The 127788-nt window shown below is 35.3% G+C and overlaps 8 protein-coding genes and 4 long non-coding RNA genes across 14 annotated transcripts; 6 read left to right on the forward strand and 6 right to left on the reverse strand.

Moving 5' to 3' along the window:
* The first annotated feature begins 9619 nt into the window (after positions 1-9619).
* On the forward strand, positions 9620-25336 carry LOC120331050 (DNA-directed RNA polymerase III subunit RPC2-like). The gene is made up of 18 exons (XM_078113473.1): positions 9620-9851; positions 10552-10899; positions 11174-11411; positions 12326-12552; positions 13224-13283; positions 13652-13825; positions 14253-14342; positions 17103-17370; positions 17941-18049; positions 18573-18662; positions 19229-19421; positions 19926-20099; positions 20549-20677; positions 21168-21365; positions 22033-22161; positions 22735-22984; positions 23392-23605; positions 24521-25336. The coding sequence occupies exons 1-18, from the start codon at positions 9675-9677 to the stop codon at positions 24855-24857; spliced, it is 3405 nt and encodes a 1134-aa protein (XP_077969599.1). The 5' UTR covers positions 9620-9674; the 3' UTR covers positions 24858-25336.
* An 850-nt stretch (positions 25337-26186) lies between these two features.
* LOC120330980 (uncharacterized) lies at positions 26187-29255 on the reverse strand. Its single transcript, XM_039397978.2, has 2 exons — positions 29114-29255; positions 26187-28802 (listed from the first exon to the last, which is right to left on the reverse strand). Exons 1-2 carry the CDS (start codon positions 29139-29141, stop codon positions 27556-27558), a joined length of 1275 nt encoding a protein of 424 aa, XP_039253912.2. The 5' UTR covers positions 29142-29255; the 3' UTR covers positions 26187-27555.
* Positions 29256-37242: 7987 nt separating this feature from the next.
* On the forward strand, positions 37243-44095 carry LOC120331096 (transaldolase-like). Its single transcript, XM_039398125.2, has 10 exons — positions 37243-37378; positions 38227-38350; positions 38862-38969; positions 39648-39779; positions 40745-40802; positions 41294-41408; positions 42216-42345; positions 42863-42953; positions 43519-43641; positions 43857-44095. The coding sequence occupies exons 1-10, from the start codon at positions 37282-37284 to the stop codon at positions 43887-43889; spliced, it is 1011 nt and encodes a 336-aa protein (XP_039254059.1). The 5' UTR covers positions 37243-37281; the 3' UTR covers positions 43890-44095.
* A 1819-nt stretch (positions 44096-45914) lies between these two features.
* On the reverse strand, positions 45915-46790 carry LOC120332000 (uncharacterized). Its single transcript, XM_039399203.2, has one exon. The coding sequence runs from the start codon at positions 46788-46790 to the stop codon at positions 45915-45917; it is 876 nt and encodes a 291-aa protein (XP_039255137.2).
* Positions 46791-52043: 5253 nt separating this feature from the next.
* On the reverse strand, positions 52044-62220 carry LOC120330970 (inter-alpha-trypsin inhibitor heavy chain H3-like). The gene is made up of 15 exons (XM_078113982.1): positions 61824-62220; positions 61043-61221; positions 60579-60660; positions 60005-60172; positions 59059-59240; positions 58279-58557; positions 58063-58187; positions 57437-57692; positions 57045-57229; positions 56351-56547; positions 55564-55690; positions 54576-54947; positions 54044-54213; positions 53682-53838; positions 52044-53230 (listed from the first exon to the last, which is right to left on the reverse strand). Exons 1-15 carry the CDS (start codon positions 61959-61961, stop codon positions 52797-52799), a joined length of 3051 nt encoding a protein of 1016 aa, XP_077970108.1. The 5' UTR covers positions 61962-62220; the 3' UTR covers positions 52044-52796.
* A 5392-nt stretch (positions 62221-67612) lies between these two features.
* On the forward strand, positions 67613-70403 carry LOC144424361 (uncharacterized). The gene is made up of 4 exons (XR_013476653.1): positions 67613-67656; positions 68335-68425; positions 69607-69743; positions 70286-70403. It is a non-coding gene; the product is annotated as an uncharacterized LOC144424361 (long non-coding RNA).
* Positions 70404-74167: 3764 nt separating this feature from the next.
* Positions 74168-95507, forward strand: LOC120330817 (uncharacterized). The gene is made up of 23 exons (XM_039397760.2): positions 74168-74201; positions 74915-75005; positions 75459-75604; positions 78220-78330; positions 78858-79019; positions 79542-79632; positions 79974-80041; positions 80135-80194; positions 80612-80714; positions 81521-81658; positions 85838-85901; positions 86297-86353; positions 86844-86933; positions 87852-87978; positions 89382-89521; positions 90104-90288; positions 91026-91151; positions 91425-91520; positions 92209-92424; positions 93403-93548; positions 94095-94268; positions 94729-94784; positions 95178-95507. Exons 1-23 carry the CDS (start codon positions 74168-74170, stop codon positions 95220-95222), a joined length of 2526 nt encoding a protein of 841 aa, XP_039253694.2. The 3' UTR covers positions 95223-95507.
* A 661-nt stretch (positions 95508-96168) lies between these two features.
* On the reverse strand, positions 96169-100754 carry LOC120330816 (rapamycin-insensitive companion of mTOR-like). The gene has a single exon (XM_039397759.2). The coding sequence runs from the start codon at positions 100718-100720 to the stop codon at positions 96239-96241; it is 4482 nt and encodes a 1493-aa protein (XP_039253693.2). The 5' UTR covers positions 100721-100754; the 3' UTR covers positions 96169-96238.
* A 3946-nt stretch (positions 100755-104700) lies between these two features.
* On the forward strand, positions 104701-108491 carry LOC144424610 (uncharacterized). Of its 3 annotated transcripts, XR_013476834.1 has the most exons (5): positions 104701-104892; positions 105406-105477; positions 105566-105710; positions 107519-107591; positions 108314-108491. It is a non-coding gene; the product is annotated as an uncharacterized LOC144424610 (long non-coding RNA). The 3 variants fall into 3 exon arrangements; XR_013476833.1 differs by lacking the exon at positions 107519-107591; XR_013476832.1 differs by lacking the exons at positions 107519-107591; positions 108314-108491 and having other exon boundaries at positions 105566-105853.
* A 1930-nt stretch (positions 108492-110421) lies between these two features.
* On the reverse strand, positions 110422-114335 carry LOC120331673 (uncharacterized). The gene is made up of 2 exons (XM_039398797.2): positions 114054-114335; positions 110422-112708 (listed from the first exon to the last, which is right to left on the reverse strand). The coding sequence occupies exons 1-2, from the start codon at positions 114216-114218 to the stop codon at positions 111812-111814; spliced, it is 1062 nt and encodes a 353-aa protein (XP_039254731.2). The 5' UTR covers positions 114219-114335; the 3' UTR covers positions 110422-111811.
* An 8335-nt stretch (positions 114336-122670) lies between these two features.
* LOC144424497 (uncharacterized) lies at positions 122671-126271 on the reverse strand. Its single transcript, XR_013476731.1, has 4 exons — positions 126048-126271; positions 125463-125534; positions 125230-125374; positions 122671-122855 (listed from the first exon to the last, which is right to left on the reverse strand). It is a non-coding gene; the product is annotated as an uncharacterized LOC144424497 (long non-coding RNA).
* Positions 122845-123549, forward strand: LOC144424498 (uncharacterized). The gene is made up of 2 exons (XR_013476732.1): positions 122845-123039; positions 123326-123549. It is a non-coding gene; the product is annotated as an uncharacterized LOC144424498 (long non-coding RNA).
* Positions 126272-127788: the final 1517 nt, after the last annotated feature.

The following is a 127788-nucleotide window of genomic DNA, read 5'->3' on the forward strand; positions in this document are numbered from 1 at the left end:
AATAACGTAAATTTCTTAGAAATTCGAAAAATCGTTAAATTGACCCAAAATTTGAACAAGATCTGCCTTTGGGGCTTAAAAAATATTTTGAGTATGGATATCTGAATTCATCATCTTTCCAATCACATAAAGAAATTGAAAAAAACTCAATCAGATTTCTAACAAAATACTTTTAAAATACCGCAATAACGTAAATTTCTTAGAAATTCGAAAAATCGTTAAATTGACCCAAAATTTGAACAAGATCTGCCTTTGGGGCTTAAAAAATATTTTGAGTATGGATATTTGAATTCATCATCTTTCCAATGGAATAAAGAAATTGGAAAAAAACTCGATCAGTTTTCTAGCAAAATACTTTTAATATAACGCAATAACGTAAATTTCTTAGAAATTCGAAAAATCGTTAAATTGACCCAAAATTTGAACAAGACCTGCCTTTGGGGCTCAAAAAATATTATGAGTATGGATATCTGAATTCATCATCTTTCCAATGAAATAAAGAAATTGGAAAAAAACTCGATCAGTTTTCTAACAAAATACTTTTAATATAACGCAATAACGTAAATTTCTTAGAAATTCGATAAATCGTTATATTGACCCAAAATTTGACCAAGATCCGCCTTTGGGGCTCAAAAAATATTTTGGGTATGGATATCTGGATTTATCATCTTTCCAATCAAGTAAAGAAATTGGAAAATAAGACTACCAGTGTTCTAACAAAATACTCTTAATACAACGCAAAAACGTAAATTAAACGTAAATCCGAAACTGGTGATTACCTTTGCTTTGTGACATCATAATAATATAAAAGCCTCTTGAGAAGTCGATCAGCGATGTCTCAGCGTGCGTTGCGGCGTTTCGAGATATTCCTTAACTGCCATTCAATGATTGCAACTATTGGCATCCACCGCCTTCATTTCTCGTGATATAGCAGTCAAAGTCTTGAGTTTGAAGATTATACATCCCATCCACCGTTCTGGGTGAGTATTCAGATTTACATTTTTTGTAATATAACCATTAATACAGTGACTTGTTGGGGTCTAGGAAGTGTTCCACCAGAAGCAAACGTCTTCCTATTTGCATATGTTACCGTTGCGACTTTGGGTCATAATGTAATAACAATAATAACGATAAAATAAAAGATACGATTTATTTTAGGACGGATTCCTTCCTTTATGATAAAATGGCTGCAGATTGGAAAGCTAGACCGGAAATAAAGAAAATATGCAGGTCAATCGCTTGCTACATGATTGAAAATGACCTAGATACACTCGAATCAAAAATCCATAAACAATGGTTTTTGTTCAAAAGCAAAGTATGGTCACGAAGATCATATTCGGAGAGACGTAAGAAACTTGACGAGTTTCTCAATCAACATGAGAAAGCAATTTTTGAAATTATTAGCGAAAAAAAATCTGAAAAAACTACCAGCAATTTGGAACGAACATGCAAGGCAATTCAACCAAGACGAGCGAATCAAAATAAATTGCCTCTTGGTAAGTTTCAAGGCATACGTGAAGACAAACCATCGCAAAAAGTGCATGCTCAAAAAACTACCGAACCAATAAACATGATGAATTTGCCATCCAGCTCGACATCATCATCTTCCTCCACTACATTATACTGCATTTGCAGGAAGGAATATAATGGCGAATTTATGATTGGTTGTGATAATTGCGATAAATGGTTTCACCCAGCTTGCATTCGTAAGAGTGAGACACTTGCTGCAGCCTACTGGAAAAATTGTCCTTTTGTTTGTGAAGGCTCCGCCGTTGTTATTGACAAGGCAGTTGATAAAATATTTTATCACTCAGAAGACATTGCTAAACATATTCCGGTAGTAGACGCGTTTTCAGATTTTCAAGTGCCCTCTACAAAAGAATCCAAATGCGTGCAGACTGACGGAAAATGTTTTTTCGGTGATCAGAGGGAATTCATCACAACCGATTCATCAACATTAAAATGTACGGAAACCAACTATCAAGAGAATTCACATACTCACGTGTATCCGGATTATCGACAAAATTCGGCCAATTTCTTAAAACTAGGTCTTTACCACGAAAAAGACGTAAACTCTTCGATAGAGATCAAAAATATTGACATACATGGAAAATTTACTATTTCACAATCGGAATGGCAAAAATTGATACAAGGGCGTCAAGAGCATAAATTTCGAAAATCTACCGATATGGAAATCGTTATAAAAAAGTATTGGTCTATATACAAAGGCTGTGTTCCATGCATCACGAACCATTATTTGAGAAGTCCTATTTGCAGTCAATGGGAAACATCAAAATTTGTCAAAGAAGGGTCGATAAATATACATTGCGGTCACAAATGTTGTTGTGCCTGTAATGTGCGTGGAAGGATCGAAATATTTTCGACATCGAGTGAACAAATTACGTGTCACGTGACCGTGAGCGGAGAAAGAAAACATCAAATTCATTGTGTTAAAAGTCGTTATGTTCGAAAAAATGAACGAACAAAATTGAAAAATGAGATGATTTTGAAATCAGCTGAAATTCAGAAGCGAGAACTGCACTCGAAAATGGAAGACGAAGAAAGAATTCTGGGTGCATACACATATTCTCCAAGCGCGAGCGCATTGCGAAACATTAAGTCAGAAAATAAAGAATACAGATTCACTGAATCATGGTTGCAGAATATTGGTATTATGCAAACTATATTTAAAAGTAATAACGAGCACTTCATTCGCTGCTTCTCAAACGACCCTCCCGGCGTTATCCTCTACACTGACGAACAATTGGAAATTTACAAGCTTATTACTAAGCGCGATATTTTATATTTTGATGCTACTGGCAGCATTATAAAAGCAAGAGATGGACAAAAAGATTTCTATATCTACTCTCTGCTAGTGAGGAACCCTTATCAAGGACACTTGCCATTGCCAGTGGCGACAACTGTTACAAATGATCACACAGCAGCAAATATTTGTTATTTTTTGCAGCGTTTCATTGTAGATTCTTCTAAGCACGATAGTGGCTCTCACCATCAGCCCATTTTGATTATAATTGACGGATCAGCAGCAATGTGGATTGCCATATTACGGGCTTTTTGCCATGAAACACGGATAGCGTACTACAAAAGATGTTATCGTATTGTTACAGGCGCGGCATCGCCACACGACGACATGCCTATATTGCACAATTGCCTCAGCCATGCAATGCATGCGGCCAAATTGCTGTGTGTTAAATATTATAGAAAAAGTCATAGAGTCGTCGTCATGAATTGGGTCGAAAGGTTTTTTGCATCAGAAAGCATCGAAGAACTTGACGGAATAGCTAATAGTTTTTTTATCGTCACAGCATTAAAACAATTGTCCCCTCTCGTCGAGATACATTTTGAAAAATTGAGGATAAGAAATTATGTCAGTAGATTCTACACTGATGAACACGAATACCGTGAACAAGGAATTTTTGACACAGTTAATGACAGCATAGACCCTCTCTCACCCTTTTACAACAGATATCGTATTATTTTGGACAACTTTCGACACTCGGAGATCTATAAAAGTCACACAGATGAAATTTCATTCCCCTGTCAAAATCCATACTACTCGGATACATTTTGCGACATTTTTCTGAAAGTAATTATGAGCAAATTAGCGGCAACATCTAGCTTGATGTTGGGGGATTTATCACGCCATGTGAAAAAAACGACCGTAGACAGAGAATTTTACGAAAAATTTGCCAAAAAGTATCAAACAATAAAAAATTCTAACGTACAATCGGCTCACCAGAATAATAAAACGCAAGGCATAATTGAAGAACATTTTGGGCAATTGAAACGAAACCATTTACACGGAAAACGCCTGAGTCATCTCGACGAATTCGTTTGGATGTATCGAAAAGAAGTCAAAGTAACACAAAAAATGTACGCGGATTGTGTCCTACATAAAGGATACAAAATAAATACAAATAAAATTCAGACAGAATCTCTGCTTGTCAAAGAAAAGTTTAAAAAAAGAAAAACACGAGGTAAAGGATTTTATACTACAGGTACCGCCTCACATAAAATTCATTTCGATTACGGGAAAAATCACCAGAAACAATGCATCGCGCATATTGAAACCAATTCGACTGCATCTTTAGAAACGCTTGAATTGACTCAGAATGTGCGACATCCGATATTCTTCTCAGAACATCAGTTGAATATTGAACTTCATATACAGTTTTCTAGAGATGTGTGGGGTAGTATTCCAACTGATTCAATGCTGAGTGTTGCTGCTGTGACGGAAAATGATAAAATTGTTCGATGGCTAGATATTTATACTCTGTGTCCTGCGCCATCTAAAGTTTTGGATTTGGCTGGGAAGTGTCTATTGGATAGATCGCATCAAGCAGGATGGCTGAACGAAAGTATAGTAGAGGCATATATGTGTTCAACAATTGAAGCATGTAATAGTATTACAGGCGACGTCATTCGTTTTGGATATGTTGATTGTCTTCTAACACAGCATATTTTAGCAGGTAAACCGATTAGAAATAAAGAACTTATCAGGGCAGCTCTTGAAAATCCGAACCAACCTGGGATTTTGAGAGAGAATCTTTTCTTTCCTCTGCTCTACAACCATCATTTTATTTTGATTTGGATTTCTATTCCTATGCTTACCGCGTTCATTATAGACTCGGCTGAAAGTAAAATAGACACCACGAAAGAGAATATTGCCTCATATCTTCTCCCGTTTTTATTGAATCTCGGAAAGTATGAAGGAAACATTTCCATTCTTCAAAAATGCTTTATTAGGCAAACGGATGTGACAAGCTGTGGCGTATGTGTCTGTATGGCAGTGGACATGATTTGTTCGGACTTCAAAAATGACCTTGGCCTTGTCTCCCCAGACATATTTCGAAGTTGGATGATGTATGCAATTTGTCTTGGATCTAAAAAACTACATCCGAAAGTACATGCCATATTCAATACTGTATTTCGTAGAGATAGAGAGATAATTGACTAAGTAGTGAAAACAAATAAACGTTTTGGTTCAATTTATACTTATCTTTGAAAACTAAAGAAGTTGACGTAATTTTTGTGAATTTTTTTTATTAGGTTACATTTTTTTGCCAATATTCATAGGTATTTCGTTAAATATATGTGCCAATTCGTAGCATACAATTGATTCGCGTGTTTCAATACTTACGGGCTGTATAGTAGGAATTCGGCATGTTCTCACTGGATCTGGAAGCTTAATATTAAACTGTAAGATTTTGAATTCGATCGTTAAAGTCATAATTTCAGACATTCAATGGTGATAATGGAAGTCAAAAAAGCATCAAGCTTCCTAAGCGTTTTCTAACAATTAATTAATGAAGGCTAACATGCGCTAAAAATTTTGTTATCAAAATCGGATTTTTCTAGAGTTCGGAGCTGTAGTCGGGGTCAAAATTGTTTGCAAACCCGAGTCTAGAGTCGGAGTCATTTCTTTTTTCAATTCGGATTCGAATGTAAATGGCCGTGAAGTGGAACGCCGCAACTATTTCACTGTTACGAAAGCACATGGGTTATTTCTTCGGATACTGTTCATCTCTACTAATCAATGATTTGTACTTCTTTTTCGTTCATGTTGCATGTATACCGGAACAACGTAACAATTTTTGTGCGCAGCCATTTTGCGAAAATAAAATCACCAGTTCAGCTTATAATGCAATGCTGCAAAATTCTTGTTTTGTCTCACCTGAAATGAAAGTAAATCGAATTGTAAATTATCTGTGACTATTTAAATTTTAAATATAATTTAACCATGAAAAAGCGAAGACATTATCCAGTATATAAACATATTATTTCAACGCAATCAAACATAATGGAGAGATTGTTCCTATACATGTGGGGTTGCAAGTAACCAAGCTGATAAAAAGAACAGTGATTAGAGTTTCTCCCGGACAAACATAAAAGCTCATGGATTTGCGTAGAATTTCTCTTATAGACTACTTTCAGCTAATATATACTATGTAGGTGAGTATCGGTGATGGGTCGATTTATACCATGGCATGCATGTCTCTCAATAACAACACTATTCTGATTTTGAGCCCCAAAGGCAAATCTTGGGTCAATTTAACGATTTTTCGAATTTCTAAGAAATTTACGTTATTGCGCTATATTAAAAGTATTTTGTTAGAAAACTGATCGAGTTTTTTTCCAATTTCTTTATTCCATTGGAAAGATGATGAATTCAAATATCCATACTCAAAATATTTTTTAAGCCCCAAAGGCAGATCTTGTTCAAATTTTGGGTCAATTTAACGATTTTTCGAATTTCTAAGAAATTTACGTTATTGCGCTATATTAAAAGCATTTTGTTAGAAAACTGATCGAATTTTTTTCCAAATCCTTTATTCCATTGGAAAGATGATGAATTCAAATATGCATACTCAAAATATTTTTTAAGCCCCAAAGGCAGATCTTGTTCAAATTTTGGGTCAATTTCACGATTTTTCGAATTTCTAAGAAATTTACGTTATTGCGTTATATTAAAAGTATTTTGCTAGAAAACTGATCGAGTTTTTTTCCAATTTCTTTATTCCATTGGAAAGATGATGAATTCAAATATCCATACTCAAAATATTTTTTAAGCCCCAAAGGCAGATCTTGTTCAAATTTTGGGTCAATTTAACGATTTTTCGAATTTCTAAAAAATTTACGTTATTGCGCTATATTAAAAGTATTTTGTTAGAAAACTGATCGAGTTTTTTTCCAATTTCTTTATTCCATTGGAAAGATGATGAATTCAAATATGCATACTCAAAATATTTTTTAAGCCCCAAAGGCAGATCTTGTTCAAATTTTGGGTCAATTTAACAATTTTTCGAATTTCTAAGAAATTTACGTTATTGCGCTATATTAAAAGTATTTTGTTAGAAAACTGATCGAGTTTTTTTCCAATTTCTTTATTCCATTGGAAAGATGATGAATTCAAATATCCATACTCAAAATATTTTTTAAGCCCCAAAGGCAGATCTCGTTCAAATTTTGGGTCAATTTAACGATTTTTCGAATTTCTAAGAAATTTACGTTATTGCGCTATATTAAAAGCATTTTGTTAGAAAACTGATCGAATTTTTTTTCAAATCCTTTATTCCATTGGAAAGATGATGAATTCAAATATGCATACTCAAAATATTTTTTAAGCCCCAAAGGCAGATCTTGTTCAAATTTTGGGTCAATTTCACGATTTTTCGAATTTCTAAGAAATTTACGGTATTGCGCTATATTAAAAGTATTTTGTTAGAAAACTGATCGAGTTTTTTTCCAATTTCTTTATTCCATTGGAAAGATGATGAATTCAAATATGCATACTCAAAATATTTTTTAAGCCCCAAAGGCAGATCTTGTTCAAATTTTGGGTCAATTTAACAATTTTTCGAATTTCTAAGAAATTTACGTTATTGCGCTATATTAAAAGTATTTTGTTAGAAAACTGATCGAGTTTTTTTCCAATTTCTTTATTCCATTGGAAAGATGATGAATTCAAATATCCATACTCAAAATATTTTTTAAGCCCCAAAGGCAGATCTCGTTCAAATTTTGGGTCAATTTAACGATTTTTCGAATTTCTAAGAAATTTACGTTATTGCGCTATATTAAAAGCATTTTGTTAGAAAACTGATCGAATTTTTTTTCAAATCCTTTATTCCATTGGAAAGATGATGAATTCAAATATGCATACTCAAAATATTTTTTAAGCCCCAAAGGCAGATCTTGTTCAAATTTTGGGTCAATTTCACGATTTTTCGAATTTCTAAGAAATTTACGGTATTGCGCTATATTAAAAGTATTTTGTTAGAAAACTGATCGAGTTTTTTTCCAATTTCTTTATTTCATTGAAAAGATGATGAATTCAAATATCCATACTCAAAATATTTTTTAAGCCCCAAAGGCAGATCTTGTTCAAATTTTGGGTCAATTTAACGATTTTTCGAATTTCTAAGAAATTTACGTTATTGCGCTATATTAAAAGTATTTTGTTAGAAAACTGATAGAGTTTTTTTCCAATTTCTTTATTCTATTGGAAAGATGATGAATTCAAATATCCATACTCAAAATATTTTTTAAGCCCCAAAGGCATTTCTTGTTCAAATTTGGGGTCAATTTAACGATTTTTCGAATTTCTAAGAAATTTACGTTATTTCGCTATATTGAAAGTATTTTGTTAGAAAACTGATGGAGTTTTTACCAATTTCTTTATTCTATTGGAAAGATGATGAATTCAAATATCCATACTCAAAATATTTTTTAAGCCCCAAAGGCAGATCTTGTTCAAATTTTGGGTCAATTTAACGATTTTTCGAATTTCTAAGAAATTTACGGTATTGCGCTATATTAAAAGTATTTTGTTAGAAAACTGATCGAGTTTTTTTCAATTTCTTTATTTCATTGGAAAGATGATGAATTCAAATATCCATACTCAAAATATTTTTTAAGCCCCAAAGGCATTTCTTGTTCAAATTTGGGGTCAATTTAACGATTTTTCGAATTTCTAAGAAATTTACGTTATTTCGCTATATTGAAAGTATTTTGTTAGAAAACTGATGGAGTTTTTTACCAATTTCTTTATTCTATTGGAAAGATGATGAATTCAAATATCCCTACTCAAAATATTTTTTGAGCCCCAAAGGCAGATCTTGTTCAAATTTTGGGTCAATTTAACGATTTTTCGAATTTCTAAGAAATTTACGGTATTGCGCTATATTAAAAGTATTTTGTTAGAAAACTGATCGAGTTTTTTTCAATTTCTTTATTTCATTGGAAAGATGATGAATTCAAATATCCATACTCAAAATATTTTTTAAGCCCCAAAGGCAGATCTTGTTCAAATTTTGGGTCAATTTAACGATTTTTCGAATTTCTCAGAAATTTACGTTATTGCGGTATTTTGATCGAGTTTTTTTCAATTTCTTTATGTCATTGGAAAGATGATGAATTCAGATATTCATACTCATAATATTTTTTGAGCCCCAAAGGCAGATCTTGTTCAAATTCTGGGTCAATTTAACGATATTTCGGATTTTAAAGAAATTGACGTTATTGCGTTGTATTAAAAGTATTTTGTTAGAGAACTGATCTTTTTTTTTCGAATTTCTTTATTAGATTGGAAAGATGTCTGAGCTATAAATCCATACCCAAAATTTTTTTAGAGTCCTAAAGGCAGATCTTGTTCATATTTTGGGTCAATTTAACGATTTTTCGAATTTTCAGGAAATTTACGTTGTTGCGTTGTATTGAAATTATTCTGTTAGAAAACTGATCAATTTTTTTGTCAAATTCTTTTTTTGATTGGAAAGATGTCTGAGTTGTAAATCCATACCCAAAATATTTTTTGAGACCCAAAGGCAGATCTTGTTCAAATTTAGTGTCAATTTAACAAACTTTTCATTTTTTCCTCAATAATACGTTATTTTATTTTGATAAATGTAGTTTTTTGTACTTCTCCCTTGATCCCAAATGCTTCGTGTGATTGAATGCTACATAATAACGTTCAATTTGCAATTCTACATCTCTGTGGTTAATAATTAAAAATATTTCGCAAAGTGGAAACACGTTTTTATGACATCGTATATTTTGCTGCGGGATTTTGCTAGCATTTTGCTTATATGACAGTGGCGATAGCACACGGTAGCTTTTGTATTTTCTGTTCCATATATAACAAAGGCCAGAATATGAAGAAAGAGGTTGATAATGAAGACGACGAATATGCGGATTTAAATAAGCCGCTTTCAGATGTGAAAGACAAATGGAAAATATTACCGGCATTTCTCAAAGTGAAAGGCTTGGTGAAGCAACACATCGATTCATTTAATTATTTTATTAACGTGGAGATCAAGAAAATAATGCAGGTTGGTGAAATCTATTATTGATTTTCTACGCGGCGGTGTGGCTCAACGGGCTAAGCGTTAGGAATACGCTCGCTACCGCACCTCTAATTACTCTGCGTGGGTTCGCAGGTTCGAATCCCATGCAGTGATGGTTATGTGCGAGAGGATTGTCCATGCCTCCGAAAACAAACAATATATATATATATATATAACTAATCCCATACCCGACTTGAAATGGTAACCGGACGAGAGGCCGTGGTTCGCCATATGGATAAGCCGTCTTATCGGCTTTCCTCTCCCCCTGGATAAATATGTAAATCCTATCCTATCCATTTCAGTTCAATCTTATTTAGAATATATTTGTTGAAACTTACGGTCTTATCTCCAGTTTAGGGTTAAATATATAAAGTTCTCATGTAAAAATGTTGAAATTATTTTTTTTTTCATTTCGCTGACTGGATGACTCATTGAGTCTTTCGCGACCCTGCGTCAATTGCTGTGAATCAATGTTTTCTATTTATTTTTAGTTCACTATGTTTTACTTTTGCTTTCAATTGATTCTTGCATGACGGGATAAAATATCTGAATCTATCTATTATTTTTATCATTCAACACAATTTAACAAAAACAAATAGGTTAAGTTTATTCGACTTTCTAAATGTTGCAATATTGATTTTGGCTCATTTAAGAATTGCTCATTTGTGAATGTTTTATTTTACAGGCAAATGACAAAGTGCTAAGTGATGCTGATCCAAATTGGTATTTAAAATATCTCGATATTCACGTTGGAAAACCTGACGTGGAAGAAAGTTTCAATGTCACTCGTCCTATTTCACCACACGAGTGCAGGCTTCGAGATCTTACCTACTCTGCTCCGATAACTGTTGATGTTGAATACACAAGAGGGCAGCAGAGAATTATTCGAAAACACCTCCCCATTGGAAGGATGCCAATCATGTTACAAAGTTCAAATTGTGTTTTAGCTGGAAAAAATCCTGTTGAGTTTGCAAAGCTAAATGAATGTCCGTATGATCCAGGCGGTTATTTTGTTTGCAAAGGGGTTGAAAAGGTAAATTAAAAATGAAATGATGGCTGAATATAATTGCTTCACAATTACTAGACTAAGGTTAGGCTACTTTACGAGATAAAGGTGTATCGAGTGAAGTAAAAACTCTGATTAAAATAAAACAAACCTGGTTATATATTGAGAACTGACTTCATAAAAAAATATTGAAATTGCAATATGGCTTCATGAATAGGCTACCTGGCATTATAGCCTATTTATATATGCAATGTATAAAATTAGGAAGCGGTAAATTTCATAATAAAATTTTGAATTTTAGGTCATATTGATTCAAGAACAACTGTCCAAAAACCGAATGATTTGTGAGAAAGATCGAAAGGGTTTGGTGAGTTGTTCCGTGCACAGTTCCACTCACGAGAAAAAGACTCGAGCGACAATTTTGCAAAAGAAGGGAAAATTTTATTTACAACAGAATGCACTGACAGAAGACACTCCTGTTTGTATTATTTTTAAAGCAATGGGTGTTGAAAGTGACCAAGCTATAATGCAACTCATAGGTAAGGCACTAGGTCCAAAATTTTACTGTGGAGTCACGAATGAGTCGGAATGGTCGACATTATATTTTCAAACTTTGTAAATGTGTAACGAAAAAGTATGAACTGAAACATTCCAAGATCTTTATCCACCAATTCTCACAAAAATTTTATTAAGACTTTAGTTGCAGAAATGCTTGTTAATTGAGCTTTTTACATATTTTTACAAATCTTGAAAAATATGCTGATTTCAATTAATTCATGGATGTTAAACTATGGACTATGCATATTGCGCAATTACTTGATTGAATAATCCCATATGCAACCTGGACTGGTAATCGAAGGAAAGTCTTTGCTTCGCCTTGCGACTAATTCATCTCAATCTGAGCCCTTTTCTCTCCTGGTTAAATATTAAAATCATATATTCTTGGACACGAAGTGTATGTGTATATTGTTTCGTTATTATGTTGTTGTTGTTCCTGTTGGTATTTTTTTTCATATAATTATGAAAAAATTGCTTTTCTCAATAATTGCTTTGAATTTTTCAGTGGTTCAAGATTGTATTTTTTGGTAGAAGGTTATTACTTTTCTTATTTTAAAAATTTCTGTGGGCTCTATGGGATTTGTTTTTCGTGTGCGATGACGTCATCAAAAATTGTGCACTTTGTTGCGGTTTTGGGTTCTCAATAGTCGTGAAGACTGTGGTATTGACCTGTACTACTTCGTTCTTGCCTTTGTGTCCATGTTTTTCAGCATCACTTTTTTGTACTTATATAAGTAAATATAATCAGAGTTGGGTACTCCTGAAGTATGTGCACCAAGATGTTGCATAACCTGAACCCTAACCTGGTACACAACCTGATTTCAGGTTGTGTGCCACCTTGGTGCATATACTTCAAGAGGTCCCATAGTTGTTGTTTACATTACCTTTATCCCAGGGACCGATGAGTCCATCATGTCTCTATTTGCATCCTCCATCGAAGAATGTCACAGACTCGAAGTTTTTACTCAACTTCAAGCGACTCGTTATATTGGTCAAAAAATCCGTAGAAATCGTGGCATGTGGGGAGCACCGAGACGATCACGAAACGATGAAGCAAGAGACTGGCTGGCAACAACTTTACTTGCTCATGTGCCTGTTATTGATTGGAATTATCATTGCAAGGTTAGACATGTTTCATATTGGTTTAGTTTTGTAAAGTTGTATCTGTTTTTTACTTGTGATGTTGCAAAAAAGATAAGTTTAAAAGATCTCATTTTTAATATTTTATTTCATGAATATTAACAGGGCTGGGCGAGAAAATTCACAATCAACATTCAAATTTGGATCGAAAAGTGAAAAAAAAACTTTTGTTTAAGCTTCCGAATCCAGATTGATAAATATGTAGACCCTCGTCCTGAATTTGTGTAGAAATCAAATTTTGCTAATAAAAACTTAACATATATGCAAACTTTCTTTTTTAGGCTGTTAGAAAAATTTGTCAACTTGATTTTTTTTATTTTCTGTAGAAAAATTTGACTATTAATTGTTTGAACTTTTACCTCTGAGGAATCAAAAAGTTCTCTACTCTCAACTCTGGGGAGTTTTGAGTATATGCCATGGATCCCGCTTCAATAAAAACATTTTGAACCCCGCCTCCATAAAAAAAAAAATTTCAAATTTTGAAGATTTGTTACATGGTTAATCTATTATTGTGATTTGTCTCATATGCCCTTGTTCAATGCCATCCTTCACCAAGTTATTTGTGTCATCTAGTTTATGCAAGAGGCTTCAAGCATGTCTGGATTTTAATGGCTAAAACCCTGCTAAGCTTTTTTATACTTTTTTTCTAACAGGCTGTCTACCTCGGACTTATGATAAGACGAAGTATTCTAACACAGCTTGGAAAAATTGAGGTATATAGATGTTTTAATAAGTTGCTTCTATATAAAAATACCGAATATTTTACTATTTTGAATACATATTAGAAAATGTTTTGGAATATGTAATATCAAATTTATTCTAAATTGGGGCCATGTTCATGTGGAAATTAAAGAATTTACTATATCTTGATGATCATATCTATAATGACACTAATAAAAAGATCATTGTTTTTCTGTGTTGTTTCTTATCAGTTGAGATATTGTAGGTTTTGTTCTTCTTTTCTGTCAGCTCAAAATTCCTAATTTTTGAATAAAAATGTTCTTGAGTTATTCCTAAATTCAAAAATGTACCATATCGAATATAATGAGATCTCTGCTCCTATATTCATTTATTCTAACAGGTAGATGACAGAGACTATTATGGGAATAAAAGAATGGAGTTAGCAGGTGGTCTCGTGTCCCTTTTGTTTGAAGACTTGTTCAAGAGATTTAACGCAGAATTGAAAAAAATTGCAGATCTTACAATTCCCAAACCTCGGGCTGCTCAATTTGATATCGTTCGTCATATGAGACAAGTGTGTTTGCAGTTTTATATAATTTTTTACCCCCTGCGTTTCTACCAGTTGATGGTATATTGATTACCATGCTTTTATTTGTGTTAATTTATAATATTAAGTTAATAATGTAAGATTTTTTCTATGAAATGTCAAAAGCTTTTTTAGATTAAACCAACTTTGACAGAGTGTCGTTAAATTTACCATTTAAGAAACCATTTGTGATATTTTGGTGAAATTATCATTTACAACAAAAGCAAGCGTTTAGGAAATTTTAAAATATATTTCAAATAGGAAGATTTCTGCTTTATATATGAAAATCCATAGTCAAAGCTAACGTTTGAATGCTTAGGTATAGTGTCCATACTTTTTAATCTTACTTTTTAAATTCTCTTCATTTATGAATAAAGAAACCAAATACTTTTTACACTGTTTTGACTTTTTGCAGGATCCTATCACCAATGGCCTCGTTATTGCAATATCAACTGGCAACTGGGTGGTGAAGAGATTTAAAATGGAGAGAAAAGGTGTCACACAGGTGATCTATCTTAGTTCAGTTTTGTTGAAATTCTGAGACGATTTGTATGTATGATATCTTCTTGTGTTCTAATTGAAAAAGCAAATTTAGACAATGCAAAAATTGAAATTTGTTACATTATTACTACCGGTAGTTTTATGCTGCCAGCAAAAGTGCAGATCAACAAAAAATGACTTTTTATAGTAAATTGAATTATCGGCAATTATATTAGAAGCACGAAAGTTTCTTCTATGTAACCTCCAATCATTCGGTAGTTACAAAGTTAGTATATTTTATTCAATTTTTATTGTTCCATTTGTTATCGCCTTCGGAACTTTTCTTATGTGTATTTTGCTAAAATGAAATTTTGGAAATGAATGCAGAAGATATATCTGTATTATCTTTATCATTTTTAAAAAATTTGGCTTCAAACTGGGTTAAATATACATACGGACTCAGGGATGGCCATTTCCGAATACTAAACTATTCCGAATACATTCTAAAATAATGTTTTCAAATCTGGAATTCCGAATACATTCTAAAATCGAAAATAACACATTTTTGTTTTAGTTTATTAAAACCCAGTAAATTAGGAAATAAGCTTCACTAGAAATATTAGAATAAAGCCACAAACCAACAGTATATGTACACAAAGTAATTGATAGTTTATAGCTATCAATAAAAAATAATAGCTTGTGACACAGTCAGTTTATTAAAATTATTCACTTTGTACAAATGACCATATGAAAAGATAACCAAGGAGTTGTCTGACGCTTTCTATCATTGGTACCATGATATTACGATAATATTTAAGTCTATTGACAAAAATACTACTTGTATTCAGATAATTGTGTATATTTTCTGTGAGTAATCAAGTTTATTGGCAATACAGGTAACTGAAACAAGCAACAACAATCGAAAATCCATTATGCCTTTAAAAATTCTAATATTTAAGCTTGAGTATTCTACTACCTACCAGTATATTTGTATATTAATTTATGTGAACCATATTGTTAAGATGTATAACATATTGTTGTGTTTGGAATTAGAAATAATAGAGAATAGATGACCACCACTGCCAGCCGCGCAGCCAGGATTTTCGAAATCGGAAATTCCCATCGCCGCCTGTAACACCCACCGCGATTCCGCGCTCGATAAAAGAGCCGTCTTTTCAGCGTGTAATGATCATCCTGTTACATAAAATATTCAATCCATGACAACTACGAGATTCTAAAATATCATTATATATTAATTTAATGTGTCCAACGTAGCTCGCGGTTGCTTCTTCTTACGTCAAAAAAAACATTATTATTCGGTCCACAGCGATCTGTGACCTAAAAGTACGAGATAAACCGCCTGATGTATTTAATTTTAATACGTATTTTTGCAATCTTGCCAACTCGGTATCGCCGTTAGAAAAATCTCAAATAATGATATAAAATCCTGTTAAGTGTAGTGTATAATTCATTTCATACAATGAATATACATATAAAGTTTAGCAGTAAATTAAAAATACATATTCATCACCGCGATTATGCCACCTGTTAAAAGAGTCGACTTTTACAACAAATGATATAACAGCGAATATATATTTTTCTGTTGTGCAAAGTGATGAATTCGTGACCGATACGGGCATATTTAAAATGTCTTGATTTATTAATTTAATTGTCTTCAATTTAATAACCTGCGGTTGCTCGACAAAATAAAATCCTCACCACTCTTATATACATACCATTGCAATCCGCGATCATAAGAATAAAAACGTGTGGTAAACTGCCCGATTAAATAATGTTCAGATCCGTATTTTGCCAATTCGGCAAATATTTAGATGTAGGCCTACTTGTTAACAGTGACTCCGCTCAATCGAAATGCTGACACTCTGATTATTTTTCGATAAAAACGTTCGAAAAATCCATAAATCTGCTGTAACATCTCAGAGTAAAATTTATTTCATCACAATAAAATTGATCGAATATACTTTAGATTAATTATATTATATACATCCTCACAACCCGGGAAATAGTCGTGTTTCAAACCTTGTATAATGTTAACACGAAAATATTCGACGGCAATTTGAAGTAATGAATAATCAGGCAAATCCCGCCCTCAATTTGTGACGATATGTTTCTAAACGCCCGACCAAACATAATGTGTACGGTAGGCCCACGAAATTTTGCGATTTTCATTGCCTAGAAAAGCCTCAATAAAACTTATATTAATTTGAGTTGGGTTGCGCGAGACTAACTTCCTATCTTTTCTCTATGCCTTTATGCTAGTGGATCCGTATGCGTATACTGCAAGGATGCTGTAGCTGGAATAAACATGACTATTTTAATTGGATAAGACTTATATTGTTTGTGGTTTTATTTTCAGTATTTTAAATTGCCGCTTTTCAATCAAAAAGTTGGGTTGTCTTTAGAAACTCGCCGCCGATGAACGTATTTACTAGATTCACAATTCCGTGCGCGTACAAAAATAAAATAATTGTCATCGTTATCGTGGAACAAATTTGTGTAAAATTTTTGTTTTAGAGAAAATTACACAAAGTTTCTATCGAGATTGTTTTCATTCAACGGAAACGTCTTGGAAGCGGCGTCGAAAATGTGTGACGTCACACAAATATTCGATATTCTTATGAACGCTAATTCCGATATTCGAATGACGAGATATTCGAATCGGCCATCCCTGCATACGGTACTTCTTCATACACTTTTATTAATTCAGTACCCATGTCTATATGTAATTACATTTTGCGTTATTTAGTTCTCCATAAAATTTTAGGTTTTGACAAGATTATCGTACATATCCGCTCTTGGAATGATGACAAGAATTTCATCGCAGTTCGAGAAAACACGTAAAGTAAGCGGTCCACGATCCCTGCAACCTTCACAATGGGGGATGCTCTGTCCTTCTGACACACCCGAAGGTGAAGCTTGTGGTTTGGTGAAAAATCTGGCTCTGATGACTCATATAACAGTAGATGTTGAGGAAGAACCGACTGCCAGACTTGTTTTAAATCTTGGTGTTGAAGATATATACATGCTTTCAGGTAAACTTGATTAAACATGTTCAGCCAGTCAGTAGTTTATTTATCACCAAAATGAAAATACACCTGGTGCAAACAAAAACTAGGAAAAAAACATAGAAATGGCATTTCACAGTGAAGGATGATGTGAAGAAAAAAAAGGTTGGTTATCGAGCAGCGAAACCCATGTTATGATGGCTGATGGATGAATAATGCTGAGAATGTGAAATAATTGTATTGTGGTTATCCATTCAATTAGTTTGGGCTAATGCAATTTTATGCATAAATATTTTTTTCATTATCATTTAATAACAAGGAATGCACGCCTGTCTTTGCCGTGAACTTTTTTTTTTCGGACAACTTCCAGTTTCGTTCAATAGCACATGATTTTTTATATTACAATGTAGCTGAACTATTTACCCCTTAGGCCTTATAGTTTCATAATCTTTGGGACAAATATATTTCAAGACTTAATTTTGTAAACTAATCTTGCCATTTTAAGATTATGCTAAAAGTAACGTTCAAAATGTCTAACACGCTGCATGCCCACAGCAATATATCTGTGAATAATATAAGATGTTTTGATATCCTCAGGTGAAGAAATTTACTCTCCACTCGTTTATCTCGTATTTTTGAATGGAAATGTTCTTGGAGTCATCAGAAATCATAAAAAACTTGTGAGAACACTCAGAATTATGAGAAGGTATTTTTTAATTATTCTGTATCAAAAGTCAGGAAAGTGAATGTGATAGATTTTCTGCTTGTAGGTATCTGATCTTCAAAATAAAATATAATCAATGGTTGGAAATGGAAACAATATTAAGAAGCTTTAAGTTTGCAGGTTCAAACCTTGTGAGGTGTATTTATGTGCCAGTGGGGTACTATCTGATGGTTCATGTAAATGAATGTCTGATAATAGTTTCCTTATGACCCACTAGTTAACTATTCCTATATCCGACCTAAATTGGTAACCTATTGAGAAGTCATATTTTGCCTATAAGATTAAGCTGTCTTATTATTTTTTTTGGTTGGGGTGAATGTGTTAATTCCATAATATTGGAAAATAAGATCGGATTTTTAAGCTCAACAGACAAGGTTGTTATTATTTTACCTTGAACATGTTTGCTTTCAACAATCATTGTGTGGTTGCAATTTTAAATACAGAAGTTACTTTTTCATATGATATTTCAAGTTTTTTATATATACCGTACTTTATATATTTTCAGGAATGGTTACTTGGATGATTTTATATCAGTTTGTACAAACCATGCACATCATTCTGTCTATATTTCATCAGATGGTGGAAGACTATGCAGGTATTGTGTAGATTATGTAAACAAGATATATATAGTGTAAAATAAAATCAATGCTATAACTTATAAACCTTGAAAGAGCAACTGAAGTGTTATCAAATACATGCAATGCCAGTTATGCCACAAAACTATTTCACCATTATTAAGGAATATTGAAGTGTCTTATTGTTAGTAACATTTGGATGTATGCAAAATTAACTTACCATACCTTACAATGTTCCTTCCCTTTGATGAATTTCAAATAATTTTAAAGTAAGCTTACAGTAATTCAAAAAATCAATGTTAGGGCAACGGAATTGATCCTAATTCAAGGAAAGGCTGTGCATATGAGGCGTGTTAATCACAACTTCGTCTTATTTTATAACATTTCTTCGAACAATTTAAATTAAACTTGTTTTGAATCCCTCATTGTTGAATACGTTGACATCTCTAGTTCAGTTGCCTCTCATTCTTATGTGATCGAGGTCTTATTCAATTTCCTTGGTAAAGATATGATAAATCCAAATTCAGTATTTGTCATCTACAATGTCAGATAAAAAAACGATTTTAATCGTAAAAATTCCATTTAGGCCTTACATACTTGTCCATAAAGGAATGCCGCTCGTTAAATCATCGCATATGGAGGAATTACAGCGAGGATTGCGATCTTTTGATGATTTTCTTCGTGATGGATTGGTGGAATTTCTTGATGTTAATGAAGAAAACGATTGTAATATTGCTATTGTAGAAAAAGATATCGGGTCTCATACAACTCACCTTGAAGTGAGTAAAATTATATAATTTGTTAACAATTAACATACATTATGCATTCAAAAATTATGGTTTTGTGTCTTTCTAAGCCAGGGGTGGGAAATCACAGCTCACAGGCCGGACCCAGCCCATTGAACTCAAACTCACCCATCCAAATTTCTATTCCGAAGTATAAGGATTAATGAAGGCAAAAACAGTTCTCTAACGTATTCAAACATACGAGCGGTCTAAGAAATCAGCACAAGCAGCTTAACCTTAGCTGTTGCGCTAGTTTTTGTCAAACTGTTTTTATTCATATTTTTACATTGAGCCTCCCGCCCTGTAACCAAGTCTATTGTCTTGAACTGGACCACTCGGGGAAAGTAGTTGCCAACCCCTGTTCTAAACAAATGTGCAATTTTAGTAAGAAATTGAGATTACTAACTATACTTTGGGGTATTGCAGGCTTTGGTCTTGAATTGTTTTTCAAATATCATGTATATATTAATAATGTATCATCGAGACATTCTATTACAGGTGGAGCCATTTACTCTGCTTGGTGTCTGTGCCGGTTTAATTCCTTATCCACATCACAACCAATCTCCAAGAAATACTTATCAATGTGCAATGGGAAAACAAGCGATGGGTACAATTGCATTAAATCAAAGAAATCGAATTGATACATTAATGTACCTGCTTTGTTATCCACAGGTGAGACTAATTTTTTCAGCAAAGTCAAATTCTTTTAAATTGAATGGTAGAATTAATTGATTTGAAGTTTTTCATTTAATTGATGTTTAAAAAGTGACTTATTTGTTGTGTTGGTTATTTTATACGAATGTTTACATGACTTTCACTCGAAATAAGTCACTGTATATTAATGTACCGTACCTGCTCTGCTATCCAAAGGTGAGATTGATTTTTTCACAATGCTAAATTTTTCATGGAATCATTTGAGTAGTATGCTGACATATATATTAATGAGGCTTTTGTATTGTGTTGAGTAATTTGGTATATTTTTATACAGATGTTTTACATGCTATCCCCTTTGAATAAGGCTCTGTGCTGGCATCCACTATGTGTACGAGCAGCTTAGTTTGCAGAAAAATCGAATTTGAGGAATAATATTAAAATTCAATTTTTTATAATATTATTGCTAGGCACCTTTGGTTAAAACTCGAACAATCGAACTAATCAACTTTGAAAAATTACCGGCCGGACAAAATGCAATCATTGCAGTGATGAGTTACAGTGGGTACGACATTGAAGATGCTTTGGTGTTGAATAAAGTGAGAATTATTTATAATTTGTATGCTTCACATTATTCTACGTTTGTAATGTATTAAGTGAAGTTGAAATGGTTAAATATTGAACTATGTATTATTGTTGTTGGAGCTCGAGTCTCTTGGTTAAATGATAAAATTGTACCACTGGATAAATGGACTAATTGCAATTCTCATTAGATTTTCCATACCCATTAATTTAATAAATTTTAGACTTCCAGGTCATATTGGATAGAGATGCACCATATGTTGATTATCAATACCTTATATGCAAATGTGTTTTCCTTGCTAAAAATAATACATTTTGTGCATTCAATCTTATCAATTTCTTGCTTAATTTTATCAAGCAAATATGGTTTAAATGGTGTGGCACTTAATACTGAATACTATTTTTGGATTTTCTCCGTGAAATTACAAATTTCCTATAAATTTTCTTCCAGTTTGGAAATGCTGCTTTGACAGTTCCAAGAAGATTACAATCTTTTTCTTATCACAGGCTTCACTCGACCGTGGATATGGCAGATGTCTTGTTTACAGAAACCAGAAATGTACTTTGAAAAGATACGCTAATCAAACATTTGATCGTGTTATGGGACCGGCATTAGATGCGGAAACTAGAAAACCAATATGGAAACATGAAATTTTAGACGCCGATGGTATTTGTAAACCAGGAGAAAAGGTGGAAAGCAAACAGGTGACTTGGTATACTGTACATAAGGTATTTCTTTAATGGATGTTTCCCTGAGCATCAACTTCCTTGTTACTTCCTTAGCATTGGCCAATCAGCAAGGTGTAAACGTTGATGTAACAATCAAAATTTTAGCGTCTGCTCAGACACTTTTTGCATTGACAGGTTTCCAAGTAAACATTACCTCATTTTCATGGTTTTTCTGGTTGTTTATAAGTTTTTCATTGTGTTGTGAAATATTGTGATGAATTAAATGGTCATTTTGTCTTTGTGCACATCCAGTTTAGCTGCAGTAATCATAAATTAGTCATGAATAAGATACACTAGGCTAAAATGAGTTTTGAATGGCAGGTGGTTAGATATTTCACAATTGTAAACAATTTTGTATGTGCCAACACGTGAAATTCTCAAAAAATAAGCATTGCCATTTCAAAAATTTTGACTTGTTAAGTTAGGAAAAAGTTTCACTGGGGTCTAGGGTTGGAGAAACATTCATTATAGTTTGTAAGAGGAATTTAGCCTTTGTCATCATAAGAAGTTATCAGATATAATAAAACAAATAAATAAGGAGAAAGGCAAAGAAAGGATAGGAAAATTATAATCTCCTATAGTATACTAGAAATAAACAAATACATTTTATATTTTTCTTAATTCGTTTTCTATAACTTTGCAGGTTCTCGTCAACAAATCCTGTCCTATGCAAACCAGCGTCATTCAATCCGGTGATCCACACCAGAAACAAACTTCATTTCAAGACGTTCCTTCTTCATACAGAGGTCCCATTCCTTCCTACATTGAAAAGGTTGTTAATATTCGGTCTTTCTACATCCTTATGTTATTCAGCGATTTTCATGTGTACATGTGTTTACTATAGGGTTGGATTTACATATTCATCGACGCTCATGTAGTATGTGCACCAAGATGGCGCACAACCCGAACCCTAACCTGGTACACATACTATGTTCAGGTTGCGCCATCTTAGTGCCCATACTAAGGGAGGTCCTATTCATCCTTACGACATACGACTTAGTCATATGACAAACCACGGACTCTTGTCCGGTTACCGGCCCATTCCAGGTATGGGATTAGTTAGCCAGTTATTCGTTTTCGGAAGCATGGACTTGGTGGAGGAAGCCTTAACAGACCAGCGGTGGAATGAACCACCCTACGGCGTCGAGGAGTCCAGCAATCCTCTTTCACATAATAACCCTATGTGGGATTCGAACCTGCGACCCCACGCAGAGTAATCAGAGATGCAGTGGCTTACATATTCCTAACGCTTAGCATGATGCGCCACACCACCGAGCTAATCTATGGGAAGCTAACCAATTACTATGCCATTATTCTTGAGTGCCGTTTTTATCATAATCATCAGGTAATGGTATCTTCCAACACTGAAGAGGCATTTCTCATCAAAATTTTGTTGCGACAAACAAGACGACCAGAATTGGGTGATAAGTTTAGTTCAAGGCATGGACAGAAAGGCGTAACAGGGTTAATTGTACCACAAGAAGACATGCCATTCAATGAGTTCGGAATTTGTCCTGATGTAATCATGAATCCGCATGGTTATCCTTCTCGAATGACCGTTGGAAAGTTGATTGAACTTCTTGGAAGTAAAGCTGGTAAGACTTGATTTTTATTGATTTAAGAATAGTTTCAAGAGAAATTGTCAAGTAAAATATGGTGCAATTTTTAATGTAGCCATCACGCACCATTCTGGTATATCGATTTAAGCATTCTTACACAGCAACTCACGTGCAACAGTTTAGATCATATTTGCCTTTCGTCTATAAATGCTTATACTATATATCTCTTTATCAGTTATAAATATAAAGGAATTTATATCTGGGCAAAAGATATGAGAGCAAAAAGGGTTATAACTTATAAACCTTCATTCAGCCCTTTAGCAGCATTCCAAAAACAAAATGGTGAATATTAAGATATAAAAGCACACTTTGAAAAGATTCATAAGCAAGAAAATTTTTAAGCAAGTCAATCTCGGTAGTGACTGTACTTATTTGTTATACAGGTGCGGTTGAAGGGAAGTTTCATTACGGGACGGCATTTGGTGGTGACAAAGTCGAAGATTTATCCAAAGTTTTAGTTGATCACGGATTTAATTATGCTGGGAAAGATTGTCTTACTTCTGGAATAACAGGCGAACACTTGGAAGCCTATATTTATCACGGACCAGTTTATTATCAAAAACTGAAGCACATGGTCCTGGATAAAATGCATGCCAGGTTCGTCATTTTTTTATTATTTATATTTGCCAACCATCAAAAATTGCCCCCATAAAACGTATATACTCCATATACTCCTTGCCCCCATATACTCCAGCAGTGTTATTAAGTTACATCGGCCTATGTTCTTCGGAACGCGCTGCTGTCGCAAACAATTGCAAATATTATTGTCTTATTCATCTCAAGGTCATATCGACCTGTCCCCATGGATACTTCAAGCAGTTTCGCAATCAAAATTGTAATAAAAATAAATACAATAAACGAATTATATCAAAAATGATGCAATAATGCAATAATTTATTCCGTTTTATATCTAAATCAGATTGTAGGATGTTATCTGAAGTAAACTCTATATTCCAGAACCTGGTAGGTCTACCACCTTCTTCAGGGTGTAGTAAGTTAGCTCAATTGGCTGGAAAGATCCCATTTCTTTGAAAAAAATAGCACCCCTCCACCTAACAGTAGGTAGAGTAATTTGTTTATAGTGAAAGGAACCAAAAATGTCATATAAAAAGCATTTGATTAGTTTTTGGAAGCCGAATGAACTTTCACGATGAACCATGCACACATTGTTCGGCGGGCGCTACATAAGTGTGTGTACCAATATGGAGGTAACTAATTTTGTTCGCCTACTTCACATCGAGTTGTGTAAAGTGACTGAAACCTGTGGGCAAGGGGAGGGGGTATTCACTTGGCTAACACAGACAGTCCCCGAACTCGTAATAGAACTAAAATAAGGAAAATCGGAATAAAATTATGGCCTAACCATAACCGGGTACACATACTACGGAAGTACCGTTTTTTTTATGTGCAATCATAGTGCGTACAGATCAATCTGCAAGAGTTCTGAAATAACACTTTCCGGTGTCAATATATTTTCACATGAGTTTTAGAAAATATTGATATCTTTTGTAGGGCCAGAGGACCAAGAGCCGTTCTTACAAGACAACCCACTGAAGGGAGATCTAGGGATGGCGGTTTACGTTTGGGTGAAATGGAACGTGATTGTCTCATTGGATACGGTGCGAGCATGCTTCTACTTGAACGACTCATGATTTCGAGCGATTCCTTCGAGGTTGAGGTTTGCGGAGAGTGTGGATTACTCGGATATTCTGGATACTGCCAATTCTGTAAATCTTCCAGGGCTATCGCAAAAATCAAAATGCCGTATGCGTGTAAACTGCTTTTTCAAGAACTTACTTCAATGAACATAGTCCCTCGTTTGAAATTAAAGCCTTACAATGAAGAATGACGTAAAAAGAAAATTATGTTCTGGTTGTTACCTATGTTTAAGTCCATGCATCTGAAACAAATAACTGGCTAACTAATTCCATACCAGAATGAACCGGACGAGAGGCCATAGTACGCCTCATGGAAAAGTCGTCTTATCAGCTTTCGTCTTTCCAGGGATAAATATCGAAATCCCAAGTTTATCTTATTATTAATTGTGGCCTTAGTTGGTATTTTTGTCTGTTATGCTGTTGATGCATTGTGCAATCAAGATGAAATGAACTATGCTTTTCATGTTGACAATACTGCCAAATAACTATATTGCTTCTTGGTAAGCTTCGAACTTCAATCATAAGAAAATTTTGTTAAGATGTTTACATTCCATTATTATTGTCTGTTGGTGCTAGAATTACTTCCTTATTTGAATTTAACATTTTAAGCTGCTCAATTTCAGTATATTAAGTACATGATATTGTACTGAATAAAATACGCATCTCGGAATTGTGTGTTGAATTTGAGAGACGTGTGTATTACACTTTGTGTGGAAAAAACCAATGCCAGTAGCTATCGACTTTTTGAATAAAGTATTTTATCTAGAGTTTTTCGCAATTCCGAAAGCTCACTCGAAATCATCTCTGACTTTTTAGGCAAAATTAGTTCGTCCGAATCTGTGTTCCCCAACCCAACCGCCAGTAACAGACTTCCAAAAGCTTTTTTTCTGTCGCCGAAAAGTTTGGTTTGATGAATGGCCGATTTTTCTTCCGTCGCTTAATTCAATTGGGTTACTCATAAATATGTGATTGCCATACTACTGATCGCGCTTTTCAGGTTATCATCCTTCTGCGTTTGGGCAAATTTCGCGAGTGATTGAAAATGGCTGTTCGGGTGTATTGCAAAGATTTAGAATTGTGTCTTCGCTCACCCTACTAGGATTCAAAGCAAAAATAATCCATATTTGGGCTATTACAATACCTCATAGACAGAACGCCCCTCCGTACTTGGCCAACGTTATTTATTTTCTGTGGAAGCGGCCTATCTCATTCGAAACAATCGTTGTAATGACTGTTGCTAAATTCATCTGGGAATAAGCATCAGCAATCAAAATTGTAATAAAAATAAATAGTGTGCAATAAACAAGTTATATTGCCGGACTTAATACTGCGATTTTTCCCAAACAGTAAAAAAGCATACGGTATACAAATCTAAAGATAGCAGAGAGCGGCTAACATGCCGGCTGACAAATCTTTGCAACGTGGGGTGAAATTTTGAAGTCATATTTGGCTTTCATACTACCGCATAAATGGCCAGCACCCCCCTCCCCCCCGTACTTCTGTAACGTTATTCCTTCTTTATAGAAGTTCTATGTTCTCAATCAAATGAACCTAAATCACGTCTCGTGCTCATGACTATCACAAGTAGCATCAGCAACCAAAATTGTAATAAAAATAAATACAATAAACAAATTATATTGCGAGACATTATAATAGGTTTCGGATAGAATCATATTAAATTTGTCTAATGAAAATATGCTGTGAAGTAAAGTTTATTTTTCCAATCAGTGAAAAATCGTTTACAAGAAGAAAGATACGAGATCGATGCTCCAATATATACCCACGAAAGCCAAAACGGAATAGAACGGGTAAGCAATCTGTCACAGCAAGACTATCGGTACCACAGTCATCACTTTGACGCAGGGACCGCAGTTTTCGCGTCATAAGTTTGCATAAAAAGCATCAAATAAAACAATGGCCAAATAAAAAAAAACACAAATGTTTGAGACCCCTGGACTAGGTCAATAAAAAATTCGCGTCATTGACTAGGTCGTATTTTGAGGGGAGGGCTTTTACTAAAATCATTTTCAAAATTCAGGCAGGTCTTATTTTCAAGGGAGGGCTTATTTTCGGGAAAACGCGGTATCTAATTTTAAAAAATCAGAATTTAATTTACGGAACTGCTGTTGTCGATGAGTACCCGCATGGTTTTATCTAAATAACATCTCCCACTACATAGATTAATATGAAAGATTGTGATTAAAGTGCCACCAGAGATCAGATCATTCTTCTTTCCGCCAATGGTCGAGGTGAATTCCCCAATTTTTTTTATTGAAGCCATATTTTTTCAACGCAATTCTGACATATATATGACACTTTTCTTTGGTGAGGTATTGACGAAAACGCGTTTTTTATTGTGTATGAAGGCTCAGCAATCTGTCTGAGTTATGTAATCTATGTTTCCAGAAAGTTACATACACTTCTATATCTCTCAAGTATTCGATTCGATTCGAAAAAATTATTTGAATAAATTCTGAAATCATCAAGTATTCGAAAGTGTTTAGCAGCCCTAGTAGTGATAGAGAAAATTAGATATAGGTGCAAATTAAATCTATTTCTCACATTTATCTGACATGCTAACTGGGATGGCAGTGGTATCTTTCCAACTTTTCTATTGAACAAGCCGATGAGTAAGCGTCTGTGACCTGGCGCTAAGCGAAATTGCATAAAAAGCAACAAATAAAACACTGACGAAACAAGAGATCACATATAATAACAAAATATTAATTGATATCTATGTATGATATTGATATTAAAGTTGACTTATAACGAGTTTGCAAAAATGGCGCAGTCAGATACGCAGTGAGAGATGCCAAAGCAGCTTGGCAATGGTGGAGAACTGTCGGGCTGACCTTGTCAAATTAAAAAAAAATATATTCTGATTTCAAATTACTTTTCAAAAAACTTCATAAATCTACCGAACAAAATTTGATGCCAGTTTCGAAATGAACCTACAACTGTAATAGTGTTCACAATGATGTCTACGTCGAGCAAGACGCACACGACATAATATGGAGTTCCTTTGGGCACTAACAGACCCGATATACCCATTCCCAATATATCAGACAAAATAGAAATACATGCTAGATACAGAGTACGTTTTACGAGAAGATAGATCTTAGATCCTTTGCGAAAACCACGTCTTGCTGCCTTTTGTGATGTTTCGCTTTCTTCGTCGACTGAAACACGCACATGACTATCCCCGTTGTCAATATGCTTTCGCTTCGTAAATGTAGTGGTCATAAAAGACCCAGTTTTGGCTGTAGATGTCCCGTCTATTGTCTGTAAAGCGATCGATGTATTTTGAGTCTCCTCTGCAGTTCCTATACGGAAACTTGCATTTACAGACATATCCAAAGATGTTCTCGATTCTACTTGTTTCGAAATAAAAGTTTCTGACCGTTCCGATGCCATTTCCGATTGTGACTTTGCATGAATGCAAATCGGATAAACAAAAAGACCGATGAGGGAACCCTGACCTACCGTCAAAATTGCAGCGTAGATGAAAAAACGGTAATTGTTGTCATCTTGATCGTTTCGGAAAACGCAACCATGTACGCCAGATTCGTACTTATTTGTTACCATGTCAACGATCATTGAAGTTAGAATGGGCAAAACGATCATTAGCAGACTCATTTTACTGAATCTTGCGATGCATCTATTGAAAATACTTCCCAGTGATGGATGGGTGTAAAAAGCTCGTTGGCGGATCCACAGAAATAGATAAACAGCCAATACTGACGCTACCAGCAGAACGTTGCTTACATATATAATAACACTGCAAGCTGTGTGGTTCTCAGGATATAGCCCGACAACTAGTATCAGTAACGTAGTGGCAAATTTAGACAAAGGCAAAACTACAGATGCAATTGCAACTTTAAATATAAATCCACCGTCCATATCGGTTCTTGACCTTTTAACTAAAATATTTGATGATTTTGCGTATAAAATAAAGGCAACCGCAATCCACGCGTTACAAAACATCATCAAGCTGTTTGAGATGAAACATATATCCCATATCGAAGTGAAAGAATTCGATTCTCCTCTATCTGTAGTGCTTGAATTCGTATAGTTCACAAAATAATTTGGTGTGCTCGATATCGACAAGCTGCTTATCCTTTCCATCGTTCTTTGACCTATTACATTGAAGTAATGTAAATAAATATGCACATGGTTTAAAATTTCATTTCTAATGCATGTAGGCCAAAATTATCTGAAGTCACCTGTTAATAAAAGTTACCAAAATTAGGACAAATTACTATCAATAATGGAAAACTATTTCTGCTCTAAAGTAGGATTGTTAACAAGGAGAAAGGACTAGCAGGTCTGTACAAAATTCCCTAGTACTCTCTGTTTCTACCTTCATGTTGAAATAGTTCATTTCAGAAAGCGCGTATAAATTATAAGTAATGTGCCATCTGCAAAACATATAGGTCGTTTGAATTACCACATCCGGTAGTCCGATTTCCAATCATCAATGCACAAATGCTTGTATTCCTCGAAAATTGAAAGCAAGGCAAAACACGAATACATACAAATATGCCAATAGTTGTTGTGGTTTGGTGAAATAGTAGTAGAAATAGTAGCGCCGTGTTTGAATCGGTATTCTCACAAACCTCCAAAGCATAATTGTTATGATATACAGGACTGTTTGTTCACAAAACAACGTCATGAAATTGACTTATCTTATCAAGAGATAAGGCGATAGAAAAAGAATATAAGGAAGAATTCGGGGTTTTGATGACTATAACCAAAAACAATAACAATAGATATTTACGCCTTATAGTTCATTTGTCCGATCCCCGTCCCTTAAAATATGGCGTTCATTATTGTCTTCCCAAATTTCAATAACATAATGTATTTTTGATGTACTAATATACTTTAAATATATTTTTCATAAGTACTAAATCAAGTTGTACTTTCTAAAAATTTATAGCAGATAGTAGGATTTTTCTAACGACGATAACAAATTTGCAAGATCGCAAAAATATGTATCAAAACTAAGTATAATCAGGCAATATATTCTCACATTATTATGTTCACAGATTTCCATTGTATTTTATAGAAGTAATGCTTTCATCTTGTCGTAATTCGACGCAACCGCGAATTAACATGAACACAATTAAGTTAAAATAGGAATACATCTTAAATTCTCGTCGTTGTCATTGATTGAAAATTGTGCGACAGAAAATGCCATTGTTGAAATTCGTTAAAAACTTTGTTGTGTTTGTTTTTATTGCCTGTTCACACAGAGTACGATTGCCAGAAACGCTATAAATGCTATGAACTTTGAGTCCGCAAAGGGTTTCGCCGGTGAGATTATAGTCGGCGACCTCTAATGGGCTTTTCACATTTTACGCTGAGCCGACATTTTAATTTAGTATTTAAGAATTTAAACTAATGATCACCATTCACCCAGTATTAAGAATCGTAGAACTCGGCAAACGCAACTTCTGCTCTCCCGAGTTACGTATGCATAATTTTATTAAATATATATCAAGTCGCCTACCGTCTGTTTATTCCTGCTATAATACACGATTTTTAAATCGAGGTGTCAATTTTTCAAAATTATATTCATTCTACAAGACGTATACCCAATCTAATACAGCAACTCACCGCCATGTCCAATCAAACCGATTGTAAGCAAGTAAGGTGCCATGATTGAACCCTCACTATACATGATATGTACTTCATCTAATCAATCTATAATGCATCCTAAGCTCGTAATACGCGCAGACTGCCGCTTTTGTGCAGTTTCACTAGTTTATAATGGGTGCATAGATAATTATTGAAATAGTAATAAACAACTGAAGAATAATTTTAAAAATAAAGCAATTATCCTCCCCGGGAACGACAAAATTTCCCGCTAAGGAGGAATTCCCACCCGCTTGGGAATCGTTGACTTAGTACAACCGATCTTCACTACAATATTTTACTAGAATAAAACGGATAGTCATAAACGTTATAAAACAAGTAGGTATTTATGAAAACACCTGCTTATTGCCTCTCATCTGAACTCTGAATCATTTATTTTTTGTTCATAAAATAGACACATCGGATGTCTCTTTCTAAGTACCCACAATTTATCGTTCTACTTTACGCTCCTACCAATTGTTTCATGGACGTCCACATGCCTTGCTAACAGGTGTATGTCGAAAAGTTGGATGCATTATATTTTAAGATGCAAACAACGTGACATCTTACACGTTGTTCTCATTGTCAAGCTAATATTATATATATACGTAATAAATTTCAGGGTTTACGCCGCAACCGGAAAAAATGAACAAACTATGACTATACAGCACCTGCTCAGTCAATTGCAAGGTATCTTGTTTCTACATCCTATAATATATTCTTTATTACTGAGTGAATGCATGTTTCATTATAGTGCAACTAAAATCATTATCTTAATTGCATTGTCAACGATATATACGATGACTAAACGCAAATTTGAAAATTTTGTAGCCAATGTGTACATTGGAGTTTAATTATTGTGTTTTTATTTCTGACTGGGCCATATACTCCGTGGTGTATATCTACGTAAAATGGCGCCCATTGCGAAGTATTAAAATGCGCCTTCTCGATCGTTGACTGACAATCTTTAACGATTGTTGCTGAATAGAGATGCCTTTAGTTCTTATTTTTAAGTAAAAAAATTCCCAATTCGAAATAATTTTATTGAAACATTTTACAATTAAAACTTTTCACTCATTTTTGCAACCCCATGCAAACGGCGCCCATGGCACTAGTCACATCGGACACCGCATTTACGTTCTTATATATATCTCAAGTATTTTTGTTTACTTGGAAGTTATTTTGATTGTGCAATAAAGAGATTATTATTTTATGAGAACTGACCACAACAGACATTGCGTCTGATATAATATTCAAAGATGGCTTATCAAATTGCCATTCCGTATTCTAAGACAAAAAATAATTGCTCTTTATGACGTCTAACGATCCAATTACGAGTAGAGTGAATATCATTGAGAAATTAATTTTTATGTCTTCGGCTAAATATTAGTGTTATTGAATGAGGCATATGTACGCTGTTACCAACGCTTGAATTCTATCGATTGTAACCCGAGCACACATCCGCTGTGTTGTTTTCTGAGACATTTATTATAATACAATATAGATGAGCAATAGGTCACATTGGTGTCCTATTAACGAACTCACTCGTTCATGAAGAATAGCCATCCTACTGACCGTCATGACTTATAAAATATTTGTTGACAATGACAAAATATAATAAAACGTTGTTGACTGTGGAAGAAAAATTGCAAAGTGAACAATATCAAATCCAATCTCGATCCTAGTAAAAGAAAACCTGTAGACGAGATTTCTTTGAATTTAATATTTTCCATTTACATGCATGGTGCAACCCGCGTCTCTTCAACCTGATAACATCGATTTCAATTTGTTTAATACTTTCCCGTTATCGCCCCACCCCTAATTTTCGGATATATTTTCAGGTTAATTGGGATAATTTATGATAAAATAAACAGACAATGTGCCAGTAACCTAACCTAACCAATCCTTGGATAGTATCGAAAAAAAGACAATCAACAAATTAGTGGTTATGCATTAAAGCGAAGCTTCCAAAATCACAATGCGGGCGTGAATTCACTATTGCATGATTTCCGTCGATATTGCGTACGCATCATTTGACCGCATGCCTTTGAATACATAAATAGAGGTCGTGGTTTGGGAAATATCGCCATGGTTTTGCGGAAGCTTCAGACACCACAAAATACTTAGAACTGCACTTGCATAATTGGGTTGCCGTGTGAGATGCGTTTTCGATTATCATACGCGAACCTATATTAAACGCGATTTTCATTTCCAACTAGTTTGGTATACTATAGACCAGGGGTGCACAACACGGGGCACGCGTGCCAAATTTGGCACGCCATATGTTCAAACGTGGCACGCGAACGATTTTGTGAAAAAAAATTTGTATTCATGATATATATACATTAAAATATCACGTTTGTATCAAAATCAGCTGTTGTTCAGGACATTAAATTGTTCCAATCAATAGATATTCGATATTATTATTAAAATTTGTCTGATGTGTGTTTTACGGGACTAATTTACAATACCAACGGGTAGTGTGGCACGCAACAAGATTATTTGGAAAAATTTGGCACAAGTCTTCATTTGAGTTGTGCACCCCTGCTATAGACTACTCTCTAATTCAATGGAATGGCAAAAAGCTTTGTATGTTCTATGGTCCATTTAATTTGTTAATTTAATTCTGTGATTTTACCCGGAGTAAATTTTAATTATTTATTTAGGGTTATATCGAATCATACAATTCAGATCTGACGGTCTGCTTAATTATTTTTTATCTCAAGTGCTGAAATTCCTCAAAAACCTTAGCAAGTATTCATGTCTCATCTGAATAGCAAAGAATAAATATTCTCAAACTATTAATGTTACATGACTGCTCAAACTTCAGTATCTAATTTACAATTTCCACCAAGTCGCTTTTTGGAATTAGAAAAAATTGGGAACTCTGTTGCGAATACAATTTATCACACTACTCTTGAAGTGAGTAATTAACTTTCGCATATTGCATAAGTTATTGTAGGATCGTTCGTTAGTCAAGGCGCACAATATTCGGCACGTTCAGTTCTAAACTCTGGCAGCGACGAAACTTACATTTATTACGTAATAGTGTGCTTTAACTGGCCAGCCCATGCTCAATGTGTTGCCTACTGTATATGGTATTTTGCCCATGTAGCCTACAACACGCAACAGGCGTCGTATGTAACTGGTTCAAGGCATTTTTTGGGGTATATTATTAAATTCACTCAACATCAGACACGATCGACTACTCGAGCCCTGGCGATCGACGTGTTGGCCACCCCTGGATCTGGATAGTGCTAGAACTTTAAGACCGATTCTGACTCAAAGTGTTAGCGCTGCAAACCGATCAGCATCAGATTTGAATTAACTCCGCACCGTTTCGAATATATATACAACGTGTGGCAATGAACATGTTTTTAGAGGCAAAATCTCTGAAGCAGCGTTATTCACCTTGAATTTTCGTCGAAATACTTCAAAACCAAATAAGGAACACTACAAATTAAATAAAAACCTTCCAGAACATCAGTATTTATCATCAAAATATCATATACAAAATGTCCAACTATCAGGGGCTCCCTTCAACTAATCGAATAAGTCTAATATCATTTTATTCAAAGAACGATTATAAATTTTCAAAGTCACTTCTTTAATATCCGGAAAAAATATAAAGAAGTGCTCTATCATTTTTTCTTGGTGCAAAAGAAAATCATTTTATTTGATGGATTTGAAATTGCGTTTTCAATGAATAATTCAGATAATATAAACAATCGATCATAAAATCGCCAGATTCATCACGGTTCGGAGTTTCCCGACAAGAACAGTACAAATAATGATAAAATAAAATCATTCATGCCTGGATACGAGATAAACTAAAAAGACTGAAAAATGTCAAGTAGGCTTACTTGATAATATAGAATACAAAATACAGGCGATAAGACGGTATTGATCTCACATCAGAAAAGTTGGATAGAAATGACTTAAAACATTTTAGCACTGTATATATATTAAAACAAGGAAGCAATGCCCAAATAAAATAAAGACAAGCATGATGGTATAAAAAAGTGTTCTAAATAAATTTAAATTTCACAATATGTTGGCCAAAACATCGAACCCAAAGGACTCATATAAAATTGAAAGTAATAGCCTTTTTAGCCTCAGCGGCTTCAAACATTTTCAAGTACTGGAAAGTTGGTACATTAGTTTGGAGATTTTTTACCAACAGTAAAGCTCATTGCTTCGAATCAACGCAGTATGTTCAATGTAATTTTTTAGCGGTCGTGGGCTACCAAGCGTGACTTCGTTAATTAAGTAAGATTCTTATCCACGCGATTCTCGTCAGTAGCGGTGGCGCAGGGGAAGCGCGGTGATGTGGCCAAACATTAACCTCAGGGTTCGAACCCCACAAGATAGACTGAGTTGTAGGAGTGGACCAGCAGGCATGGTAGGCAAAGAAGCCGGAGCTTCAGGAATGGGCAGAACATGCTGTCGAAGAAGGAGCAATGGGAGACGATGAGCCAGTGAGAGAAGTCATCAACAAATGGAACTGGAAGATGCCATGGCACCGAAGCAAGCAAGGAGAGGGAGCCGAAAAAAGAGATTGGACTCAGTTGCCACGGCGATAGGTCCAGCAAGCAGGTGGGGTCAGCAGGGCAAGAAGTGAAAGAGCAGCAGCAGGCAAGCTAAGAGCAGACCAAGCTGCAGGGCTGACATGCCAGCAGGTGGCCGAAGAGCAAGCAGGTCGCAGTAGACCACCGACCACCGAGAGATTGCAAGAATTGGTCAAAAATAGTATGAATATATAAAAAGTGCGTATAAATAAGCTGCGCAAGCAAAAAATATGAACATCAGCTAGTGAGAACGGCAAAAAATTGGTAACAATAAAATTAGTAAAAATAATATTAAATAAAAATTAGGCATAAATGTGTGAGGGTGGAAAATCTAAAAAAAACATCTGGCAAGGGACACTTGGCAGCAAAACCAGCGAGGCCCAGAAAAAGATATCAATTGGAATGAAAAAAAAATAGACTGAGCAAGCAAAAAATATAAATAAGAATGAACTGGGAAACGGAATAGGAGGCCCCAAGAAAGAAAATTAGGAGTAAAAAAGGAACTAGAGACCTGAGTGAGTGTGGAAAAGCGAGAAAAAAACATTGAAATGAAGCAGTCAAGGAAAAAAATAAAAGATTATTATTCAAAGCAAGCGAACTCCGAGGAGCAGACCAGATAAATAAGATTAGGCAAAAAAATAAGGGTGAGAATATAAACAAAACATCAGGTAACGAGGCCTCAAGTACAGATATCGGAATTAAAGAAAATAGACTGAGCAAGCAATAAACATAAATAAGATGAACGGGAATGAAAATGGGAGGTTCAAAAAAGAAATTGGGAGTGAACAAAGGGGTGCTTCCGAGGTATGTGTACCAAGATGGGCACAGAACTTATTAGGTTGTGTGTCATTTTTGTGCACATACTACCGCAGCGCCGAAAAAATAAACTAAACCTGGGTTAGTGTGGGAAAGCGAGGAAAAAATATTGAAATGAGCACTGCAAGTCAAGTAAAAAATGAAAGATATTCAAAGCAAGTTGTGAAGGTAAAGCAAACTGGAAATAAATAGAAGGCGGTAAGAATACCTTGCTACAGAACCTGTGATTATCCTGCGTCTGTTCTGCATCTGAAAACAAATATCTGGCCAACGAATTCCAAGGACGTTTACCGACCCTTGACCCCTGAAAAATTCTCTCCATAATTTATCAGTGCAAAATTTTCAACACTGATTTTGAGAGTGTTTCGGAGAGTTGGTGCTTACAAACTAGCTCACATGTTCAACACTATCATTTCTATTCAGTATTCATAACATTAAATCACGTGTCGCTCTCAGTCACAGGTACTGATAAATAATTTTACTTAGCCTAGTCTATCGCAGCGTTTGCGCTACCAATTTTTGATCGTTGTAAATAAACTAAAGGTCCCCGGCACACAACTAAAACTGACAATTAACATGCAAAACTACCAAAAAAGAGGCAACCACGCTTGAATATCTGTCGGGGGCGCGGCGGTGTGGCTCAACGGGCTAAGCGTTAGGAATACGCTCGCCACCGCACCTCTAATTACTCTGCGTGGGCTCGCAGGTTCGAATCCCATGCAGGGATGGTTATGTGCGAGAGGATTGCTGGACTCCTCGTCGTCGTTGGGTGGTTCACGTAACCGCTGGTCGGTTACGGCTTCCTCCACCACCAAGTCCAGGCTTTCCAAAACAAACAATACAGTAAAATTAATCCCATACCCGACTTGGAATGGTAACCGGACGAGAGGCCGTGGTTCGCCATATGGATAAGCCGTCTTATCGGCTTTCCTCTTCCCCGGGATAAATATGTAAATCCTATCCTGTCTGAGCGAAGTAGTTTGCAGTTTTTACATGTTGAGTCGTTGCTGATTTGTAATTGTTACGGAAATTAACAAGGAAATCTATATTAAGGGAGACATCCATGCCCGACCTGGAGTGGCAATCAGGCGGGACTCGGGAGGCCGTAGTTCTGTCCAAATGATAAAGTCGTCCCATTGGTTTTCCTCTCAGTCGGGATAAATATCATGTAAATCCCATCCTATTCCCATATTGACACAGTAGTAGTTTCAAAAAGATCGTAAATACAACGTACAGACGTAAATTGTTTTAGTTCGTAAATATTCTGACTGGAAATGTCCTTGTAGCACACCAGTAAATTATTCATTTTCCCAGTCTATCCAATGCGAGATCTTGTCGCGGTATAGAGGCATTTTTGTCATTATGACCGTGCATTTTCTGATTGATTTTGTGCGGTACTAACGCTGATGAAGGAAGTGCCAGTAGTGATTTGGCGCAGTATAATCGAGTTATGCAAAAGTATCTCGTTAGACAATATCGTTCTTTCGTGCATATTATCGATAATTTTGATAAATCACCTGCATACTCCGTTAGCTTATGAATCATTTATGTCAATTACAGTTTAAATAGATAGCGTCGTGCCTTATTACCTCTAGTTATGTCTGCTGCAGATGCCAAAAAACAGAAAATGGCCAACACTTTGGATCAATTGAAAGAAAAAACAGTCGTTGTTGCAGACACTGGCGATATTCAAGGTAAAACTAAAATAAATTGGTATTGTCAGATTGTCGCCGTTGTTTAGTCATATCAAAGTATCATGTTACAATGTGTGAATGTTCAGGTGTTATTGGGGGTGCCTACTACTGTACTATGAAAAGTTTCAATAAAAGACATTAATTACCGTCCTCATTTATTTTGTAACTTGCAGGAAAGAACAATATAAAACAATGAAATAAAAATTATATAGGCTACAAGCTGAAAAGAAATGGGCTAATAAAAAAATCTTCATGTGTTTTTTATTTAATGTTTATTTAACATTGACCGAAACAAAAGTTATTTAAAATAGGAATTTCTTTGACTATGTGAGCCGGACCAAAGCGAAATTAAATAGAATAATTAAAAGCTTGCAAATACATAAACGGAGGCGATTTTTTAAGAACCGAACAATTTCAAACACAGTACTATAACTATCGGGCAAAAAGATTTGGAAAGTATAAAGGTCAATTAGCATCTTTTCTAAATCTTAGTAGGACAAGGTGTTCAGTGTATGTATTTATGGCTGTATGGTATCACTATATCTGTAGAATATAAATATAGTTATACATTGTGCTCTGTATGTTATAATATTGTATGCTAGTGCTGTGTTACAGTAAAACTGACACACCTAGGGGTATTTCTGGTCTAGAAGTTAAACAATTTTCTTGAATGGCCATAACATGCTATTTAAATAATACTAACTATAAAGGGATTAAATAATCATAATGCCTGCATGACTCATAAAACCCTCTGAAAAAAAAAATGATTTTTACAGCTGGGGTCATGTGTATCTCACTGTAAAATTGTACGAAAAGTAAAAGTCATAATATGTTGAATATATTTTCAGCAATATCTCGATACCTTCCGACTGATGCGACCACAAATCCATCTTTGCTGCTTGCAGCTTCTCAGATGCCAGAATACAGTGAATTAATTGAAGACGCAATAAGCTTTGGTGAAAAAAATGGAAAGTAAGCTTACGGGTCTGTTGTCCATTATAAGTTTATATATGGAATAATAAACATTCCATTTTTTAACTATAGAACCAATGTAACAAAGTTGTTAGCGCAGTATTATCACAGTGTTGTTGTATGACCTCAGATAGAGATCTTATTTTTCTTGTGTACAACTAACTTTATGGCTGATACAGTGGTATGCATCTGCATATGAAACAATTTTTTCAAATATTATTTTTGTTCACACTTTTCAAACTTTTCCATAGCTTATTCTATTTAATTTTCTTTGTTCTAATAATGTTTTTCACACATATTGTTTGTTTTGTGATAATATTTTAGACAAGTTTGAATTTTGTGTTTTTGTATCTTTTATATGTCACCACTTGCTGAACAATTTACTATCTTAGCAACTTATGGCTTTTGTTACTGTAGAATGTATTTCAATGTCAGTTTCATGTTAATATTTCAAGTATTGGAATTCTACTTTATACCTAATTTATAACGTAACTTTCCTTCCTCATTTCAGCACTGCAGATGAAAAAGTCACCCATGCCATTGACAAATTGTTTGTTAATTTTGGGGCAAAAATTTTGAAAATTGTTCCTGGAAGAGTTTCTACAGAAGTGGATGCCAGGTAATTGGCATACATTTATATTGTATTACAGTAAACTACTTTGTTTTGGCAGCAAAATAAGATTTTAATAATGATTTCATATTTTCAAGTCCTACTTTAGTTTTGTTTGATATCCTGCTCTCTTCATGTTTTTCTGGTGTGTGTTATTACCTTTCTTTTGTGTGATTGGTTAATGAGATATTGGAATAGGTGAGTCATAATATATTAGTGTAAATTATCTTTCATTATATTTTAGCTCTAGTATTTTAGAATTGGATTGCAAAAATTTGATGATATAATTGCAAAGCAAAGTATGTAAAATACACAATGATAATATATTTCTGTATAATATTTCAGTTGATTTTTACTTCATTTGATTGTCTAGTTACCGTATATCCTCACATACAAGCCGACCCCCTAAAATGACCCGAAAACAGTGAATTTATAAAAATTATCATATAAGCGACCCTACGAATTGTAAATAATGTTTGCACCTTTTAGTTCGGCAACTTTTTTGAGCTTTCAATTCTGATTATATGTATGTCAAATAGCAAATGTAGTAAGATCGCCAATCATTATTCTAAATCAAACAAACACAACTTATGAAGTTATGATCATGCCAAATATCAATTTTTCTTTCTGTATTATATTCTACTTTCACTGCGAACATCAACTGAACTGTTTTTTTACTTCATTCAGGCTATCGTTTGATGTTGATGCATCTGTAGCAAAGGCACATCGCTTTATTGAATTGTATGAACAACAGGGGATATCAAAAGATAGAATTCTCATCAAACTTGGTACTACATGGGAGGGAGTACAAGCCGCCAAGTAAGTAAATCAATTTTCAACTTGTGGTTTGGCATTACTTACCAGTACATTGAATGAGTCTGAGTTTATGGTCATTCTTTGTATGGATATATGGAGCATGTATTGACATATTTACGAAATATTACTCGCAAATTGTTAGCACTTCACAAATTACGTTCACTTTGTTTAATAATGTATAGTAATTACTTTAGTAGATACAGATGTTTCGTTGTATAGATGCATTACCTGAATGATTACAGGCGGTCTTGAAATATTGATATAGGCACAAATGCTGGATGACGCTCTGCACAAGAAAGTAAACATAGTTCATGTAACAATTTTCCATCAAAGATGTATGTGTATAATGTGTCTATATTTTAATACCTTTTATTAAATGTAACACAAGTCTGATTGCTTAATTGTTTTTGTGTAGACTGTTTTTCTTAACCATTGTTGATGTTATTACTAATACATGCATTTAGTCATTTCCTCACTTTATACGGAGGATCGTTATTTATAATTTTTTCAAATGTCAACGACATATCGTACACATGCCTATTACACCAATACTTAGATACTAAACTGTTCACACATTTTTTCTCATATTTTCTTGTTTTTTCTTGGACGAACGAATTACTATTCTATGTTATATTGCTATCATTGATATACTTAACATTCATAACAAAATTTGACGCTCCAAATTGTAACTTAAGATTAAGAATATATGTTGAATATGGGGCGCTCCAGAAGTGCATGTACTGATATGGAGGTAACAAATTTTGTTTGCCTATTTTACATCGAGCTATGTAAAGGGACTGAAACCTATCGGCAGGGTGTATATTCACTTGGCTAAAACAGTTAGTCCCCGAACTCATAATAGAATTAAAATAAGAAAAATCAGAATAAAAATATGGCCTAACCCTAACCTAGTACACATACTAAGCTAAGGGAGCACCAAATTTTTATATTCATCTTCTTTTTTCTAGAATACTCGAAAGTGAAGGAATTCACTGCAACATGACATTGTTGTTTTCATTTGCACAGGTTTGTTTCAATCTTAATTTTTATTGAGACTTTCAATGCAGTGTGATGGGCCTCATTTAAAAGAAGCTTGTTTCATTTCTTACTAAAATATATGCTTTTTATAATATAACTCTTTAAACCAAATTCTTGATTTGAGGGTGTATGTATGATGCATCATGTTTCTGCTAAGCATAAGCTATGAATTGCTATATATATGGGATTTGGTAGGCTTTATTATCTTGAATTCAAGTTTTCTGTACTTGGTTTTATACTTGTAATTACATCTGCCAGAATTTTATGTTTTGCATCAGGCATGTAGACTCTTGGATAAATGATATGTCTACTCTTCTAATGTTAGTAATGAATTCAACCCGCGAATGCACGCGGGGTGATCAGAGGTGATGGGGTGAGCGTATTCCAAACGCTTAGCACAATTTACCACAACGCCGAACCGAGATAGTGTCATTTTGATTTTGTACATTGTACCGTATTTGTTTTTTTTTGGTACACAGGCTGTAGCATGTGCAGAAGCGGGTGTTACATTAATTTCACCTTTTGTTGGAAGAATATACGATTGGTATGTGAAGAGCACGGGACAGAAAGAATATGGACTTCATGATGACCCAGGTATATGTAATCACAGAATTATTTCACAGTTCATTTTCGCTATCATGAATGAATCAAGAATTACCATACAGAGTTTAATTTTTCGAGACACAACAGTGAGTCAAGGAATATAAGTGACAGAAATTTCTAATTTTTACGATAAACTCATGCATTGGTAGGATGTGTTTAAATACTTTTCATCATCAGGAATCGTTTACTCTTCAATTTGAATCTAATTACTTTGAGAAAGCATCAAATAAATCTAGCCTCCTAAGCCCCTCCGCACATTGTAACTGGGAATACAAAGTCTGAAGCTTGAGTTCAGTATGTTTCTACTATTTCAGAGTCTAACTTCTCAGAGTTCAAATACGAGATTCTCTTGGGTTTGAATCATAAGTCAAACTTTGGCTAAAACTTAAAGTATTAATTTAACATTCATAATAATCTATTGAATGAGGCGTGCATACTCTTAATGTTTTTGTTTACAAAATTTGACTTTTTCTGAATTTGGAGATATTTGGAGTTGAAATTTCCTACAACCTGTGATCAGGGGTGTAGCCAGAAATTTTTAAAGGGAGGGGGGTCTGAAATTTCTAATTGCCAAGTTCAACCTTGAACAGCAAGCGGGTTTGGCCGGAGGCTGAAAAACATGGGATTCGAAGAGTCTTAAGGGTTCAAAAAGCATACAGAAAAATAGTTTTTTTTACATTTTGAAAGGGGGGCTGGCTACGTCCTGCCTGTGATGTTTAGAGTCAATGATAAAATTTTACTTGATAGTGCGCAACCTTGCTTTAATCAAATTCACTCGAAAATATTCATTTTTCGCAGGAGTACAAAGTGTGACAAAGATTTACAATCATTACAAAAAGTTTGGATATAAGACCGTTGTCATGGGAGCTTCATTTAGGAATACAAAACAAATCAAAGCTCTCGCTGGATGTGATTTGCTTACAATCTCGTGAGTTTCAGTTGTTGAATGTTTAGCTGTAACAATTTAATTACAGAAATGAAACAATAATGATTTGTTGTCCACATTGGTTATAATTAGTAACTCTTGGTAAGGTTATTTGTTTTAAATAACCTACGGTAATCATTTTCAATATGATATTAGGTAGCAACTAGCATGGAATTAAATACAAACGGAATTGTGTCAAATTTTCATATTCTGTTTTATCATTGTAAAATATTATAAAATATATGATTTTTGATGATTATGAAACCCTCGTTGGACATCACTAGTTTGGCATCACAGAATATAATCACAGTCTCAAGTCTTATGCCTAACATTTTTACCAGGGGATTTATTCTTATTCACCTCGGTTAGGTTAGGCTATGTCCAACCAGAAATATTCAAGTACATGTGGATGCATAGATAATATTTGGAGAAAATGCCTAAAAGACATTCAAGGCCGGAGTACGCTACACAAAACAGAATACGTGACTATACTTAAACAGTTTCAATTTCTTTTTTTCAGACCGAAATTACTTGAACAACTCCAATCTGATGATGACAAGCTAGAAACACAATTATCAGCTGAAGTGGCACAAAGCCAGAAACTGGAAAAAGTAATATTTTGATAGTGTTATTGTAATTTTACTCAATTATATAGGAGCGTGATTATCAAACAATGTGGCACTTCCCACAAGGAAGGGGCATAGACAATTTTTTGCAGGGGCGTGAAAAAATATAAATATTTAATATTTGTAAGAATTGATCATGCCTGTCGTATTTTGGACATTTACGTTCCATCCATGTATTTCCAACATGTTTTTGAAGAAAACATACTCTCGCCTTGCTTATTGTTAGTTAATTTAGGTGGAGTGCGAAATTTGACAAATTCTAAAAAGTTTGAGAACCATTGATATAGGACCAGGTTTGTAATCTGGCATTTTATTTACAAAACTGCACCAAGTAGCCTTTCAGTCACATAAACGATTACCTATCCACCTGCTCATATTCATTTGTGAATACTAATATGCCATAGGGTTATTCCAAATATGCTTCGCTGGCCAAAAGGGAAACTGTAGACTTGATAAAGTTATTGCGAATATTGTTGTTAGCTAAGCTTTGTTATTTAAAATGTCTTAAATTCCTATTTTCACTTTTTCAGTACTGTTGTTTTCATTGCAGGTTACCTTGACAGAAGCCCAATTCCGATACATGCATAATGAAGACCCGATGGCAGTTGAAAAATTAGCTGAAGGAATTAGAAAATTCGCTGCTGATTCTATCAAACTTGAAAAAATGTTAAGGGTATGTTCATGACTTTTTTTTATATATATAAACATTGGGATCAAAAATGTTTTGCTATTCTCAGTGGATTTACGGTGATTGCTTTGAGAAGATTTCAAAGTTCTATTTACTGTTCCAACCAATACTGGTTGTTGAAAAATACAAGAACTTTGTCTCATTTTCTCCCTCTAAGATAAATGAAAAAACTATCATAATTTTATGGGTTAAATTTTCAGGAAAAGATGCAAGAAACTAATGGAGCTTCTTGAACCAACAAAGTGAAACCTTACCTTCAAGTATTCTTACCCTGTTACCAACTTCATCTCAACCATGCATGGCCAAAGCATAATCACACTTTTCTAAAACTCTGGTTGATAAGTTGGATTTAGTTTTGTAGAAATATTAATTTGAGATTCAATTACATAATCATGCTTATCATAAATTTGATAGTTGCAATAAAGCTGTAATTTCATTATATTATCTTAAACTGGTATGTAGGAGACATGGTTTGCAGGGTAATGTGAATATGAAGTCGATTGTATGTATTTTTATTCGTCTCATGAAAGCATATTCCATTAGGGTTGGAATTTACAACGAACTGAAAAGCCTGGTGTTGTGCAATATTTTCACAGAAAACTGAAAAAAAAGCTTGTATGCACAAGTCTCAGGGTTCAAATACTTCGCATTTCTGTGTTGGGATCCGGTGTCTTTATTTACCTGGGGCGGAAGCCGGAGTGAAAGTCTGTTCTGATGGTATTGTTTGAATGCGTAGGAGTCTGCTTAAGCTCCATAGCTGTTGGCGCACTTCGTTAATCCCCTAAAATACCAATTTGCATTCGCAGATTTCAAGCAATGGAGATAATTATTATGCCAGTTAAAGGACTCCCGGTCGTTGGATGTTCTCAAATATTTAGATATTTCTATATATTTTGCTACACTTGTAAGTAGACGGTACGGGGCTTTTCTGCGAAACTATATAGTGTAAATATATATAGTGGCATTGTCTTGAGAGCCTTTGTTTTCAAAACGAAGTGAACAAACTTATTTACGTTATTCGCAAGTTTAAAAAAATATTTTAAAATGTTCTTTCCACCGGATTAACACGTGAAACTACCACATAAGCTATTTGTACTGTATTTCCTAAACTTCAAGCATAGTTTTTATTCTGATCATTATTACACCCGAGGAATAATACAAAAAATAATGGGTACTCCCGAAATATGTGAACTAAGATGGTCGACACCGGAACGTAGTATGTGTACCAGGTTAGGGTCAGGTCATAATTTCAGGTACAAATACTACGGGAGTCACTTGGCTAGTCCCCGAACTCGTAATGTAACTAAAATAAGGAAAATTGGAATAAAATCATGGCCGAACCTGGCACACATACTACATTCCGGTGTCCGCAATCTTGGTTCACATACTTCGGGAGTACCAAATAATGTGCACCAAGACAGTAATACTTTTATTGAGAGGTAATTGAAACATCTTACGTATTCAGGAGAGAACCGACCGTAATGTTATATTTTCTCTTCTGCACCAAATTTCAAGCAAGCAATACAGAAATTTGTAGCAAATACAAGCAATATTGCAACTAGGGCTGAGCATTTTCGAATTCCCTGGTGATGTCAGAATCGAATATTACTTTCGAATCTCGAAAACCTGAAAGATTGGTAATTGTATGTGACTTTTTTAATGTGATATATATATATAGCGAGTTCTCCCGACTGCTACAATACTGAAAACATAGAATCTTTAAACCAGACGTTCAGTTGGTCTTCACACACAATAATAAACATGTTTCATCAATAAATCACTCGTAAGAAAAGCGTCACATGTCAGTCTGCATTTAAAAAATATGGATTGATCTTTGACGAACGAAAAAAATATGGCGGCACTTCGAAATATTCGTTTGAGCGGATTCGAATAATTTAATATTCGATTCGAAAGGTTCAGTCCTAATTAAGAAAAGTAAAGCAAATAATCAATGTTCATTGACATCTATTGTGTTTGAATAAAATATAAAAGTTTTATGGTCTTGACGAAGACAAAATGCAGAATTTTTTTTTAAGATTGAGGTCTAGGATTCTAATAGAGTAGCATGCAAAGGCAGAGAATATTTTGTAGGAATGTGAAATTTGAGATAATCACCCCGCCAAAGTTATGGCCGATAATCTCAGTAATCAGTAATTTATTTCTTCATCAAAATACGATCTATACATACACAAATTAAAGGAAATATAAAATAAATCGCATTTCAGGGTGAAAGGAGTAACCGATAATCTGATTTGCAATCAGCCACGTTTAGTGAACACGAACATGTAAATAATTGATTCTGTGATCAGTTTGACATTTTCGTCTGGCACACCTTCCATGTTAAAGAGTTTTTTCACCTTCTTTGCCATCACTGTTAAAGGATCGATATCGGGTTTTTGAGTTTCCATTAAAATTAGGTATTCACCCATAGTTGTCATAAAATTTTTAAGATCTACGAGTGTGTTCACATTTTCGTCTCTGTAAATTAGATCCTTGAAGCATTCCTTGGAGTCATTTTGTATCTTATTGAACAATACCTTATTCCCATCAATTGCAACAATATTTCCTTCGTCACCATTGATGTCGACAAAGAATTCTTTGTAAAAATTATAAAATGGATACGAGGGGGCGGGTGCATTCTCATCGTCGTTTAATATTGGTTTAATTGAATATATTGCTCTGCTAAATACCACACATACCCCGTTTGGTTTCAACACACGTTCGCATTCTTTTTCGAACTTCGGTATATCGAAAAAATGAGCCGCGGTTCCAGAAGCTATTAAATCAATACTATTGTCTCCGAATGGGAAAACATATCCATGAACAAGCTGATAGGATATGTTTTCATATTGATTTAGCTTTCTAGCTTGTTCGATTTGAGCTTCGCTGATATCAATCCCTACAATCGACTTGAAATAGTCGGCAAAAATGTAAGTTGACTGACCGCAGCCACAACCAACATCAGGCATACTCTCAAACTTTGTCTGGGCATCCATCCCCATTTTATTTCGTAAATATCCGATTATCCTGTCAGTTACTGCTTTGGGGTACGAAGGTCTATACTTCGCATAAGCATCAGCAACATTCTTGCCTTCGTAAGAGCGAATAAGCTTGATTTTTGGAGACTCAGACATCTTGATGATATTGCTATAGTTTTGTAATTCTACAATATTTACGTATTTTCTGTTAATGCAAATGGTATATTGTATTTTTGAAATTTTGTTTCTATAACCATTATCAAAGATATTCATCTCGCTACAAAAACCAGAGAACAAACAATATAATTGGCAAATTAATAACATAAATTCATTTTGACCCAACAATCACCCGCTATCGTTATCGTCCAACTCTAGCAGGGTTAGGGTTGGCTGCTTTTTGCTTATGTTTGTTACTTTTGCTGTTTTAGTAAATAACTAATTCGTAATACTGGGTCTACTGATCTAACAAAGGCGCTCCAGAAGTGTGTGTACCAATATGGTGGTAACTAATTTTGTTTGCCTATTTTACACCAAGTTGGGTAAGGAGAATGGAGCCTATGATCAGGAGTATATTCAATTGACAAACACAGACAGTCCCCGAACTCACAATAGAACTAAAATTAGGAAAAACGGGATAAAATTATGGCCTAACCTGGTACACACACTATTGGAGTACCCTAAAAACAACTAAACTTGTAAACGTGAACGGGCTCTCACAAAGACACCATCTTAAACAAATGGCGTTTCTGCACACATAAAGCAACAATTTGCGTAGTTGGGTAAAATGCCCAGGTTAACACTGCTCAAGTCTTCAGTATCTTGGATATAGAATTCATTAACCGCTAAATTCCACTTTTCATCTGGGATAATGTTACTTGAACTGCGACAACAAACGTTTCAACATTACTGATTAAAAAATATCTCAGCTACAAATTTTAATTTGTTTAAAAAACTGCTTTTATCTGCTCATATCAAAATCGAACGATTAAAAATCCCTTTTCTATCAATTAGAATTGTTGTTTGTTTAGTTTCTCTTCAAATTATATCTTGATAAAATCTGTTAAATTCCTCTAGGCTACTCAGTGTCGTAATCTCAGTTCAGTTCATCACTTCACAAACAAATCCATGATTATCACAGATACTAGGTTTTAAGTACTAATTAAATTACTGTTGCCAGTCAACAGATAAAGTTAAGAATACCAAAATATGCAATATAAATTACCACACTCATTAGACAGTGGCAACAGACATTAAACATTAGACAGTGTTGTATAGTCAGAGGTGATATCGGTTATATTAGTGTTGCGTTATTTTTGCGTAATTTTCCATATTGCACGTTTCTATTGCACGGACTAGATTACTACATAATACGATTGTAGTCATTAACGTCACCGTACTGGAAACAATTAGTCGTCTAATTGTAGTGTTTTATGATTTTAGTTTAGTTCTAATTTTAATGTCTGAGTCAAAGTAGAAATAGTTTCAAATTAAAACAAGTCCAACTATCAACTAAATTCAGTTGAATTAACTCAAATTTCAAAGAAATTGTTCCAGTAGTTAAAGAGAAAATCGATTTTATCACAACAACATCAAAGAAAGGTAGAATATAAACAACAACAAAACACTTGATGTCCAATTGACCCAAATAAGCTACATTGTCAGAGACGACAATGGTGGCTACCGCGCACGTAATACCATTACGAACAGAAGTTTGTATATAAAAATATGTGTCAATCTGGTGCGAGCGATCAAATTGATTATTTTTTAGTTTATTAGAAGAAGTCTAATATGATTTTAATGAGTAATTACGGAGCATCAATATTCATAACAACTCATGTATTAAAACTGATTTTATAAATTGATAAATATACAAAACAACTGATGATCTTAATCTGAAAAATAATCTGGTTATGTATATTTAAAAAAAAAACTTAATTTTAAAGAGTTCATATAGTTCCGTAAGAGTGTATTTATCGCAAAAAAATACTACGTTCGATATTTTAGTTTGAAATATGATTAGAAATCATCATTATTATCTGAACTGTTTATAAAAATATCATCAATTAATTATGCATTATTCTCACGTCCACTCTTTTACTTTGATCTTCCACTGCTATATGTAAGATATAAAAAGAAAACGTAAGAATAAAATATATGCTATAAAGTACTACAAGTTCTAAATGTGACACAGAAAACTGCAACATTTTTCATCCTACGCACGTTACGTTACTCAATAATACATTTAATTTAAGATCTGGTTGTCACAATATGAAAAAAACTGACGTCTCAAACACAAAAACTGACGTCAAAAAAAAGGCCTCAAAATACAATAATCTACATCCCAAAAGTCTGTTGCCATAAATGCAAAAATTGACCTCTTGGGGAAAATTTAACGGTTGGGTAAGCTTGCTAATGTATGTAGCGATTTTTCATTACGGGAACCTCACTACTAGACCAGTTCTGAATGTTGCGAAATACCAGCCGATTCATATTTAGTCAAGGGCATTGATGTCATAATATAAATAGTTGACGTCACAAGCGCAAAAGTGAAGTCATAAATACAAAAATATGACAATAGAAAAACGTGAGGACATAAATGCAGAAATTCAATCAAAAAACTCATTGCCTAATAAGAGTCTGATCCTCTAATTCAGTGGTCGGTCGGCAACCTTTTTCAAATGACAGACCGGCAAAGCCTGACCAAAATTTTGGTCGATCACCTTTACGCAAACGGCCTATGCAATAAATTGAACGCATTAGGAAATTTATGTTGACAATATACTGAAAAACTAAAGTGATGCTGTTTAATGTAATATCTGTATTTGTTTGCTGGCCATTAACTGTTTCCATATTGAAGATATGGTCGACAGTGACACAATACATCCAGACTACTTCGATATTTCGTTTTTGTAGTTATCAATATTGAAAACCAGGTCTCACATTATAGGATTTTGGGAAAGGTAACAACGCCTGAAACCTTCTGACTCTGATCTGGGTATTGCTTGATGTTTGTTTTGCCAAAACTATTTTTTTACTCGATGTGCTAAATTTATGATTATCCGGATCCTGAAGTATACAATTAGCTGTTTTTGTTTTACCTCTCTGCGGACCGGCGATGAACCGCGGCCCGGTGGTTGCCGACCACTGCTCTAATTAACAAAGCCATCCTTCAGTATTATTATATCAGCTCTCGATGTTTCTAAGTACTATACTATACACTTCACGACCATTCAAGGGCATCGATGAGTCTGTGGATTTAGAGTTGAGTTGAAACAAGCCTGTTACTTTGTTTTTGTTGGCAAATGCTGTCAAAAATAACCAGCAAATTTTTTAAAATTACTTTGTTAGTTTGAAAAGTCATCCAAATAGTAGATTGCTATTAGAACTTTTTATACGATCCGCATTCAAGAATTTCGCTATGAACAAACCCCTATTTTGGGATCCATTGATATGCCACTATATATATGATAAATTTACCATAAAAACAAAGTTAACTTTTTGTGGATTTTCGTGGAATATTTTACACAAACACAAAGCGACCAATTTATGGTTTCATATGTTGAAAGATACGAAATGCTAAATAAATTCAGTACATTTACTTGTGTTTTGAAGTAATTGAAACTATTCGAGTCAACTTATTTCCAAATGAGGAGGAATTTTGCTTTGTATTTATTTACCGTAGTATTAGTAATGATATTTAACTCTTTTTCATTACTGTAATGTTTTCCTTATGGACACATTAAAAACCACTCAAACTGTACAACGGCGGGAGTGTGATGCATAACACCATCTAAGAGTCCAATTAAGATTGGACCAATAAATTGGTTTTTATGCACAGTTAGGAAGAATTTAAAGAGTTCCGAAATAGGCAAAGGGAGGGATTTAACAAAAAAGTTTGGGAACCACTAGTTTATGGGGTATAATGAATGGGGTATGAATAATATGTTTCACAATTCGCTCTTAACAAAGCCCAAGACGAGCGAAACACTTGCCTTTCAATCCGTACAAAGCCCCGTACCGGCATCCAATGCATCTTACGATATGTAAGAGGCCACTGCTGTTTATTTAGATGCACCGTAATCTTTCGTAAAAGTAAAATCAACGATAGTGCGCAGTGCCTTGGACAGGACCTGAGAAATTGAATGATGATATGTATGATATATGACAGGGATGGCGAACCACTGACCCGCGGGTCACAAAGTGACCCATCGCATTATTTCGGTGACCCACCAAAGCACGAATTAAATAAAAACATACTAACATATAAATGATAAAAATTGATATAACCGTATTTAATTAAATTTAAAGTTTACCATAATATGTAATTTATTATATAGGATAACTATATAATGTACCATCATTAGGGCAGCCAGGACAGCGATGGCTCAAATTCGAATTGTAATTTCCGGGTCGTCAGCGCCCATGTACACAGCTATGCAGCTATTGGCTGTGACATTGTTTATGTCATAACGATACAATTGATCTGTTCATTTCTCGCAACGTCTTGTTACAGCGTTCCCTTTCGGATATGCAAAACCAAAAGGCCCTGCGGACTGTCTCTAGGGGTATTCGAGAACTAAATGCTACATTGCATTTTATTAGTTGCTCGCCTATAATGCCGTTGAAAAAACAAAATCTATTGAACTTAAAATAAAAAACTAGAAATAGCAATGGGGCAGTGTAACGCCTTAATGTGGTTGAAAACTGATCTAAAAATATAACACTATCAGAGTGAGATTCCCTCGCAAACTTTTCGAAACCGTAAAATAATTTGCCGCATCATCTTAAACGTTATTCGGTAATTCGTATGCGTGTTTTTGTACACGAATTTCATAAAAATCGAGTGCTATAAAAAGTCTAGTAAGTCAAGTTTCTTTTTTCTCAAACATCGATTAAATATTAGTGACCCACACTCTTCCGCTCCGTGATAAAAATATAATTTTTGACCCATTCATTGAAAAAGGTTCGCCATCCCTGATATATGAGGTCAATGCATATTATACACAAGACATTGATTGACTTGAATCTATTTAAAACGTGTTCATATACAGAACATATGTACATATGAACTTTGCTGAACTTTATATGAATACGTTCATATAAACTGTGATCAGTGATAAATAAATGTTCCAAGCGTGAAGATTGAACCTTGATAATAAGGTTCAACTAGTAGTATTTGCATCGATTTAAGCAGACTTTGCCGACGAATGAAGCTTTATTTTCTTTCAATTTCTACTTAAACTTTTAATTTATTCGATGGCAGTTTTCAAAAGAACATTTTTAGTTGTTGTTTCGTTATCGCTTAAAATCGTTAGTTATTATCACTTATCGCTTAGTTATACCACTGAGTGTTTTTCCTCATGAAATCCGGGTCCCATTTCACTCTTACATATTGCTCCATTGACTCGGTATGATACTTTTATTTGAACGAACACTATAACAAAATGTTCTGCCTCAAATCCGATTGGATGTTAGATATAGGAATGTATGGAGCAATTGTGAAGCTAATAGTGATCTCACGAAGTGCATAATATAATAACGGATTTTCACGTTAAATATTCTGTAATATTAATATCAACAACGTTGAGTTCACCAGTGTATTTGACCGAAAATTGTTGACGTTGCACATATTCAATACAATATTTACCAATTGTTCACAATTTCCAAAGATCGTTAAGTTCACCGTCATTAGACTCGGTAAACATTGAATCCACTGAGTGGACATTCAAATAAATACATAAATATATTTAGTTTTATTAAAGAGCATATATTTTTTGAAATACACGTTTTTAATCTATTGTTAGTGGATGCTGGACTCTGTAATTTTAATTTAATAGGTTTGGCACAGGTGATCTCTATAGTTGAATGTATACCACAAGAAAGTAAATATTTAATATTCTAGTATTTATTGACAAAGACTTTACCAAAGACCAATGTAGTACAATGTTGCCATTTCAGTCAAAGGCAGATAATATTTCAAATTACTTGGAAAGAAAATTTATTTTAAAGTTTCAAAAGATATTGATTTTGGAATGTTCTTCAATCCACACAACGTAAAAGTAATTTTCAGAAAAAATTGAATAAACAATCATTTTTGATGAAATTTATATATTTTTAGCTATAGTCTCCAGGGTTGAACATTTCGACGTATAATCTCTCAATCTAGTGGTTTGTAACTTTTGGAACAAATTCATAATGTGCTCTGAATCCACCAGATTGTAAGTTTGCGTCACTGATGAATTCAACCGTCACAACATCGTCGCTACTGGAAAAGGCTTCGTTTGTTTGCATGCCGCAGAAATTTTGGGAACTATCTTTCGTTGTGATGACAGCTCTGTCATGTAAACATTCTTTATTTCCATTGGTTTCTATATCCATGTCCAGGAATGTTATTTTCAGTTCTTTATTAGAAGCATCCAAGTTTTCTATTTTCCACTTGCAATGTGAGTTACTCGAATATGATGAAGGATAGTTTGGCGACGTTATGTATCCAGATGAGGCATCAGTTGAAGAGATTGTTTGTCCACAGTTCGTCGGCCCGGACTCAGTATATTGTGTTTTCTTTTCAGTTACAATTGGCTTATCGTCGGGTACAACTAAAATAATAAAACATATTATGTTACTTATTGCTTATGGCAGACAGTTTTCGGACGGACGTTCCGGAGCTGAAGTTTCGATCCAAGCAGGCTCGAGTGCAGGGATACGTATACCAATAATGCGCGAGGCTTGTCCCTGTTTGTAAGCCAATGAGGATTGCAAGGCATTCCCACAAAATTATACTATACTTTATAAATTGTTACCAAATAAAAGATCGTCAACAAATTCTTCTTTTTAGAATATATATCCAATTGAGTTGCGAAGTTTTTGTTTGTAACGTCAAAATTCCAGAAACATAATGAAAAACGTTTAAAAACAAAACGATTTTAAAATTGTGATCGAGAATAATGCTTCTTCCCTGAAAACTTCCCTTTGGGAGTAGGCTTCACATTTTATAACATGCTGTAATTCAAAAAAAAAACTCTTTAATTAGGTGCACGTTCTACTTACATCTTTGGTATTTAAGAACAAGTCCAGTCTGCAGTGTTTCAGCAGGATCAACTCTCATGACGACATAAAATTCATTATGGGCAATATAAAAATATTTCGATGCAGTAACACCACCATAGTGAGCTACCAGCGTCTCTCCTTTGCTTACTATCGAAACCTGAAATAAGAAAAAATAAAGATGTTATAAATATGACGATGGAAACGAATAAATCTTTTTTTATAATGGAATAGTAGAGATATTTCTAGGAAGTTTTATGACCTCGCGTAAGCGATCAAAAATTAGGAAAAGTTATTTTATGAATTGAAGCAGCATATTTTGTTCTGAATAAGAGAGGCAGAAAATTGCTGTAGAAATAACATACTTCATTATGTGACGACTCAAGTCTCTCGACGTATAAATCAATCCACGATCCTTTAGGCAACTTGATGTCCCACTCACAAAGCACAGTAGTAAGAGAATGGTTTTGTTCCGGCAATGATATGGATGCACTGTCATTCGTCAGGGTTCCACTGCAATTATCCGCTTTTTGCACTAAACCATAATGTAAAAACAAGTTATCGAACTGAATAGTGCGCGCAATTTTTGAATGCGTCATCACATGCAAGAAAAACAAATCCTGTGGAGCACACAGACAGTTTTAAAATAACTAAAAGTAATAGCCTTATGGCGAAAAATACAACCTTCACCCAATGAAAAATTTTAAAGCAATTGTTCCATTAGTTAATGAAAAAAGTGATTTTTAGCAGCAACAAGGAGAAGACAAGAATGAATTCAAAACAATAACAAAAAAAGCAACAACAACAACATATTAAAAAACGATTTATACGTACACTTTGCGTTCAATAAGTTATCGGCCTGAAGGGTTTAAATTCTATCAAGTATATACTACTTACCGAGTACGGAAGGCGCATAACCATACATATCAACATCAGACATAATATATGGAGAGAATCCAAAACCGCCGAAGGCTGGTGCATTGTTCTTGACAGGCTTTTGTGCACTTGTTGTCTTAGATTTTTGTGGCGGAGCCGTCCTACTTTGTGGCGCAGCTGGCCGTGCCCCAGCTGGCGCCGGCGCAGCTGGCGCTGCCCCTGATATTCTTCCATAAGCAGGTCTTACGGATGACAGTCTCCTGGTAGCTGTAGGCCTATTTGTTTCAGCTTTTCCATCGATAATGTATGGACACCAAATCGGAGGCCCAGTTATGTAGTCAGGAATTGTAGCGCCCCTGAACCAGCAGGGAGGGATAGGAGGGTATACCGTAGCTGTGATAAAAATAAAAATAACGTTATATAATGAAAAAGATGATATTCTTGCGTACAGTAGGTATGTTACAAAAATTTAAAGTTAATAAAATAAAAACAGCGCTAGTGGATATATCAAAGTGAAAAGACAATACCAAGTTTGCAAAAACGTCAAAGAAATAATGGAGACATCGTCATTCTAATACCACCGGGAGACCAATTTTCGTCATAAGGTTAGCATTACGCTGACTCAAAAACTGTAACGAGCAGACGCGTGAAATTAATAAATATCAAATTGTATCTCCGCTATTTTTTAAGGTAATCGAATAAAATTTGGAACGAAGGCAATAGCTAATCGTTATTATAAGCGTTACTCCAACACGGTGGTCTAGCACTCGTGATGCGTACAATTTTTGGCGCTCCAGAAGTATGTGTACCAATATGGAAGTAACTATTTGTTCGCCTATTTTACATCGAGTTGTATAAAGGGAATGAAACCTATGGGCAGGGGGTATATTCACTTGGCTAACACAGACAGTCCCCGAACTCAAAAAAGTAAAGAAAATAGGATTAAAATTATGGCACAACCCTAACCTGGTACAAAATTTTGTTTACAGTTGTAATGATTTTTACTTACGAGTTACTGGCGTTGTGGTTGTTATCTCATCTTCTGGTAAAACGACAACCATGGATGTCAGCGGAGTAACAAAATTGTACTTCAGAGATAATGCCATAGCTTCGTCCACAAGTTTTTTGACTTCTTCCTAAAATAAAATGATCATTGCTGTTAGTGCGAGTCGAACTCTACAATGTGCAAAGTTGAGTTGTCTAAATTTTAAAATATAGTCCGAGTTATATGGTCTGAATCAGGGATCTTAAGATTTGGGGAACCGACCACTAAGTGGGTCGTGACAGGGGTGAAAATGGGGGTCGCGTAAAGTCTTTTTTGACACTAACATATATATGTTAAAACAAAATATCGATCAAATTTAAAAAAGTTGAAACCAGCACTGACACCCACCGCCACCGAAATGGAGCCAAGATCCGATCATTTGTACGAGTATATGCTAGCACATTGGCCTCATTAAGGGTACTGTCAATTGTATTATTTTTTTTAATATTCACTGTATTATTAAATTTCACCGTTATTTTGATCTTAGTTCTTGAAGGCCGCTAAAACATTTGGTGCTGGCATGTGGGTCGCGATGTCAAGCGTTTAAAAACACCGGTCTGGATTAATGCAATTTAATTGCTCTTATCTGGCTTCAAATTTTGAGCCTGCACTAAAGGATTTTACGCTTTGCATTTCCCAGACTGTGCCGGTATTGGATCTTATAATGATCCGACTTACTGGCTTACGACCCCGGGTAAAATAAACTTTTGTTTAAAAAAACTTTCGAAAAAAGCTTTAAATATCTACTCACATCTGTTTCGGCTAAAACCTTGTCTTCTAATTTTTCTCTGATTGAGTAATACGCCCAAATTCTTTCGATAAAATCTTCGAAGTCGCCTGTATCATCATACCAATGTTGAAAGGAATCGTCAACTTCACTGCTTACGATATTGTACTCCACTTCACCCTCAAGTGAATGACCAATAATTTTTGAATGCAGCGGTTTGTCTAAAAAATAAGTCACAAAATTAACATCATTTTACACTAGGTCATCATAAAACAAGAGGGCAGTGTTCAAATATATCGACACGAAATCCCAAATAAAGTAGTATCATATCTTTCGAAGAACCGGTAGTCTGACTACCAATTCACTGAAATGTGATCACGGAACCACGTGTGCAATTTTAAATTTTGTAGACGTAATCACTCAAAACTTCGAAGTGAAAACCAAAACCACAGAGCCCACAGATATTTTTGAAATAAATAATTAGTAACAGTCTTTTAATGACAACATCAAGCTTTACCCACTGAAAATTTCAAAGCAATGGGTCCCGTAGTTGAATAGAAAAGTACTTTTTTCACAAAAAAAACATAATAACAAAACGATGCATGGATCCATTTCGTGTCCAACAAGTTTTCTAAGCTATGTCAAAGTTATTAATTATTCTTCATGTCAGTAAAAGATTTACAGCTAAATACAGCGCAAAGGTTACTATCACACATACCATCCAACTTGGCACCAACTATAAGAACTTCGGATCCATCAAAATATTGATCGCAGTGTACTTTGCTGACATCGGAAATATTGGAACCAGAATACGACATAACAACACGAAGAAGTAGTGGAGTGGCAACTTCTTGAAAAAATCCCTCTAGTTGAAGATCAGCGTCAGAATCTTCATAGATTTTTCTAAATACAATTTTTTTTTCATTTCAAAGAATCCATATCGGTAAATTTGGGAGAAATGAAAAATAAAGGTAAGTTTTCAAATTTTAAAAGGTATTTTTCGAATACTCTGAATGGACAATTAGTTTATTGCCAGTGTTGTTTTATTTATCTTAGAATTGTTTTTGTGATAACTAAAATACATCTTGGTAAAAATATAACTTATAATACCTCGCGAGACCATCATTTTCATTTGCCAGACGTTTAAGAAAATCGTGATTCAAATTTCTCCCGAAGCCAATACAAAATACTGAAAATCTTCCATCGACAGCTTTTTTAACATTTTTACGTATTTGTGCTTCATCTGTGACACCAGCGGTCGGATCACCATCCGATAAAGTAATTACTGCAGAAGAGACTCTCTCATCGGCACCCACGCTCTCCAGTAACTCCACGCCTTTCAGTAATCCACCGTTCAAATTTGTCCCTGTATTGAAAACGTTTAAATGTGATGACAATACAGTATTTATAAAAACTATATTGTCATGCATCTCGAAAAAGAAACTTGATATCGCCAATTTTCCTGAATACACTGAAGCCTAGGGGCACCCCCATTAATTTCATACTATCATTTATTTCAGACAGTACATTTTGAGTCGTTTTCAAATTCGGAACAAAACTTATTTAAAATTTTATAAATCACGAAATGATGTCACAATACATTACAGTATGCCAATTATGAGGTCATAACGGCTTCTATATGTCCCTCCCCTCCAACAAATGACGTAGCCAATGGCTTCGAATCGTTTAAATCCACCCTTCGATTAGAATAAATAAAACCCATACTGATTTCTAACCTCCGTTCGCATTGATACTTCTGACGTATTTTATCGCCTTCTTTACGTTTTCTTCTGTGACCTTTACTAAATCGGATTCTGTTTCCCATACGGTGATGTCACCCGCAAACGTAACAATATTGAATCTGGAATAAAAATTATATTCAACTCAATTCCTACAAAGCGAGTAATAGAAGGCAAACACGAATTGGCTAAATAAAGGATTAAGTAACTCACTCGTCGGCATCAGACATCTCTTTTAGAACGGTTTCAAAAGCAGATTTTGTCTGTGCAATTTTTGTCCCTCTCATTGAACCGCTACGATCGATAACAAATACAACTCTTTTCGGCAAAACAGGTAAATTTTGTGGCGCAAAATAATGTACAAAGTATCCATTCCTTGTTTGAATTTCGCCACCAAGAAATTCTCTCGTGACGTCGTAGATGACTGTCATTTTTCGATCGTTTTCGGGAATCATCAATAATCGTCGTTGTTGTGTAGATGAAGGTTTAAATCTGAATAATAATAGTTACATTAAATTCCGCCTATATGAATAGCGTTTTTCAGGCAAACCAACAATATCAGGGCAGGACTCGGGGCCCATACCGAGAAATTATTTGCAGTTTTAAATACAGACACAAAAAGTTGAAACTATCATGCGGTAGTTACTAATATCTACAACATATGATCAAACCGAAACGAAATATATTTGACTAGAACGATTTGCCCTTTGTTGAAGTGATTACAATTTTTTTTTTTGATTGGACACGGAGTGTATATATAAATTTGCTAAATTGTATGATAGAGTTGTGGCGTCAAGAATTCGCTTTTCTCCACAACTAATCTAAAAATCAATTTCAAATTTTCGTTGCTTTATATAATTCAAATACAAAAATGTTTAAATTAACCCAAAATTTCGCCAAAGGTAAACGCCGGTATAGGGCACGGGTATTTTTATTTTAATTCCCCTTCAGTCCTACCCGATAAATCACCCAAAATTTTTCTCATATACTTACGTTACTTTTGCTTGATATTTGCTCCGCCTGATATCAATATCAATTGGAACAATTCCTGTGCTGTCGTATCCACTGGCGACTTTACCGCGAGGGCCCATTCCACCCTGTGGCGGCCGAGCTTCTAACATGGTTATTCCCGTTTGCTCAGTGATATAAACATCGATAACAAAATCATCAACAATCTGAAATATTAGGAAAATAATGTAACGACCACTCTATGAAAAGCTCAGTAAAAGATTCACTCAGTAAAAGGTTCTCCCGTATTATGTGCACCAGGTTAGGGTTAGACCATACTTTTATTTCGATTTTCCTTATTTTAGGTATATTACGAGTTCGGCGGCTGTCTGTGTTAGCCAAGTGCCCATAGGTTTCAGTCCCTTTACACAACTTGATGTAAAATAGGCGAACAAAATTAGTTACCTCCATATTGGTAAACACATTTCTGGAGCGCCCAGTGAAAGTCATTATAGTATCACAAATATATTCAAAGTTTATATATTCATCTATTTCAGATGTATATTCTATGTTTGCCCGATTTAGTTTAAGACAAGAGCTAGGCATTTTTGAATACCAGATGATTTCGGGATCGAATATTTTTCCGAATCGAATCGAATCTCAAATACTTGGAAGATATTTAATTGAATGTGACTTTGGAATTGTAAAGGGCCCTCCAAACACATAAGTTACTGAAACATGGGATTCACCACTCAGTCAGGTCGCTGAGTTGTCACACACGCAATAAGAAACATGTTCGATCACTCCCATGTTCCAATAATCTACTGGGATGAAAGGAGTCACGTGTCATAATTGCATTTCAAAAATATGGCTTCAACAAATAATTCACTATTCGATTCAAAATGCTTAGCTTTAATTATCACGTCAACACTGTTTCGTACACAAATATCATTCTAGTAGGAAATTTGCAACAGAATTAACTTTGTCTCACCTGTCCTGGATTCACAAAAATCTCATGATTATATTTTGAAAGTCTTCGTTTCAACAATTCTTGATAAACTAAGGTAAATGTTACTTTGGACTGAGCTGGAACATTGGCTGCAACGCTGAAGGTCTGTGTTTCTCTAATATCAGCTGTGACGAGGCCTGCTGAATTACCCTGTTAGCCAAAAAGAAGACACATTTTAGTTTTTTTTTCAATAATAAAGCTAGGTCACGAGAACCCACTCAGAAATAAAAGAGAATGATCTCTGAGTAAAGCTACGGGGGACCATTAAAATGTGAACGGCCACTATGCCAAATTATAGTGAGGGATTTCGGGTTAGTAAAAACTAATGGCGCGAGACTTGAAAAATTTCATGTCAATACGACCAGAAAAAATGTTGCGAGGTTGTGAGTTTCATCTAACCGAAGTTCTTACAACTTTTTTGTTAGTAACTACACCGACTGTAAACAGGCGAGTGTTCACGGCCAACTGAGTTTGACGTGAAATTAATTAAGTATTCGATTGCTGACGACACAAAGTATCTGCTTCAACTATTATAGCGTAACAATATATTACTTACGCTTGCTTTGGCCTTTTTATATTCCTCTTCGGCAAGCGCCTTCTCTTTAACTTTACCGATAAATGTTACTCCGTCGACCAACCTGCATATGGATATTGGATTGGAATTACATAAGAAATGGAAATTATCGAAATAACGATTTGGTTTGCTCAGTCGTATACAAAACTGAAAATTCATGCTGCCTTTATTCTACCCGAAATCGAGAACTGATTTTATTTTACAAACAAATACGTGATGCTCTAAGATGTTTTCATAATCAATCTACAGCAATGGACGATTGTGAAGTTTAAACTGAGGTCTTATTACTTATCGATCTCGATCGCTATTGAGTCAGAGCGAAGGATACACGCCAGTAGATCGATAAGTCGGCGGTCTCCGATCGCTATCTCGTTACAAATTTTAGACGATTTATTAAAAATTTGTCTCATGTTAAAATCAACTTCTTTAAGGCCTACAGTACTTACATCGTAAATTCTGTAATAAACGCAGCGTCAGGCAATCTGATTGAAAATGTTAGTTCCTTCGCTTCGTCATGTGTGTTTTCCATCTCACTGACTGTTGTTACTTTAGCAAATCTTGATTTAACGACACTCGTTACCCGAACGCTTGTAATTGATGACGATAAAGATCGTGTTTGTCTTCTCTGAAATATTTAAAACATTAAAATATTACGTTAAACATTCACTACTTTTTTTTATATGCAAGACCTATTCACACCTGTCGCTCTGAACTAGGCGCGATTAAGCGAGATGTTACTATTTTTGAAAGTATCGGAAGCTTTCAGTTCGGCGTTGCCCTACCCGTTTTAGAAAACCTATGCGAGATGGTCGTTGTCGGGATTTAACCCAAAATGTGAAACCTGCCGTTTCAAAACAGTCAAGTCTGACGCTTTATCTGACAGGCCATGGCATCAGTAGGATGAAAAAAACTACTAAAACTTGTAATCACAACTTGCACTCCATTTATTCTATCTTCAAAAAGAAAATTTTTGACTTCACTACCCAATTTAAACTTTCAAAGAGGTGTTTTGAGTATTCAAACAAATCTATTTTGTATTATCAAATATATAGGTCAAATCTAATTCAAATTGGTAGCTCTAATAAGGAAGCAATGTGGGGAAAATGGGTTCAATTGCCTGGTCGGTATCAGTAGAAACATTCAAGCTACGATCGAGTCTCTATCAAAACTTTGCGATTCTATCATCAGTAATATTTCTATAATACAAACTCTTAAAACAAAACTCACCAAAGCATTCTCTGATGCTCGGGAACCTAAAATCATGAAAGCTTGGTCTTTCAGTCCAGCCAACGACTTTGCAGCAATCAGTTGCAAATATAGGCAAAGCGTGAAGCCCGCTAACGTTTTCGAGTAGTTTACCTTCATATTCGTTTTGAATAAGTACAAATTTTCTTCCGAAACGTCGGAATTTAAAGAAAAATCCGTGCCATATGAACGAAACTAAAAGAACTCGATTCGTGATGTTTTTCTTTAAAGCCGTGAGCAATAAAAATAACTGTTGCAATCAAAACACGCTCGTCAAATATCGTAATCGTAATTGACGTAACATAAGATGAAGTTCGTAAGCGTTAGCTGATGATATCATTCACACTTTTGAAAATTTTGTTTTTTAAACAAAGTATAAGGTTTCTCGAATGACGATATACAACGATACATAACAAAATTTGGTCGATACATAACAAAATGTTCGATATTATATAGGCTATGCAAAGTATTACCTGTCATCGCACTCCAAAATAGTACGTTCAAGCGGCAATTAATTTAATTGGTATCAAAGTCTACAATATTCATCAAAATAGCTTAAAAATAAACTACTCTTCATAAGAGATTTCAACCGAAAATATTGATGATGAAAGGTACATTTGCTGGACTAAAGTAATTTACCCAATAAATCATTATATTTTCTAAGGACGCTCTTGAAGGGTTCTATATTATACTTTAATGTAACGATGAAGAACGTATTAATTTCGGAGGGAATTGAGAAATTCACAGTGCGTTAAATGAATTATGAAGTTAGATACCGTTAAAATTGCACAAACAAATTTAAACGAATATTGGTTGGTAAAATTTGCAACCTATTACGATGAAACATATCATTCACAGAATTAATTAAGATTTAGCGAAGTCACGATTTGAAACGCCGTCGGCAATATTGTACCTATCCAACATAATGCTTTGATAACGTTTTATCTGTACAGCTTTATAACATGACACTTGAATTAAATCTTTCCCGACGTGAATGACTCATCGATGTAAATGCATCAGATAAACACGAAATCCATCAGTAATAAAAAGATGAAAATCAAACATAAAATTATTGCTCCGAATTTGAATGTTCCAAAAATCCCAGAGTATACCACATATAGTTACGAAGTTGCGACGGTGTTTACCTGAACTTCATACTTATCAAGATTTAGATGGAAGAAGTAACATATTCCCTAGTTCTTGTCGGAAGTTTTGTTTAGTAAGATGTTGTCTGACCATTTTAGTAACAACCAACATGAAAAACGCGATTGTCGAACAAGAGAAAATTTGTTATGGCTGGAATAACTGAATGTAAATTGACAAAATAATATGAAGGAGTGATACAACCAGAAAATGTGAATGAATGTTTTCGTAATTGTTATTGAATTGAGGATATTCAAATATATCAAAATCACATGTCTCTTTCTCGTCCAATTTGAAAACTGTATGCATGAACAATCAATTTTGATTCATACTTGTGAAAATTACAGATATATACTAATATTACATCACATACACAAAAGTCTATTCCAATTTCGATTAGGAAAAGAAATTTCCATCACACACTCGCCAGCAATTGTGGTCATGCTGCTTTTCTTTTCAACATTTCGCTTTCTCATAACGGCTATCTAAAAAAACAGGAGAAATGACCTAACAAGAGTGTAAAATAGATATATTAGGCTTTGATTCATGCCATCGTATACCGGGAATTTGTTAGAATCTAGCACTGATATTTAGCATTTTATTGAATAAACTATTTATGGCATTGGTGGTAAACACACGTGAGATTGATTTAATTATAGTTGGTTGCGAATTAACATTACACACGTTGCATTTGTCATCGCGAGAGAATTTTATTTAGAATATAGCTAATTTCGATGACAAAATATTGTCGTGTTTTTCTCATTTTCGATAAATCCCAAAGAACATATATTTACAATAATATGGCATGTGATTTAAATCACAAGCGTAATAATGATAGCGTATTTATCAATCGAAAATTACTTGCTAGTAGTCTTCTTACACTTACAGCACCTCAAATGGTCACCATATATTTAATTGTCATATTATATATTAATTTGTCAGAACTTAGAATATATTTGCGATTGTATTACATATATGGTGAGCCCGAACAAATTGAGCTTGGGCACGCGCAAGCCATTATCTTGCGCATGACCCTACTTTACCATCTCAATATTTTTTTTAAAAGCCCTAAAATTCAGAATACAAAACATGAATAGAAAAATTGATAACAAGCCTACAAATACAACTTTTTTCATATGTAAGATTGCAACAACACATTTTCATATTTGCCTTCAGGCATGAAAATATCTTTGTTTACGTTGTGTTAAGCCTTGAAGCCTTGTTGCTTGAATACTACTTGTGACAGGGTGGTCCAAACTCTGGCACACAGGCGGCGGACACATTCCGTGCGGCTCGCAGAACAATTTTAGCGTACACAGAACCAGTGGTTCTCAAACTTCTTCCAATCGACCCAAATTTTTGAAAAAGAATTCTGTAAAATCTCGCGACCCATCAAATACTAAACGGCATGTAGTTCGATTATGGCCGCACAATTGAATTATTATGAAAAAAAAACTATCGTTTTTACATACGAGACCTATTTTACCAGAAATTACTTCGAAGCTGGTTTGCTATCAGCGAGTTTATGAATTCGTAGCGTGGCTTTATTTGGGCCAATATTACTTCCCACATATATATACAATTTTGCCACACTTCCAAAGAAATACCAATACCAAAGAAAATTACTATAAAATGAGATTAATAAAATTTTCTGAAAAACAAGCGACCCGTGATGATTTTCGGCAACCCAGTTTTGGGTCGCGACCCATAAGTTGGGAAAAACTGCATTAAACCATCGGCAGATTTTTGCATTTATTGAAAGAACATTTTGAATTTTCTTAGCTATTCCAAATGGAGTTCCCGATGTCGGAAATTATATTTGTTAAAATCACGGAATTTCAAGATTGTATTTATAAATGTCAAGGCGGTGTGCCGGTGTCGATCAAAACGAACAGTCTTGTGCAGTACGGGCCCGGCCAATGAGATTAGTCGCACTTTTCATGTTAACTTCGCACTTTAAACTCGTGACAAGCAACTCCTTATTTGGTTTTCTGCCGTTATTTTAGTGAAAAATAAAAATTTTTCCGAGCGTGGTTCATGTGCCCGCTGTAACTAAACGCAAATCTGAATCAGTAGCCAGAAGCTAGAAACAATAAATTGTTTTGGTATGCCTATTTTCTTTGTGCTCCATATATCTTCCTTAAAATAAATAAACGACACCCATGCAACATACCAATAGGCTGACTTAACTCGCAGTATTTTGATCACTTTGGGGTTTTCCCGACTGCGGCCTGCAAGGCCTCGCAGCCTTGAACCACCCTGACTTATAACATAAAGTCCCACAAGTCGCAGAAGGTCTTGAAAATGACGTCTAGCATAAGCACTAATTCTTTGTAATACCACGTCAAATAATTTAACTATAAAGTGCTAAAACTTTAGGTATAATCGGTCTCATTTTTATTAACAAAACAAATAGGCTACTGTTGTATAAATGATTGAGTTGGCAACGTTTTTTTAAATTGCTTTCAATATGAAGTGAAAAATAAGATACTCAGTGAAACAAGGCCCGTTATATTATATTTAACACGAGCAACGAGCGTTCAATTTAACATCTCTCGAATAGAATATAGATTTATTTCTTCATTGCATCTCATAAAAATCCATTTAAATATTTTCAGCGCCATTGAACCCTTTGCACTTAGCATCAACTTCTGCGTTTTGTTGCCATTTGCTCAATTATAATTAAATTATATGCTCATTAAACGAGTAATTGTGAAATATATAATTGTTAGGTTATCATATCATTTAGTCTAAAGAATATATTCGTCAAAACGGATGTTTTTGTTACTATAATTTAGTAAAAGCGTCGCGGGCCGGATTATAGTGCTCCGCGGCCGGGCCGCGGCCGTAGGTTGCCGACCCCTGTTTTAGACCAGGAGGGGATTCAGAAAGTCACACAAGCACCAATGCAAACCTAGTGGATATATTCTAAATATTGATAACAATGCTAATAAAGACGTATTTTACAGGTATTTTGCGTGAAGCTAAAGTTTGTTCGCGGCCGCACGATTTTATACCAATATCATCAAGGCCTTTTTTTAATATTTCAATGAAATGGACATAAATTAAGTGCCTTCGCTGATGTCAGTACAATATCAAATTTCAGTCAGACATTTCCTGGACTATGTTAATCACTGTGTTAATATATGTAAAAACACATATTATTTTACACCAGCCAAGTATGAACGAAAAATATTCATTGCGAGACAATGAAAGCTTCTTCGAAATAAAGCATCAAGTGTTGCCAATATTACCACCAATAGTACCTTTGCTTTTTTAATACATATGCATTGTAATGAGGCACATTTCAATAAGTTTTGGAAAATTATATATTGAATATTCATGGTTTACAGGACAGAGCACTGGACTAATTATTGCATTGAATGATAATATTTCCGTCGAACCATATGAAGTTTTGTAATTCTCTGTACGCGTATTTATTTTATTCATTCGAAGTATAAGATCGCGTGTTCTCTTATTCTTTTGTAAATTGTTCTGAAGTCGTAATGGATCTTATCAATCGCAATGTCAGTTAATTTTTTACTGATGTTGAACTCAGCATATTTTTTCCAACCATGGATAAAAAAAAGGTACTCATGTAGTATGTGAACCAAGATGGCGGACACCGGAATTTAGTATGTGAACCAGGTTAGGGTTAGGCAATTATTTTAGGTACAAACACTAAGGGAGTCACTTGGCAAGTCCCCGAACTCGTGATAGAACTAAAATAAGAAAGTTGGAATCAAATTATGTCCTAACCCTAACCTGGTATACATACTACGTTCCGTTGTCCGCCATCTTGGCTCACATACTTCGGGAGCGCCAAAAAGAAAAATGGTTTAAATATGTTTATAATAATGGTGTTTTCAAGATTGTAGTTGCAATTGTCTTCAGTTGTATTGCTATTTTCAAGTACCTTATTTTGGGCACAAATTAATAAATACTCATCTATGATACTGTAATGTAGGCAATACTTGTCAAATATAAATTTCAAGCAGTGCTTAAAAATCACAATTTCACGCAATTCGCAATTTTCAAAAACATTGTGAATAATTAAACATCAAGCGTTGCTTTTGGCAAGTTTTAGTTTCACTTTTACAAGAACGTGGTCAGGGTTAAGGTCAGAGAGTGACGTGCCACTGACAGGTTGAATAAAAAGGAACTTAAAGTGTATCTGTGAGGGGATATAGGCGTGTAGCCGACTCTTTTCTCATAATACATACTTCGGGTTAAATTAGTCAGCGAATCTTTGATACTCGCGACTCACAGCCGCGAGGAAGCCATAGAAATGGTTGTATCACGTCTTGTGTGAAGTATATAACTAGTTTGTATATCACTAGCAGGCAGGAAGAAAATTCGGAGTGTATCAGATTTTTTTATTTAATTTTCTTTCCATAGTTTCTTCAAGGATATAAATTAATTAATAATGTAATAAATTTCAATTATTGAACATGATATGTCGCTTGTGGGCTGTTACTTTTATTATTTTTATGTCGTACCAAATTCCCTCGTTTAATTCGCGAGGAAAACTTTTCATGACTTTAGACTTTCTTATTCATGTAATCGAGCATTGCTTTCCTGTTTATGGTGACATATTGTAGAAATATGAATGTAATATATAATATATTATTCATACTTTTCAATTCTTTTCTGGCCGGAAACTTTATAGCAGGTAAGTTGATTTCTTTTTTAATAATCCCTTAATCTTAACCCCGACAACAACAAAAAACATAGTAATAGCTGATCTATGTATGTCTGAAGAAGTCTGACTTTGGTCAGACGGAACGTTACAGAAATATATCTGTGTCAGTGTGCAGCAAGACTTTTAAATCACTTAGGAAAAAAAATATGACGATAAATTACACTACAGCAGTAATCGGCTGTTATTGATCTTTGCACAGTTCGTAACTGGCAGTATACCTTTACAGGTTAAATGCTTCGAAATATGGTATACCATTAGTCGCAATTTCGGTTGTACGTTGTATGAAAATATACTCGATTGCTCAATAAACAAAATAATACATTCAATAATGCAAATTTATCGTTAATCAAAATTGAGCATTAGAATTTCTGCCGCTATAAAGTTATTTAGATTATGGCAAATTGAGCAAAAAAGTATTTTTTCAGGTCCGCGAACAATTTCATTTTAAAATTGGTGCAATCGGTTTTTGGTGCAATTTCAGATAAATTTTCAAGGCAAATGATTGAAAATTTTGCCTACGATTAGCTGATTTTCGTTAAATTGTTGTTTTTTCCATTTCTCATCCTATCCGCGTGAACACATTTTAATCTTACACGACACGAAAAATCGATTTCTGTGTGATTGATGATAGTTTGTTTTCTTACATAGATGCTGAATGTCAAGATGACGAATTTGAATGCAATGACGGTAGTGGGTGCATACCAAGCCAATCATATTGCAATGAAATAGAAGATTGCCGGTGAACAGAAATGTTTTGATTTCTTTATTTATTAATTTGTTAAACGAACTAGATTTGCGTTGCTCAGGCCTGCTTCGATGAAGTGGTAACTTGACATGCACATAGTCAAAAAGATGCAAACATAGAATATAATTTTCATAGTTACCCCCTGGAGTGAGCAAAGCCGATAAGACGGCTCAAACAGACGGAGAATCAAAGCCTCTTGTTCAGTTAGCAGTCCATGTAGAATGTAGGGTATTGGATTAGTTATCCAGTTATTTGTATTTTCTGAAGCTGCATGATCTTGATGGCGGAGGAAGCCGTAACCGACCAGCAGCGGTTACGTGGCAGCGGCGAGGAATCCAGTAATCTTCTCGCACATAACTATCCCCACATAGGACTCGAACCTGCGAACCCACACAGTGTAATCATAGGTGTGATGACAAGCGTTTTCCTAACGCTTAGCACGATGCACCACACCGTCGGGTCAGCATGAGTAGTCGCATATATATCTACAGCCAATTAATAACACACGTATATTTATAATTATACAAAAAAGTAAAACTATAAGTATACAGAATCCTTATGCTAACGTATTGTCCCGGATTTGATTCCAAAGATATCAAGCAGAATTGCAACGAAGCACGCGACTGGATACTTTATACCCGCCAGCAAGTGGGAACATGCAGTGACTGCATATGCATATTTGTGAGTGCGTACTGCGTGGTATCACAACCCCTCCGACACATTATTGAATTATGTCAGTAGGTTTTGATCGATGATTCCTCTACTTATCTATAGTTGTGTCTGATATCCAGTTCTGTATAGCAGTGCAGGTTGTCAGTCAAATACATAACACATTTCCATTATTTACAACTAGTTTTATCGCAAATAGTAAAATAAATACCCCCCCCCCCCCCCTTTACAATGAAATGTTGGGTACAATCTTGGTCTGAATTCGCGTTACTACTAGACAGGAAGTAGACCAATAATTGCTTCTCTGAATTGTTATTGTCGACGACTAATTTATGTATAAGGCAAAGTAAACTTTTGCTCATTAAATTTTCGTTCCTAATGTGATATTTAAAAAATCCATAGAGCGATATCCCATAGGAATCGTTTAACCGTAAATGTTATTTGAACTTGCGCATTTTTGGCTTAGTTTTCAATTATAAATAATTATATATATTTGTTTTCAACAGAGATGGAAGTGACGAATTAGAATTCGACACTTGGGTGAACAATTATGATGAAATATGTAGATATTACGAAAACAAAGTGGGAAGCTGCGTTCTTCCAAAAAATCAGACTCATAAAAGAGATGTTTTGTGTAATGAAGGTATGGCGGACAACAATATAGAATAAATATAAATAATTTAAAAAAAGGATAAGTTGGTTTTCTCATCCTAAGTTTGACGAAAGAGCGAATGTTGAAAATTTTGTAAAAATTATTTATTTAGATAAAATTACAAAAAAATAAATGCTTATAAAAGCTTATTAATCAACGTTTGAAGCCATATTCAAAAAGTATTTTAATATAAAGTTGAAGCCGATAATAAAAAAATTCGAAAATATATGTTTTCATAATTTTCTCAAATAGCTCTTTATTTTAACTCTTGCCTTTCAAAGCTGGAGCCTACAAATTGTATAAATACTGCGAAACCATTTAAAACACCGTAAATATAATTTCATATCAAATAATCAATGAGAAATGTGTCGTAATACAATATTCTAGAAACAGCCTATTTGATATACCTATCATAATTAAAACAATTTTGTTTTTAATCAAAAAGTCAGTTCAATTAAACAAAAAATAGTATTATTCAAATTTCCATTTTTGTCTCGCGGAGTGAAAAACGTACTTTTTTTTCTTATTCACAGATGCGGTCTGTCCTTGGTTCAAATTCAAATGTGCTAATGGGCAATGTTTAGATTCGGATTTGTTTTGTGATGGAAAATCGCATTGTAGGTTTGTGAATCTTTCAGTATTTTTGGTGAGCGAACACGTACTATTTCCTTCATCAATACCTTTTCATCTAAAATCTGTACGTTTCAAACCTTACTAGAGGTTTTGTTTGCTTTCCCGATTCTAAAATCAGTTTTATTTATTTTGTTTTTATCAATTACTCTATCATCTATTATGCTGATTATGGAATCGAAATAAACTTATACTTACACTATAATAAAAAATACAATTGAATACATACACAACAGAGTAACTAATGTAGCTATAAATTACTATCAAGCACTTGGAATAGGATCATCGGGTCCAGAGTTTGCTGGTATGTATTCTCATGGATGGCAACTAAATGAGTCGGGTCATTCTAATCTCGATTCGTGCACGAAGACGAGTCAATCACGGAATTAGTCTTACTGGCAATTGGTTAATGATGACTCCGTGGCGTTCTATTTATAGTAATCGTTAAGACAAGTTTCGCCAACAATGATCGTTTGTGGAGCCACCTTTATTTAATCAAAAAACATGTATAGACAACTATTGTTGAACGCGCCTGTAAAACTTACGATTACGTATAATATTTCCCTCGAATATTGCGCTCTTGGCAACGGACTACTGAGAAAGCTAATACAACGTTTATAAATAAAACAGTCTAAAAGCACTGTTTCCGAAAGATTTAATACAGAATGAAATGTAAATTATTGCTAATTAACTATCTCTATCACACAGGGTACTCTCTGCATATTAGAATATTTAGTTCTCATGCGTCACTTAAATATTTTAATCTCTCGCTTCAGTTTATTCTAAAACTTCTTTCGCGAATAGCTGACAACAATGTATATATTTCACGGGTGTCGCTGCTCGATAACCAACATTGTTTTTTTTTTTGTGTGTGTGTGTCACCCTTCACCGTGAAATGGTGAAATGCCATTTTTTGTTTTTTTCCTAGTTTTTTTTTTTTGCGTCAAGTGTATTTTCATTTTGGTGAAAAATAATCTACTTACTGACTGACTGACTATCCCGCAAGTTATATATCTTTTAATTTTATATTCATATCAAGTGACGGGAGCGACGAGATAAAGTTTAACAAAACGATACACACATCGGATGATGGCATAGCATGTCGAAATATTGAAAATCCGAAGAACATTTGCCTGTTACCAAAAAATCAAAATCATACTTTGGATCACATATGCGGAGGTTTGTAGGTCATAATTATAATTGTTGCGCACGATTCTATGTATCCTGATCTACTTGTCAGTTGTCACGCACATTAGGGGATTGGAGAACTATGTCTGCGTATCAACGTATACCGTCATCAAAATAGAAACACGTTATGATTCTCGCTAACAATAATCATGTCGCGTCGGTATTTGCACAATGCTTTGCCTAACAGTCGCTGATGTGTTAGATGGTGCTACGTTTTTGGGAGAACCAACTAGGTGGTGAATCCGAGACTATTGGCCTGTAGCTGCAACAGCCACTTACCACTTCAGCCAACAAAATATGGTTAACCCCCTTTGCTCCTATGCTCTGGTGTGGCGTGGATCAATTCGTAATTGTTGTGTTGGCGAATTACCGCTTAAGGTTGTTCATTGTCAAGCACGTTGCGTCTTTCTAGAACAGTGTTCCAAACCCGAGTCCGCGGTCTCAAATGTGTCCGCGGAGCACTTGAATGAGTACGCAACGAGCCAGAAATTCACTAACTATCAGCAACGATTTACGTTTTTTCGGATAACAATAATTACTGGTTACTGAGTAGGGCTGGGCATATATTCAAATATTATATTCAACTATTGGAATAGCAATTTACTATTCGAAAATTTGTGAAGAGGCGACAGGTCGGTCGCTTACTCAAACGATTGGATTTCACACCTCACTTGTGGATTTCCGACGAAAACACAAGTCTGCACACGCTTCTATAGATACCTAAGTGGTGTTTCTCGCGAGTTCGAACAACAAGGAATACATTTTTTTTTTTTTTCCTGGTAGGTGGCAACCCAAATTTTCTACATTGAAAGCGGCATTACAAAATACTAAAAATAAAACGGAGAACACCATAGGTTTCGTTTTATGATGGTCCCCGACCGATTGAAAACGCTTTTTTAGACGTATCAAATCGCAAAATTTCGGGTGCTACAGTAGTGTACGTACAAGGGCATTTTCCCTTAGGATTTTTTTCTTTACTGCCTCCACATTAGTATGTACAGTATACTGGAGCGCTTTAAGTGTTGCACGAACAGCTCATATTAAACGAGTTCGCAAATATAGGTATCAAAACAAAATATGGTACTCCTGAAGTATGCGCACCAAGATGTCGCATAACCTTAACCCTAACTTGGTACACAACCTGAGTTATGCGCCATCTTGGTGCGCATACTCCAGGAGGTCCCAAAATATAATCGGGCACTGTACCACGCATTTTTGTGTCCACGGATTGTCATGATATTTTGGTTTGGTTTTATTGCTTCTTCATACAGAATACGGTTGCAATAAACGCACCTTGAGTCCGCAAAGGTTTTCGCAGGCGAGAAAATAGTCCGCGACCAAAAAAGGTTGGGTAACGCTGTTCTATAAGGACATTCGATCAGTGAAGCTAGGCGCCCTAACTTGTCTCTCGCTGGATATAGTGATATACTCGAATGTACTTTTCAGTCAGCTCGTATAATTTGCGTGCTTGCTTTATTTATGAGTAATAAATAAACACTAAATTTGGCAACGGAGATGGGATTCGAACCCACGCGGAATCTATTTGTAGTTATAACATAAAATGCGTATAAGAATATTCTAGTGTTGTGGTATTTTCAGTCAGTCCACCATCAGTTACTATCCTGCCACTAGCAAGAATGCAAAAGGTCGTTATTTTTAGACACTAATTGCGATGAAAGTGATTTTGTTTGCTCTGATGGTTCAGGATGTGTAAACAAAGCAGGATTCTGTAATGGAAAACCGAATTGCGCGTAAGTATGAGCCTTTAATAGTTTTAATTTTCTAAATAATTAACCAAAGCATAACAATATCATGTGCAGAAAAAGTCACATTAAAATTTTAGTGTTGTTGATTATTTCAATGAAAATATAGGATTTTTGTTAATTCAAAACACTACTTAAACATAATGTACATATGTTCGGACTCTGAGCTATTCGATATTGTTTGCCCATGGGTTCGAACCCCAGTTTGTATAGTTGAACTCCAGTTTTGTGAGGCTACACATTAGGCAATTGAATCCACTAAATTAGGCTATAATTGAACCGGTTTGATTTCAATAAGATATTATATGTTTTCATTGTTCGGATCTTTTCTATGGATAATGTATCTATTTAAACCGCATTAAAGCTATATGAATGGACGAAAATATGTATATGCCATTTAGACATATTTATATTAGAAAACTCTGATACCTAACCGAAATCAAAGTTATGTACAAAATAGTCCAATCTTATGAGGCCTTATTACAAAGATATGAAATAGTTTGAAATATTGTCTCAATTCTACGAGTATCCGTAAAGTCTGGACAAATAGGATAATTTTATGTTTTTAAATATTAATAATAATATTTATTAATAATATGTCGAATAGAATATTAATTGCATACTTAAAATATCTAAATGTCTCCTGTGTTCAGAATTCACGGACAACCTGTAAACTAATCTCATTGGCATGTCTGATGTTAATTAAATAATTTATTTTTGTTAAGAGATGGGAGCGATGAAATTAGATACAACGAATCAATTCACACCGAATTGGATGGTGTTCCGTGTCGTCATTACGCAAACTTACTTGATATTTGTCTACTTCGCGCGGACATGGCACATCTTGAGAACTTATATTGCAGAGAAGGTACTTTTCACTTTAATCAATAATATACAGCCGGAATGGCGATTCGTTGACTCGCAGATCACAAAACGACCTGTCATGTTTCATTAATGACATGACATGTCAGAAGTTATTTAAAAAATCATTATCATTTCAGCGATTAAATTTGTAATAACTTCATCCTCAATTCAATATAGCAATTCTTAAATATATTGACACGAGGCCAAAACTTCAAAGTTAAAACGAACCCCATTGAGCCAACAGTTATATTCAATATAAATACAGTAACATTTTCGAAGAAAGTATACAATATAAAAGGTATTTGTACCTGATATGTCAGTCAACGTTCAAAATAAATCGTAACCGTTAACCATCTGAAAACGGTTCAAGGGTTAACTATTATCAGCCGTAATAAATTAAACACTACGCATTACAGTTACTGACAACCATGCTATTAGTGCATTAATGACATAAAAACGCAATTGAGCTGTAGTGATAACACTTTTCGGTTCTTCATATCCTTGCAAATCCATTCTTTCGCGATCGAATATTATAAAATCAAATACCAGATATCGCATCAGGTCCGACACAAGCCTTGCACGTGTAAAGCTCAAAACTACACAGCACCAATCCAGTTTACAAGACTTACACAAAGGGAGTAACAGCACTTTTATCATTGATGCAAACATCAGTTAATCAGTTAAAGGTTTTATTTGTATTTTCATTTTAATCTTCAGACGATGAATGCTACGATGGTGATTATAAATGTAAAGATGGATCGAGATGTATACGAGGATCTGAGTTTTGCGACGGAAAAATTGATTGCAGGTTTGAAAATTTTTAGAGATTTCGATTAGACCTCCAAAAGCGTTTGGTTGGACGGTCGGTTAACTTGTATTTTGTGGTAAACAGTTTGGGACGGTAATATTGTTTTTTTTTTCGGGGGAAGATTTAAGTAATTTAGCACATTTCTGTCGGAGTAAAGGTAGTTTGTTTATAAAAATCTTGTTTCAATGTATGATTTTGGAATTTCTTACGATGATGACCAAATGCACAAATTGTCTTATATTTCCATTTTTGTATTGAATTTGTACTTGGATGTCGCTGCTTGAAGACCGTGCTAGGTGCCTTCGCGACACAACTTGTGAAGTAGGCAAATAAAATTAGTTACCGCCAAAATAACAACATCAAAGTAGCAAAACGATTTATATGCCCACTTCGGGTTTAATAAACAATTGATTAGTTCTCACAAATGACTACCCTTTTTCTATCGATATAAAGCGACGGGGATGATGAGATATTATACGATGCCTATGTACATACAAAAGACGATGGAATTGGATGCATGCCTCATACAGATAGTTCAGGCCGCTTCTGCCTTTTACCAACAAAACATATGTGCGACGGAAACATACATTGTCCAAATGGTTTGCAAAAAAAAACAATTTTTTTATTAGTGATTTATGTTGTGTTTCATAAATTCATGTTTTTGGATAGTAGCAAGTTGTTTAAACGGAGCAATATAATATTACTAGATAATGAAAGTGGTACTCCCGAAGTATGCGTACCAAGATGGCGCACAACCTGAACATAGTATGTGTACCAGGTTAGGGTTCAGGTTGTGCGCCATCTTGGTACGAATACTTCGGGAGCGCCATGAAAGTTGTGATGATCTGTTATATAAAATTAACAGGCGACCCCAATTGAGCACGAATAACTTCTGATTAATAAATTGATTTTTATTGGAGTCTAGATTGTAGGAGTCAAATATATAACTAAATCAATAAATTAATGATCTATTTCTAAAAAATCAGTCAACAGCAAAGAAGACGTAACAATAAGATCACAGCAACAAACCTTTTTGTTACATTATATATAGTATATATCAGGGGTGGCCAACCTTTCACATACCATGCGCCACGTTTTGAACATAATGTTTCAGATGCGCCGTAAATCTCTTGTATTCCAACGCCTAATGTCCGCTCCTTGTTGAAATTATATAAATTTATAATACACACACATATATACACACGTATATGTAGTTTTTACAATTTACAACTCCACATGAATAGAAATTAAGCAAGGAAGTATAATAAATAAAACTGATCAATTTTATTTAAGTACCGCCTTTATGAGACTTTTGCTGCTGTTTTACTTTCGAAGTTTTTTTATTCTTGGAGTTAAGTTTGTTACTGAGAGGAGCAGTGCATTCTTCAAATTTAAATCTGTAAGTCTTGACCTCGCTTTGCTTTTAATTAGTTTCATGGCAGAAAAATGTTTGTTCACATCTATATGTCGTTCCGAAACGACATATAAAACCCTGGGCAAATTTTCTCAGTTCTGGAAAATTTTCACGGGGTAACGATTGCCAGGACTTGATCATGTCAGATGCACTTGGGACTGAAGAAAAGCTCATCAAATTTAATTTTCAATGATGGATGAGTTTTCAAGTCAATTAGTTCCAATTGTATATTGCTTGGCATCTTCATTATGGTTAGTTCACTAGGTGAAAATGGGTTTATGTTACTTATGTTACTGCCCCCACCCGGCCAAGGGTAGAGTACTCTACCCTCGATTCTAATTGGCCTTTGCTAATCAGCTGTTTGGCCTAGCGTCGCGTGATTTTACTCCAGGCTTTTTCGAGATTAGTACTTGCGTCACAGCAAGCGATTTTACGCTTCGCTTTTGTTGACAACGGTCATTTGAAGTTTGGATGAAAAAGGTGGTATTTAGGGGTCATTTTCAGCATGTTGTGGGTTGATTTATAATCAATTTTTTAGGCTTTGGCAATTCAACTGGTTGTTCAATGGGTATTGGGAGATATTTGGGAAGTCTGGGCAGTGGAAAATCCATGTTTCAAGCTGATAAATGACGATTTTCCATTTTTTCCAGAAGTTCTGAACTTTTTACTTCAGTAGGGAAAAAATAGTAAATTTTACTAATTTTTGCTAAAACTCCAGAATGAATGTCATAAAGTCCGTCCAAAAGCTAACGTCGATAATCACCTGTTGTTTCTAATTCCAACAAGCCGTAAGTGGGCGACGTGGAGTAAGGAGAATAGATTTTAGGTACAATCAAAAGTCACCATGTAAATCGCAAAAAAACGGCTTGGCGTGGAGAAGCCAAGTGCAATTAACAATTTTGGCATGAAAAGGGTTAAAGATGCAATGCGCCACCTCTAATCATGCAATGCGCCACGTTTGGCGCATGCGCCATAGGTTGGCCACCCCTGGTATATATAATATACCGTATTTTCCGGCGAATAAGTCGCTTTTCTAGACCCAAATTTAGGCCTGATTTTGGGGGGGGGTCGTTTTTCTAGGCGAGTATGATAATTTTCATTTTTTGGTGTCGCCTTATTATGTATTAGGAAATGTTCTTTTATGGTGGACGCAATCGCGAGTTGAATACAATTAGATTAAAATTAGGTTAAAGACAGTTTGAATTCCCGTATATAGTTATTATGGATTGAATATTACGCTACAAGAAAACGTCATTATAGGCTATTTTAACCATTGTGCAAACGCGACGACCGCTCAAAAGGCATTGCATGGTAATTTGAGATTCCGATGTTGATGCAATTTTACTACCCCGACTCATTGGCAGGTTATATGCAAAACCCCATTTTTTCAGGCTTAAAAACGGGCCTCGTCTTATTGACCGGGTAGACTTATTTGCCGGGAAATACGGTATATATATATCATACGCACTTGGCATTCAATGCATTTCGTGCGAAACAAATATTGATCACACTTCATATAAATATAAGATAGTTTGTTTATTATAGTATGGGTGGGTGCTCCCGTAGTACATGTACCAAGATGGCGCACAACCTGAACATATGTGTACCAGGTTAGGGTTATCAGGTTGTGCGCCATCTTGGTAAGCATACTACTGGAGCGCCCCAGGATGCAGAACAAATAATAATTGCAAAAAAAACGAACCGCTATTGCAAGTGGCTACTATGAAGATTTTCAGTTTTTTTAAGTGATAAAGTGTTCCGGAGAAAACGGAACGAAAATAGGTTTCTTTTTTATATTAGCTGAAGACGAATGTGGATGCAGATCGTCGTCCATATTTTGCGATGGCCAAGGACATTGTCCGTTTGAAATAGATGAATGCTTCTGCGAAAATAATACTCGGTCAGATGAAAGTGAGTTTTGTTTTTTTAATTTTTTAAGGAAGAACTTCTGAAATGAAAAATATCTTATCAATAAATGAACACCCGGTGATAGAAATGTCATAGGAATGCAATATCGCGCAATGAATGGCCTCGCTTTAACTCTTCGTGAATCTCTCATTCTCATTTAAAACGGGTTGTTGTTTTCATTGTTTTCCGGGTACTCCCGTATTATGTATACCAGGTTAAGGTTAGACCATAATTTTATTCCGATTTTCCTTATTTTAGTTCTATTACGAGTCGGGGACTGTCTGTGTTATCCAAGTGGATATATAGACAGTGGGTATATTCACTTGGTTGACACAGACAGTCTCCGACTCTTATAATAGAACTAAAATAAGAAAAAGCGGAATAAAATTATAGCCTAACTCTAACCTGGCACACATAATACGGGAGTACCCCAGTTTTCATTAAAAATATAAATAAAACCTGTTTAAAATGAATGGAAATCAAAACCGCATTGACGGTTACTTATTTTTCCAAACAACGTACTTTTTTAGTTCAATCTGACGATAAATGTTTTCAATGTTTGGATGGATCTCGTGTGATTTCATCTACGCAAGTTTGTGACAATGTTATACACTGCACGGATTTGTCAGACGAATGTCTATGTGTCCGCGAACAATCTCTGGATCTTGAAGCTTTATGTCAAGATATATACGGTATGTTTTGCGCTGTTGGTATTACTTACCTTAATACCGATTTTATTGGTGTCAATTATAAACAGGCAAGCACGGGAGAAAATGAGAAAAATAGGAAAAAAAACATTAAATAAATGAACAAGAAAAAAACAATGAATCAAACATTTCATTTGGTCTTACTATTAAAATAGAAAAATTTGAACGCCTCTTTATTTCTATTTCGCAAAAAAAGAAATGTGTTTACAAGGCAAATAATATTCATAAAACTGAATATCTAAACCAATTCCTAAAATGTTATATATTCATAGAAACTAACTAATATTTTCCATCTTTTCATCATTTTTTCATTTCGAAGATGTTTCATCTTTTTCTTTTATTATAAATTATAAATATTTTTTTTTATTATTTGGGGTTTGGTGTTCCTCTAAATGCTACAGTCACAAAATAATAACATTGACAAACGTTTTCCATTTTGTTACATCTAGAATTTTTAACTTTCGAAGTGATTTCATATAATACAGATTTCATTCCTTGTTAATTTAGGCAAAAATGAAGAAATTCAAGATACCCCAATGAACTGTTCGTTATCAACAGTGGATGGCTGCCTGTTCAAAGACCTTATTTGTAATGGAAGGTATTGTAAATAAACATGATACCATCCCTTACTATATACTTCGTTACTGTCAGAAAATCAAGTTAATAAATTTTTGTTTCGATGTGAAAAGTATTCTCATGAATTAAAATTAAATAGTAAAATTTTAGGCAAAGAACTCGAACGAAACAAAGTACAGGTAATAGAGCCTTCTTTTTTCTTTAGATACTGAAAATTCAAAATCGAATTATCTATTAGTTGCGATCAAAAGAGATTTTTATCCAACAAAAACAGTAACTCTGAAAATAAGTCACAAAATGGCTACGCTTTTATTGCTCAAACTTTTATTGGATTAGGAAGAAAAAAACATTTAAATGTTTTAGATTTGACGAAGTGACAAAAAGAGATGAAAAGTTTTGTCCACGTATATCCACAGATGCAGTGTGCTCAGGTAAACAACTCTTATTTGTATTAATAATGTAGTTAGTGTAAAAATAGGCATTTATTATAGACATTAATTTCATTAATGAATTGTCCATCTCAGATGCTGACCATTTGATAGAACTCGGTATTCCAAGATGCAACTACGAATGTCAATTTTCAGGTTTGCCAGCTTCACTATTATTGTGTTTACATATGTTTGATGATAAAAAGGCCGTAAACGCTATTTCACCTCGGATACCACACAAATATCAAAAGTATCCTCAAAAATGCACTTTTTCGCATAGTATTTCAATTAAAGTAGCCAAGTCATGTGATCATTTTTGAAATTTTTGAAAGTCGTTGTTATTGTATCTCTTCGGTGGGTGAATAAAAAGAGAATTTGTTCAAGATAAAATCAGCGGTAAATCGGTAATGCATATATAGCATTATATTCTCTTTCGGGACGAACCGAAAATAAATTCAAGCAGTCACCCGAAAGTACCGAACCACCAATGCCGAAAAGCTTTACAAAAGCTTGCCAATATGTTTATTTTGTTTGTGATTGGTTAGTTTTACTTGAATCTGATTTATATTCCAGGAAAACGAGCAGTTACATGTGACGGGAAACTAACGTGTGAACAATTTGACGACGAATGCAGCGATGCGTGTGAAAACCAGCCTGAGTTTTGCAGATTCGTAGAGTAAGTTTCATCCAGTAAAATATTGCGAGAGAAAAATTCCTATTTCTGTTTTAGTTGTCTGATGTGTAGGGTTTTTTTAGAAAAATAATAAAGCATGTCCATTTTGGGGAATGTTTGATGATTACATTGGGAATTTTATTTTTTTATACTCTCAAAATTTCAATTGACAACCACCACGAATCAAAATGATAGATGTGTATACAATATGAGAACATGTATACAAATTTGTGAAGTGCCAACTCGCGAAAGCACTCTCAAGATGCGTATCAAGAGTTTTGTAATGGTACAGTACGAAGGGTCGCAGAAACAACTATTAATATCACACTGCTTAGTCTCTCAAAACACTTTTCTACAATATTTCTACTTTTCTACAATACTTTGGCGCGGCGGTGTGGCTCAACGGGCTAAGCGTTAGGGATACGCTCGCCACCGCACCTCTAATTACTCTGCGTGGGCTCGCAGGTTCGAATCCCATGCAGGGATGGTTATGTGCGAGAGGATTGCTGGACTCCTCGCCGTCGTTGGGTGGTTCACGTAACCGTTGGTCGGTTGGGTGGTCCACGTAACTGCTGGTCGGTTACGGCTTCCTCCACCACCAAGTCCATGCTTCCGAAAACAAACAATACAGTAAAACTAATCCCATACCCGACTTGGAATGGTAACCGGACGAGAGGCCGTGGTTCGCCATATGGATAAGCCGTCTTATCGGCTATCCTCTCCCCCGGGATAAATATGTAAATCCTATCCTATCCTAATCGTAATTCATAATAGAAATGATAATGAACAGATGATTATTTTGTTCTCAGACCCGAGTTGTTTCTTGGTTCAAATTTCGTCTGTGGTAGTTCGTTGTTGTGGGGTTGGGATAGAGTTGAGGCAGAAGAAGTATGCAATGGAATACCGGACTGCATTGGGGGAAACGACGAATTGTACTGCATGAACAAGTACGCCTACGTTATAAATTTCAACATTCTGCATTATATTATATCGTCAGACTAATAAAAAAATTGCCTAAGTCAAATTTTGACATTTTGGGTAAATCAAAAAAAACTTCATAACTTTCCCATTTTTCAATCTATTTCAAAAAAATTTTCATCTAAATTTATCTTATCAAATTTTTAATTATTTTAGGATATCTATAACTTCCAAATTCTATTTTATATGCGCTAAAATTGACTTAGGCATTTTTTTTATTCCCGCACCCTGAGTTAGGCAATATTATTCACATCTTCGCCCTATATTTTCTCTGTACATTCGCTTGACCTATATACTTTGTAAAAGTCCATTCGGCAATTAATGAGTGACTTCCATTAAATTAATATGACACGAAAGCCAAGTCAAAATTCGATATTCCTCCTTAATCATAATTTGACTTTGATGAACATAAGAATAGATGTCAGCCCACAGGCCAGATGCATTGTATTCAATTGATACAAGGAATGTAAAATTTCACAACTCAAGCAACAAACAATATAATAGAATCAAAACATAAATAACTCTTTTGAACCTAAAACATCAACATAAACAAACAACTGTAATCATGAATTTATAGTAGTATACTTCATTTAAGTTTGTATAATCTACTCGTGAGGAAGGTTGTCATAAAAAGGATGACAGTCAATTGGCATAATTGATTTCATTTCTTGAAGATCATTAAATTTCCTTGCACAAACTGAAATACGAGATCTGAACATTGGCACCCATTGACTTTGAACATTCTGTACACGGTGTGGAGCGCTTTCAAAATTGCTTTCTCAAACGAAAGCTTGTAACGAATACTACCATCACTTCGTACTTCAGGGCACGCAAATCATGCACTCTGGGATCTCCTACTCTTTTCCGGGTCTAATGCTTTGAAGGAACAATTGATTCATTCTTTTGAAATCAGTGTGCCTCATTTGGCGAACATGATAGGGCGATGGATGGATTCTTGCGGATTCCATAAGTACGATCAAATCTCTTTCAGAAAAAATGTCGCCTACGATCTTTCGTTCAATGACGCTGTGCATCGAGTCACATTCCATTTGTGTATGTCCAGCCACCAAAAATTTTTGCTCTATATCTATGTTGTAAGTTCTTGCCAGACTAGAATATGCATTGGCTACCGTGCCATTCCTATTTTGGTAACCACATCCATCGCTCCGAACTATGATATGCTTCAGCTCGGGATTATTACAAATGATTCGCTTAAAGTGCTCAAACTCCACGTAAGCAAATACTTCACTAGAAAGATTGCCTTCAGTTTCATACCAGACGTAACAGTAACCTGCTTTTGATTTCGTATCATAGAAAGTGAAATTGTGTACCTGTAGCTTAGTTCTGTAATATGAGGTACTAGCTCTCGTTCTAGGACATAAAAGCACGGCCTGTAGATCCATCGTCCAAACGGATTTATTTGCACTTGCAGAATCTTTGTCGGTTATTTTTTTCTTTTCTAGCATCATCCTTCAGTTTGATATGCAAGCTTACTCAACTGTACTCATGTTACCATGTTTGTAACCTACACACTTATCACACTGATCCTTTCGGGTAATGAAAACTGAGTATTTATATCTGTGAAAAATCTCGTTGAAATAAGCTTCACTAACGACCCTCCTGTTTTCTTCCTCTGCAACATTTTGGTAATGTCTGTGGAGGGCAGATATTGTGGTGCCTGGATACAAAAATTTTATGTTTCTGTAACTTGGCAATTTTCTACAATAATGCGAGAGTACAGTTGGTAGAGTGCTGAGCCACTCTTTTATAAACTCTCTATCCCTTTGACTTACTTTTGCACACTTTCCACTTTTCGGACCTGCTTGAACAACAGCTGTTTGGTTAGAAGAGGTTTTATCTTTAATCCAAGATACCTAAGTTCTGCAAGGCTTCCCAAACGTGGAAGCAAACATTTCTTTGCAGACTGGCAGCTCAGAACCATTCGAAAGCTTTAGTTTGTAAACATATATATGAAGATTTTCTCCTAGATACACCGGATGATTTTTGTTGTTTAACCTCATGTGTCCCAATCAGAGTATTTATGAATATTTTGCGTTCATTCCAAGTCGTCATAGACCAAAATTTAATGAACATAGCAAGTCTTTGATCTTCATCTATAACGTTACACTGGCGAGTTTTGACTTTGCTACAGAATGCAGATCTACATGGTGGCCCTGGTTGACGATTGGGCACATTCTTTCCTGTCCAGTTTCTATATGATTTTCCACGGAGGCGCCTGATTTTTCCTTTATTTTGTTTCCATTTATCGTGCACTGGTCTCTTTCTCGGTTAGGTGAGGGCTCGTCATAGGTTTTAATAGTGCCATCTGATCTTGTAGAGCCTTCATTGATATTGTTCGAAATACTCGTCGTGTCCAGATTATCGAAACTTACATCAATATCCAGTATTTCGTGGAACGGTAAATAGCCACTTTCATATATGAATATGCATCGGAATCCCCCTCGCAACCATCGAGCTGAAGCTCTATAAAACTTCCAACTTCATTCACCTCATCTGTGAAAATTAAATACGAATACATATTAAGATCGCTCGCTACTATCGCCGTATAAATCCACATTTTTTGGCGTTCAATAACTTACCACGTGTGACACTATCATTTGCAGAAGCATTTCCAAGTAGAGCATAGTTTCTCATCTTCCTGGACTCCATACTGTTAATATTCGATCACTGCAATTACTTGCCGGTAGCGTCCAGATGTTGAAATAAATATATGTTTTAGAACACCCCACTTGAACCAGAAAGCGTTGCTAGTCGAAGAGTGTCGTAACGACACCAGAACGTACAAAAACAGGATGCGGACAGGCGTGTTTAAATGTGCCTATATCAATTATAGTCAGTTAAGGGCCTAAACTTTAGGCAAAACCAAAATCTGCCGAAGTCCACTTCCTGAGATAGGGAGATTCGTTTTTGCCCCCTAGCGGCTGAATTATACCAGATATGAATGTTTAAATAACATAGAAAGATAGATTTTTCCCCAACGAATCCAGCGATACCAAAATATCAAAATCGACAAAAAGTGACTTGGGCAATTTTTTTATTAGTGTGACAATATTCAATTGTCCGGGTCATCAAACAAAGAATGCGATACAAGAGTATCTTTGCTTTTTAAATTTTTGAGTTTGAAAAATTGAATGATTGATATTACGTCAAAAATTGGTACTCGCGTGGTACTGTGTGTACCAGATTAGGGTTAGGCTATAACCGAAACCCCGTGAATATACCCCCTGCCCATAGGTTCCGTCCCTTTACACAACTTGATGTAAAATAGGCGTACAAAATTAGGTACTTGTGTGATATGCATATGTTTATCTCTTCGACAGATGTGTTAGTATATATATTGGTTTACATGAAACTAGAAGTAATTCAAACCAACACTGAGACAGAGAAAGAAAAAATTCACGTTGCGAGGGAGCAAACTTTCTCTGGATTTAACGGAGAAATCTTGTTGGCAAGCGAAAACCTCTAACGCAGCATTTCCTAATCTGAGTAAATTTACCACTGAGAATAATGTTCTTTGTGTTTGGTGAATAAATTTGAACCAAATAATATAAATTGAATCTAAATCTAATTAAATCAAATCTAAAGTAAGACTTGACGTTGAATCTTATATTGAACAGGTTTTCGCCAATAAACAATGTCAATCTTCACAATAAATAAATATATTGAAATAATTTACTAATTAGGTTTTCAATAAATGAGCACCATCAAGTACATTGAGGGTAAATCTAGTAACCAGCTTTGCTAATATTTCTAGCGAAACAAACAAGAACCTTTTTAGGGAAGACGGGGCGTTATAATCTAATATATATTGAATAAATCAAACGAAGCCAGATTTCGTCCATCAGAAAGTTTTGCAACCCTGACAATAAACCAAACCTATGATATTTACGCTTTCTTTGAATTCGGTCAGGAAGATCAAAAAGAATGGCCGCAGAAGCCAATTCGCATATAGCAGCGTGTGCCGCACATTGTCGATTTTTACTGATACTTTCTCGGTCTTTTACTGGATGAATATATATATTCCGTTAGAAGAGCTTTATAAACGCTTTTGATTCGTGTCGGCATTCATATTAAAATTATTATCAAGATATAATATTCAATTTATTGTTCTTTATCATTTGTTACAGGTTCTACTGTGATTCTGAACCCCCAATACATATACCAATTGAGAAAAAATGCGACTTGATCCCGGTAATATTTGTTACTGTTGATGAAGTTATTTTTATGATATGAAAAACATAAATTATATAATAATAAAAAATATCTCCTGTGAAGTGAAATGGTTAGCCGTTCATGGCTTCTTAAAGTGTATGTTGCATCTAGAATAATTACCTGGTAATTTAATGTTAATAATCGATGTGATAGAACAAGCAGATAAATGTCGTAGATTTTCATGACTAACCTCTTTTATCAACCTTCTTCTCCAGAGGGATTAAATAAATTTGAAAATCCTATTCTGGTAGTTAGTTAGAACATGTTGTTAGCGCGTTTAATACAAATGAAGGCTCGTCCTCCAAATAGTTCATTCCCTAACGGGTTTTTCTTGTTCACCTCTTCTTTCAACGGAAACAATATCTTTATTGCAGGATTGCGAGGACCAGAGCGACGAATTATATTGTGGTAACAACACATACGATTGTCAGGTATAATCTACGGCAGAATATAGTTATAGCATTTCCTAATATGTTTGGTCTACAAGTTATACTCGGAACAAAACAGTGTACAACCAGCCACTGGTAGGGGAAAAAGCCGCGAGCCACAAATTTATTTAACATAGATTTTCTAGTAGTTGCAGACACGAAATCGATCTTATGACATGCGTTGTTTGCTTTGCACATCCTTGGGTATAGGCTTTGCGAGCCGCACACCATTCAAAATCAGCACTTCTCCGCGGGCCGCAAAATCATTTCTTGCAGGCCGCATTTGGCCCAGGTTGCACACCCCTGCCTTAGAAACTCGCATGAAAAAAAAATTTTTTTTGTAAGTACAGACTAATCCATATATATATTTTTATATTCGGAAGATGAATTGTTTATTGGATTGAGGATTCCGATTTCCCAGTTTCAAAAACTTTAATTAAAAAATTCAAATTCAAATATTAAATTTTTAAATATTTTTTTTCGTTGAAACTAGATATCGAAAAACAAATCTGAAAGTTGTGGCATCACTCATTTCTACTGCAATGACAATGGCACAACGCTGTATTTGGACAGAAGAAAGCAGGTACGGAAAAATAGCAAATTTTGTAATTAAATATCGTTCATACAGCACATATGTTTCATCTGAGTATTGTACGATTAAAACGTGAATTTTCTACTATAAAGCTTGCATATATATAAAGAAAATGGAAGTACTATATATGCAGTGGGATTCAGCCGGTTCGCACCGGTTCTATAGGACCGTCTCACGAAATTTTATGAGATCAGCAAACCGATTAGCATTACTGGTGACTGTCGATGTTCTGTTTGTTCTGTCTGAAAAATGTGACTTTTGTGAAGGAACCGGCTGACAAAAAATTTGAATCCCACCACTGTATAAATGGGAGTACAAAATATGAGCTTTATTGCGGCAAATGATATGGTACCAACCAGCTTTATCTCTGCCAGGTTTATCACGCAAAAAAAAATGAAAGCGGGCATTCCAGTGCAGACACTCTGGCCTTATCTCCGTTAGGTTTATTAAGCAAAAAAATACTCAAGCGTCACGTCCAGTACAGACACATATTTCTGCATTTTAGTTGAAGTTCAGCCAGCTTTACAGTTATATCGCCGCAGCAAAAGCAAATTAGGTTATGTCATATTTTTCTGAAATGAACTTTTTTCATTCTTTCATTGTGGACCAGTGACCATCCTTTGGTATGGGTTTCAAAGGTATATACCGGTTTTCATTTTTTATTTTAGGTATTCTGTCCTGTTTTAGAATACTATTATAGAATGCGATTTGGTCAAAACTTCAAAATGTGGCAAAAGCTAATTTGGTTCTATTTGGGCGGTATAACCTTGGCCAAGATAAATTTTTAAACATCATTTTATTACTATCAGTAGAAGTTACCCAATGATTCCACAATGCCTTTTGCGCTATAGTATTTTTCTTGTATTGCATATTATCATTTTTTAGTTACCAACGATTTTCAATACACAGGTTTGTGACGGTAACGAGGATTGTAAATCGGGTGTTGATGAATGCCAGAATTGCACTGTTGGAATCTTTTCAGATGATGATGCAATGATCAGTTCAAAGCCAATTATTCCCTTTTTGTGGTTGATAAGTAAGATGGGTAATTCTAGATGGGATTTCGGCAAACGAGTAAACTGTAATGAAGCAATTAAATAAATACAAAAACAAATTATTTACTCATCATGATTAATGAAATATACAATGCAAATTTTGTGATCAATCACAAAATATTTACGAGGTACATGTCTCCAGACCATTATTTTAACATAAATGAATGAGGCATTTATCTGGGTCAATATATTTCCACAAACACAGTACAAATTATGGTACTCCTGTAGTATGCGAACCAAGATGGCGGTACCGGAACGTAGTATGTGTACCAAGTTAGGGTTAGGTCAAAATTTTATAGTTCGGGGAGTAGCCAAGTGACTCCTATAGAAGTCGTATCTGAAATTATGGCCTAACCTTAACCTGGTACACACATTACGTTCCGGTGTCCGCCATCTTGGTTCACGTACTTTGGGAGTACTAATATTTCATTTTCTCATTACAAACAAGTTTCCAAACCAATAATATAACATAAATTGATAAGGCATTTATCTGGGCCGATATATTTACACAAATACAGTACGAATTACGTCATACCCTGATAAATAATGCTAGTAAAAACAAGAAAGTAATGCTCAAATATATGAACACAAAAGCCAAAACGAAGAAGTATGAAATTTTTTTACAGTATTGGTACCGGTGCCCAATTCTCTAATTTTAATGACGTCATCGCACAAAACTTTGAAGTAAAAACAAAATTCCATAGAACAATTTTTAATCACTGGGAATTGCGAAGCAAATTGGTCCAGTAGTTGCAGAGAAAAGCAATTTTTTGCACAACGACAACTAGAATATGAAGAACGCTAACAACAATAACAATTTAACAAAATGATCTATATCAGTGGTTCTCAAACTTTTTGAAAAATTATGCATAACGATCCCCTTTCAATTGTTCTGATGACTCGCGGTCCACTGAACAAATAGCAACGCGGTATATCAAGCATTCATCTATTGAATAACATTTAAAACAGTTCAATGAGATGGGTGCGCCTGCTTGGCTCCCATTAGTTCTTCTACATTGGGTTCTGTTTTGGATAATGCAACTCTCATATCGTGCCTCACGTCCATTCTGTTTCGACATTTTGTTTTATAAGCAAGTAACCTAGAAAAAGCTGCCTCACATTCGTAAGTTGTTGCAAATGGAATGAGCATTTTTAGCGATATCGGGACTGTAGAAGCATGACATCAAAATTTAACTTCAAATCAAAGTGCTTCTGTGCCGAGGTTAAAGTTGTCTCGCGGTCCCCCTAAAATTGCTTCGCGGACCTCTAAGCGACTGCGGACCCCAGTTTGAGAACCAATTATCTATATGTACACTTAGTGTCCAAGATAGATAAACTACATTTCAATAGTTTATTTTTTGATAGTGATGTTTAATATTTTTAGGTGGATGTGCAGTATCGGGGAATATTCTTGTTATATATATATCTACAAAACGATTGGCAAACTACAAAAAATCATCAAAAATGGAAATAAATCAGAACATATTAGTATGGAATTTGGCTATTGCGGATTTACTTGTTGGAGTAAGAAATTGGCAATTTCAACATTACTTTTATATTTTTATTTTTTTTTACATTTTTCAATTTGTTCCTATAGGTACATAAAAAAGTCATATCTAACATAACTTGACGCTCGCATTGACGATGGTAACGCATTAAAAAAATTAAAACTGTGTGTTATATTTTGGAACAAATTTTTAGTAAGCTTGTTTGACATAGATTGTTACACAAACACTTCGCTGAATGAAATATTAAATTGTGCAACAACAAAAAATTTAATGTATTCTCAGTTTTCTTTTCACGGGATAAAAATGCATTGAAAACAATCAGTATTAGAATTCAGAACTTAGAACTTTGATTATATATAACATAGGGAAAATGTATTCCCACTAAATCCAATATTGGTAATTTTCTCCGAGTGTACAATTGCGAGAATTTGTGGCGCTCCTGTAGTATGTGCACCAAGATGGCGCACAACCTGATAACCCCAACCTGGTACACATACTATGTTCAGGATGTGCGCCATCTTGGTACACATACTACGGGAGCAAATTTATATATCAGTCTGATTTATATTTGACGAACAAATGCCGTATTTTATTACAGTTATATACAAGTGCTATATCAATTCAAAACATCAGGCTGAGCGAAAACAGATATTGTCTGGAAGATCAAAGATGGAGAAGTTCCCCTGAATGTTCAATGTTGGGAGTTATGCTTTTAGTAGGATCAGAACAATCTGTGCTTTCTCTCTGTATCATTACTGGATTCAGAATGAAAGCAGTTCTGAGGTACGTGCTTGTTAATCTCTGTAAAAGATTTGGAGATTATTAATCTTTCATAGATCGTGGACTCTTTTTATGACCATAATTCACATATTTATTTCCGTCGTGCATGAAATATTGCCAAAATAAAAAAAAAGAAATCAATTGGGAGAAAAAAAATAACAGGCCTACAATTTTTGGTACTCCCGAAGTATGTGAACCTGGTTAGGGGTAGGCCATAATTTTATTCCCATTTTCCTTATTTTAGTCCTATTACGAGTTCGGAGACAAGCCAAGTGACTCTCGTAGTATTTGTACCGGAAATTATGGCCTAACCCGAACCTAGTACACATACTACGTTCCGGTGTTTGTCATCTTAGTTCACATACTTCGCGAGTACCTTATTTTTCAACTGCAATAGACGAGGAACCGCGAGTACACTAGTGAATTAACGGTCAGCGACACCTATAGTCATGATTCAGTCCAACCACAGCTTTGGTCGTCTATAAAGAAAACTTCAACAATAACATTACAAATAAAAAATTTTCTATTTTCAAAAATTGCGTACGACCCGAATATATTATCATGAATAAGAATATATAATTTAATACAAACAGCAAATCCAACTTTTCCCAATCAACCTCGGGGAAAATAACAACAAAAATCAGAATACATAAAAATTTTTACACTTGAGGCAGAAAATAAAACTCAAGTCGAATTGGTAGTATTTATTAAACACTAAAATTTTGTTGTAATTTTTCCAGGCCTATGTCGAGAACTCGAGCAAGATCAGTTTTGATGTGTATGGCACTGGGATGGATTGTTTCAATCATTCTATCGATAATTCCTATTGTACCTTCGGCAAGCGACTATTTCACAGAAGTTTTTTGGTAAATAACTGTCAATCAATTGCAAATCGACTTTCGTAAAACCCAACTACGAATAAAAATCACGATAACTCAATGAGTACGCAAGGATTACAATACTGAGTAATTGATAACATCCCTGCTATTTCGTTTTGTTGTTGCATCCAATTTAGATATTCATAAGCCGTAAAATAGCTTTCACACCCGACTCTATTCACGATCTTTATTATTCGTTTTTCGTCACGGAAAAACACCGTGGATGTACCCATAACACAAAACCTTCTGTTTTTCCTCTAGGTATTCACAGAACACATTTGTAACAACAATTAACCGAGAAGACGTTCCTGTGTTAACTGAAAGATTATTGACAATGCTGAATGTTTCATCAACCTCGTATGTTTAATTTACACCAATCAGCACATTTACAGTACTTTATACAAAAAAAATGAATAATTTCCATATGAATGATTTCCATATTTATCTCGAGGAGAAGAAGGCCGATAAGACGGATTTAATCACATGACGGACCATGGTTCGGTTACCGGTCCGTGTCGGGTGAGGGATTAGTTTGCCAGTTATTCGTTTAAGTTGCATAGACTTGATGGGGGAGTAATTAGAGATGCGGCGAAAAGCGTATTCCTAGCGCTCAGCACGATGCACCACACCGCCGAGCTGATTTTTGGTTTATATCAGGGTTGTGCAACCTTTAATACAGGAGGACCAGATACAAATAACTGGGTGAAACCGCGGGCCGCGCCTTTATTTAACACGGGCTTTCTAGTAGTTGTGGGCACAAAAATTTGGGGCATTGTAACATCATAGGCATAGATAATAATTGGACTCGAGTATAGGCTTCGTAGCGCAAAGAGGTTGGAATTATTCGCACGTACCAGATTGCACTAAATTAAAAACTCGTTTCGCGGGCCGAATACGATTCAAAATTGACACTCTCCACGATTGGCACTCTACAACTTTTCATTCATACTATTGCCAAATTTAAACAAACTTGCGTTTAACATTCTAACTACTGTCATTCGTGTGAGTAATTTCAACAACAATTATAATTTTCACTTTATTTCAGATCTGGTTGGACTTTGCTAGAAAATTTGGTCAAAAATCTAAATCCAGCTTATATTCCCGAACGTCGATTCGGATTTTATTCGTCTCATGGTGTCTGTCTTCCAAGACTGTTTCCTGATCCATCCAACGACGCAGCTTGGGGATATTCTCTCATGTTCATTCTGATAAATTTTTGTGCATTTATCTATATATTTGTTGGCTACTTGATTATTTACATGTAAGTAGTAGTTTGATCTATGATCTACTTCTATCAATGGTTCCAAACTTTTTTCGCTAAATTCCTCCATTTGAAACTCTTTACCCCCGATCAATATGCATAAATATATAGGCTACTACGTTTCCGTATTTATTCAATCTTTTCTAATGTAAATTAGCTAGTGCGTATTATTCGCAAGACGCACTCTGATTTTTGCCAAGTTTGGATAGTTTAGAATGATCCGAGATTATGCATGACAAAAGTGCTAAAAAACTAAATGATATTACTAAACTAAACTGTTCCTTTGTTCCAAAATTCTTCCCTGGGAATTCCCACCCTAGTGAGACATGCTGCATCAGAAGATTATAGTATATGAAACGAAATATTACTATGACTCTCAAACTTTTTACATTTTTGTTAGGAGAGTTTGAATAAAGCAAAGAAATGTTGTGGCAACTTTCTTAGGCGATATCGGCGTCATAAACATACTTTGGTACGTGATCTCGCTAGCTTAAGTAAACGTTATCTCAATCACACCACAATTGGTGCGACTTTGGTTTGCGTTAATCTCATAGAATTCAGTTTCTAACCCTGTCGTCGGTGGGTTGGGTTATGTTGATACTAAAATCATTGAGTTCACAAAAGCGCTGAGATCGCATACTAAAGTAGCATCGAAATGTTTTGCACATCGAAAATACTATTCAAAAATACGAAATATTAAAATTGGAAAGAAGAATAATAATAGAAAAAAAAAACGCAAACAGATTATCTTTAGTAATTCAATAAATAGTCTTGCTGCACACTAACACAAATATATTTGTGTTAGTGTGCAGCAAGACCATTTATTGAATTACTCAAGATAGTTATCTTCACTCTTGCTACAGCATCCTTGCATTATATGCATACGGATCCACCGACGCAAAAGCATAGAAAACGGAAAAGTAGTTGGTCTTGTAGAAACCCAATCGATAGCACAGATTATCTTTGATTGATATTTAGAAAATCTACCAAAACAAAGATTGCTGGATCGTCAACAGCATCAAAAACAAGGGCTGTCGCACTTCAAAGAAAGGTGACACGGATCGTAGTAACAGATTTTCTCTGCTGGATGCCAATATGTCTGATGGCTCTTCTCCAGTTATTTGGTAACGTTAAATTATTTCTATAAACACGTTGGAGATTGAGAATATCGCATATGTGTCGGGCTTTTGTCCGTTTATTCCCAAGCTTTCAGCATAACAAGATTCATTGCGGTATAACAAGTGGCCATGATAAAAAAAAAACAATAAAAAACTAAAGATATATATTATCCACTTTTGATTACAAACAAAATTTTTATGAAATTGTCCGAATATGGACATCCTGTTGGAAAACACTTGTCTTGATACATGCACGACACAGCTTCTAAATTCAAAAACAAATAACTCAATATTTCCGTCCAAAGTAGCTTTCTATTGCAAAGAAGTCTTTCTCATCTTTTATTCACAATTCAGGTCGAATACCATGGTGCAGCGAAAAATACATGGAAAAAGCGAAAACACGGCTTATCGTGTTTTAGAATTTTAAATCATTTTCATATGTTCCGGTTTACTTAGATCTAGCGACATAATGAGCATTCATTTCGAATGATTTGAATCTTTTTATTTCACACTACTGAATAATAACACCCTCCGTACTTACTCTGCTCACAGGTATTCCCATTCGAACCGAGCTCTATGTACCGGTAGGAACAATATTGATTCCTATCAACAGTGCATTAAATCCGTTTCTATACACGGAAATTCCAGATGTACTATTGAAACGATTTCAAATAATTCAAGAATGGGGAAGACGGTTTTCTTCAAGATTTAGTTCGTCTACAAAACGTAAGTATGCTGCGTATGATTATGATTTATATTTAACGAATTAAAATATTTTATCAAATATCGCCGAAAATGAAATTATCTTCGTAATTATAAGAAAATCAGATTTACCAATATTCATCATTGGCGTACAGTTACTTGTACTCTCTTCCATAGATCTTGTGGCGATCCAGAAGTGTGTGTATCAATATGGAGGTAACTAATTTTGTTCGCCTACTTTACATCAAGTTGTGTAAAGGTACCTGTGAGCAGGGGTATAGGGTATTCTGGTATTCACCTGGCTAAACAGGCAGTCCCCGAACTCGTACTAGAACTAAAATCGGCATAACCCTAACCTGGTACACACCATACGGGAGTACCGATCTTGTATATAAATTAGCATTTAAAAAAATAATGAAATAATTATATCTGCAAACTAAACCTTTGTATGATTTGTCGTTTCAATACGCTTCGTTTTGTTCAGGCACTGAACTTGATGACGCTATACCATTACAAGCTACTGATAGTAAAAAGATTCAGGTATATAAAAACTGATAAAAAATTTTTGAAGTCAGTTTACAAATAACCCAAATTTGACGTTGAAATAAGGCTTCCTCAGACAAGCAGTTTACAACAATGACACGAAAAGAGCAATTGTTCTGTGTTGTGAACTGCTTGTCTGAGGAAGTCTGATTTCGGTCAGACCAAACGTTACAGAAATATATTTTTTGAGTTAGTGTGCAGCAGGATTCTTAAATTGCTTATTATGGTATTTTTATTCCTGCAGCAGCATCCTTGCATTACGCATACGGATACACTAGCGAAAAGCATAGAGAAAGGATTGGGAGTTGGTCCCACGTAACCTCCACTGATAGTTAAAATAATAATGATTGGTAAAATAGTGTGTTTTACCGAATAATTATTTTTTTTCAGGATAAGAGTAAAAAAAGAGATGAAGAACAAAAGCTCAAGAATTGAAACTTCTCGCTATGAATTGGCAGATTCTCGTCGTATAGTCTGCTCACCAAGACCTTTATTTTAATTTGGAAGCTTTGTATATATTAAGCTTTTGAATGTATTGCTACAATATTAGCCGAAGAAAGCAAAGATTTGATATTGGAGACATGTCATCGCAGAAAGTTTTTTTGCTTTACAATGTGTATTGTACAAATAATCAATATTAAATAAATGATCATGAAATGTGACAGACTGGCCTCCCACAAAAAGAGCAATAGTAAAAACGGCGGTTGGTGCGGAACACGCTTTTATAGCACCTAGGATCAACTTCCCAGGTTCCAACCAATGGAGATAATTGTGCGCGAAAGGGCAGCTGGACTCAAAAAAAATTTTGCACGTTTCCTTCGACTCGCAAATTAACTGCCTTTTATTCCACTAGTATTCCGTGCCAACTACCCCATGAAAGCGGAGTTTGAAGTTGTGCCAAATTGAGTGGAATTTCAACTAAAATCTCCACAATTATACAGTAATTGAAAAACGCGACAAAGATATCAGAAGGCAGTGATGAACTCATTTATAATACAACTAGCCCTAACCCTGAGTGGATTCGCAGGTTCAAACCCACTTGACATGATAGGATTTACATATTTATCCCGGGGGAGATGAAAGACGATAAGTATAAGTTTATTTCGACTCTTACTTATCGGCTTTCCTCTCCCCCGGGATTTATATGTAAATCCTAATCCTATAAAGGCAGCTTAACCATACGGCGAACCACGGCTTGCTCATGCAAGTGGGTTTCTGACAGGTCATGGTTACCAACAGAGATCAGCAGTTTCATAACCCTTTCCTCTCCCTTGGAATATATATATATATAAATGTATAATGAGATAGGTAGGAGCTGGGCATTTATCACTAACGTCAAGGTCCTTATTTAAAACTGCAATTTCATTTTTATTTACTCAAATTCAAGGGCAGTTCATACATTTATTTTTATAATTTCATGATTACCATTTAATATCAAAGAAATAACATTATTACACATTCTGTTCATATTTATGTAAAACACTTTTAGCTTCTTCAAAAACTTCCACAAAAGTGACTTCATGAAAGAGTTCTTGAATAAACCTCCTGGCAGTCAAACGAAAATTATACTGTGATAAAATCGCAGATATTGCATAAAAAAGCGAAGTTGAGTCGAACATCTTCGGAAACTTTTCTTTCATTACCAAAAGTGCAGTTTCGTTCATTTTGTTACCAACTGAGCTTCCAAGACTGGCAACAAGTTTCAAGATTTCTCGATGTATTGTTTCTTTGTGATTTCCATCGGACAAAATAACATCATCCAGAAAAGCTGCAGTTGTGCTTTTGACACTAGCAGGAGACCTTGAGTCATCTAATGAAGAATCCGTGAAATATTTTGTTTGTTTTGAGTAGTAATGTTTTTCTTTAAACCGGTGTACAACTGGTAACACAGGCCCACCAGCACCAGACTGTGATGATTTTGATTCAAAAAACTGACTGAAATCTTTTGGTACAGCAATACCAACAAAAGTCATACTTTCTTCAATAGTTTGTCGCACGGATTCAGAAATCGGAACCATAGCTCGGTCGCCAACGCTTTCACTTCGAAAAAGAACTCTCGATTCTTTATATCTATTAAGTTGTTCCACAACATATTTCATCGCAGAAACATTTTCTATTTTGTTAAAACACCAAGGTTCATCTGGTAGATTCTTCCTTCCATTGACATAATCGACAATAATAGCAGGTTTTTCAATATATACCCGTTCATCCATAAAATCCAAGTCTGGTAACGCAGGGCTTGAATTAGACAAAACTTTCCCCATCTTGGGTTGAATACTTTCCGCAATATCAATTTGAACATGAGATTTGAAATCATTATTAGAACCACAGAATTGGCAAAAAATGCTTTCAAAACTACAACTAAGAATTGATTTATTAACAGTATTTAAACATTTTGAGCACGTTTTAGGTGAAGAATGGATTTGTGGAGATTTGGCCGAAAGAAAATCTGCGCTCTTTTTTGTACTTCTCTCAGAAACGGATGTTTTTGATAACCGATCTTCGTCTTTTATGATCTTTCCTGCACTATTACCACTAGAAGTACCATCCATGGATGACAACGCTGATCGAGAACTCTCACTTCCTGCAGAGGAATTCAATCTCTCGGATATGGAACTAGTTATTTTGAACGGTGATAATGATTTCATCATTGTCTCAAGTTCAATTTCAGATTCGCTTGGATTTGATCCAGACCAAACTTTTTTAAGCGTACTCAGCCATCCTAATTTTTTTAGCTCTTCTGTGCCAGCAACAGTTTGAGAAAGCACAGACATACAATAAAAACATGTCCCACGAATTGAATACACAGGAGAATGTTCCGCAAGATCTTGTAAAACCTCCAACACACCAAGATCTTTTATGAGTTCAAGTCCGATTCTGCTGCTGCCAATATGGCACAAGGCCCATAAACTGCTTTTTATTTGAACCAAGTGTTCGGCTATCTTTTGGTAAGAAGATAAATTAAATTCAAAGTTATCTACATCTCCACAAAAGGCTTCATGGATGTGCAAACCATCCTGTAATTTTTGAACTAATCTTGGAACAATATTCCTTTTTTCAAGTAATTCGCATCCTCTTTCATGTTGGCTCAACTCTCCATATAAATGTGAAGGAACATGAACAGGCTGGACAACTTTCTTAATTCCTGATCGTCGCACAAACCCACCTTGTTGAGTAGGTTTTTCATAGCATGTTAGTGAGATATTCAACAGTTCTTCTACTCTTGATACATAGAGATCATTGGCAGAATCCCACCATCGGTCCAACTCTCTCAACAGATATTTATTTGCAGAAAGATACTCAAAACCCAGCGGATGAGACGCAAAACGACAAATTAGCAGCGCTCCTTTTTCACCAAGATGTAGCAAACCGGGACGAAGACCAACAACAACGTTCAAGTATTCATGATCAGCACAAGCCTCATCAAGAACATCAAGTGCCTCAGTGGCAACAGTTTGGCTCGAGTCATAAAGTTGTGTTATTAGTAAATGAACCCCCCAATTGATAAATCCAGGCATTTTAGCTCTAAGTAATATTCGTAAATAGCAAGTTGCATACAATCTTGCTGCTTCATTACAAGTTACAAGAACTTGCTTCAAGAAAAAATAACTCAGACTTTCCCCAGAAAAAGATAAACTTGATATTACAAGTTTTAATAAATTTTCATGAATTTCATCATTTGCGAGTGACGTAAAAAAATCAAACACTCCATTCTTGCGCAAAATTTCACTACCATGGCGCCAAACTGTTAATGCTCCGAGCAAGAGAAAATAGTCCCTTGCACAACTTGATAAAAAAGTGCTTGTTGCCTTTTTCATACCGTCTGTATCTTTTATAAGTTTTGCCAAATATTCGACGATGCTTTTCAACAAAACAGATAATAGTTTCATTCCCTCTCCAGCTGTAGTTGATAAATATCTCACCAAATGGCAACCTGACTGCACATGAGGTTTATCTCCCTCGCCCTCTCTTGCTCTATCAACTTTGTAGAATTCTCCATCACTCGGAATATAAAAAGTAACAAGTCGTTTGATAAAATGGTATTCTGTATCATCAGAGCCAATATAATGAGATTCTCTTGTGTTAACCATCCTTTTAGACCACCCTTCAACAAGAAATGATGTTATTGCTTCCCAATCCCACTTAGTAAAGTCCCTTTCTGCAATGACTTGTGTGTCTTTTATTCTTGTGGATGTCTGTTCGCTAGCGAAGTTACGCACAATTGTAAGGGATCTGTTTCTACGAATTGATAATGTTGTCATGGGCTCATCCGAGTCTTCAACATGGTTTACAGTGAGGCGTCGCAGCGATATAGAAGAGCCAGGCCTAACTGGTGATTCCACTTGGGTTGCCTCTGTTGATGCTTTTTCAGCAGCTTTGACCCGAAGCAATAACTCATCTAAATATACTGTATGCATCGCTGGTCGATTTTTAAGAAAATTATGTATCTTTCTTAACCTACCTACAGCAACACTTGCACGTAAACGCTCTTCTTTACTCACACTCTGTGAAGTTGCTTGTTTCATTAGATCTGGCAAGCATTCTTTACAAGCAGATGAAGCACTAGTCATCCATAATTCCGCCGTTTGTGGCATAGAATGTAATTTATCAGAAAGGTTTAAAATTTTCCCTAGAAGTATACAAGCAATTATAGAGGCACATTCATCAGGACCCATAACCACTGAAACCAAACGCTGTATAATATTGGCTTCAATAAAAATTGAAAGCAGCACAGCCATATAACAATTAGTCAAGTCTAATCGTTCATTATTTAAGCTTGGAAGGAACCATTTTCCTTCACCAACAACAAAAATATTTGTAAGTTGCCAGCTTTCCTGAAAGATTCTGGGACCAATGCTTAGAAGTGATTCAATAAAATCTTCTGAAGCTTTAGGTTCATTTAAGCAGAAGATTTCAAATAATACAGACAAAGTAGCACGTTTAATACCTGCATCAGGAATCAGCAAAGTACTTAAAAAAGATTTTATCGCAGAAGTTTGACAAAGGTGAAGTAGACCAGACCATGAACGAAGAACAGAAACAACCGCCATCTTTGAAGCGGAAAACCTCATTTCTTTTTCTTCTCTTATTTGTGATTCTTCCACATCAGCATGTAGACGGTACATTACGTCAGTATAAGGAGCAAATATCGCATTAAAACTGAATGTCAATTTCAGTAGGTTCCGTGAGGATGGATGATTAAGCATTAATCCAAGGCTTATACACAATGACTCGTTAATCCTTCTGTACATATGGCATTCAAGAACTGCACGTAGCATTACAAGTAGTCCACCATTTTCAATGACTAATGAAGGTTCTAAAACAACAAGTTCACATAAAATCGCAAGACAGGTTCTATAGACACGATCTCTTTCCACAGCTCCATCAGCAGAAATTGACATAATACATAAAGCAAATGATTTAGGAATGATTGACATTTTCGTTTTTTCTCCAGCTTCTCTGCGTTCGATTCTTGCAATGAGAAGAATCTTTCGAATTAGACGCAAACATTGAATTCTCTCGACTTCATTGAAATGACTTATGTCTAGACATTTTATTATAAAACTATCCAAATGAAGTTTTGTCAAAAGTATTACTGAATGTGCATCATTAACTAAATAACGTAAAGCTCGAATGCACGCTGCTCGAACTTCCTTTACTTCAGAAACCAATGCTGGTTTTAGACAAATCATAATATCTTCAATTAAAAATTTAGAAGTCGCGTCTTCACGATTGCATAGTATTTTGATCAAATTGTTCAAATGTGGCAGAGTTTTTGCAGTGCTTCCTCTGCTTTGAATACTTCGAAAAATTGTCATAAGCAATAAATAAGGATCCTGTGTGATATCCAAAGGGATGGTATCTCCAGCATTTTCACGAATACGTCTAGTTCCGTTTCTTGATTGAAAGCTTCTATATCTTGAGCCACTCATTTTGATATTTACACGAAACTATACATATTGAAATAAATCTGTAAGTGATTTAGGAAAAATAAATCTTACGTTATAGTACTTGGTACTATATTAAATAAAATTAGATTTACTTCAAACCTAATCCAGTAATCAGATGCTGAAGTCACAATCTTAAAACAGGATTGGACAGTATTATTATAAATATAAGTTTATTTCGACTCGATAACCAGCATAATAGACGATAAATTAAAAATTTTAGATAAAACAAAAATATATAAAACTGATTATAGTCTAGAATCGGGAGAGCAAACTAAACCAGAATCTAGTGTAGTTTCGTACCTCAAGTGCCGGTACTTCTGTTCTAGCGGGCGTTGCATAACAAGGATAGGATAGGATTTACATATTTATCCCGTGCCAGAGAAAAGTCGATAAGACGGCTTAACCATATGGCGAGCCACGACCTCTCGTCTGATTACTATTCCAGTATTCCATGTCGGGTATGGGATCAGTTAGTAATTTGTTTGTTTCCGGAAGCATGGACTTGATGGTGGAGGAAGCCGTAACCGACCAGCGGTTACATGAACCACCCCACGGCGACGAGGAGTCCAGCAATCCTCTCGCACATGATCATCCCCGCATGGGATTCAAACCTGCGAACCCACAAAGGGTAATCATAGATGCAGTGGCGAGCGTATTCCTAACGCTTAGCATGAAGCGCCACACCGGCACACCGCCAAGCCCATATGCATATGTCAATCCTAACTCCCACCTGACAGCTTCATTTAAAAATTAAGTCACAGTCAGGTAATAAGGCATAATTGTTTTTATCTATTATTTTATCGTCTATTGCTGATTATGGAGTCGAAATAAACTTATACTTATACTTAAGGCCCTTCAAACTATAAAAATTGGGGTCTAGTATAGTTTAGTACCACAAGTACTTCCCGTGGGCGTAGCAATAATTTTGCATATGCTATTCCTAACCCCCACCTGACTATGCCATCCAAAAATTAGGTCACTACGAGTCTACGACCTCACCAACACGATCATCCGCATACTTAGGTGGGCCTTATTGCGCCACTGTGACGTCGAAATGACGTTTTTCGGTGACGTAGTTAGGTGGGGGTTAGGATTGACATATGCAAAAATTGTTGAGCCAGGTCAACTAGAAGTAGAGAAGTACGTGTGGTACTAAACTATACCAGACCCCTAAACTATACCGGTACGGTACCGTAAAACCGGCTAACTTCGGATGCCTTGTAACTTTGCGTCATATTGTGCTTCTGGTAGTTTCTCTAGAGAGTCCTTATATATCTGAATCTGTTATCATGATCAATCGCGCAATTTTATTTATTATTTGATTGAAAAATCACGTTTTAGCAAAAAATTTACACTCCGTTTTCGAGCGGCTCAAATCGTGACTTCTAACTGCGCTAACTTGGTCAAAACACCGTCATTCGATAGAGGGCGTTACCAATGTATTACAAAATTAGACTGATCGCGAGATGTCGCAGGAGACTCGAGAAACGATTAAAATTCAAATTGTCTTTTTACATCAAAATAATAGCATTTGACGCACACATTGAACCGACGTCACCCTGACGTCGCTCGCTTCGAAGACGACGTCATGTTGCGTCGCCGTTACAGATTTGACGCCAGACATTAGGGCGCCGACGAGTTGGCGTATATTTGAAATGACAGCGATATTTTGTTCGGTTGGATCAATATCGGCTAAAATATACACATCAACAGTTTCCTGTGGATCTTAAATTCATGCCGTCAAATGTTGGAAATGTAATTTAATTTATTAAAACGGCAATTAACGAAAAATATTTTCGTTCGATTTGTCGATTCAAATTCCACCATTTGGAACGGCAGCATGGTTTAAAATAGAAAAATTGTAAGCAGTCAAGAAATGTTGCGTGAATATAAAAATATATAATCAGCGATAAATAACAAGAATCATTGTTGCAACACTTGCAAGTGAGTTCCGTTTAATGAATTTAACTAAAGTAATATTTGCCAAATCGGTGTTTTGTCGTGATTTATGCACGGCGGACATTTTAATAGGTCAATTTAGTAAAGAATCCAGTCATATGCATGCTCAATAATATTTATCGTGCGACTATATACGATCTGGAATATACAAACGCTATCCAAACATTATCGGCTATTGCAAAATCGGCTATGATCGGTAGTACGATAAGAGAAAATGAAACTAGACATTTTATTATAAAAACAACTTGAAAGTGCCGCACCAAAAATCCTACGGTCATCATTATCACCGCCACTCGCGACGTGGATTGAACATCTGGAATTTTCGCAACCACGTAAAGCGTGTTTTGTCTTCGCCACGCAATTTTCGCTCGAGTTGCGGTCACGCACGGAGGTGATTCCCCCATCCGAAGTTAGATATTTAGTGGTGTAGTGAAAAATGAGACAATTAAGACAGAAAAAATGATCCGATCGGCGAGAAAATTAAATGCATGTGTAGAGATTGCATCAATGTAATATATTCCAAATATGACGCTAATTGGACAACAAACGGCAGAGATATTGATTGAAGTATAGTGAAACCATCCGAAGTTAGCCGGTTTTACGGTACTAGACCCCCAAATTTTCAATCGTTTACGGTATATCTCGACTAAATTGCGCCATACCGGTATTGTGCTTCTGGCAGTTTCTATAGTGAGTCCTTATATATCTAAATCTGTTATCATATTCGATCGCGCAGTTTAATTTATTTTTTGATTAAAAAAATCGCGTTGTAGCATCCTATCCTAATATTGACACTCCGTTTTCTAGCGGCTCAAATGCACCCAAAATGGTGACTTCTACTGATGAACTTCGTCAAAATACCGACATTCGATAGAGGGCGTTATCAATGTATATAGAAATTAGACTGATCGCGAGATGTCGTAGGAGAACCGATAAATAATTGAAATTCGATTAATTTTTTTATCACAATAATAGCATCTGACGCACACGCTGAACTTCGAAGACGACGTCATGTTGCGTCGCCGTTACAGATTTGATGCCAGACATTCGGGCGCTGACGAGTTGGCGTAGATTTGAAAGTAATAACGATATTCTGTTCGATTGGATCAATGTCGGCTAAAATAAAAGCATCAACAGTTTTTTGTTGATCGTAAATTCATGGCGTCAAGTGTTGGAAATGTGATTCAATTAAATTTTATTGAAAATGGCAATTAACGAAAAGCATATTCATTCGATTTGACGATTTCAAATTACTCCATTCGGAGCGGCAACATGGGTCAAAATAGAAAAATTGTGAGCAGTCGAGAAATATTGCGTAAATATAAAAATATATAACCAGCGATAAATAACAACAATCATTGTTGCAAATGAGTTCCGTTTCGTGAATTTAACGAAAGTAATTTAAATAAAGTTGCCAATTGCCAAATCGGTGTTTTGTCGTGATTTATGCACGACCGATATTTCAATGGGTCAATTTAATAGAGAATCCGGTCATGGGCATGCTTAATAATATATATCGTGCGACTATATATGGCAGGGGTGGGCACAATTTTTTAGTATAAGAGCCGCATGCTGCAAATCAGAACTTTAAATGAGCCGCAAAATTTGTGAATTTATTAATATTATTAAAATACCATGAACAGAAAAGAAATTTACACAAGAGTCTTATAACAATAAATAGATAAATAAGGCAGCTATGCTCAAATATATGCACAATTTGAGCTCATTTAATTTGTGTTTCCTTATTGCTGATTTACGAGGGTAGTCTCGTAAGAAGTTTTCATGATTCGTTCCATGGTGCCGTTTAACATTGCTGACTTTATTCTAATTATTCTGACTTAGTAGCTTATGGCAGATTAACCACAAGAGTTAATTCTCCTGACTGGTAAAAGCGTATTCTTTCTTCTTCCCACCCTGACTTGACAACTCTGTTTTCATCTTCGTATTTTCCTTTCTTAATTGAGGACATATCGCAGAGTAACTCAGACCAATATGATGCGCAACTCCGGCATTTTTGGCCGAAGATCGTATTCGATAGCACGCTCCAATGCACATACTTGACGAGACGAAAACGAGCGGATGTGTGTTGCTTTCAAGGCATAGCACGAATGGTGTTCGAGCCTGCTTCGACAATTGTTGTGGTTTTTAATGATATGTGGAAAATTGAAGGTAAAAAGAAATCGGAAAAAAGTAAGGTAAATACTATTGTTGTATATCACACCCGGGCATCGCACTGTTAAGTACATGCGGGAAAGCCAGCTTTTGTCAAATACTACGAAGTTTATAATTCAGTACGATACGTAGTTGGCCATCTGCCGAAATTGCATATTCACTTACCCCTTATGGTTTCAAATAGTTCATGCACCTCCTTTTAGATTTTTTTAATCAGTGAGGATATATACTTATTGCTGTAACATACTATTGCTCATTCACTTTTATTTGCGTATTGAATCAACGGGTTAACAAGTTCACCTAAAATTTCACTCATACCGGTCTATATTGTATAGTCTGATCTCTCAAGTATTTGGAGCCACGAATGCTTATAATTTTCTGACTAAACCCCTTTATTAGTTGGTTTATATACCAAATTCAGTAAAACATTTTTTACAAAAAACATAAGATATTGGGTTTATTAGCTTTTCCATTCTGAATCATATAGACTGCTTTATTTATTCTTAACGAAAATTAATACATCTCCTCTCCTACAGATGTGAAAGTTGTGGACAGACCTGTCTAAGCATTGTGAGACTCCTGCAGCACAAGAGGCAATAGCAATAATAGTGAGTATATCAATCAAGAAATTAGGCCGACATAAAACAAAACTTTCAACTATTCGTCTAACCTCAATTTCCTATTATTTATTCACAGGACAACTGTAGCTGAAGGGGAGATATCAGAAGTCTGGCGACATATCAGTGACAGTTTGATTCCAAGAAATATGATTAGAATACTCCATAAATGTTTGCAATAGAAGAACAACCTATGGAGGAATGCAAAGACATTTGACCCTCCGGTAAAGTTGTGTATGGCCCCTACATCCTGCAGGGCTTGAGGGAAATAACTAAAAATTCCAAAGCGTAAGATTGCATAAGCGGTCTTCTTTGTAAAAAGGCACAAAACATGCCAGACATACTTAAAACAGCTTTGAAAAATGAGGATTACGGTTCACTGACTACACCTGTGTTATATTTGGTTCATCAAATTTTGTTAGTACTATAGAAGAAATTCAGGAAAGGGTATAATCATGATTCATGATAAAATAATGTTATATATTTTAGACAACTTCAATCTAGACCAGGGATGTCAAACTCGCGGCCTCAGAGAACTTCCAGTGCGGCCCTCGAACGCTTAACAATAATTGTAATAGTATTTTGGAATTTTTTTTTATTTAAATGTAAAAGATTTTTCAAACCTTTTAAAGTGAAATTGAATATTCACACAGAAAACAATTTACTGAAAGTAGTTTTAGAAAGTTAATTTTTTTTGTTCACATTTTGACTCAATTAAGAATACACACCAAGCTAGCAAAAGAATACTGAATAAAACACTTGAGTGATTAAATTAAAGTATACGAAGAAGGTGGCATTTTCGAAGAAAATGGGAGTTGCAATATTTCTGCATTTCACAAAATTCTGAAGCACATTGTTAAATTTGTCATATTTCCATCAGTACAATGAAAAAACACAATAAGCTCAGCAGTCAATATGACAAATTCGAAGACCAACTCCGAACAGAAAATTTCCATGTGTTTGTATATTAATATAAATATACAACGACTTAGTTACTAAAAATCAATATCAATAATAATTCAAGCAATCCTATGCCATGCAATGTAGCGTGAAATGTCTTGTCGAAAAAATCTGTCATTTTTATTTTTACTGATCTATACATGAAATGATAAAAGTAACTTTTTTGCATTACTGGAATTAATTAAACTTTTGCAAAGATACAGATTAACCCATGATCATGTGACCTCGTTAGTTAGAGTTGGTACTATAAAATCATTTCAGCCTGGCCTTAGTATGCTGGTGACACAAAGAAGATGCCAAACGTCAGGACAAATGTAATTAAAAAAAACATTGAGTTTATACTGTAGTATTTTTGTTAATTTTAGGTTCATATATTTAGATTTTAGTCATTTTTAGTGTATATTTTATTCTTTCCTTAACCAAGGCTTGTTCAAAAATGATTTTGATGGTTGTACATGGAATTTTATGATTTTTTGTAATAAATACAGTAACTTGCAATAATAGTGGAATGCAAATATTAATATGTAATTGCATTTGAAATTAAAGAAAATAATAAAACTTAATCCAACTGATTAGTTGCATCACAATATATGTCACAAACTAAAACTATCTGAAAAATATCTCTCGAGTATACATTATCAAAACTGTTTGCGGCCCTTTTTACAATTTCCAACATGCAATGCAGCTCTCGAAACCCATGAGTTTGACACCACTGATCTATTCTAGACGATTCAAGCATTCCTTTGAGAAATAATATCACTTCAATTAAATTGAAAAAAAATCTCGCTATATTAAATACAAAACCGTTGCTATCATAAAGGTAAATCAATTCAGCCACTCGGAATATATTGGCCTTCACAAAGCAATGGAGGCAGAATTGAGAGTTCATGAGCTATGAACTTTTGTTCTTTTCTTTGTCTTGAACTTTTCATACTCCACAGCCTCTATTAATTTTTTTTTTTAATTTTAATTACCATGTGATGGTCATACATACTGTATCTTTGTATTTTCTGTCATGATGTATTATCTCAATGTGTCAAACTTTTAATTAGTGTGTATATTTTGCTTTCAGATGACATGAATGTATTGTCTTGCTTATTACCTCAGCTTGGAGTATTGACAAGAAAAAAGTGCCCGTAAATTACGTAAAAAATGTTTAACTCTTTGATATAATCAGAATTCACATTTAATAGGAATTATAAACAGCCAACAATCAATGAGAATTACGTATATGCAAAATTCCCCAGATTGAATTTGTCTTCTAAAATCGGAGGAAGGCAAAACATATAGGTAGTCTCCATTCACACAAGTCTTTCAAGAAGACTTGCTCGAGACAAACTAAATGAGCATCGTCAGGTGATTGGTAAGTCTGCAAGTTGAATCAGCCCTGCAATCTCCTGCATAGAAGATAATATTAATTAGCGGGCTATGAGCTAAATTCCTAAATTTAGACACAAACCTATCTACGAGGCATTATGTACCAGTAATGTTACCTACGATTAACTGAATATGTAATATGTCTAATAAATTCACCTACTAAAACAAGTTCGATAGGTGCAAACTTTGTGTTATGGAAATGTATCACAGCACCTTTAAGAGAAGTAAAAACAGTTTTGCTGTTTTGTATGACACCCTCTTTAAATGAAATTTCAATGTTTAAGCGCAAACATTAAAATTACTAACTTTGAACTTTGTCACTATCTGCAAAATGTTTCACACAAATCTTTACGCTATCGCGTTTGTAATATTCTCTGATAAAAAAAAACGTCTATGATGTTCAGAATTACTCTTTACAGCTTGTCTGCCATTCCAGCTTTCCAAATGAGCAAAACTTCTCAGATATAGAGATTATTTTCTTTCGTTACAGGCGCAAAAAGGCAGGTACTACACGTAAAGAAGACGCCGAGTAGCAAAAGCAAGCGGAAAACCGTCGCGAAAGGCGACGAGAAATATGTGCATTGGAGCGTATCATGAAATACAATCTTTCGCATGTAGTCTTATGGAGTGACGTCAGAGTTGCCTATCATGTTGTTTAATGTCATTGCTCAGACTAACTAATCGCAATCAAGCTGCAAAACCGCCGACGCATCAATAAACATTGACCATCGTGACGAAAGATTTGCTGACTTGACTGACTTAAATTCAAAATTCAACGCTACAGCGATTTTCATACTAAAAACTTGTCTTAATCATTGACGAAAACTTCTTTACCACTTTTAATAAATTGAAAAAGTTCACATTAAAGTTTTTCTCTTAGTTAAAATTTGGATAATAATTTATGTTAGCGAGAAGAGCCGCACAAAAAGTCTGGCGAGCCTCATGCGGCTCGCGAGCCGCGGTGTGCCCACCCCTGATATATGGTATGGAGTGTAAAAAACGCTATCTAAACATTATCGGCTATGATCGGTGAATATTCGGATCCAAAGTTACGATAAGAGAAAATAAAACGAGACATTTTAGTATAAAAACAACTTGAAAGTGCCGCGCCGGAAATACTACGGTCGACATTATCATCGTCGCTCGCGACGTGGATTGAACATCTGGCATTTACGCAACGACGTAAAGCGTGATTTGGTTCACGCACGCACTTTTCGCTTTTGTCGCGGTGACGCAGGGAGGGGATTCACCATCCAAAGTTAGATATTTATTTGCATAGTGACAGATCACAGAAAATGAGACAATTAAGACAGAAAAAATGATCCGATCTTCGAGAAAATTATACGCAGATGCAGAGAATTACATCAATGTAATATATTTCAAGTTTGAATTGGACAACAAACGGCAGAGTTATTGATTAAAATATAGTGAAATCATACGAAGTTAGCTGCTTTTTACGGTATCGTATTATTGTATTATTTCCGCTTATATTCTATGTCACAAGGTAATATTGACCATGCGTTTTAATTAAATGGTGATTACTGCACGTCCAAAAGATTTCGACCGATTTTTACACGACCGCCGTCATAATCTGCCACCTTTCGACCGTATTTTGCCATCCCTCTATTCTGCCATCCTCAATATGACATTATGCTACCACCATTATAGGTTTGAAACGGTCTTACTACTTACTGAATAGAGCGCGAAACAGCGCAGAAGAGAGAGAAACATTTTTCTTTCGTTATTCATAAGCGTCCGTGAAATTTCAAACAATTTGATGGGAAACAGTATATAGTAGTAAAGAATGATCACGAGTTTGTATCAGCAATCTTCAACATGTTTAAACAACCTAACATGACGCATTATGAGCACACCAATAGGCAAAATCAAAGAAAATTTGGAGCTCCAGAAGTATGTTCACCAAGATGGCACACAACCTGGACACAGTATGTGTACCAGCTTAGGGGCGTCATGAAGTATGTGCACCAAGACGGCGCACATCCTGAACACAGTATGTGTACCAGGTTAGGGTGCGTCATGTTGGGTTATTTGAAGATGTCGAAGATTACTGATATAAACTCGTGATCATTTCCTACTATTGTATTCCGTTTCCCATCAAATTTCACGGACGCTAATAAATAATGAAAGAAAAATGTTTCCCTCTCTTCTGCGATGTTTCGCGTTTTTCTATGTTTTTCGCGCCCTATTCAGTAAGTAGTAAGACCCCGTTTGAAATCGTCATCGCCGAGAATATCTGTTAATATAAAACTTTTTCAAGATAAAACTCCAATTAGGCTTTTATCCTTGTTTTCCGAAAAACATAGAATAATGCCTCTTCTTAATATTCAATAAAAATTACAAAAAATTTTTTTTTTCAAACAAGCCCTTGTTTTGAAACAAGCTGTTTTTTTTTGAAAATTAAAAAAACAAAACCCTATGAATGAGCCAGTCGAAACAGGTTGTAAACCATTGTAATATACTTGAGAATGAATTCATCGAGCGTTGCAATCTGAACAGCACTGCCCTTATTGTTTTACTTTCATGGTACAGCGGAAATTTTACCCCACGCAGGCGGAAATAAATAAAATGACTAAGCAATATAGTTTTGACCTTTATTAGAAAAAAGAAATTCAAAGCATAATGAAATTGCTGAAAGAAATAAACAATGAAGAAAGGTTTACTCAGCACAAACTGTCGTGACGAGGTTCTATCACAGTTTTGTTCGGATATTTAGCACGTGATTGTAGCATACCTACCAATAGAAAAACATACAAAAATATATATAAAGAAAGTGTGCATTCAAAACTGTTAACGTGTGCATTGATAACAATCAATAAAACGGGAGGAGCAAGATATGAATATTAATAACTGCCTTAAAAAAGGACTAAACAGTTAACACTGTTCAGAATTGTAAAACTATAAAAAGAGTGATCGTTTACAGTTAAAATATTGGCTACAATTCCAAAATTGACAAATTACATATACAAATACGAGGCGAGAATGATGAGATTATATTATACACTAAAAAATGTAATAAATCTGTGTACACACAAATAATTTCCAATGGTATTTGTACACTTCCTGCAATATGTAACTGGAAAAAAAGAATTTTGGAAAATCATAGAAATAAGTGATATCTAATTTTTATTTGTATCGATAATAATTGGTTGATGCCACTTTAGAATGCTATCTCAGCGGTTGTGTGATCTCAGTGATTTCAGTAGTAACCTAACAATGGGTTAGTGTTGGGAACTCAGTTCTATAAGAATGTCTTTATGAGTTTAAACGTCAAAGTTTGGCATGCGATTGTGATCACATTAGATAAGTGGGATCGCATACCAATTCGACGGTTCGGTAAATAGTTCCAGCAGTCACATAACAGGTTTTAAAGTCTCACAAATAGTAGTACAGAAATAAATGAAAGAAAAAAGTCAAAAGTAAGAGCCATTTTTGCACCAATACCAGAATCAAAAATCGCACCGGCTAGAATCAAGGGAAAGAATGTTGCCACTGTAATAGCATCCCTTGCGTTTTATTTAATAAGTCTTAAAAATATATATAGTAAGAACTTGATACAAAGAATATAGTAAGAAATTGGTACAAAGAATATAGTAATTACTTGGTACAAAAGTATATGCCATTTTCACACCAACGCCAGAATTGAAAACCACACTGGCTAGAATCAAGAGAAAGAATGTTGCCACTGAAATAGCATCTCTTGGGTTTTAATAAGTCTCAAAAATATCAGCAGAAGAATATATATAGTAAGAACTTGATGGTACAAGAGTGAAAGTCATTATTGCACCAACACTAGAAAAAACACTGCACTTGCTAGAATTAAAAGAAACTATGTAACAACTGGAATAGCACAATGACCGTGCCCAGAACTTTATATATTAGTGTGAAGAAGAAAAAACTGTCATCCCCAGTGTTTTTAATGAACACTCGATATCAAAATTTCTATTTTCACATTAATTTCTCAAATATTTCAACTTGGAAAATCCTCCACACTGCTATCATCCTCACTTTGCATGGGATCGTACAGTCGATTTCTTGAACCACCTTGTCTATTATCTAATGCAGTAATTCGCGTAAAACCTGAAACCCTGGAAACTGGTGATGCCAGTTTTATCCTTCGGATAGGACTACACAGAATATCATCTGTTGGTATATTTGCTTCAGAAAGTATACCCTTTGTAGGAAGCCTTATCCTGCCTTTCTGACTCTTGTAACAAGATTCCTTTTGTGACTTGTAACCAACAGTGTTGATAAGATGAGATGAACCACTAAGATTTGTGTTTGATGAAGACAATATAGTTTTGAAAGGATCTTCATTCAATGAAATTTCATTTTCAGATTCCGATGCGTAAATATGTGCAGAACTGCTTGGAGATTGTGTTTCATTTTTTGCCACTTTACTTGGAGAATTTAAGTTGACTGATTGCTTTCTCTTTTGTGTTTCATTTTTCTTGTTTTGCAAAAATTTTTCTAAACTGCTCTCACATTTATCCAAAGTTTCACTCATTTCGTCAATTGAAGTTTCAGCGTCTTCCATTGCATTTTGTGATCTTACTGATTGATTCATTTTTCTCTCCATTGTACTGCTATCATCCAAAATTATTGAAAGTTCATTTCCATTTTTGTCCAAAGCTACGATATTAGCATCTTTAAAAGCATCTGGTATTGATCCTGTAGGATCACCATTGTCAGATGAGCTTGTAAAATCTGTTCCCTCCAATAACAAAGCATTTGCGGTATTTACTACCGATAACGAATATACAGACATATCATCAGAAACTACAGGAAAGTCTTCACCAGGAATATTAAAAAAATCCTCTTTCATCTCATTAATTGTGACATTATGAAGTCCCTCGAGTTCAAATTTCTGTTAAAAAAGTTTCAAATTTATATAAGTCCATGAGGACACATTTATTTTTAACAAACTATATATATTTGGGCTATTCCAAGTGACACTACAGGACAATTCTAGGAATTTTTCATGTTGTTAGATGCAATATATTATTACATTTTCAGCTACATGTTTTGTTTCATTGTCCAATCAGTCGCTTTATTGATTATGGAAACAATTGCACAAAAGTTACACCCAAGACTTACTTAGTGGATATAAAAAATATAGTAAAATATAGCGTGACACTACAGGACGGTAAATCCACTATGCATTAACAGTACATTATTTGTGCTGTAAATTTTTGCGATAGTACAGCAGGAGCCCATAATATTTTCTGGTGCAGTAGCTGAAGGACCCCTCTATGTGTTGCTCAATTGTAAAATGGGTGAAGAAATGTCCTACAGCACTGCAAACATTTAAACATAATCAACTTAAATTCAGTGAGTCCATTTCATATGAAATAACTGTATCACACAATCAAACACTTTGTGTCACGAATCATCACAAAATATGTCATTATACCAAAATTTCTACATTTTGGGCCATTTTTTAAAAACCATTAAAAACCTGGGTGAAATTTTAACTTTTTCGGTGAAAGGAATGCAGTCCAATAAAATTCCAATGTCTTTTGATATAAAAAATTACTTTCACTACTCTTTTAAAAAAATTGATGGAATTCAACTTTTGCTTGGAATGGCTCATTTATTCAATTTAAAAGGTAAATAATAATAATGTAAAAAGGTAAATGCAATAATAAAATTATCAGGTCATCCTGATTGAAAACGACTTAGGCTCAACTCCAATTCCAGTACAGCACACTATACATATCGAGAGACATTGTCTTATTAATTCAGAGAAACGCATTTTACCGATGATCAGACACCCCTCCTTTGGAAGATGTCTGGACATTGTTGTCCCTCAATGTCGGTAATAATACAGTATAATGAAGTCGCACAAAATACTACAAAAAAGCGCAATCTAATAACGTCATCGTTGAATGCCTCAGGAAAAAATATTCGATTTAGAAAAGGAAAAATTTTTTTACAATGGCATTCGAGAGCTTTTAGCAAAAAACGGCAAGTTTGGTCATGTGACGGCCGCCATTAATTTAGATTATTATGGAGACAAGCATGGCGCGATATGAAGCATCTGACGTGGTGCCAGATGGCCCTCGTTTGTGAGACACATGGAGTGTTTGTTTTATTGAGCGAAATTCTTGGAATTTGGATAGTGTGCCGTACTGAATTCGTTCTGTTTCAGGCATTATAGACCTCAACTGAAAAGAATATTATATTACAATTTTCAACTCTATATGGCCTACCTGTTCATCTGTTAGTTTTACACGATTTTCATAATCTTCAAACGTATCATCAATTGGCTCCAATGATTTTATATCAATTATATAATTCTCTTCATTGTTTTGTGCCGCGTATTCATATTTTCTTATAATATGATGCAGATTTCTCAAATATGTTTGATTAAACATTTTACAGTTTTGTCTGCAAGTAATTTAGAATAAAAGAAAAGTACAATGACAACAAAATAAATGTAATTTTTTTTCATGACCTTAAACACTCAATCAAAGCCTGAAATCTGAAAAACGAATACCTGGAATAACAACATCTGCATTTTAATATTAGGACATGATTATTCTGATTGGTCTTTTAGTCATTTCTGCATTAGCCAATTATTACTGACTATTTGCTAATGCTAATAAAGTTCGCTGGTTCAAGTTAAACTGCAGTTGCACTTTCACATAAGGTACCGGTAACCGGCACCAGTCTGGTACTGTTTCCCAGCAGGGGAGGAATTTTGTTGCTTCTAGAAATTAAATACAGAAATATCACTTTGAGTTCTGTGTAGGTTTTATGACTGACACTGACAAAAAATTATTACCTAATTTCGGGTACCCATTTTTGTGCAAATCTCTCTTTTCTAAATTGAAAATTATAAAGTCAAAGCATAGGAGTAAGCTAACGAATGACAATTTGAGGAGCCAGTTACGTTGTGCGGTATCAAAACTATCTGCTGATATTAAACAGTTGCGCAATGATATACAACTGTACAAAAGCAAATTTCGCACTAGTTGAAAAAAATATTGCTGACATTTTGATTTTTTATGCCAATGTATATTATTGCTTAAAAATTTTGCATTTTGCGTAAAAGTTGAGTTGAACTTTTATGGTTCACGATCCTTGTATGCATGTTGTATTCAGAAATCCGCAAAAGTGTTGTGCAATCCAGGCGTTCGATTTAGCGACGCTCAAATTCTAACGTAAATCAGAACTGGGTTGGTATTTTAAGTTTGGTAAAAACGTTCGCGGCCCGCAATGAATTTCCTCACATGAAAGCGTCCGCAACACAAAAAAGGTTGGACATGCCGGGTCTAGTATAGTACCACAGGTACTTTCAGTGGGCGTAGCATAACGAATTTTGCATATGTTTTTTCTAACCCTCACCTGACTATGCCATCAAAAAATTACACCACTGCGACGTCACCATCACGTCATAGGGCTTGCCAAAGTACCGGTATAATTACGCCAAGTATTAATCTGCGCCGCCGATAACAAACTCGCTAAGGTCGGCGATTTCTCTCCTATCGTGATCGTTGTGACGAGAAAACGAGAGAAATAGCTTGCTCGATTTCGGGTGATTGTCTGCTGATTTTGGACGATCATTCGCATACTTTGGTGGGCCTTATTAAGCCACAATGACGTTGAAATGACGTAATTTTTGGGTGACTTAGTCAGGTGAGGGTTAGGATTGACATATGCAAAAATTGTTCAGCCAGGCCAACTAGAAGTACATGTGGTACTAAACTATACCAGACCCGGACATGCCTGCATTAGAGGATAGTCAGATCCTATTGGGGTACCGGTAGGTTACGTTACGGTACTGTTTCCCAGCAGGGGAGGAATTTTGTTGCTTCTAGAAATTAAATACAGAAATATCACTTTGAGTTATGTGTAGTTTCTTACGACTGACACTGACAAAAAATTATCAACTAATTTTACAGCCATCTTTCAATAAATATGAAAAATCCTACCTTTCTGCCTTTACGGGGAAGGTTAAGGGAAATTGAATTCACAATTTACATGCGCATTTCGCGCCACTTTGCTGTCTGAAAATGTGGTGCTCGGAGTCTGTTTGCTATTCACCGTTATAAGAGGCGGTATCGTGGGATTTTTCCACAGTGAATTCTTTCCAATGAACGGAACAAATTTATAAACCAATCCACGACCTCCCATTCAATGATAAGTCTAACTTGTATACAGTGGTGAGATTCAAATTTTTTGTCAGCCGGTTCCATCACAAAAGTCATATTTTTCAGCCAGTTGTGTTACAAAGAGAACATTGACAGTAACCAGTAAAGCTAACCGGTTCGCTGATCTCATAAAATTCCGTGAGACGGTTCTATCATATTTACGGTTCTATAGAACCGGTGAGAAACGGCTGAATCCCACTACTGCTTGTATGGTATAGGATGCCGCAATCGGGTTACGTCAATCACCATGTAACGGCGAGTACGTAATTAAAGATCAGTTAGGGTTGCCAACTTCTATAATTTCAAAATGGACACCGTGGCGTATATTCCACGTTTTGAATTTATTTCCTGCGGGACACACTTTCCTATCTCCCTCAGCCGTTCTATCCTCTACCGATCGGCGCCTTCAACCATTTTTATTTTAACAAGATACTGTGAGTACATATGGCATGCGAATACGTGTGCGGTAAGATAACAAGATAGGACGACGAAAATATGCATACATTGGGTAAGAGTAGCACATGTCTAAGCTACCAATTGTGGGGGTCGATTACCATTTAAGATTCCAGATCCTAAGCCTACATTAAATGGCTTGGTAAATGATGTAAATAAAACGCCATTCCAATATTTCCGACATCTCTCTCATTATTTACATTCACTGGAACTATAAATTTGTTTCATACTCAAATATACCCACAACAATATCTTACAAATGCTGTCAGCCTTTCCTCGACGTGCGCTTCGATAATATCATTGACATACTCGAGCTGTATAAGCCTGAAAGTTTACCCAATCGCAAACAATTAAAAATATTTATGAAGATCGGGGCGCGCGGAACTTATGAGCAAATCTGGCAAAAAACAATTCAGGAAGCCGTTTAAGATAGCGCAGGTGGTAGCAAGACGGGAAGGAGACAGTACAGTGGTTTGAGGACGGGGGGGAGGTATGACAGTGGGTCGAGGGTAAGAATATGGGATGGCGCGTCGAGGATGGGAAGGCCGGGGTAGACAAGGGTGTGTGGCAGTGGGTTGAGGATAGGAGGAGGGTTCGACTAGCGGGTCGATAATAGTTAGGCCGGGAGAAATAGGACAGTTGGTTGGAGGTCGCAAGCCGCGAGGGAAATAGGGCAGGAGATCGAGGGCAGAAAACAGGGAGAGAGGTATGACAGTGGGTCGAGGATCGAAAGTCTAAAAGAGTCATGTGGCAACGGGTCGAGGATAGAAAAAAAGAGCATCGAGTCATTGTTAAGAAGCTGTAGAAAGTAACAAATTCCTTCACGTCTTCAATCTAAAGCTTGACCCACATTGCGGGTTGAAAATTTAGATTATAATAACTATGTTAACATCTAAACATCGCTTCGAATTTTAAACAAATGTAAAATTGAAAAATGACAGTTTTCAATCGGCTGTTCTCTACTACACATCCATAACCTCGAGAAAGTGTATTTAACAAGCGGGAGAACAGAAACGTTTACTTAATGAAAAAAATGATATACCGTTATTACTCATGTGAATTTTTTTTAACGTTTTGATGCTTGCAGTGAGTAGGGAGGGGGTAGTAACGAGTGAATGCAAGACGATGAGAATGCATATACATTGGGTAGGAGTAGCACATTTCTAAGCTACCAATTATGACGGGTCGAGTATAGGTAACCGGGAGGAAGATAGGCAGAGTTGAAGTAGTACTCTTGGTCGCCCTATCACCCTCGGCCATTGTATATCATCCACATGCTGCTCTATCTCCCTCGGCTTTCCTAACCTCGACCCACTGACCTGGCAGTAGAAGATATTTTTCATACTTTGTCTAGCAAAACAATAAGATAGAATGCCGGCGCCAAGACACGACTTTAGTGAGATTTATTTGTACATAACAAAATTAACCTTCGTATTCGACAAATGTATTCTTGAAAACTCATACAAAGTTAAGACGCTACTTTTGTCGATAGTGGGTCGAGGACAGGGAACCGGGAGGGAGATAAGACAGTGGGTTGAGGGTGGGAAAGCCCAGAGAGATAACGCAGTGGGTCAGGATAGAGAAGCTCAGTGTATGAAACTGTGAGGGAGGTGGAGCAGTGGCTCGAGGATAAGAAGTATAGTGTAGTGGGTCGAGAATAGGAAGGATGGCGGGGATATGAAACCGGTGCGGCAGTGGGTCGGGGATAGGAGATTGTGGGGGATGGGCCAACGGTATGGTTTAATTAATGTTAATAATAGTCAATGTAATAAGAAGGCTGTGGCTGCAGGACAGCACCAAATTCCATCACGCTTTCAACATTCTTACATTTATCGACTTTCAGAAATCCTTCTTTTCTTTACCAACAGAATGCTGCGGGAACAATCAAAGTGTAAACACGGGCGAAGTAGCATAGCAAGGTAAAACTGAGTAGGTGTGTATACATTGGGTACAAGTAGCACATTTCTAAGCTACCAATTACAGCGGTCGATTATCATTCAAGATTTCAGATATGAAGCCGTCATCATTTACAGAAGCTATAAATTTGTTTCATACTCAAAGATGTCCATAACAATATCTTACAAATGCTGTCAACCTTTCCTCGACGTACACTTCAATAATATCATTGACATGCTCGAGCTGTATAAAGCCTAAAAGTTTGCAAGGGTAGGTAAGCTGAGGGAGATAGCGCAGTGGGTCGAGGATAGAAAGCCAAAAAAAAATAGGGCAGCGGGTCGCAGATGGGAAATCAGAAGGTAGACAGGACAGTGGGTCAAGGATAGGAAGAGTTAGAGCTGTAGCAGTGGGACAGTACCAGATTAAGATATTTTTTTGAACTAAAGATTGACCGACATTTCTGGTTGAAGATCTTAGATCATAAATATTTTAACATCTAAACATTGATTGGATTTTTTAACAAATGTGAAATCGAAAAATAAAAGTTTCTAATCGGCTGTTTGATACTGAAATCCTACCTTGAGAAAGTCTATTCAACAATTGGGAGAACAGATAATTTTACTTGATACCGAATAAAAAATAGGTTAATACCTATGTTAATCACGTGATTTTTTATTGTTCTGTTTCCTATTCTGACTTAATTATGAAATATTCAAACAAACGTGAGAAGAGATGCAACGCGCTGGTTTAACAGGCCATACCGCAACCAACAAGAAATTATTGACTAATTTTACAGCAATCATTCCGTAATTACGAAAAATCATATTTTTATCGCGAGAGTTGAGGGAAGACTGGTTCACATTTGTCTTTCGCGCGGCTCTTCTGTCTGACTAAGTGGTGCTTGAAGTCTGTTTTCTATCCAACGCTCTTAGTTATGATATGGTGGGATTTCGCTACAGCGGAATGTTTCATCATCCACCTAATGCTCCCTCTCCCTCGGCTTTCATATTCTAGACTATAGGTTCTCAAAGTGCTCCGTACGGAGCCCCAGGGCTCCGCGAGAGAAACCCAGGGGCTCCGCGAGCTATTCGATTACTCTTCAAAATACTGACTCAAAATTTTGTAACTGTTCAAAGAAGCAATGACAGCTTTGATAAAATCTGACAACAATATAGCCTCGAAATATGGTAAAGAGGCGGAATCAAATAATGACATTATTTATAAGCAGTGTCGCAGCCAGGATTCTTAAGAGGGAGGTGGTTTAAAATTGGAATCGGAAATTTCCGCGCGACATTCTTCGCGATTAAAAAAAGGGATAACGAAATTTCTGTTACGTAAAATATTCAATCCATGACCAATGGAGCATTTAACGTGACTCGTCGTTATAATGTCGTTACTCACGTTTGATTCGAGATTACTATTATGATTACTAAAATGAAAGAATACTGTTCTAAAATAACATAAAATATGTCATAAACTGCCAACTATAAATAAATTGGGGTCGTATTTTTGCGATCTTGGGATTTGTCAAACTTGATTTGTTCTTTCGCACTTGAGATTATTTTTAAGCAAGATATCGCCGTTTAAAAAATCACAATGTCTGGGCAAAATACGAACAATTGAAAATTATTTTATTGCATTCAGCTCCGTCGGTAGTTTCAGAATGAAAAAAGGTACATCGCGGATCGCGCGCACAATTGATTGCGTGCGGCTGCGTCGGTAGTTTCAGAATAGGAAAAAACAGGTACATCGCGCGCACAATTGACTGTGTTTCGATTTCGCAGTTACTACGATAAAAAGCTAACATAACACCAACTTTTGTGATTTACAATGTCTATAAAAGCGTTTTCAATCTGAAGTGAGTCTGCTGAAATCTGCTGTGTCTGCTGTGATCTTCCATTTTAAGTTTTAATATTTTAGAATGCGGTTTTTCAATCAAGAAATTTGAGTTGTGGATTTACCTTTTTATTGATTATTATTTTTAGCATTTTGTCGCCGATGACTATAATATGGTAAGATGTATTTAACATTGAACTCATAATTCCCCATAAGAACAAAAAAGCAATTTTACGTCGTCATTGTGTAACAATACATGTATATGCCGAGGGAAATATTTGATTTAGGGAGAATAAACACCGGCGTAAAGATATTTACATGCTGACGAAAAAAATCGGCGATTGTAACGAAATGAAATCGCGAACGTTATTAACGGCCTTTTATGTCTTCCAAAAATGTCAAAAGAGAAAAGATTCGACCCCTAATTTATTAATATGTTCGTCAAGTGTCAAATTTACAGCTTTAGTATGAAATTTAGATTTATTTATGACTTGTGTTAACCCTATTAAAAAAGGTTCAGCATTTAAAATAATTATAAAGTACATTTAACTTGCCCAGGAATATTAATCTGAAAGTAACAATTTTAACATTTATTTTGGGGCTCCGCGAATAATATTCAACCTTTTAAGGGCTCCGCAACATCAAAAGTTTGAGAACCCCTGAAGACCAACTGACATATCCCACTCAGTCATCTGAAACGTCGGCTGAAGATATTTTGACTAGCACAAGGAATAAGATAAAATACTGATAACAACACACGACATTGGTGATAGACGGCGTTACGCGTTAGGTAACCTTCGTATTTATTACATTCATTATAGGGCACTTACGAATGAATCATGATACAGTACCACAGACTTCGACTTCGACCAGTGATCCTACTTTTTTTCTTCCCGGGATACTGCGCTACACGCGACGTGTAATTACGGGTGTAGTAGCATAGCGATGTAAGATTACGAATGGCCTATTTCTAAGCTACCAATTATGGTAGTCTATAATCATTTAAGATTCTAGACACCAAGCCCCCCAATCAAACATCGCCTAGAATTTTTAACAAATGTAACATCGAAAAATAAAAGTTTCTAATCGGCTGTTTGCTACTGATACATTCATAGCCTTGAGAAAGTGTATTTGACCATTTGGAGAATATATAATTTTACTTGATACCGAATGAAAAATATGATAATGCCTATATTTTTCATGTGATTTTGTGACTTAACTGAGGGGTAAGGCTATAACTACGATAAAAAATGAAAAAGCCAGGACAGCACGCGCGGCGGTGCGAATACGAGAAAAATGACATATCGATTTGATACGATGAAAGAAATATTGGGTGAGAGTAGCACATTTCTAAGCTACCAATTATGGTGGTAGATTATCATTTGAGATTCCAGACTTCAAGCCTCCGGCGAATGGCTTGGCAAATGGTGCAAATAAGACGCCATTCAAATATTTCCCTCATCATTTAAACCTTTCGTCGACGTACGCTCCACTAATAGCATTGACATACTCGAGCTGTATAAAGCCTGAAAGTTTGCAAAACCGCAAACAAAGAAAGTTGATTATAGCGATCAGGTTGTGCGGCAGTGAATCGAGTTCAGAATGGTCCGCGGAGAGTTGGCAGACGGGTGAGGATACGGAAGAACGGTTTAAGAATAGGAAAGAAGCAGTGCGAAGGGTCGGGATGGGAAGGTTTAGGGAGATGGAGCAGTGGATCGGGGATAGGAGGGCTGAAGGAGATAGGGCAGCGGGTCGAGGATGGGAAGGCTGAGGGAGATAGGAGCGGGTTGAGAATAGGAAGGCTGAGGGAGATAGGGCATCGGGTCGAGGATAGGAAGGCCGAGGGAGATGAGAGTGTGGGCCGGTGAGGCAGTGGGTCAGGGTTGAGGAGGGGTAATGTTGTGGCTGTAGGACCGTACCAAATTTCTTGACCGGTTGTTGGCAACTCATAAGTTCTTCTATAGTTTTTTTTTTTTTTTTGGTTTGAAAATCTTGGGGAATCCGCGGATACTTGAGAGAAGCATAGGGCGTCCACGAGCACATAAAGTTCGATAACCGCTGCCCTAGATTTTATTTAAAGAATAAGAATAACTTTTTTTTTCTTAATAATATTAATTAGCCATACATTTTCATCATTATAATAATATTAATTTGATACATAAATCATCAACCAATTTCACGTGTAATTTATACATTGAACATGTATTCTATTTGAAGTTTCAATCCATTGGTTGTCATATTAAATAATCTTAAAATCCCGGGGTAAGCAACTTGAACTAGTTATACAAATTATTTTCACCACTTGGCAACAATACAATACTAAGCACTGACTCATCGGACCAACATCGTCCTTTCAATTTAATTAAAACGTCACATGTTCTAAACATGTTCAATTCGTTATTCGAATAATTTTATCACATATGGTACCGTACCGGTAGATGAATACAATCTTAATGAGTTTTATCAATCTTACATCACAGCATCAATATATTTAACCAATGACATTAAACAACATGATAGGCAACTCTGACGTCACTCCATAAGACTACATGCGAAAGATTGTATTTCATGATACGCTCTAATGCACATATTTCTCGTCGCCTTTCGCGACGGTTTTCCGCTTGCTTTTGCTACTCGGCGTCTTCTTTACGTGTAGTACCCGCCTTTTTGCGCCTGTAACGAAAGAAAATAATCTCTATATCTGAGAAGTTTTGCTCATTTGGAAAGCAAGAATGGCAGACAAGCTGTATAGAGTAATTCTGAACATCATAGACGTTTTTTTTTATCAGAGAATATTACAAACGCGATAGCGTAAAGATTTGTGTGAAACATTTTGCAGATAATGACAAAGTTCAAAGTTAGTAATTTTAATGTTTGCGCTTGAACATTAAAATTTCTTTTAAAGAGGGTGTCATACAAAACAGCAAAACTGTTTTTACTTCTCTTAAAGGTGATGTGATACAATTCCATAACAGAAAGTTTGAAACTATCGAACTTGCTTTAGTAGGTGAATTTATTAGACATATTACATATTCAGTTAATCGTAGGTAACATTGCTGGTACATAATGCCTCGTAGATAGGTTTGTGTCTAAATTTAGAAATTTATCTCTTAGCCCGCTAATTAATATTATCTTCTATGCAGGAGATTGCAGGGCTGATTCAACTTGCAGCCTTACCGATCACCTGACGATGCTCATTTAGTTTGTCTCGAGCAAGTCTTCTTGAAAAACTTGTGTGAATGGAAACTACCTATATGTTTTGCCTTCCTCCGACTTTAGAAGACAAATTTATTTTGAAGGATTTGGCATATAATTCTCATTGATTGTTGGCTGTTTATAATTCCTATTAAATGTGAATTCTGATTATAACAAAGAGTTAAACATTTTTTTACGTAATCTACGGGCACTTTTTTCTTGTCAATATTCCAAGCTGAGGTAATAAGCAAGACAATACATTTATGTCATCTGGAAGCAAAATATACACACTAATTAAAAGTTTGACACATTGAGATAATACATCATGACAGAAAATACAAAGATACAGTATGTATGACCATCACATGGTAATTAAAATTAAAAAAAAATTAATAGAGGCTGTGAAGTATGAAAAGTTCAAGACAAAGAAAAGAACAAAAGTTCATAGCTCATGAACTCTCAATTCTGCCTCCATTGCTTTGTGAAGGCCAATATATTCCGAATGGCTGAATTGGTTTACCTTTATGATAGCAATGGTTTTGTATTTAATATAGCGAGATTTTTTTTCAATTTAATTGAAGTGATATTATTTCCCAAAGCAATGCTTGAATCGTTTAGAATAGATCAGTGGTGTCAAACTCATGGGTTTCGAGAGCCGCATTGCATGTTAGAAATTGTAAAAAGGGCCGCAAACAGTTTTTGATAATGTATACTTGAAAGATATTTTTCAGATAGTTTTAGTTTGTGAACCTAAAATTAACAAAAATACTACAGTATAAACTTAATGATTTTTTTAATTACATTTGTCCTGACGTTTGGCATCTTCTTTGTGTCACCAGCATACTAAGGCCAGGCCGAAATGATTTTATAGTACCAACTCTAACTAACGAGGTCACATGATCATGGGTTAATCTGTATCTTTGCAAAAGTTTAATTAATTCCAGTAATGCAAAAAAGTTACTTTTATCATTTCATGTATAGATCAGTAAAAAAACAAATGGCAGATTTTTTCGACAAGACATTTCGGGCTACATTGCATGGCGTAGGATTGCTTGAATTATTATTGATATTGATTTTTAGTAACTAAGTCGTTGTATATTTATATTAATATACAAACACATGGTAATTTTCTGTTCGGAGTTGGTCTTCGAATTTGTCATATTGACTGCTGAGCTTATTGTGTTTTTTCATTGTACTGATGGAAATATGACAAATTTAACAATGTGCTTCAGAATTTTGTGAAATGCAGAAATATTGCAACTCCCATTTTCTTCGAAAATGCCACCTTCTTCATGTACTTTAATTTAATCACTCAAGTGTTTTATTCAGTATTCTTTTGCTAGCTTGATGTGTATTCTTAATTGAGTCAAAATGTGAACAAAAAAAAATTAACTTTCTAAAACTACTTTCAGTAAATTGTTTTCTGTGTGAATATTCAATTTCACTTTAAAAGGTTTGAAAAATCTTTTACATTTAAATAAAAAAAAATTCAAAAATACTATTACAATTATTGTTAAGCGTTCGAGGGCCGCACTGGAAGTTTTCTGGGGCCGCAAGTTTGACATCCCTGGTCTAGATTGAAGTTGTCCCAAATATATAACATTATTTTATCATGAATCATGATTATACCCTTTCCTGAATTTCTTCTATAGTACTACCAAAATTTAATGAACCAAATATAACACAGGTGTAGTCAGTGACCCGTAATCCTCATTTTTCAAAGCTGTTTTAAGTATGTCTGGCATGTTTTGTGCCTTTTTACAAAAAAGACCGCTTATGCAATCTTACGCTTTAGAATTTTTAGTTATTTCCCTCAAGCCCTGCAGGATGTAAGGGCCATACACAACTTTACCGGAGGGTCAAATGTCTTTGCATTCCTCTAAAGGTTGTTTTTCTATTGCAAACATTTATGGAGTATTCTAATCATATTTCTTGGAATCAAACTGTCACTGATATGTCACCAGACTTCTGATATCTCCCCTTCTGCTACAGTTGTCCTGTGAATAAATAATAGGAAATTCAGGTTAGACGAATAGTTGAAAGTTTTGTTTTATGTCGGCCTAATTTCTTGATTGATATACTTACTATTATTGCTATTGCCTCTTGTGCTGCAGGAGTCTCACAATGCTTAGACAGGTCTGTCCACAACTTTCACATCTGTAGGAGAGGAGATGTATTAACTTTCGTTAAGAATAAATAAAGCAGTCTATATGATTCAGAATGGAAAAGCTAATAAATCCAATATCTTATGTTTTTTGTAAAAAATGTTTTACTGAATTTGGTATATAAACCAACTAATAAAGGGGTTTGGTCAGAAAATTATAAGCATTCGTGGCTCCAAATACTTGAGAGATCAGACTATACAATATAGACCGGTATGAGTGAAATTTTAGGTGAACTTGTTAACCCTTTGATTCAATAAGCAAATAAAAGTGAATGAGCAATAGTATGTTACAGCAATAACTATATATCCTCACTGATTAAAAAAATCTAACTGAAGGTGCATGAACTATTTGAAACCATAAGGGGTAAGTAAATATGCAATTTCGGCAGATGGCCAACTACGTACCGTACTGAATTATAAACTTCGTAGTATTTGACAAAAGCTGGCTTTCCCGCATGTACTTAACAGTGCGATGCCCGGGTGTGATATACAACAATAGTATTTACCTTACTTTTTTCCGATTTCTTTCTACTTTCAATTTTCCAAATATCAATAAAAACCACAACAACTGTCGAAGCAGGCTCGAACACCATTCGTGCTATGCCTTGAAAGCAACACACATCCGCTCGTTTTCGTCTCGTCAAGTATGTGCATTGGAGCGTGCTATCGAATACGATCTTCGGCCAAAAAGCCGGAGTTGCGCATCATGTTGTTTAATGTCATTGATTTAACTTACTTCTAAGTAATGAAATAATATCTATTCACATATTACTGTATTACAGTATTATACACATCGCTTTATTCATATCCCACTGAATAATATTAGAAACGTTGAAAAAAAATATCCAGATTTTTTAGCTAACATCTAGACTCAAAATTTTACATATAAATCTCGAAAAAAACATCTAGATCTAGCTATAAATCATCTAGAGTGGCAGGCCTGGTTAGGCGATCCACTGAAGCGAGGATTGTAGGATCCGTGCTCGGCACATAACATCAATTAGAACGGCGGCGTAATGAATGATTCGATTTTGATGGGCTTTTTTTTATCTTTTGTGTTCAAGTTATGGTAGGCATGAGCCATCAATTCAGTCAAATCATTCCAGTCAGCGAAATATTACAATTTTAATGGGTAGATTAGTCAACCTTCAAACGTTATTTTAAACTGGTTCATGACATTTAAATTTTAAAAGTATTGCCCGATTTTATATCGTGTTTTTGTTTTAATGTGTTTCGACTGATTTTGGTGGACGAGCACGTAATTGTACGTTTTTAACTTTGAGCTTTGCCCGTCCTCCAGGTCCTCTGTATTTTGTTTGTTGTGGTTTTGTTTCTAGCAAAAACCAAATAAAATTGATTGATTGATTGACTACATGAGATTCAATAGACGGACGCTGATTTGGCATAAAAGCAAACATGGAGTTAGCGGAGTACCATCTTTATTTTTTTTCTTTGTTACCGAAAGGCGTGGATCGGGCACGTTTATATCTTCGTATTCGGCTTTGATTAGAAAGTCTCATGGGATTTCTACACTCTCGGGAGCAAACTGCCGTTGTAAACCCGCCTTTTATATAGATATATATACAACTTCTAAAACAAGGCTTGTTGCGCCACACTATTGAAGCGAAATGATCGAAAATGACGTAGGTATGGTATGACGCAATAGGAGGTTGAATATTATGACGTCATATAAGGAAAATAAAACGACGTAAACATATCCAATACGCGCGATGTAACATTACTTTGTATTTTTATGTATATTGAATATTTCTCAAAATTTTAAACTGCGAACCGCTTGATTAATCTTTCACGCCCAACATAATACATAGTACTTCCGGAAGCTGCGAACAGCTGAGGCATAAAATAGGTGTGTACCGCCTGAGCGTATGTTGACTTATTCCATATGTGGGCAATGCCGGCCGTCAGTATTCCTTTGAGTAGGTTGCGCCATGTCTAACAAATTAAGTAACTGTAAAATGGTGAAATGAGGTTTGGATATAAGTGAGTATGTTCTTACCAAATAAGGCGTAGTTTTGGCGGATCGCGTGTTTGTTTATGTGCCTATTTTGTCTATGGTTCCGCACAATTACAGTGGTTATGTCATTTAGCATACTAGTGTCAAGTTTCAAGACATTGTTGAAATAAGTGATTTGTCGACCATTTATGGACAAATTAAACCGACAGACTGCTAGTAGTTGTCTTGGTGTGTTTCACGTGTGTGAATGTGGGTGAATGGGCACAATCGCT

This window comes from Styela clava, chromosome 6 (genome assembly GCF_964204865.1).
Source record: "Styela clava chromosome 6, kaStyClav1.hap1.2, whole genome shotgun sequence".
Lineage (NCBI taxonomy): Eukaryota > Metazoa > Chordata > Ascidiacea > Stolidobranchia > Styelidae > Styela > Styela clava.

Excerpts from the sequence above, each read along its gene's own strand:
- LOC120331673 (XM_039398797.2), bottom strand. The coding sequence starts at position 114,218 with ATGTTTAATCAAACATATTTGAGAAATCTGCATCATATTATAAGAAAA. Across the intron at positions 112,709-114,053 it reads TAAAACTAACAGATGAACAG|AAATTTGAACTCGAGGGACT; the intron begins GTAGGCCATATA and ends CTTTTTTAACAG.
- LOC120330816 (XM_039397759.2), bottom strand. The coding sequence starts at position 100,720 with ATGAGTGGCTCAAGATATAGAAGCTTTCAATCAAGAAACGGAACTAGA.
- LOC120330980 (XM_039397978.2), bottom strand. The coding sequence starts at position 29,141 with ATGATTGGAAATCGGACTACCGGATGTG. Across the intron at positions 28,803-29,113 it reads AAATCGGACTACCGGATGTG|GTCAAAGAACGATGGAAAGG; the intron begins GTAATTCAAACG and ends TCAATGTAATAG.
- LOC120330817 (XM_039397760.2), top strand. The coding sequence starts at position 74,168 with ATGGCACATCTTGAGAACTTATATTGCAGAGAAG. Across the intron at positions 91,521-92,208 it reads CTGAATGTTTCATCAACCTC|ATCTGGTTGGACTTTGCTAG; the intron begins GTATGTTTAATT and ends ACTTTATTTCAG. Across the intron at positions 94,269-94,728 it reads ATTTAGTTCGTCTACAAAAC|GCACTGAACTTGATGACGCT; the intron begins GTAAGTATGCTG and ends CGTTTTGTTCAG.
- LOC120332000 (XM_039399203.2), bottom strand. The coding sequence starts at position 46,790 with ATGTCTGAGTCTCCAAAAATCAAGCTTATTCGCTCTTACGAAGGCAAG.
- LOC120331050 (XM_078113473.1), top strand. The coding sequence starts at position 9,675 with ATGAAGAAAGAGGTTGATAATGAAGACGACGAATATGCGGATTTAAAT. Across the intron at positions 13,284-13,651 it reads CACAGCTTGGAAAAATTGAG|GTAGATGACAGAGACTATTA; the intron begins GTATATAGATGT and ends TTATTCTAACAG. Across the intron at positions 21,366-22,032 it reads AAAAGGTGGAAAGCAAACAG|GTTCTCGTCAACAAATCCTG; the intron begins GTGACTTGGTAT and ends ATAACTTTGCAG.
- LOC120330970 (XM_078113982.1), bottom strand. The coding sequence starts at position 61,961 with ATGAAGGTAAACTACTCGAAAACGTTAGCGGGCTTCACGCTTTGCCTA. Across the intron at positions 60,661-61,042 it reads TTTATTACAGAATTTACGAT|GTTGGTCGACGGAGTAACAT; the intron begins GTAAGTACTGTA and ends ATCCATATGCAG. Across the intron at positions 60,173-60,578 it reads ATAAAAAGGCCAAAGCAAGC|GGTAATTCAGCAGGCCTCGT; the intron begins GTAAGTAATATA and ends TTTGGCTAACAG.
- LOC120331096 (XM_039398125.2), top strand. The coding sequence starts at position 37,282 with ATGTCTGCTGCAGATGCCAAAAAACAGAAAATGGCCAACACTTTGGAT. Across the intron at positions 40,803-41,293 it reads TGTTGTTTTCATTTGCACAG|GCTGTAGCATGTGCAGAAGC; the intron begins GTTTGTTTCAAT and ends TTTGGTACACAG. Across the intron at positions 42,346-42,862 it reads TGTGATTTGCTTACAATCTC|ACCGAAATTACTTGAACAAC; the intron begins GTGAGTTTCAGT and ends TCTTTTTTTCAG.